The sequence below is a fragment of the Patagioenas fasciata genome, chromosome 18, assembly GCF_037038585.1.
Source record: "Patagioenas fasciata isolate bPatFas1 chromosome 18, bPatFas1.hap1, whole genome shotgun sequence".
In the NCBI taxonomy this organism is placed as follows: domain Eukaryota; kingdom Metazoa; phylum Chordata; class Aves; order Columbiformes; family Columbidae; genus Patagioenas; species Patagioenas fasciata.
In genome coordinates this window covers 6,034,297-6,178,475 of record NC_092537.1, presented here as the reverse complement: position 1 = coordinate 6,178,475, position 144,179 = coordinate 6,034,297, and the positions used below count along the sequence as shown (strand labels likewise).

General features: G+C 39.4%; 1 long non-coding RNA gene across 1 annotated transcript; it reads right to left on the bottom strand.

Annotated features, from left to right (window-relative positions):
• Positions 1–72,496: 72,496 nt before the first annotated feature.
• On the bottom strand, positions 72,497–137,406 carry LOC139829343 (uncharacterized). The gene is made up of 3 exons (XR_011741787.1): positions 137,253–137,406; positions 133,040–133,193; positions 72,497–72,575 (listed from the first exon to the last, which is right to left on the bottom strand). It is a non-coding gene; the product is annotated as an uncharacterized lncRNA (long non-coding RNA).
• Positions 137,407–144,179: the final 6,773 nt, after the last annotated feature.

The following is a 144,179-nucleotide window of genomic DNA, read 5'->3' as shown; positions in this document are numbered from 1 at the left end:
TGCTAAATTGTTTTGCTGGAGAAATGTCAGAAATTCATGACTTTTTGGGATATATTAAAAAAAAAAAAAAAAAAAAAGAAATAGAGGACAAAGCAGCTAAAGTGGAACTGATAAGAAAAATAATCCTTACAAAGTATTGTGGTTGTGTTATTCAAATTGATGACTAGGTCATTATGACTCCCATCAATAGATTACATGACTTGAGTTTTAAGGGCATAGCAGTCTTATGCTTACTGCCAGACAAATTCTACCTACCCAGCACCAAAGGCATTCCCAAAAAACACAGTATTTCCTCCATTTGAAGAGTGTTCTCGTTTTCATGTATTGGTAGAAGATAATGTTGCTAATTCTAGAAAGACTGACTCTTGCGCTAATGCTATCTACAGCTCACATCCATTCATTTTAAAATAAATGGTAACATTATGTGTATTTCCATAGGACTAGTACTTGACCCAGGGAAAATTCAGCTCAAGGATGCAAGATTTTTTATGTTTGATTCAATATTTTCGAGTTTTGAAGACTTGTACAACAGTTAAGTTATTAATATATTTATTCAGCAAAGTCCTGCATTCATTATCAGTTTATTAACAGTCAGAAAGAAAATCAGACCAAATTTGCAGAGAAGTGAGCACCTATATTTCAGTGTGGAACTGCTGGAGACTGTAAACACTCTCAACCTTTACAAAATGAAGCCCTTGATGTTTAAACACTGACATTCTCTTTGTGATGTCAAATGGGTATCTTCACCTTTTGTGAAAACTAAGATTCACAAACAGAATGCAAAAATGGTATTTATCACAATGAGTGGGAGACAAGAAAAAGGGGACAGCAAGGAAAAAACGCAGCACAATGAAACGAAATGAAAGAATATACATATGTGCTGCCTTAATAAAAGATTTTAGGAAGAGGGAGAGCCACCATAAAAAGACCAGGCAGTGGGCACAGTAAAGCCAGTGAATAGGATTAGATAAAAAGCTTAAGATGATAATAAAAATAGTTTATTCAAGAAATAAAAAAGAATGAGAAAGGGGACACAGGGAAAAGCAATTCACATTTTTAGCAGAAAGGACAATGGGAGAAGTATTCTGAGTTCAGCTATACATAATTACATCTTGTTACTTTCTATACACCAGAAAAATACTCCAGATCATTGTGTATGAATTTAGAGAAATACTAACATCTCAGAAGTCTCAAGATTTAAATATTTGAAAAGATTACTCTGTGTAAACCATACCAACTTTGTTTTTAATATACAAAACCGGGAAAATTCCCATCCAACTCCAGCTGAAACCAAACTCATTCATTTAAAGGGTGTCACATAAGACTAGAAAAGAAGTGATCCCTCAGCTTAAATCCACAGTTGGATACACAAAGGTTACAAAATCAGATCAGAGAATATTTCTTGTGTAGAAAAACATTCTGTTTGGATTTGGGGTTTTTAATAACATGATTCCTAAAGTCATGATGCACTTCCTTAGCATGAAAACAATGATAAATATCACAAAAGCTACATGAGAGTTACTTAATTTTGAAGTAGCAACACACATCCTCTAGGCAAAATGATGACTCAAGCTACTGCAAGGTAATAAACCATCCTTATACCTTATATTCTTATGGCGACCAACCACAATACAAGAAGGTATTATGGGAGACACCAAATAACAGCATGTCCTTTGCAACAGAAAGGGTCAGGTCTAAATGAGCCACCCAAGATGTTATATATTATAAACATTACACTACCTGAGGTGGCAGATGCCATGTTAGTGTTAGATTCAGTGCATCAGCTCAGCCCAAGGCAAGATCTGAACTCACGGAAAAGCCATCATTGAGGCCTTCCCATTGGATATGCATGTGTCTTGTGATGCAATAAACAGAATAACCGAGTCAAAATGTAAGGGAATAAGAAAAATCAAAGCTTTTTCTCTACATGTTCAAAACTTCAAGTTCTTTTAACATAATACTGGTTTTGGTGTACCGTACACTGTATTCCAAAAGAGAGGAACAAGGAACACTACGGTAGGCGAGCTGAGCAAAACAAATAACAAAAAACACCCCTCGCCCAGAGGGCTTGTGATCTGAGGATGCAAGCTGTTTCAATATAGGGAAGCAGATTACAAAAAGAGAAAGCACACAGCGTGGGATGGTCTTTACAGCCAGCATGCTCAGTGCAATAAGTGAATTTTCAGAATTACTCTGCAAGGTGAGCGGAAGGAAGTTTGCCATAACGGGCCCATTCCACCAAGTTCTCTGCATGCAACACCGCCTCATACAGAGAGTCCACAGGCCAGAGTTCATCGATTGGAAACCTCTTGCAGGGAAGGATTTTGAAAATGAATTATGCAATCTCATTAAAAGAAAAACACTTCATGGAGAATCAGCCTTCAAAGAGCAACTTAAGACTTCATAATTATTTTGGACTAGCTATCCAGGAACAATTTCCAGTATTGACAAGCCCTGGGAGTCATGTTTCAGAGGAAGAAACCATTCTTGATGTGACATGTGTAACTTCATGCTCTAACATGAACCAGTCAGCCTTTCATGCTACTATTTTGTAGGCAATTAGCACAGAGAATCCAATGCTTCCTTTAACATATAGAGAATTATACTGACCTGGCACCCCGACTTCCATTTCAGAAAAGAAAAAGTGTGCTTAAAGAGACAATAAATATAATTAAGATATTATTTCAAACATGACTGGCAATCCTTCTCCCACAGATATCACATTGGGTAAAGGGTAGGAATGATCAAACACCACTGTCTCTTCTCATTTTGGGTAAGAACTACGAGTTCAATTAGACAGTTGAAATGCTAAGCATTTGAGAAATTATTGTGCTCAGGTTTCTGCGAGTGAGGAGACATACACTTCGGATATTTTATAATAATTTCCATTTTCTGCAGTGATCTGCAAGCTTCCTTTCACTGGAAATGGCTGTGGGAAGGTATCAGTGTAACTACATAGGAAAAAAAAAACAAACCAAAAAAACAACAACAAAAACACACACACACCTGAACTAATATACTAATATCACATTCAGAGTATTCTGAGTCAGTCTTTGGTGAATAAGTATGATGCAGTGATTAAGACTTCAACCTGAATCTAGAAAACCTGCTTTCAGGGTACTGCTACTACCAATACGTGCAATGGGTTAGCAAATAAATCATCATCGCTGTACCTTTGTTATGCATAAAAAAAGTGAAAAGAAGGATACCACAGGTGTTTCATACAGAAGCGTTTTGAGAGGTATCAGTCACTGCAAGATACTCTGACATGCTACATAAATGTCACATAACCTGGCACAGGGAAGGAGAATGAAATACTGGCTGATATGGGAAGAGACAGAGGAATTTTGCCAAATGCTCAGCCTCAGCCACCCCGCTTTCTCCAAAATCAATAGTGATGCTTCCATTTCCTACAAGAAAAGGACTAAAGAAAATATTCATCACTCCCCAAAATGCTCCCCAAGAGCACCACTGAAAAAGAACCACAAAAATGTGAGCAGACCAAACTCTCTTCACCAAGCTGCACAAAATTACTCTAAAACAGCAACTAGGATAACTTTTTCAGACAAGTACAATTCAGACTGAAATACTGAGACCCCAGGGAATACTTCATATGGATTATGAATTCACAGTGTTATTAAAGATTGTTATATATAAACAGCAAAAGAGAATAGTATGTATGAGAGAGACTCCACAGTTCTTTGTAAGAGCAGAGCTGTTTTTCTCGACTAACTTGAAGAAAACTCAGTAAAGTTCACATGAATTTTATTCCCATGTGAAAATAGAAAGGGATCTCTTTCATGGACACTCTTGGGATGCTGTTGCCAACACATTTTTATTAAGTTGGGTACAAAAAGGTAAAAATCAGAAGCTTGCACTTGCCAGATCTTAATGAAGCAATTTCAGATTCAATTAGAGGAAGAGTTTGGCTTTTGAATATGAGAAATAAATTCTTTTCTGGATGGAATGAGGACACTTAACGTCCTGACTAAAGAATTCCTGAAATAACTTCTCCATGAAATGAATGTGTGTGAGGCCCCTGTTAAGATGGCATGAAAGAAATTTATAGTGAAGATCGGCTGAGTATTTCTCAATTGGATACAGTTGTGAAAGATTCCTCTAAAATAGACAGCTTTGTAGATGCTGTCTTTACTGCAGAAATGTTAAAGCTTCCTGTCCAACACGACCATATACAACTCTTCCCAAAAGTGCAAAGATTACTTAGTTTTGTGCCTTGAGCCTCCATCCCCATCATACTGTCCTGATATTAATTAAGTACAAGTCATACTACTGGAATATACACCATTTAGATTAACATTATAACACTATACAATTAAAAATGCCAAGAAAAGTTGTTAAGCAGTGGAGAATCAGCTCCAGTGTACAAAGGAGCGATTTTCTGCTTTCACCTTTGCGTTAATTTATAAAGCACACAACAGTAATTTGGGTTTTGCTGCTATTAATCCCTCTTATTATCAAGGGGATTCTAGTAGTGTTTATTCAGAATTTATGATGAAAATTTACAGGACAGTAGTGTCAGGGGAAAGAGAAAATTTAGGACTAATTGTAGGCAATTGGTAAATTGCATCACCAGCAAAAGCTGGAGAATAACTGATTCCCAATACATATATCTCAGCATTCTTCCTTTAAAGGCAAAAGAGAACAAACACTGCCAGATTGTCATGCTTACAGGAAAACAGTGGATTAAAGAAGGGCCCAGTTTAACTCTGTTGAACACTCCAGAGCCTTTAAAAAATGGCAGTGACTTGCCAGATTTTCCAAGATAGTACTGAGTGAAATTGAGGAAGCTCACAGTAGTGATGGCTAAACATTGAAAAGGTGAACACTTACAGAGGACAAACAATTTATGTAAATTGGGTACTTAGTTAAGATTTCACTGGAACTCCATAGATTTACCCATTTGATTATCTTGCCCAAGCTACAGCCACATGGATAATCTAATTAGCAACCTGAACTTAGTGCATTAGTCCACCAGAATTGAAGCAGCTTAATTTCTCACTCTTTCGGAAGTTTACCAGACAATGCAACAAGGATACCAAAGTAGATGGATTGGTTATTTCCTTCAATACATTTAACAAATAAAAAGGCATTAGGGAGATGAAGTTGAAAATGTAAGGATCACAAGAACAAACTCTGGCATATGCAAGTAGGTACTAACAGAAGCAGAGAGCCAGAAACTACCCCGAGCGCCTCTCACTACACAGAGCTCCAGGAAAAGAATAGTTGGTGTGACAGATACTGCAGGAGGTCAGCATTGAATCTGGATGTTGTCAAGAGTGGGTGAATTATTAGCATCTCCCCTTCCTTTCACCGCTATATTCAGCTGCAAGCTGGCCTCAGGCAATCTTGTTTTCCCTATAAAAATTTGCAGGAAATGCAGGAGATGGGTGAGATCAGAGGTAATACACTATACATTCTGTTCACCCAGCTGATATTGCTGAAGTCAGTGGAACTATTTGCATACATCTGGCAAATGATATTAAATTCTTTCCTGATGTCATTAGCCTGACATGAATATACGATCTCAGTTTATTAACATTAAATAATTATAACCCATGAGTCTTGAAAAAACAATCAAGACATCGTTTGCCTTGATGTCAGCATACTTAAAAGCCGTTCTGCAGTTCTCTCTTGCTCCAGTCTGGCTCCTGGCAATGGCCTGACCAAAGCCCACTCAACTGTCCTGCCATGAACTGCTCCACTGCCACGGCACCATTCCTGCCACCTGCAATATTCCTGAAGTCAGTTCTTAAAATCTCAGAGCTGTCCTATTGACACTGATTCACATGCAGGGTAATCTTGTTGCAGAATGTTTTAGCAGAAAAAACCCAACAAACTAACACAACTAATTTAGCCTTTTTTTTTTTTTCTTCTTCTTCCAGCTGGGCTAAGCAGAGATTTAGAGAAGGAATTGGCATCTATTAAAAGGATTGATGTACAGGTCGTCTTAGTACCTGTTGAATCACTGCAGATAATCGTTAAGTAATACAGTCCATGAATCTGCTGCAATCTCTAATCTTTGGGTGTCTGATCCACAATTACAATGTCCAACCACAGCCTTGGGAGCAATAGATCCAGCATAGCCAGCTACTTTGACAGTAAGACATTAAGAACTCCTGTTCTTCATTCCTGGAGCTGGACTGGGAAATGCCAACAATGTCATTCAGTATCTCAGAATCAGAATAGTTTTTCTTTAAATATCTAACAAAAAAGATACAGAAATGCACCTACAGTAATGAAAACAACTACAGATACCCAAGATATAGGACTCATTTATGGATTTTTGGAGTTATATCTTTTCCTTTACATTGTGAGGCAGTTAGCTTACTAGGGGCTGATACCTTTGCCACAAGCATACTAGGAAAAATCTCTCCCTTCTTGGCACTGACAAGAACACCCATGGCAAGACTTAGGTTGTAGGCAGTATTTGTGTTACCTATTGCTTTGGGTAGTATCACTGGTTGTAATCCAATTGGCTGCATAGGTTTTTCTTAAATAAATAAAACACCAACCAGTCTTTTACTAGCAGGTGGCAGAGTCTTGGGTTTTGACAGAGTTGGTCTTTAGGTTAAAAAAATGTGCCTTTTAGACATAAGTTGTCAAAATTCAGAGGGGTTTAAAATTTATTTCACGGATTGTATTCTGTAATGCGATCTTAGCCTGCCAGCATTCTCTTGGATCTCAACATGAGCATGCAGCTTAGACAAGTCCATGGGGAGTGCCAGGCTTTTCTGTTTGCTGTGTGCAAAAGACCTGAATCAACCCAGAGAAATTCTCAGAGCATGGAGATGGCTGAGAAGCAAAAAATTATACTGAATTATCTTTTTTTTTTTTTTTTTTCCTGTTTTCTCCACTAAAACAACACAGAGGAAACCACACAGATGTAAGAATCAGAAGACTGGAAATTCTCCTTCCGATTTATTCACTGAACAGCCATAATAAGGCCATTTTATCAGTTGGAGATAGCAAGATTTCCCACTCATATCACAGGGAAAAAGAAACAAAAACCCACCACACCTCAAAAAAAAACCCAACAAACAAACTGAAACAAAAACATACATACTTATTTTGGAGTTGAAGCAACAGAGACAGACATTTCTAGAGATTACAGAGAAATCCAGAATCAAAATCCCTCTTCTATCCACAATATTCATCAGGAAGGGCACACCAGGTCCTCACCTGCCAATACAATATGAGTAAGTTCATGCTGCTCCTACATGCTCGCTTTGCCAGACAGCACTAAATCCACAGAGAAAAGCGCAGCATGAAAGAGCAGAGCAATTCTGTGCTCCTAAGATGAATGGTAGGTGCAAATCTGAGTAGTTCAGCCTAGAGTTGCAAGTATCAATACACAGCCACAAACTCCTCTGGTAAATGGCAAACCAACTTCTCAGAAAATATACTCTCACCTACTAATATATCAAAGGCTGAGTTTATATTAATAAGAAGGTCAAAATATTTGACTAGAAGACTCGGAAAACATACTTGCCAATATATTAAGACTTCAACTTACAAGAAGGTTAAGAAGGTTTTTCAGTTGTTAATTTATGCAACTTCAGGTGCTGCAAAGCTCCATCCATTATCTCTTCTTAAGTAGAAACTCAGCTGTGTAGTACAGCACACAAATTCATAAAAATGATCACTGTGAAACACCAGTTATCCTTTCCTCTGTTCTCTGGTTAGCAGATGCACACTACAGATAAGCCAAATTAGTGCTCAACATTTTATTATCTGTGAGATCAAAGTTCCAGAAATATAAAATGGAAAAAGTGGAAAGAGATGCTGGCATGGTCTATAAAGCACCATGAGACCTGAGAATGCAAGGGAGGTGCAAACACATCTCACCAGTCCAGCCAGTCCACCCCAGCTGCCATTGCAAACAGGACCACCAGTTACACAGTCCTTTTGAGTCGTGTCCCAGATTTCAGATCTTCTGAACAGTGATGTTCAGACCATATATGGCCAACCCATGGTCTTGCAATAGAAATCTCAAAAGCAAAATGCACGCTATGAAAACTGGTTTTCCCCTAAGGTCCTGTGCCCAAATACCCTTGATGACAACTGCAGACTCTTAAGGGACCACAGCTTTAAGAAGTAACGCATCTGTCATGATGGCAGTTAGATATCACAGAGCTGGGTGCAGAATAGAAATCCCAGCTGAACACCAAAATGTCAGATGGTTGAACAGACTTGCAGACCGAGAATTCTTAAACAAGAATTGAAAGACACAGTGTTATCTACGCTCAAAAGAGAAAGACAAAATGTTTTCTTTTTCCATCAAGTATTCAGACATCCATGTTCTGTAACAAGTCACCTTAATAGATTTAATTGTGTTTTTCTCTACCATGTATACTAATATCTGCTGCTGAAAGCAAAGGAAGATATTTTTCCAGAGAGTGAATTGTGCAGATAGTAATGTTCAGTGGGATTTGCTGCAACATCCCAGACATCTTTAATATTAATACTGTGTAGTCAAGGTCCTTTATTCTTCTAAAAGTATAAAAATTGTACAAGGATAAACAGCAGGTTCAGCCACAATGACTCTGCCACTTACAGTCTCCTTATCTCTTATATGAAAATCAGATAATGTTCTTAGTTTTAAAACACAGGTTGAATTTTTTTTTTTTTTTTTTACTTATCTTTATGCAGGTCAAATTTACATAATAATACCAATTTGTCCTGTACCGTTTGTCACTTTTAATTAAACTGTGGCCTGCCAAGAGATGGCAGCATGCTCATAGCCAGCTCCACAGGAAAGGTGAACGTGGCACAGAGCAAAGAGCATCTGGCAGCCTGCACTCAGATAAAGAAGAGACTCTGCATGTCTAATATGCAAGCGAAAGACAAATCCACTTTCTATCAGAATAGTTTAAAATGTAAGATGCTAATAACACGATGATACAGTATTTACAGAACAGGACAGCTTTGCCTCTCTGACCAGTAAGACACTTCAATCAATATTGTTATTGCAGAGCTTAATCCAAATGTCATATGAGCCTCCTGAGGCCGAGAGGCAGCTGGTAGGAAATAACCAAGTTCATAAAGGGAAGGGAAGGCGTGTGAATACAAATCTTCAGACTTTGTTTATGCCTGTCATCAGGGGCCTGATGGAATTTTTCTCATATTTCTCACAATTTCATAGACAAAAATGATCATAAAGTAACAAGACTGAAACATATTAAGGTGCAAGAACTTTTCACTGTGCATATTGCTGCAAATAAAAACGTTAAAATTGGCTAAACTCTTTATCGAACTATAGAGAAGATTGCAGCAGAAAGGATAGCAGTAAGGAGATGATGACATTGTGAGCTGGCACTAGTCATCATCAAGTTGTTGGAGGTACCAGAAGAAAAGAGAAGGTTCAGCCAGAGACCTGAGGGATATGAATGAAGTAACCGAACACTTCCCAATAGCAGGAACTGGAGAGAATAAGGTTCCTGTCTGTGGGACCGGGGGACAACGCTTATACCTCATTTTACCACAGAAGCACACACTGTCTTGGAGTCACATGCTCTGAAGTGGCAGTTTAAGGAGGATACAGCGCTAATAGCCACTGAAAACACAGGGATGCTAAGGAATTTTTGCTGTGATAACACATTGCTCTTTTTCTCCAGTACTACAGTGAGAGAACATCATCCAGAGAGTCTTTGAAATAGACTCAAGTGATACTTCACTACTCTCAGTCTGTAAAAATCAACCAGAAAGGACCCACCCCACCACATCAGCTCATCCCTCTCCATTCGGCAAGTTCGGTCCTTCCTCACGCACGTATAGAAACCTGTCCACCTCGGAGTGACACTGCTCTGGACCACTGAAAGATAGAGAAAGAACTAGAAAGATGAGATATATTGACATGTGTCTTTCAAGGCAGTCTGAGTATGTATAGAAATGTGTGTATTAATACAGTAAACACTTCATCTTGGAAGTTGCCACTTGCATAGTTTTGAAAAACTATCTTTATAAAATGGATATTAAAACATTAACTTTCTGGGTGGCCAAAGAAGACATAGGTTCACTGTTTTGTGCTATGGCAAAGTGCAAAGCTGAACAATCGATAAGAAGCATTAAAGTGTAATTATGGGGCTTTATATTACAATCCTATAATTGTCTTAGTAATTTTCCCAAAGTAATTTAAATGTGCCTTTTAGATATTCAAGCAGTGAAACTCCAGATATCATCATCCAAGATAATAGCCTTCAATCAATAACCAAACAAGGCAAAGAAAAAAATCCCCCACAAACCCCAGAGGCCAAAAGAGCCTCTTTCTTTCTCAGTGGTTTTGTGAGTGTGACACATCCAGCCAAAAACTTGCAGTCCCACTCCATAGCTACAAGCTATATCACACAATTTAATTTTTCCTGTCAGGGACTTTTCATTTAAATAAGTGATACATTCTTAAGCCAAAGGTCTCCCAGTCTAAACTCATCCAACATACAGACTCAGTCATTTTTCACACCAATAATCTGGGTTTCATTTATGGAAAACGGGCATATATGATTGATTTTTCTTCCCCATGACAGCATAAGATTTTTATTCACTGCAAAGTATCACTTACGCAATTTTACTGTTGCGCTAGAGAGTATCTGATTTTGTTTAGCAGGATCACTATTTCCTGCAAAATAAACAAAACAACAACAAAAACAGATATACAAAAGTCCACATGCATAAACATGTACTATAGAAAGACACAGCTCAGGAGCAGGTGGACAGACCGACATGCTTGCTGCTGTCCATATACTGTGATCTGTGCACAGAGCCCCAGGAACTTGAGCTCAAATATTGCAGTCTCCAAGAGCTGCTCCAACAACTTTAGCAGACTCCTGATCACATTATCTTTTCCTTCTATTTATTTGGCAATTAACGTATGTATTCTTGCATGCATTCTCTTTCCTTTTACTTGGGGATTAGTGTGCACATTCTGGTATGGGGGAAGAGCACAAGGAGTCTTTACTCCGAGGAGGGAGCAGCACCAAATGATTAACTCGTCCCATTTCCCAGTCCTTGTGCCACTCTTTGGGATGAGAAAAAGAAAATCAGGAGTAACTTTTGATCGCTCCTTTGTATGGCACTTGTCCGGCAGAACACACTAAGCAGGCAAGTCTGTTTGGTTTAACCTTCTGCCACCTTTCTCATCAGGTAAAGTGATACATCAAAAGGCCTTTCTCAAGAAAACTTCAATCACTAGTTGCTAGTATTAGCAACAGGAAAAGGGGGGAGGAAAGGGGAATAAGTGATGAGAATCAGAGTGTGATCTTTCTCCTGCAGGAGGAAGTCAGGAAAGCTAAGTACACTAGAAAGTGTTTACTTAAAAGGTTGATTGTTTCAGAAACTAATTTAAAAACTCCACACTAAAGCATTTCCTTAAGTCGGTATTTAATGCCCTCTAAGCAGGTAGGATGGAAGGTAAAACAGAATAGGTCAGAGGTGGGATGTTAATAAGCAAACACTGTGTGTCAGCTTTGATAGCTGAATCAAGGTCATTTAGCCCAAACATTGACACATGCTGTAACCAAGATGCAAGCTCTGAAGAGGCTTCACCTGCCTCCCTATGCTGGCCTTTTGTGTTCGGTGTTTGTTTTGTTTTGTTTGTTTGTTTGTTTTAAAAAAGAGACTCACGCTGTTAATTCTGCACTGGTTATGCAGTTTAGAGCTGCATATCACTGCACTCCAGGGTGCCCTATTATTGCACATTTCATAGATGAACCTCAGATAGGAGCAAAAATCTCCCAGGTAGCAAGGAACAGCCCAAGCCGAGTAGGTAAATCAGAGTCTGGTCCCAGTCAAATGAGTAAAAATCAGAGTCTAGCACAAATAAAAATAATCTTGTACAAGATGATTAAATGCATCTGGAGCATGACTGGTAGGGATGGAGGTCTGCAAGGGTTCTATCCTGAACATTAGAGACTGTTATTTCAGCATACTCAGAGATGAACATAAAAATGTGTTTTCACAAGGAGGTGGCTGATCAATATTCTTGGTGAAATCTTTGTTTATTTTTTGATACTTTCACAGGCATGGCAGACAAAGTTGCAAATAGACAAGGCACTGCCACAAGCTTGTGAGTAGGTGACAAATGTTCTTGTTGCCTCCCATGACAGATGACATATGGTACAATCACTGACAATTAGCCTGAAGTTAAAGCAGCCTTGCATTATTGACATGCTACAAAAACTTTAGAGAAACACTGTGCTAGTAAAACCAAAATGAACTTTTTGCCCATAGAGCAAGGGTCGCTTATACTTGCATGGATGGACAACAGTGGCAATGTTGTGAAAACTCAACCACCTTCATCATTAGTCTACACTAGACTGAAAGCACTAAAACATCGTGCATCCGTGAGCACAACACCAAATAGGATGCCCCCCACCCCCCTCAAAAGGAAAGCAAATGCAAGACTTCAGCACTATATTCATGGCACACATGAGAATTACAAAAAAACATTAAAAAAATGAAGGCTACACTAGAAGCAGAGATTCTTAACAGCAAACACCATTTTCTCCTTCAAAATTCCTTTCAGAAAATTAAACTTATTGATGTAGTTTGACAAAGAGCATAAAGGTAACCTTGCTAAGACACAACAATTTCTCAGTGTATTTCTCCTATTGAGACACAGATCTCTGCTCATTCAGACCGCATTACACGTAGCTGCTGGAGCCATCATTAATTACAGCTTTGGGACATGGTCTGCACCCCACATTCACTGCAATGCAGGAACAGTTTCCAAAAGAGAAGACAACCTTCAAACCTTAAATCCACAGTCCTTTAAAATAATCATAGATTTGTTGTAAGAGGCAGCAGTAATGTTGAAAGCTAATCTCTTCATACCTCATTAACAAACTGCCCCATACTCATAAGCCACATGGGAGCAGCAAAGCCTTGTGCGTGTTGGATCAAACGGACGGTCCAAAGGTAACGGACCCTTCCCATGTTATTAGAGCCACAGTTTCTTTTCAAGCCTTGCCTTTTTCTTTAGTTCTTATCTCCTAAGTTTTTCCAGCTTTTATGCTGACACAGACAGTGACCCGCCTTAGGGATCAGTTTATACCGGCTAATTCACTTACTGAAAGCGGTTTCCATCTGTGGAACCAATGGCACAAGAAGAAAAGCCTTTTCCGCAGTTTCCCCTCACACTAGATGTTATCAATCCAGACGTACTGCCAACTTTTTCTTTCAGAAAGGGATATATTCTCTCCTGTTGCTGTTGTTACATAACAAGGGCATTACAAGCTTCATAATAAAGTATCTTAGACTTCAGCTTCTTCTCTGCACGAAGAGGCTAGATCACCTTCTGTAATAAAGGCACAGGACTGTGGTCAGTAGAATGAAATTATACTTGTCTATGTTGCCAAAGACTTGGTTAATTACATAATTACTTATGAAGTGCTTTTCAAATCTATTTTTATTTCAAGCAGAAATTAGCACTTAAATCTTTTTTAAGCCTTTTTCATTTACCTCAGAGTGTTTCAAGACCAAGAGGCAAAACTTCCCATCAGCTTTGCAGTTAATTATAACTGGCTACCACTATATTCTTATATTGAAGTTTTTGATCTTGCAATGGGAATAAAATATTTTCATACTAATAACAAACTCAGTAGACCAGGAAAAAAGTGAAGACATAATCTGTTAAAAACAAAACCAAAAAAACCCCACCACACCACAAACATAACATAACCAAACCCAGAAACCAATTCAACTGCATCTATTGCTTTGACAGCTATATAATTACAAGGGCCATAAATTACATTCAGTAATCACCTTGTTTATAATTTTACTCCCTGTAAATTAGTAGTGTAATGGAATGAGATTTTGTAATTGCTAAACACATAGTGAGTACTCACTAGAGAGTACAGCGGAGAAAATCTCCTATCACATTTGCTGTTGACCGCCCTTTGAGCTTATGATCAATAGATCCTATAGCGATATAGGGTGAGTCTGTGGAGGTCCAGGATGCCAGCATATGTCAACTGCCCTAAAAAACAAGGACCACAAGAACTGTTGGAACTATAAAGCCACGCACAAAGTGGAATGGCTGTTAGTGCTGTCATTAGTGCAGTTCCTGGTGCATTCTGCTTATTATTAGGAAATAACTTTAAAGCTTGGACAAACTGTGTGGATGAAGACTTGGTAAGAAGGTATCTATTGTCTCCATCTATAAGTGTGCAGAGAGGACACCTTGCAGACCGAGCTTTATGAATTTTCACAGCTGCACTTTTCCAATCCCCAGTTTATGTCCAAGATACAGACATTTCGGTGTTTTTTCCTAAGCTCCCACAATGTTGGCAGGCTACACTTGTGTAGTATCAGACTGCTCCTGAGGAGTTTCACAGAGCTCTCCCATCTCTAATCAACCATCTTCAATCATAACGGTTGATCATTACAGTTTCTTACATCAATAATACTTAGCTACACTTCCCACATTCCACAACGTGGCAAGGGGAGAAAAAAGGCAAGAGAAGCATAAAGAGTTTATATTTTCTAGCCCACTATAGCAGAGTAATCTCAAAAAATATATTCCAGGTCTATCTGTTCTGTAACAGGGTTGTGCTGCTATGAAATCCAAATGAACTGCAGCTGTTCCTAACTGGGAGCTAGTAGCTAGAGGTCCTAATTACCTATCCAAATTTGAGCTGGTTATGCAGCACCCTTTCTATATTAATCACTGTCCAACTAAAACTAATCCTGGCAGCAGAGATGATAAAGCAGAAAAAAAAAAAACAACCAAAAAAAAGGGTTCTGAAGGTTAATGTGCACAGCTGTCATAGGTTGACAAGGAGGAAAAAAGGCTATATGGGGGATCGTGCAAGTTTCTATATTCCACAGCCAGCAAGATGATGTGTTTTCAGAGCTCTTCTCTTATGGAGATAATGGCCTTGTTCTAAAAAAATAGACTATTCCAAATAGAAGGGACTAAGTTGTCATAAAAATTTCTGTTAGTGCAGGAGCTGGTTGTGTTAAATATCCTGACACACTGTTTTCTTTTAGATGTCTCGGCTTCCATTCCTCCACATCGGGTTTACAGGTCTAAATTCAGATCAATAGCAGCAATGAATGGGAAATGTTTGCAGCTCTGAGCTGCAGGATGCTGTTCCTGGGAAGGAAAACAAGGGCTCTTCACTAATGGGCACTATCTAAATACAGGGACCAACCAATTAAAGAGTCTATACACATACCCACCTCAGATAGTCTCTGCTTCATGAGCCATGGTATTGTTTTCCAGGCTACAGCTACTTAAAAACATAAACAAAAAACACCCCTTAAAGCTCTATTTAATATGTACGTAGAAAACAGATAATCATTTGGGAGACATGTTCTCCAAAACTGTATTCAAATGAGTTTCATACCTCTCACGCTTGTTACCTTCATTTGCATCTCAGAGCTTTACGCTGGTTCTCCTGCACGCCCAGAAGTAAACCAAGAGGGCACATTATGAACATCAGTGGAGAGGTCCAAAATCAGGCATTCACTGGTACACCAAGGAGGTTTCAGTGTTCAGTAATGAAGCGATAATCATCAAGGTAGATTAATGATTGTCTGAGAGAGTTCATCGCCTTGGGCCATTAACCCTCATGTGGTTATTAATTTTGCAAAAGACATCCTGTGCTGCTGAGGTCATTACTGCTGTTATTAGCTAATGAAAGATAAAACATCTGGAGCTATCCCTCTCATATATTTAGATATTCATCCGCCCATTTCTATATTGTACATGTGCCTGATTAAACTGGTCATTTAAAAAGTAAACGGGGTAAGTGTGTGGGGAGGTCAGAGTACCCATCAGCTGGGTAAATTACCATAGACTGATCTCTCTTCCACCAGCAAGGCTTTTCCTGCTGTCCCAGGCTATGTGATTTAGTGGAGCAGGAGAAGAGAGAAATAGCAATAATATAAGCTTTTCTTTTTCTACAACGGGCAAATCTTTAGCCTGTAGTAGCACAGAGTTAAGCTTCAAAGCCTCCTAGAAGTATCTCACATGAAGCTGCTTTGTGACAGCAACAGCTTGCTATTTCTATCGCTACACTATTGTTGGCAACAAGTCACGCAGAAGCAAAGTTGTAAGATTGGCTAGTGTAAGTGGTGATCCTTCAAGACATCATTAATCAGTTACTGCACAGCTCAAGTCCTTCCACCTCCATGCTTACCATATGAGGATGCTGTTCCAAGTCAGCTTGAGTCAATGCAAGTTTGGTCCCACCTTCCCTCTATGTCCCAACCACATATTCCCACTGGCAAGATGTGTATGATGGGATAGTCAAGGGTTGACTTAGCTAAACACTAATCTCTCCCCTTTGCGGGGTTATTTTTTGTCTCAACTCCCTGAACCAGCTCCCCACATGCTCACCAGAGCCAGAACACAGCAGGGCAGAGCTCAGCACACCAAGAGCTTGACCTGGAGCTGGAACAGAGCAGCTGGACCTTAGATTAGCTTAAGCTGCTGGAGAACCTCACCCACAGCTCACTGCCAGTTAGACACCAGCTGAATTCAAAGGAAAACTTGTAGACAGTTGGTAAAAATTTGGTCAAACTTCTCTGCTGGGGGAGGACACAAACTAAAGCTGCTGATGACACAGTTTGATTCATTATTTTGACTGAGGATTTGTTTTTTCAAAGTTACTTTCAGTGCAATTAAGTGCAAAGATCCATACTGCGGGATGGTACTGTAGAAACTGCAACAAGGGAACAAAACCAACAGTGTTTATGGTTCATTCTGATATGAATGACAGAGATGAACCAAGGCATGGGGGGAATTATTGTGGGGTACCCAGGATGCCCATTTCACTGAGGCATCAGGGGTGTTTACATCTGTATTCATCCCCAACTCCACTGAAACGTGAACGTGGATAGTTTAGGAGAACAGGTATTCAGTCCTCTGGAAAGTAAAATGACTCTGTGAACCTGGGAGCTCAATGTTCATGAAGAGGCTGTGGCAGAGAATTCTAGATGAGAGATACAAAAACAGGCTGGAAGAAATGTTGTCAAGTATAAACCAGGATTGTGTTTTATGTTGGGTTTATTTGTGATCTTTTGTTTCCAACCTTGCTCACAAAACCTCGACCTCTGGTCTTGTTAAATCTTTGCTTTGTTTACTATTAAACCTGCCCAGTGTTCAGGGACAAGGTGAATCAAGATAAAAACTGAAAAGTTTAGGAAACTCTCTTCTCAGAGGTGGTGAATCAGGATAACACTGAAGTTGTAGCCAAGCCTGAGAGACTCAAACTTTAAGTGTGTTTGGGGAGCCCAAGGTGGGGGTTACCCTTCCGTCTTTGCAACATCAGCACGAGTGTTTATACTGTCAGGTTTTCCCAACTGGCAGTAAAACCCAGCATTCTTCTTATAAAAACAAACAGCAAAGTTTCACCTCAAAACTCCAGATGAAGCAAAATCATCATGGAGAGAAAATAAAATCTTCCTATAGGGCCCAAAATTGAAACCAGAGGAATGCTGTAAGAAAAGAGTTCAGTCCAAATCCCAATTTCTGATTTCAGAGACAGTTTATCTGAAGATGGCTCTTAGTTAGTAAGCAAGCAGCTAAAAGATTGTGCAATCTTTTCTGTTTGTTAAAAGAGCCAGAACTGCCACACTCAGAAACATGGTAAGCAAGCATCTCTGTTACAGCACAGCTTCAAAGGCAAACATGTTACCCACACTATGCTTTTAGAATAAATGGTTGACACTACTGGGTAACAAATCAAGTTATAACATCACAGTATACATTTTCACTGACAGACTGTAGAAAGGTAAGGTACATACATATAATATAAACGTCTTTTTAATGACAGCAGAAATGAGACAGAAGAGGATCACCCACTGACAGACATTTAAATAAGAGACCTGTCTATTTGCAAGCAAGTATTGATCCAAATTTCTTTAACTCAATGAGAGAGTCCATCATATTCAAGGAGCATTAGTAGAGACGTTTCAGCTGTTGGATTTGATGAGGAATAACCAGCGCTCTAAACTGCAATATTCCTGAAGTTCTCACCACTTTGAGTATGATTTACACAGTTTATTTTTATCCCTAACAGAAGAGAAAGTCAATTTCCATATTGGATTTTCCACCTGATCAGCATATTTTTATTTTTTTAAATTTCACTTAATTGATTCAACCAGACCAATTAAATAAGTCAACAAATTTGTTTATGAACAAAAAGTCATACTCATGGATAAAGCTGATCAGCAATCACTTGTCTTCCAGAGCAAAAATATTTCAAATAAGCCCCTACATTTTACTGGGAAAAGTCCATATATGAAAACCATAAAGACAGAGTTGAAAACTGAAATTATTTTTAATCTTCCCTATGCCCCATAAATTTTCTTCCTCCCTCTCTGGCCACACTTACCAGAGAAAGGTCATTTGAAATAGAAAACTGTTTCACAAGGTCAACATTTAAAAACACCTCTGCTCAAGGAGACTTTTGTAAATACATCTGAGCAGAGAGAGGAACACAAAACTTATTTTGTAACTATTCTAAGAACACTCCCACTAAACGTGTGAATGTCCTGCCACATGCATTTACTAAATCCTCAGCAGCTGCCTAAAGATAGGAATAGGTTTTTATAACCAAACAACTGCTTCCATTTGAGGCAGCAACAATAAATCTTGATAAAAATTTAGTCTTGGAAAGGAGTTACAAACAGATGATAATGGAGTAACTAGCTTTTTATCTAAAGCCTGTCATAAAGGAAACCTTGCTCTGACCATCATTGCCAATTTCTCAGTATATAGCATCAGGAAGTTAAGCAAGAAAGGCCACTGGACAGCTATTCAACATCAATATATTTAATCACAACCTCAAAACTCTATTTTGGAATCAGGTGCCAGTAGTGTGCCTCTACCTGCGTGCTCTGTCCAGCAATTTTCAGAGTGTTTAATTAAAGTTTCTATCAATTTAGAAAAACAGGACTATTTCAGGCATCTGTCATTAATCTGTATCTATTCATTGGTTTTGCAGAACAGACTGTAGCTTTTAGAAGAAACTGGGGAAGAGCCAGTTCTGCTCTATCGTTACAGCACTATTGACTTTGACAATGAATACGTACAAAAGTTACAACAACAATTTGTTTAACAGCATAAACTAGCACAGAAATAAACATAAGGAAATATTTAGGAAAAAAAAACATGACATTTTTGAAGGGTTCAATTCTAAAAATCCTTTTGTTATGATCTCCTAGAGTACCATCTTACCCTTCTCAGAAAATCCAGTGGCTTTAAGAGAAAGCTATTTACAGCAATTGAAGGAAGCAGAAAGGCTGTTTTCTAAGGTAACAGTGCTTTAAGTCAATCACTATGAACCATCAACAACTAGATCTTGCCTCCTTTACTCATACACTTGTACTGCAAGTACAAGGGTGAGGACAAAATTAGCATAATCTAGTTAATAGAACCTGAAATGTGAGAAAAATAAGGTGTTCAAGAGACTATATCCAAGCTCCAAAACACACCTGCTCACATGGCTGCATATAATCACACACACTCCTGCTGTCCCATCTCTTCCTTCAACCCTCCATTCTGCTCAACCCCTCTTACCCAGCTATATTTGTGTAAGACTCTTTCTTCTGATCACTGGAGCTCTAGAGAACAGTAAGTGATCAGAAATGACAGCAAACAGCAGAAAGTCCGTATGACGCTCCACACCATCAGCAGATCGAGAACTGTCCCTCCCCTGCAGACGAGCTCATCCCCAGATCACAAACCAGGCGCCGGTCTAATTAACTGCAGTTTCCAGACAGGCTTTTTGCCAAGAGCATGTTCACAGCCCAAGCTCTTTTGGCCAAGGTGAGTGGCACAAGCAGCCAGGACAGCAAATTAACAGCCCTGTCTGGACCTGGAATTGCTGCAGTCTGCAAGTCTGGAGTCAACGTTAAGGTTACAGTAGACGGGGCCACTTTTCCAGCCCAGGTGGCATGGAGATGGTGGCAGTCTGGGGTTTGTATTCTCCTCATTACCTTCCTGTGTCATTAATTCCATCTGGCTGAAGAGAGCAGCCTAGCTGAATCAGGGGAGTTTATGTTGCTACCCTGATTGATCCTAAATGGAAGAGTAGAGGAAGAAACCAAGACTGGATTTTACCATCTGTCCTCCTTTCTGTCCGTATTTTGTGGGTTTGCTGCCAGTGCTGTCCCTGTGACAGTGAAGAGAAGGAATCGCATTCTCCTCCCTCCTTGCTCTGAGCCTGATGCAGGTTGTTATCCACATCGCCAGCTCAGCTGTTCAGGCTGGCACAGAGGAAAACAGGCCAAACTTTGGCACTTCGCTTGCAAGAGGAGATCCAAGTGCACAGCACCTGTTTACACCAGTGTATGCAGACCCACATCTGATCAGCCAACTACATAATGAGTAACTGAGGCTGTATTGTAAACATAATGCTCTTCACATGAGAAAGACCCATAGTGCTAAGCCTTGTGTTCCATCCCAACGCAAATCCACGGCTGAGACTCCACAGGAACACAGCACAAACTGTTCTGTGGGACACCAGGATGCACACAACGTGCCACAGGATTAGGGATAAAATGAATTAGCCTGGTGATTTTCTACCAATTCCACAGCATAGGCACCAATATTGGCTGTTTAACACACACATCCAGCCATAGGACATTTGCTCATTTTATGTAGGCATGCGCTCACAACATTATAGCAATCTTTTTTCAAAACACAATTCACTTTCATAGTGTCATCACCCAAAATGTAATTAACATTAAAAGTTGGGAATGTAGCCTTAAATGAGGATAATTTCTGTAACAGTCTTTGAAACAAAGATGCATTTCTATTTAATCCTGGATAGGAGATCTGATTTTAATTTCCATAGAAATGAGATTCCTTTCCTTGCGGCAGAGCTGTCTGTAAGTACATAGTAATCCAGACCTGAGAGAAAGGACTCAAGTTTAACTAAAATTTAAACAGACTATATAGAAAATAAATTATTCCCATTATCTGTAAATAAATAGTTTGGATTGTTCTTCCTTCTTCCCTCACTCCCCTTCTCTGCCACTTTGCAAACGTTTCAATGTGTTGACTTGCCACAACAGCAACTACGCTTGAAGAACAACCTTCCCTGCAGAGCTGACTCCAAGTATCTTCCCATGACTGTCAGTACTGGTACTGTTCACAAACAAGGATAGTTTTGCCCTCTGAATTTCCATGGCTTGTTGCTCTCAATGAGACAGCTAAACCTTTCTAATGGGAACAGTCTGATCCATCATTTGAATACTATACAGCTATTTCTCTCAAATATGGATTAAAATACACAACATCCCTGCTGCAGAGCTAGAATTTAATTTCTATGGAGTTTGGGTTAGAACATACATCCAGAAATAAAACACACAAAGTTGTATGTGCCCTTTAAAGGACTACAAGATGTTAACTTCTTGCTGTTAACTGACACTTTAGAAATTCAGGTTTAAGTAGTTTAAAATCAGAGTTTGGAAACAATTTTAATCTGTAGTTGCTTCTAATGCGGGCTGAGAGTGGCAATGACTTCAATGGAGCAAACTCTATCCTTAATGCACTGCAGGAAGAAATGTTACAGCTCTCATTGCATTTGAACCTTTTGATGAACAAGGAAGCTACCAGACAATAAAATCATAGTACTTAAAAATGAGGTGAATTAATATTTCATCACGCTGGAACACCCTACTGCTTACTTAGATGACCATATCCACTAAACAGGAGGTAACTTTATTGCTATCGAACAATAGAGTACAATCTTTAAAAGAATTGATTGAAAACTCGTAACGTTCAATAGCCTCCTTGTACTATCACATGCCCCAGCACTTAACAGAGTTAGCAGTAGAAAAACAACTGACAAGCCCTGCAAAAGTCTAACTAGACAATCACTTCATCTTAAAAAATATTCTTCCAAACAGAGATTTAGGATACTATGCTGGAGTAAGTAGCCCCATGGTACCAAACATTTTCCTATCTCAGCCCATCAAAGTATTGCAAAAGGATCACCCATCATGGATTAGATTATTCAACTGTTGTTTCCTATTACCCATGCCATCCTGGCACTCCTATTGGCCAATATAACGGCAAAATAAAATTGTAATTCTTCCTCCTCAGAGCAGAGGTTAATATCTGTTTGTGTTTATTTTACAGGAGCTGAAAGTCAGGAGCAAATGTGTTAGCAGGGTAACCTTCTTCTTCCAATTGTCAGTCACACCCTATATCAAGCAGCTTATTGAATAACAATCCAAACATAATGAGGTAGTGATTAACAAAACCTAGTGCTCCCATAGCAAAGCACAGAGTAAAACTATTGCATCTCAATTACCGAGCACAGGCAAACAGCAACCTAGCCATTAAGCAGGGGCCCCACTCTGCATGACTGATATTAATGTAATATTAGACTAGCAGGTGCTGCTCTGCTCTGTTAAATCTTCAGCAAATTCAATTTAGCAGAGAAAAGAAACAGCACATTTGTTCCCCTCAAACATTTGCATATTCCCCTTACTAAATCTGGAGTTTTCAGACCTATCTGAGAAGACATACGTAGATGGACAAGAGTGTTGTTTTTCAGGTCATTTGGATGTAAATTTAGTGGAACAATCCCCCTGCGTACAGTGAAATGCACAGTGATCTACCATGGGTTCTTTTGTCATGACTTTTGCATCAAGTTTTACATGAGGGTCAAAGTTGTGTCTGGTACATTAACCACAGACTTTTCCCCTTAACAAGAAGCACTTTTTTTCAGTTCAATTATTTCTTCCTTGAACTTAAATCTGGGGCAGATCTCCATCTGGCACTATTTGGCATAATTCCCTAACTTCTCCCTTCAAATGTGAGACACTGGGTGCCTCCATTTGCTTTGAGGGATAAAAGGGAATTTTCATGCAGGCTACATAAGCTTCCCACTGCTTTTACACATTCTCTCATGTGAATTCTCCCACTAATCTTATTTGGATAATATACATTTCATTTCCTGTTTCAAGGTCTACATCTGTGAAGATTAATACATCCCAGTAGCTTACTCACTCAATTAATCACGTGCTAAAATTGCACTGGTTAATTTATGCCAATATTTATACAGTAATTATCTACAGTTCTTGCATCATAAAATTTTACTAATCCTAAGAAACATTATTCTGAAAACAGATGGAAGAACACAGCAAAGGAAGTGTCCGTCAGACAGGGTCCGCATTTCAGAAGCAGCGTCAGTGCAACTGGTGTTTGTGTGTGGGGAAGCACAGATTCACATTTTAATTCCACAATTAAGACACAGGCTAATTTTAATTAGTTTCTGCTGATTCCCAGCCCACCTGCCTTGCAAATATGACAGAGAAGCAACAATTGCAGAAAGAGAAGAAACTGAACAAAAAAAATTGTTAAATATCCACTCACTCATTTAGGTGCCGTTTTGTTTACACACACTTGCAATAAATACCATGGGAAATAGGTATTTTAATGAAGAACATAGTAAAGTTTGGTCACATTTATGTGTAAAAATAATTATTTAAATAGAAACATTTTTACAGTACTTTGATAGACATCAAAGAAGGTGCAACAAGTTAGAGATACAGCTTTTCTCTCCCTGTACCAATAGTAGCACCATGTGAACCATGTGTCATTTAGAATGAATCCTGACAGCAAGGCTCTTAGTGGGTTCAAATCACTCTTTATTCAAGTTGCCTAAAAATATTAATATTAAAAAAATAATCAACATAGCAACCTGAATTAGTGTAAGTCAAAATTTCAGTTCACTTCTTTATCTTGATATGTCTAAATTTGGAGAATTGTTCTCCAGACATTTTCACTGTAATTAATACCTCTCCTTCCCTGACGCACTTTTTCTGTTGGAAATCAGCCTTCCTGGAGCTTACCTCTGAGATTCAAGCCTAAAAGCTCTCCAAGTCTCTCCTAAAACCATATATACTTCTCAGCAGTGAGATTTCTCACTCAAAAAAGCCAGAGCTTTAGTTTCTCACATGTAATGATTTAACCACTTCCATCATACTAGAAAAAAAAAATATGTAAGCTGCCTCAAGGTTTTCCAGACAAGATACAGATCTATACATTATGTATTTTCCTCACTTACTACTTTCATGCCAGATTGTGAGCCTAATTGGTCATAAACTGACTGTGATAATTCCACTAAAATCAGTGTGGGCTCACAAAAAGCCTTCACTGTCACAGGTAATGTATCCAGAGTCGGGATCTGCATCAGGAACCAATGATTCCACCCACAGCCCCGGGACCATTCTGCTCACCAGCTCCTGATGCTCATCAGTCCCAAGTGGTAAACTGGGAGGTGTCTGAGGTCACAAATTGTTCTACTTATGGTTTTTGGCTTTTTGTATTTTTTTCTTCCGTGTCAAAGTGTTTCCACCACCACATTTATGCAGGGGATAGACTTCCAAACCATGTAAGATGGAGAAGGCTGGAGAAGCTGTACAACATCAATTAACATATTTAGGGTGCAAAGTCTCACTAAATATCAATGTAGTTCAGTTTTCCCAGTAAATAAATTAATTTGTGGAATGGAAATTAAGGTCCTGGGGGTGTTTATCTGCATCTGGAGGTGGAAAGTCATTAAAAGTAATGCAAAAAATCTTATTTTTAACACTATTTCTTGAAATGGGAATACAGTGTTTCTTTTCCTGTGACCTGAAGGTAGATTAATTCAGTTTTCTGAAACTAATACAATCATCTTGAATATGTCATAGCTTTTCTTTTATTATATTACATTTCCAAAATACACAATACCCTGAAGTTTGCTTACATCTAGATTGTACCAGCATTTTACTAAAAGCTCTAAGTTGAGCAAACCCTTAATTTACTCCTAAGGAATTCCTTAATAACTGGATTTTTAAGCAGTACCTTTAAAAGCAAAATTAAAATTGGCCTGGAGGTGTGCAGAAAGCCTTTTAACAATTAAACTAGTTATTTTCAGAAGAAGAATTTTTTAAAAGGACAACACTATTTCAAATTATCTTTTTATCTTATAAAAGGTCAAGAGAGTAACCAAGTTTAAATATATATATATATATATATTCACAGGATCAGAATTGATTTCAGAATTTAGGCAGAAATCCTTATTTTTGTAGGTACCTTCCAGAACAAGCTCTGAAACCGTAACACACTTTTTGATAGTTTGATCAATACTAGTTTAAGCAGCGATAAAACTTGCTTTGCACCAAAAGTCAATTTTGTACACAAAAGGGTGAGCTCAGGAGTTTTCTAAATCATTTTTGCTATAATAAAAGTGTTTTACTCTGCCACTTCAGGACAGATCGATTGTCAGACATATACCATCTGTTTCTCTGAAAATTGGGGCAGAAAATATATATAAACCTATATACTAAGGTTTAAACAATAATCAAATGAAGCTTGCAATAAAACAGATTGAGCACTTTATAACAGGATTATTTTTAACACAACATATTTTACCTATATCAGAATAGTCTGTGTCCTTTGGATAGTTTCTATTCCTTGCAAGACTGCTGGTCTAAAGTAAGTCTAAAGTTTTCAATATATGATGGAATCTAATATAAAAGGGTTATGTTCTGCACAAAAGGAAGATATTTGCTTCGCCCCAAGAAGATATGCAACATCTAGATGCAAGTCACAAGTTGCAGAAGTTTTAAACAACATGCAGAATTTCAGCCACATTGCAGAGCCATGTTTCCCATTGCAAAGAACCTTTCCCAACTGCACAGACATTTCCAGAAAGAAAACTCAGGATACAGACATTTGTACCAACTGCAGTCAGAAGGAACTATTTTCCCTATTCCCAAGCCAGAAGGAAGTTTCGCTGTGAAAAGTTAATCTATTTAAGTCTACCATGTGGTGCTGTTAACATGCAACGTTTCATATCATGTGTAAGATAAGTCTGTTAGCAATTATCAAGGTACATTACAACATTATTCTAAAGGACATGAATTACTCTTGTAGTATCAAATGCTTGAGAAATTCTTTTCCCCTTGCCTAACCAGCCAGATTTCACCAGGGGACATCATTTGTCTTTTGTTTCAAGGGTCAAGTGAATCAGAGCCTTCATCACAAAGAAACCTCTGTTCCATACAACTGGAGTCTTTCTCCAGTAACTAATTCTTCCCACAGCTCTTCTAAATATTTCCTTATTGCAGAAATGAGTTTCAATACAAAGCCTTTCAGCATTTTCCATTTCCTGTTTAGGTGCTCAGTCCCTCTTTTTTTGCATTTTATTTTGCATTTTGACCCCAAACACGGACCTTGTTAGGTTGGAGGCAGAGTTACCTCAAAAGGTAGCAAAATTCTTAAACATGGCATAGAAGATATAATTCCATGTTTCACAGTAAATTAACAATAACATTGTTTGAGAGAGGTGAGCAGAATTAGGCTTGTTGTTAATAATAAAAGGTTGTTCTGGATGAGAGAAGTTAGTACAAATATTACTAACATTGTAAAATCCACATGGTGTTAACATCATCTGTGGAGCAGGAGGTGAATATGAATTACTTGATTACCTCGGTCCCATGTTATCATCCCTCAGGATTCTACCCAGCCCATGTTTTCTCTCTCAGTGAATTCTGCATTTTAAACCCAGTAGGACGTGCTCTATGGACAGTTCTCTGTCCTAATTCTTTACCAAAATACATTGCACAAATACCTGCTGATCTTCTGTTCCTTCAATATTACATTACAAAGTGACTTCTCAAGGAGTTGCAAAATATGCTTTTAACTCCTAACCACGGACATCAGAAAATTAAGCTACCTGATCTCTCTTTGTACATACCTACCGTGTTAGTCAATATAATTACTAACTTTAGAGTGGAGCAGAATAAACAGGCACAAGTTGTAAAAGGGAGAAGAAAACCTTCCAAAGCCTTGTTGTCTGCAATGCATCATATATGAATAACATACCTGTCATACTTCATGCTGTTATCCTGCCTCTCTCATCTGCCAATATATTAGGCCAAAAATCAAGAACCAATTTCTCTCTTAGTGAGAACAAGCTGTTCCTTTCAATAAGCTTTTATTCTGATTTCTAGAGAAACAAGTTCCACACTGGGACTCCAGCACCTTCAGAACTAGAAGTTTTCTGTGCAATCAAGACTTAAGTCAGCAGAACAACATTCTCCTTCATTTTATGGGTAATATAAATGCAAGTATTTGATCTAGAGAGAAACCCACTCTTTCACCCATAAAGGTTACCTTGATCACAGAGTAGAAAATGGGATAGTCAGAAGAAGAGTATAAGTAGCAAGCAAAAACAATTTTAAATCTCTGAATACTTTTTCTACACATCCACATGGTAGGTGAGACATCTATACTGCTTGCAGATACATCCCTATTCACGGATTACAAATAAAATTGACTGCATAAAGTTTTGAAGCAGTTTTATATGTACTTGTTTTAGCTCTCAGTAGAAAGAACATAACATATTCCAACAGGAAGCTTGCCAGAAATTAGTGCGTCAGTTTTGACCATGAGGAGACTACATGGACATGTGCTTTCTCAACTTAAGTCTAAAGAAAAAGTGTTTCTCAGGCTGGACACAGAAAACATGCCTGCGGCATGTAAATCCTTAGGAGAAAAACAACTGTTGGAAGAGCTATTAGTTACAAGTGGGAGTCAGTGTGATGATATTTGATCCAAATTTGAATTTCCATCATTACTGGTTTTTGTTTCTAAAACTACTGCTTGCACCAATTTAAGCTATAACCTTCCCGTAATTTTCTCAAATACAACATGCGCTATACAAGGTTTAAACCATTTTTTCACCATCTTTGCATGTGTCCCAGGAACTATTAGCTGGGCATGATACGTCCATGAGATGAATTAGCATAAGCATTTCCAACTACTGCTGTATCACAATTAACACCAGGTCACATCTACCTGTATGCTCAGTGTTATCTGCCAACATGCTGCAGTCATAAACCCAACTTCACCTGGTTTACAGCTGCTTTGTGCCTGTGGAGTGGTGCAAAGCAGATGGTACATATCAGTGATTTCGGCTGAATAAAATAATGTTAAAGAGATGGAATAATATTTTTGACATGAACAGTCAAATTGCAATTCCTTTGCTGTGGGATTTAGGGCCTGAACCAAAGGCCACTGAAAACAATGGCTCCTACTGGGCACGAAAGGGAGCGGATGCTTCTCGGGAGCAGATTCCTAAGCAGAGTCTTTCCCCCCATGCACAGCTTGAGGCTTAGATCAGGACTTAAGCAAACAAAACAAACAAACAAAAAATTAAATGGTTCATTCTCCCGGTTTGTAGCAATCCATAAGCTCTGAATCATTTCCAGTGCCATTCCTCTTGCTGAAGGATGTGGGGACCACAGTCCCCATCCCAGCACTCCGAGTGCAATCACAGCCAGTCAGTGAGGTGGTTACTGTGACAGAGAAAAGATAACTTGTTAAATTACTAAGATAAAAATGTCACTATCACTTTATGCCTAACCCCTTTGAAAAAAATTATATAGTTTGATTTGTAAGAAATAGAATTTCTATCTCTGGCTTCAGATTTAGTCTCCTATTGTTATGCATTTACAAGAGATGTAAGTCTAGCATATTTAAAATGACTGGTGCTACACAGATCATGAAAGCAATGCATAAAATAAGTTTGAGCTTCACTTCCTAGAGTCAAAGAATTGCTGTTATGGAAAGAAAAAAACACTCTTCCTTTTATCCCATAGTATTCATAAGGAAATTGAAAGACAGAATTGTATTCATTGATCACACTTAGAGTACACCTTTCAAATATATTTCACGTTTCTTCAGGGTCAGTATGAATCAGTTAATCAGAAATTTTTAGAGAGGAAGGGAGGGAGAAATCTGCCCATTCACTTCTGACAGCTTCATCAGGAATCCTTAAGGTGTTAATGAAACCAGAGCTAAACCATCTGCCCGCTGGAATCCAGACCTGGTGGGAAACAGGCGTAACACTCGAGACATTTGAGATCTCAGATACTGTCCAACCATTCCGGGAAAACTGAAATGGGGATTGTGCTGCTGCCAGGAATACCAACATAACAAAGGGATCTTGCAACGTGCAGCAGTTTATAGGGATACATAGATATCCCAGGACCCCCCCCCAATACACATCCAAACTAGTCCTTATCAGAGCTAGTGACAATCTGGGCTTCTTTAAGGGTGGTATCTAAAGCACAAATCATGTTCAAGGCTCATGGCAGGTATCTAGGACTTCAGTTGCACTTCATAAATCTATGAATAGCTGGATGATAAACATGGATAACCCTCGACAGAATTATTTGGTAAAGTGCTGCTTATGTTTCAAGGATAAAAGAAGTGATTTTGCAAATCTTGGAGTGTCATCTTTGTAACACTGCATACTTCTTACAGGATTTCTTTTCCCTGCTTATAGAAGATCTAACACTATAAAAGCAACATGGTCCTTTTCTCATTTGAGACAATGCCCAAAGCTGCAGGAGCTTCTTGGGTGGCAAAAGCTTCCTTTTAAGCTATTTAAAACAAGGTTCATTGGCAACATGAAAAACTGCATATTTGTTTTTGAAAAGCAACCAAAACATGAGTGATTACATCATAATATTTTTGTATCTTTTAGAATCACTTCCTTCAAAAATTTCAAAAGCAGATAAAGACAAACAATTAAAAAATCTCTAGATCAGAGCAAAGTTTGGAACACTGATTTTCATTTGCTTTGCAGCTGGTTCAGCCATTTTCTTCGTGCAAGTTCTAGAAAATGAAAATTCTCCACTTGCTTGCACAAGCAGCAGGGATTTATATTGCCCAGCACCCTTATGCACAACTACAAAAGTAAACGGCAGCTTAGAAAAACTTCCATTAGAACAAACACTCTTCTTTCAGACCACATTTCCATGCAGGACTGTGTTGTTTGTAAAAGAACAAGCAAAAACTGTAAACATTGCCTGTAAACGAATATTGCAAGGCATATATATGAACAATTAAAAAACAACACCAGCTGTCTGCCGACTGATCTTCATGGATTATTTAGTTGACTCTTGGCAAAAACAGGCCCTGAAAAGTCATCAGGAGCATGAATTGTCAGAGGGCTGGTGAATAACAAAAAGCAACAATATAGCAATCGGAAAACTTAGAGATCAAGTGATGGATGAGTTTTTCTATTTTTTGTTTCGACTACTTTTTCTTCTCAAGCTCTCTAATAGATTGAAGATCATATAAGCGTAAGCATCTTGAAAACAAAATAAAATAAAATCGGAGAACACTAATTCCTGCAAATTATCATGAATGAATATTGATTGCGGATTGCTAACTCTCCACACAAATCCCATACACTCTAGGAACAGATACTCAGCTGCCACATTTTACAAAGAAAGAACCATGCCACAGAAAGGTGAAACAGGATTTAGGATGTGCTGCCTATAAACAGAGACATACACGTGTATGTACTTCAATAAAAAGCAGAGCTCTTTAGGCTTCAGAAGTTCTCAATCAGATACCATTCACGGGCTAAAGATACATTTTGAATTTAAAGAAAACTAAGATTCTTATGAAACTTTCAAGGCACTAAGAATCCACCTCTAAGCTGGACTGACTGTGTAAAGACAAGGGAGCATCACTATCATCAGCACCACTACGATTTGGTACTGTGAAACCTCTGTGGTTTGGAAAAATATCTAAAGCCTCTAAAAATGATAAATGATAAATTATGTGACCACAAGCAATTTATTGACATAGCAGTGAGCAGGAAGAAAAACCAAAACAAACCACAAAACCCCACCACCAAAAAAAACCAAATAAAACCCACCACCACTAAACACACAAAATACCCCCCACGCAAACCACAACACCAAAAAACCCAAACACCAACAGAAAAACCAAACACCTTAATGAACTGTATAGATCCCAAAGGTGCAGAAAACTAAAAGGACCACCCTACAGCTAACATGCTTTCTTTTCCATTGTATTCTACTTGTAATATCTCTCCTACATTTCAGGTGGTCTTTCTTTTACTACTACAGATGATGCATCTTGCTTAACTTCTTTTAATACCACTTATACGCAGACAAACGGGTCTAAAGCTCAGTACTATTTCTATTAACAGAAAGAAGAAATACTATTTCCAAAACTTCTTTTTAAGTGTGGGCTTTCAAATCAGCTGAAAGTTTCTCAGCAGAAACAGCAAGTGCTCAACTACTGCAAGCAAGAGGGTCTTTTCTTGCCACAGTCAGTTGGCCCCTTTGTGTGCCAGCTTTATCTTCCCAGGTTATCATCTGCCTCCACAGATGTGCACCATTAAGATCAGAACCACCAAAAGCAATCTTTCTATACAATTAAACATTTCAATGTAGTAAAGTAGGTATGGTACAAAAGCCATTAAATGTCTCCCATCAGGAACTCGGCAGCCATTAACCTCAATATGGTGTTCTTAGGAAGTCTGGATTCGGGACTTGCATGTAACAGTGATGGGTGCTATAGAAAAATTTAAGACCCATTAGCAGGGGGTTTAGATATAATAGCTGCATCTGTGAATGCTTTTGTAATCAGCTCAGGGAACACATCCCACAGAGAAGTCCATAAAAACTGAACATTTTACTAATTATGTTTATATATATATATATTTTTGTGTACAACTTAACAAAGAACAGGTTTATGCCCTTTAATTAGGGATTATGTATTAGAGTCAAAAAAAAGAATCAACAAATTTATACATTCAGGTGAACACACTTCTCTTCTAGTAATGTGTTTGAATGGGCAGTTTTGGAAATTAATCAGAAATACTATCAACTTTTTTCATCATTAGCATCCTTTCATAATGTATGGCAACAATACGCCCCCAGAATGAAACAAAGAGCATTTTTCTTTACTACTCTCGATGAATCCTACTCAGTTTTGCTTCTTAAGATAACAAGGGATGATAGTGTGGCAGATACACATATTTCTGTTTCAAGTGAATAGATTCAGGCATTAATGCCTATGATAAAGCCGGATTTTGAAGCACAGAAATTCATACCTTCTACCTAGCAATCATCTTCACTGAGGTTTAGTGCTTTCTCCCAAAAGCAAAAGGAACAGACAAACTGTGAAAATATGAATTCCCTGTACAGAATAATGATACTTCAGTGAAATTAACTTCTGGTATTTACAAAATTTCAAAGACAGTTATTTCTAGCTATCTACATGTTAAGCACACAAAAGGGAAATCCAGGAGCTCTGTTTTATGACACAAAAGGTGTAGAAGAGCTATAAGAAAGTAAGATTCTGCTATCAAGAAACAATTCGCGTGATGGAAAAAATACTACATTTTAGAAGTCTAAGGGAGGGGAAAACACAGCAGGGTATGAAGCATGAAGAAAAACACATTAAGCAACCTCTCAAAGTAAGAGAGACAACATAATGAAATACCGTATCTTTTTGTAATACACCTCACTGATTTCAAAGGCGTTTAGATCAAGTTTTAAGTAAACAATATTTTATTTTTCTCTAGATTACGGACTTAGAAATAGAGAAAAACTTTATCAGAAAGACCTGTTGGTAATTCCTTTCTATTGCAGGATTGCTACCCACCCTACAAAAGCATTATTTTCAAATGCACCACAGTTATTGAAGGAGCTCACCTCTCAAAGAAATGTGTATTTCTAACTCAACTGGTCACTCCTGAAAAGTTTATGTGACTATATAGTCTCAAGAGGCACAAAAAAGACGTTAGAATTTGAATCCTCTAATTGTGTACCTCTGTGTATTGCTCTGCTTCCGTAAAAGCTGATATCCCAAACTAGCTGACAAACACCGTATCTGCAGTTCCCTCATATGCATTGTTGTCATTTGTCTATTTTGTCATAAAGAGCTCCTTTAAACAAAACGCTTTCAATTCTTATAACAAGACACAAGAGTTGACAGCTTTTAGTTTTGTTTAAAGGAAATACTTGAGCTGAGTGAATAATTCCTTTGTAAATAATTTATTTGATGAATTTTGCTATTTTCCTGTTTACAAGTTGTTTGTACAAATGGTAGTAGGTGCTCCTGCTCCATGGGGGGATTGCACTGGATGAGTTTTCGAGGTCCCTTCCAACCCCTGACATTCTGGGATTCTGTGAATTTAACATTACACAGCTCCTAAAAATACAACCTTAGTGAAAACTAAGACTTCTCTGAAAAACCTTCCCTGAACCTAATATATTAAAAGCAGATTCTTCTGAAAAGGTACAGTAATTTACTGTTCTCTCTTTAATTTAGTCCTGCTGGGCTGATATACTGGATATCTATGATTAGCTGGTGTTATAATTAAGGAAGCAATGTGACCTGAATGAAAACCCAACCAATAGAATTGAAATCCTAGTCGTACACAAATTTCTAGCAGTATACTAGGAAGTCTTAGCTTCCTCTCAGATTTTCTATATGTGAAAGTAATATTTTATTTACTTTACAAGAATATTATGCAACTAAACTAATGTCCACAGTATCTCTGCCTGAGGCAGAAAACTATTGCACAAACACACATCTTATTTAAGTAGAAGCTGAACCTTTGAAAAGGAAAAAATTCACACAACTTCCATTCCAGATTATCTAAGTTCGATATGAAAAAGGTAGCTGGCAGAGAAGCAATTTGAGACTCTCAGAACTGACAGATCGATGCCACAGGGGTGAACAAGACCCTCCCAACATATGCACACTGTATATGTTAATAACTGGAAGACAGATCATGAAGCAGAGGAATTAAGTTTGCTGATGATGGAAAAGTGGAAGCAAATGTGGGTGAGGGAATGGCTGAAGTCAGAACAGAGCCAAAAAATCAGTAATATTTAGAGCAACTTAGGAGCAGTGGTTCTGCAAATTTAATATAGTGATCCTGGAGATAACAAGGACACAGAGAAAACTACAGCAATTTTTAGTTAGATGCTGCAAAACTGGAACAGAAGATAAAGTTTACGCTAGGAGTTATGTGAAGAAAATCCCCAAACTTGCTGTTCTGACATCGGAATGATGCTGACTCCTATTCACACCTGGTCCTTCACATTCTCCCTCCTTCATATAATAAAAGGATTTGAGTATAGATGTGAATGTTACAGATCCTTGTTCTGTCTCCCTTAAATCACTCAGGCCATGGACAAGCACTTCATGCCAATCAGAACTGGGAGCTCAGGTTTTTGTTTGGATTTGAGAATCTACAGTGGCAGTCAGTGGAGTTGTTAAAGAACTGAAGTAAGCCCTGTGACTTCACTGGGAATTTTGAATGAGAAGAAATTGCAGGTTTCAGCCTGGAAGATTAGAAGATTGGAGGCTGTAGTTCCAGCTGATGCACAAATTTATTTTTATCACCTTTCATGTGCCACTTTGCCTTCTGCTTTCCAATTGCCACACTGTGAAAAGCAGCAATACTAATTATCCTGACAGCCTTACTCATGTTGGACAGCACTTACTCGCATGATAAGAGCTGTTGAGCTGAGTGGATAAGAAGCCATGCAGATCTCTAAATCCACATATGCAACCATGACCTCACTATATGGATGGGTCACACACAGAACCTGAACAGGGAAGAACCTACTGAAATCAAGTGCTGGTTTCCATTGACTTCAGGAGCAACAGAGCTGGGTCACTGCTGGCATCTTTAACAAATTCCAACCTTACTGCATCAAAACTTTAAAAATTAAAATATTCACCATGTAAGTCTACTGAGACCATTAGAAAATGATATTACAATATTTTTCTTCAAGATTAGATTTATTTTAGAGGCTGTGCAAAGAGGTATAATTTTCTGTTCTCACATCCCCTGCAAAATCAAATACTTTACCAACATAGAAAATATTCTAAAGTGTATATCAAGGTAATATTTTCAGCAAATATAGGTCAATCTTTCACACCAGTGATATCAGTTATACAAGACAAGGAAAATTTGGAAAACACAGGCAAAGAATAAAGAAATACGGATATTATGCAAATAACTGTTTTCCTAAAAACTGTAATAACTGTGACTACTAAAACCTAACCTGAAACCATATTAACCCACTCTTCATAAAGAACCGAGGTAGTGAATAGAATAACGATGATAGTCTCATTAGCAGAACTAGATAGCAAATTATGCAACCTTTCATGCTGAATTAGTGTCACCCCGCCCTCATTCATTTATACATCCTGCTGAGAAAAAAAGCATTTTGAGGCAGATTGATTGTATTGACCTTCTTCCAGTTAAATTAAACTTGCTGTAAAACTAAATTGGTGAACTCAAGTCATCCAGACATTATGATCACAGACAGACATAGATTCAGGGGCAGGGAGGTTAGTTCTTATGTGTTTCAAGTTATGAAAGACTAAAGTTGATTTTTTAAAATGTAAATAATGCTAAGAAAAAGAATCCAGATGTTCAAAGGGTAACCACACAATGATAAAAGACTTCAGTTAAGGGCAGCAAATTTCCAGAACCTGGGACTCTAAACTGAAAGAAAGATTCTAGATTACAAACACCTACTCATTCTGCTCAGGAGCTTCTCAGCATGTGGGGAGCTGCATACACAAACCCCAAATATCAAAGAAACATCACTCCCACAAGGTCAAATTACTCCCTGTTTCTATGCATGGTGTTTTGTTTTGAGGGGAAGAAAGTTGTTAGTTTGTTTTGTTGGCGTTTTTCAACATGGTTTAATTTAAGTGAAGTCTAGGCTTTTTTGTTTGAGGGGAAGTTGAGAGACACGGACACGCTCATCTAAATGAAGGTTGTTAGGAGCACAGTTATGCAGTTTTCTGTAGGAATGAATTGAAAAATAAATCTCTCTAATTTCCTCCTGCCTCTCACTGTCACTTGCTATAATTCATAGTTCTGACTGCTCCCTCACAAGTGCAGCAGCACTTGCTTAACTTTAATTTCTCAAGAGTGACAACACAGAAGTGCTTTGCCAGTGACCCAGACTTGCAGAGCAGGAAGGAATTGAGTTCCCAGACTGCGAGCAGATGGTTGCATGTCAGAACAAGGTAACAGGAGGGGGAAGGAATCCGCAGTCCTGCCTGCCTCAGAGCGAACAGGCTCATGAATGAAGTTCAGCATGCTTTTTGTGCCCAAAATGCCACTACATTTGGGATATTTTATAAATTTGAATACGTCGTAAGACACGGGAATGTTTTCCCTTGATTTTATTCATTCTGTCCCATATTATATACAGTTCTTTAAGAGGTATCTTGGCCTTGCTAACACCTAGTGTGACATCTCACTGTGCAGCTGTTGAGATGCAGCCTTCACATCACACACAACTCAAGATCCTTCATTCACAGATCTGGCAGCTTTCACACCTCGCCCAAGCTCAAGCTCAACCTACCTCAGCCAAACATCAGCAGAAATTCGTTGTTTCAGAACAGCTCACTTCACAGCGTGCTCTTGTCGCCTCTCAAACTCCATTTCATTGGTGTAACACTTACATTCTTAGCACATTGTGTGCTTAAAACAAGCCTATTCGAAAGTGAGCTATTAGGAAATTATTTTGATATAAACACACACGTATTTTACAAAAACACCATGCACAAACACATACCTCTTTAGCAGATTGAAAATTTTGTACAACTAGCACTGTTCCTGAATCTTAAGTACATGCGGCTTTTAAAGTGTTGTAAAGACAAAAGATGAAGCAAAACCAAGTCAGCAGGGCTTTTCCCTTCTGGATTACACAAGGACTTAGACCTCTTCTGTAATAAATTTACTTTGACAGCTGCTAAAAAATTTACCAAGCTTGACAACATGCACAGAAAGCAAAATAGGACAGAGAATTGTGTGGGCTTTCCTGCTAGCCCCAAGAAAATCTGTTTATTTTAAAGAAATAATATTTAATTATTTGTGTGGTAAATTTCAAATAACAGGTTTGCCAGCTACATTCTACCCTCCCACAGCTGCTATTTCATGTAGCAATTTTGTAGACAATATATTCTTCTCCCATATGTAGCACTGAAGAATAAATAAGAGTACAGTTTGAGAAAGCACTGGATTGTATTTTGAATATGAAATGCGTTGCCTTGTCAAGAAAAGTAACTTCTCCTTTTCAGACAAAGATAAAGCAGAAAAACAGTGCTTTGATGACTTCTATGATGAATTTGGAGAAATGACTTTGAAGAATTCTGAGCTTCTCCAAATTTCACTTTCAGCTACAAAAGAAGATTAGTTTGATTTTGTACCTATATGGATTTGAATCCATCTCACTTTCCTCCTTAATGCTTCCAAAGTGCTAATGGCAGCGCAAAAGACTTCAGTGGTTCAACAGAAATGAAAACAAATTGCAGGAACTGCGGCCAAGCTAAGTACTGGGACCGCAGCGCGTCAAACGAGAGTCAACTGTTTACTTTGCCGGCGTTCAGGGCAGATTGCTGCATTGATTTGTTTAAACTGCACACCGCATTAATATTTCTTATCCCAAAGCCTTGGCTCCATCAAGTTTGGAAGGCGATCACCCAGTATATTATAGGAAGAACATGTGCTATCAAGTAAAGCTCTAAACGCGATTGACTGAAATATATTGATTTTGCATGGTTGGACTTGAAATGTAATTTTAGACAGAATAAAAAGTGCAGTAGCTCGCTACACCTGCAAAAATCCCACACGTGAAGCAACAGAAGAAAATTTCTTGCCTATATAAAAGAATGCACCTTCCCTAATTGTGAATCACCTTTAAAACATCACTTCTAGTGCTTGTTTGTTTTTCTGTGTGCTCAAAGTGAAACGTTTGAAAAGAATTATGGCTGGAAAGAGAAGTTCCTGAGCAATATTTATGTCGTACCTTAGGAGGGCACTACAGAAAGCAAATGGACACAGGAGAAATGTAGGATGTAACAGTTTCTTCACAGCGTTTACATGGAAATTTAACATTTGATCTTAAAGAGATTTTTTTCCTGGCTGATAGGAGATAAATCACAGCCCAGTACTGCAGGTCAGAGCATCCCAGACAGATAATCTAAGCATCTGAAACATTCCTCAACTGCTTTCAGTAACTGATAACTAATGGCATATAAAAAGTCACTTTACTTGCATGCGTAGTACCATATATTCACTTCATTTCACCATGAAAAATTATTGATTTCAGCATCCCTTAGACATTAAGAGTGTGTGTCTATGAACTTCTTAACTGAAAATGCACTAGAAAGTGAAGATTTCCTCATACCCCAGATATATGAATTTAAGTCATTCTTGGGCATTATTCCGCAAAAATGACATCTTGCAGGATATATTTTTTAATTAATCAGTTTCTTTAAAAGCTTTAAGTGGAGAAAGAGGAATAAATTTATCGAATAATCTTATTTCTCCCTCTCTTAAACATCTTATCAACAAATGAAGGAAGACTTAATGTATTTCCTTGAGCAGTTTCTGCTGATAAAAAAAAAAATTATCTGGAGCAACTCTCGCAAAACATCTAAAATCCATGTATTTTCACTGGGTGAATTATCGGTAAATGATACCGAATAGAACAATTTTTAAAAAACGGAAGTTCTTTTAATACACTAATTGGAATATATTAACTTTTTTCCTTCCTGTAAGGCTTCCCGCATTTATTGAATGTATTTCCAGCTAAGTAGAATTCAGCTATGGCAATAAATATACCTCCAGAATTCAGCTATGACAATAAAGCCTACTCTAAATAATCCATTCTAAAGGAGCCTTGGTTCCTCTACAGACCTTATGTTCAGCACATTTGAAAAACACTGTTCTGAGTCACTAAGTTGAAGGGTGTGTATATACACTCTTTAGACCCCACCAAGTTTTGTTTTTGCACATTTTGTTTTGCATTGATAGTTGCAGACATTGAAGACGCTACTGGGAGTATCTGTCTAGCTCTAACCCAGCACTGTCCCAGCTGTAATTGGATTGTGGTCTACATAGCAGGAGGCAGATTTCTTTTTTCCAAGCAAAAGCATATATTTCAATATTCTTGCTGCTTTTGGTGGTGGTGACATTTTCTGGAATTATGAACTGCAAAACATACCCCTTGTAATGTGGGTAGAGTGATAATTATATGGGACTGAGCCAAAAAATACACATATAAAAAACCACATACTGCAAACAGAAAAGACCAAATCAGTGGGTAATCTAAATTACTAGGGCTTGAGGACCAGCAATTAGAAATGCCAAGTGAATCTAAAAAATTAGCATTAATAAGGTACAATAAAAGCAGTATAAACAAAGAAACCACAATAAACGACTATGACACAGAAGCAGAAAAACACAGGGAAATTCCAACATTAAAGAAAAGAAAATAACTTTATGTTATAAACGAAAGAAGTACATGGGCTGTGTGAAAGGAGTTGATCAGGTCAGACCAGCCCTCTGTGGACAACTGACCATCCCACGAAGGGGATCTTCACCTGGGGTACCTCTTGTGTGCGCAGATCCACCCCAGACCAGCACTAATCCCGGTGCCCAGACAGCATCAGCACAAAGGGTGGTAATTTCGTACGTGATTCAACCCCTTATGAGTCAACACAAAGCCCTAAACCAGTCCCCAGTGAGGAAATGCTTTCCTGCATCAAGCCAGTCCCCTCAAATTGAGTGACACTAAGGGCAGTAGTGGAAGGTTTACATTGCACCGAAAATGGTGTGTGACAAGTTCTTCTCAAGGGATTTCCACAGCAATTTTCCACCTTAACACAACAGGCTGTACAGAGCGAGTTCCTGAGAACCATCCCTGCACCTCAGGATTACTTGGTTCAGAACACAAGCCTGTCTGGGTGTTAGAACAGAAGTGACAGAGAAGCAGGTGCACAGTGAGGTTTGTTAATCAAAGTCTTGCTTTTAGCTGTTGGGTGGTAACCATAGCTTGATTTCAACTCCTGAGACCTTAACTTATAAACCCTGACAAGTGTATATCTTGCCAAAGCTGATCTTTGTGGGTTTTTACATGTTACCCATTACAGCTGTTACCTGGTACAATCATTCCCCATCAGAAGATACTGGACCATACAGACTGGTGCACGCATGGACTCAAGGACGCAGTGTCTAGTACTGGACTCCACTACAGCCCCAGTCTACAGCAACAAGATTCCAGTTCAGCAGCACTTAGGAAGCTATTTTTATATGTCCTGGGCCAAAGTCTATACATACAGTCACACAAGTCCAAACCAAACTATGCTACTGAATGCAAAGATCCTGCTGTGTTAAGACAAACATATCTAGATTATCACAGTATCACAGTATGTTTGGGATTGGAAGGGACCTCAAAAGATCATCTAGTCCAATCCCCCTGCTGGAGCAGGAACGCCTAGGTGAGGTCGCACAGGAATGTGTCCAGGCGGGCTTTGAATGTCTCCAGGGAAGGAGACTCCACAACCTCCCTGGGTAGCCTGTTCCAGTGCTCTGTTACCCTCACTGAGAAGAAGTTCTTTCTCAAATTTAAGTGGAACCTCTTGTGTTCCAGCTTGATCCCATTGCCCCTTGTCCTATCATTGTTTGCCACTGAGAAGAGCCTGACTCCATCCTCGTGGCACTCACCCTTTATATATTTATAAACATTAATAAGGTCACCCCTCAGTCTCCTCTTCTCCAAACTAAAGAGCCCCAGCTCCCTCAGCCTTTCTTCATAAGGGAGATGCTCCACTCCCTTAATCATCTTTGTTGCCCTACGCTGGACCCTCTCCAGCAGTTCCCTGTCCTTCTTGAACTGAGGGGCCCAGAACTGGACACAATATTCCAGATGGGGTCTCACCAGGGCGGAGTAGAGGGGAAGGAGGACCTCTCTCGATCTACTGACCACCCCCCTTGTAATACACCCAAGGATGCCATTAGCCTTCCTGGCCACAAGGGCACAGTGCTGGCTCATGGTCATCCTGTTGTCCACCAGGACCCCCAGGTCCCTTTCCCCTACACTGCTCTCTAATAGGTCATGCCCCAACCTATACTGGAACTTGGGATTGTTCCTGCCCAGATGCAGGACTCTACACTTTCCCTTGTTAAATTCCATCAGATTATCCCCCACCCAACTCTCCAGCCTGTCCAGGTCCCGCTGGATGGCGGCACAGCCTTCTGGCGTGTCAGCCACTCCTCCCAGCTTAGTGTCATCAGCAAACTTGCTGATAGTACACTCAATTCCCTCGTCTAAATCATTAATGAATATATTGAATAATATTGGCCCCAGTACTGACCCCTGAGGCACTCCACTAGATACTGGCCTCCAACTGGACTCCGCACCATTGACCACCACTCTCTGGCTTCTCTCTTTAAGCCAGTTTGCAACCCACCTCACTACTCTATTGTCGAGACCACACCTCCTCAATTTAGCTGTGAGGATGCTGTGAGGGACTGTGTCAAAGGCTTTACTGAAGTCAAGGTAGACCACATCCACCGCTCTGCCATCATCCATCCACCTTGTTACATTCTCATAAAAGGCTATGAGGTTGGTCAAGCATGACTCACCCTTGGTAAAGCCATGCTGACTGCCCCTAATGACCCTCTTATCCCTGATGTGCCTTGAGATGGCACCAAGGATAAGCTGTTCCATTACTTTCCCAGGGACAGAGGTGAGGCTGACCGGTCTATAATTACCCGGGTCCTCCTTCTTGCCCTTTTTAAAGACTGGAGTGACATTTGCTTTCCTCCAATCCTCGGGCACCTCTCCCGTTTCCCAAGACTTGGCAAAAATGATGGATAGCGGTCTAGCAATGACTTCAGCCAGCTCCCTCAGCACCCGCGGATGCATCCCATCTGGACCCATGGATTTATGGACGTCCAGACTACTTAATTGTTCCCTAACCCAGTCCTCATCGACTAAAGCAAACTCCTCCATTAACCTGGCTTCATCCAGGGTCTCAGGGGTACAGGGTTCCCCAGGACATCCTCCAGCGGAGTAGACAGAGACAAAGGCGGCATTCAGCAATTCTGCCTTCTCTGTGTCTTCTGCCACCAGGGCACCCACCTCATTCATCAGTGGGCCTACATTGCCTCTGGTATTAGTTTTATCTGCTATGTATTTGAAAAAGTTCTTCTTGCTGTCCTTGACCCCTCTCGCCAGCTGTAATTCTAAGGAGGCCTTGGCTACCCTAGCTGCCTTCCTGCATCCTCTAACAGCAGCCTTATATTCCTCCCAAGTGGCCAGTCCCTGCTTCCATGACCTGTAAACTCGCCTCTTCTGCTTGAGCATACCCAACAGATCCCTATTCAACCACGCAGGCCTTCTGGCTCCCTTCCTCGACTTCCTACGTGTGGGGATGCTCTGATCCTGAGCATGGAAGAAGCAATCTCTGAATGCAATCCAGCTCTCTTGGGCCCCTTTTCCTTCAAGCAGTCTTGCCCATGGGGTTTCCCTCAGCAGTTGCTTGAAAAGGCCAAAATTAGCCCTGCCAAAGTCCAGGGTTGCAATTCTACTTGCTATTCTGTTCCTGCCACACGAGATGCTGAACTCCACCATCTCGTGGTCACTGCAACCCAGGCAGCCCTCAACCTTTACTGCTTCGACCAGACCCTCTTTGTTAGTGAGGATGAGATCCAGCAGTGCACCTCTCCTGGTCGGCTCCTCCACCATCTGCATGAGGAAGTTATCATCAATGCACTGGAGGAACCTCCTGGACTGTGGCTGGCTGGCTGAATGGTCCTTCCAGCAAACATCAGGGAAGTTAAAATCACCCACAACAACCAGGGCCTGTGACTGTGAGGCCACATAGATATGTGACTCATGAGAAAAAAAGTGATCTACACATTAGTTAATTTAAGCTTTCTCAGAGTTGAGTACATAATTTAAAAAGAGTGATTTCCCTATGAAAACAGCTGGTTTTTTGTCAGCTAGGATTTTTCCGTACTTATTCATTACTCCAGTGCTCATTCTTTCTCCCATATTTTATATGTACCTGTAAGATGCATATACACACATTCACACACAGAAATGAGCACCGGAAGTAAAGAAAATCCAGACTAGATATCTGATATAATACCTTGTCTTACCACTCAAAACTTTCTCAAAGAGAAGGAAATGTTTTGAGTGCATTTAACTCCCTTTGACATCAGCTTTTATTTAGTTCAGCTGGAGGTCAATGGGAACCAAGTGCCTTCAGCAGCCTGAGAAGGACATTTAGCATTTCACAGGGCTATAACTTGTAGCTATTTTTATAATTCAATTGGGCAAGAACCTATAAAGTCCGATGACACTAAAAGGGTCTGCTCTTGAAAGATGATGAGCAGGTTTACTGCTAAGGAGACCCCAGCCTCATGTTGGTGAATGACAGCACAGGATTCTCCACCAGCTTCGTGCTGATACAGTCTGTTCCCTTCCTCTGTCACAGACTAAAACGTTAAGATTACAAGCCCAAGAACCTGCCAAATGTACCAGCCAAGTGACTTCTCTAAACCCTATGGAGAAAAGAGATTTCTAACCCTTGAAGTGATGTCACACTTTCTGTAAATGCTGGTAGTTGATATGGCTCTGGTACACGCTGTATGCTTGCTGTGTAAGTCCACAGCTTCTCATTTTTGTCCGATTCCACTCTCATACCCAACACGTGCTTGTGTTCCTTAAATGCAGGGAAAACTCTTCCACATTCAACAAGCAGAGTATGACTTAGGCACCTTTCTCCTGTTTGTCTCCCTTGCCTCATAAAATGCACATGGGCTCCTATAGGCACAAAAGAAATTCTTCCACTTTATGGTCACATAGGACCTTCATTTTGGAAGAACAGCTCTTAAGCAACAGCATGTACAGGAATCATACTCCACCATTGTGCCTCCTAAATGAAAAGGGAGGCTTATGGGTAGTTGTCAGTCATAACCATCGCTTCTACCCAGCACTACAGGCTTCTTTATGGCCACTGAGCTGTGGAAAGGCTGTGAAAGATCCCTCAGCAAATGTCTGAAAATTGAATTTTTGTCCTAATAAAAGTCCACAGATCTGAGAAAGCAATTCTGTTCATTTCAGTCGGGAGCAGTTTCTCTGTCAGGCACCTGTTCTTCCAGAGAAAGAGCTTTCATGGAAGGTTTAGCTACGTTGTCAATGATGAAAAATGGCAAAATCACTGGTCGGCTTTTACTGTGTTGTGACTACAGTGCTTCTGAACAAGCTGCTGAAAGAGACGTGTCAGGCAGGAGCACAGCAATATTCAAATAACTGCGTTCTTAATAGAACGGGAAAAAATGTTTCGAGGACACAGCTTATCTAAATGATTATTTTGGTTTAGACAGCCTTGCATTTCACTGTCAGTTACATGCACATTTTAACAGGCTACAAAATACCAAACCAACAAAGGAAAAAAACCAAAACAGTTTGTTCCATTTAAAAGTAAGGATGAATGAATAATAAGACTGATGCCTACAACTTCCATAGAAAAAGCTTTAAATAGAAGGCTCAGATATATATGGTAGGAATAACAGACCACACTCTCAAGACTGTCCAGAAGCAGAGAGCAGCCTTAACCAACTGCTTGCAGATTCCCCACGAGTTACAGATTCTCTAGATGTAGAAAATTCTTCTGACCCTCCCAACCCTTTCTTTTACTGCATGCAGCACTCCTGTTAATTTAGAAGTACAAAACATTTCTGATGATGCATATTGTCCTGCAGAAGAGGCAATATGCACTTTTCTCTGAATTTAACATGGAAATATCTAAGGCATCACCTCCTAACATTTGAACTTCTATTTAGGGACCTCTAGATCTTAAAATTGGTTCTCCAAAGCATTTAAGCTAGATGCAATTTTAATACAATAGGCAATATACCTGCTGTGCTATAGGAAACACATTTAATTGGTGTCACACATCACTGGCATGAAAGTACATCTACCAAATTGAGACAGTTCCTCCTCAGTCTTTAGCCTAATGAGACTGGTGATTTTTGCCTTCCATTCTTAAAAAGCCATGTTATTTTTAGATGTACACTGTCATGTTCACCTGTAGCATCCCTTGATAATGTTAATGGCCATTATACTAAACCTCTTATGAGGTGTTACAAGCACACAGGAAGAAAGGGAGGAGGATTCAAAATAAGTGGAAAAAGGGTCAAAATTATACCATATGAAGTAAAAGTAGTGTTTAATTATCAGGTTTGGGTGAGATTGGAGTGTGTTTTATAACAGTATCCCTAAGAGAGCTTGTCAGGGACATCATGCTATGTGAACTTGTGGCCATCCTCTTAATGCTTTGCAAAACCAAAAGCCTGCTTGACCTCAGAAAACAAACCTCTGGAGCAAGATACAGCTAAAAATAAGTAAATATATGTTTTTAGTATTGAAGTTACCTGCCTTATGCAATACTGCACTCAAAGAGGTCAAAACAAGTTCAGTCAAAAATGGAGCAATTCCTGCTGAACTACAGATGTCCTCAATGACACTAGCACCACACAGTTTGAAGGGGAATTTAAGGAACATAAACATTAATGACAGTGCTGATGTTAAACCAGTATTAAAAGCACGTTCTGAAGACTTACTGTTTTACATTGCTGTGAAAAGACGATGAGGTAGAGGGCCGAGGGTTACCTCAGCCTCAGCTGTGGATGACTATTATTGTTCACTTAAACCACACTTTTATTATCAACTGTATTCCTTCTGCTCTCCTCGTTATTACCCAGGACTACCAGTGCTTTTTATTACTTTAGAGTCTTGAGATTTTGTTCAAAAGTTAGCTCTAAAGAAACAGATTTCTGCCAAAAGAGAGTGTAATTGCCCAACCGTGTTAATTTCAGGCTCACAGAAGTAACAGGGATTTTCAGTGCAGAGTTCCATGAGCCTGAGATTTCTCCCCAGAGTCTGCCAGTAACATGGTTCAGTGACAGATTGCTGTCTTCTGACTCAATATTGGAATATCAATAGATACAATGACAAAAAGTAATTACTGACACCATATTTTTCAAACGGACCTTTTGCCCTATATCAAACTGATGAACCTGCAGACTTAACTATTTTACTGTGAGATTACAACAGTACTTTGATGCTACACCTTAATGCCTTTATTATCTTTCTGCCAGGGAAGTTCCTCCAGGCTCCAAGGAGAGCAACCTCAGTGTTTTGAACATTGTACATCCACATGCAATAAAAGCAGCTTTCCCTGGGACACAGGACCAAAAGCATCTCTGAAAAGTTTGTTGAGAAAAACCTGTTAAGACTCACAACTGCACGCAGCAGAATGGTTTATTGGCTGGCCAATAGTTTAGGCCACCGTATATGCTTTTGACTATACAACAGATCTTCAAGAATTCTTCTCTTTCAGCTACAAGCTTCCAGGATCTTGATTTTCATGGTTGGTGCCAGGTCAACTGGCACCAATTAATTCAGCTGACGTCGCAAAATTAGTAAGAGCTGAGGACCTGAACAGCCTTTGTGAATACAACTCTTACTCACGTATTGAGAATTCACATTTTCAAAGGCATTTAGACACCCTGGAGTTTTGACAGCATGGGCTACTCCTTGTATATTTTCTCTTTCACACAGAAAAGGCAGCAGTAGACATGCAGCAGTAAACCCTAACACTGAGGTGTTCTCGGGAATAACAGATCGCTCGCCTAGCTATGAAAAGAAGCCCAGTTTAGAATCCCTTGTTTTTTTCCAGTAAAGCAAATGATGCTAAGTGATTCAATTCTCACATCCATTTACAGAAACAATTATAAAAGAGGCAATAGCATATAAATCTCTTAAGCCCCAGAGTATTTTCCAATCCTGATTTTAAAAACAAATGCCTGCCTTGTGAAAATCATGTTTAATAATTCTTCGCAAGGGCACTGCACAGGAAAATGAAAGAACTGCAGCTTTAGGCACATTTTGCACACTGCTGTGTTTGCCTGTCTCCCTGAACAGGACTTAAAAACTACTGGAAATAAACACAGCATCTGCATTTTCTCCCACTTCAAATTTTACAGCTAGCAGAGGCTTATATTTTATTCAAGCATGTTGTCAGGGGAGAAAGAGGAACAACTGACCTTTGAACCAGTAACATGAGTTGTGTCAAAACCAGCTAAATATACCATCAGAGGCAGTATTTCAATTAAAAAAATAAATCTCTAACAGGTCTTCAGAAGAGAGTGAGAAAGGTAAATTTTCTATCTCCAATAGCTGCAAAATGAGATGATAATGTATTTCTAGTTCTTTCCTCTGGATTCTATGGTTTTTGTTCCAATAAGAAGCAAAGTCAATCCTGACATCATCTACTGCTTGGATATTGTGATGATAAGCACATGGTAACTGCCTTCATAGGTCACTTGGAGCTAATAGAGAGAATTTCTGTATTAAAACATAGTATCTGAAAATAGACATGTAGCCTTTATTCAGAAATGGACCCTGCTCCTGCTCTACATCCAGGAACATGTGAAAACACCGTGGGTTTAGTGCAATAAAAACACATTTTGATTAAAACAAAAATTTGAGTGGGTGCCTTTAGCGAGTGAGAGTCTGGGACGCTGAGGACACCGACTCTTTATGGGCAGATCGCCCAGCACCAGCACTCAGCAAGTCTTTCCTGTTCTGAAATTCATTCAATCAGATTCTAGGAACTTGAGCCAGAAGGGCCGATCCATGCATATGTGACCATGAAATGGCTTTGAAAAGAGAGGTCTTTTCCATTTCACAGCCATATTGAAATAGCATGGTTTGCTTCTCACGTGTTTGCAGAGGAATGAGTAGCACTGACAGTAGCGTGAGTCTGACAGTGTTAGATGTTTCTGTTGGGAATTTCATTACCATTTCCTAGGAACTACCTGCAAGTATTTCCTCAGTCTCATCATTAAATGAGGAGCTTATAGAAGTTGGTGTGTTTCATCTGCACACTATAAATGCCATTTAAAAATCACATACATGGCGCAGGATGAGATTTTCAAGGTGAGACTGAGAACTCTAATGGAAGTGGGAAAAGAATTTAATCAGTCACAGCAAGCCTGTCAAACTTTCTATTTCACTGCCTTCCACGTGCAAATGCTCATAACCACTGCTTAATAGATGAACTCTAACATACATAAAAATCAACTGTTGGAATAGATGCACAAACACTTCATGTAAAATTTGTAGCAGGATATGTCTCTGAAGATTTCCTTATGAGGCTTTTGAAATGCTTGTGTGAAGGACTCTTGATGCTTTCAATCCTCCATTTATTCTTAATATACTGAGACAAGAAAAAAATAGACTCATTTCAGCTGCCAGATCCATTACTGTAGGTGAGTAGAGTCATATGAACCCATGGTTTTTTCCTCCCAATATTTCATTAAAACTCTGGGGTACAGGGAAATATTTTCTCCGCTGTATTAATTTTGTTTTATTCTTCCTCTTTTTAAATAGGAATAAACATCATAAAGCATGTGATGAACTAAATGCTAAAGTTAAACCTTCTGCCTGCACAGGATCTCACTGACATCCCACTTCAGCAGCTTCCAATGTCCAGAACCTGAGCCAAGCTGCTCCCTCACTAGTTTTGTTTCTTACAGGACCAAATTCTCTGTTATGCACTAAACAAAGAAAGCAAAAGCTTTTAGTTCAAGTCAAGAAATCACAAAAAGAAAAACATCAACAGATCTAAATCCCATAGCAGAGCTGCTACATCAAGAAATATCAGCATACAGCAGAAAGCCAGGGCATGCTAGTTGAGACACAGCAGCCAGATGGTGACCGGACCCAAATATATTTCTCTGCGTGACGCTACACGTCGTGGGAACACGCACAGCTACTCGCATCAACGGGGACTTGGAAATCTCTGCCCCACACTCCCCCATGCAGGGCAGACAAATCCTTAGTCAGCATGATGGGTACGGTTATCGATACCGTCTAGCGGCTTCCTAAGCATGAGGTTTTACAAAATATCATAGCAACAGACTTCAAAAAAAGAATTCGAAGAGTTCCAAGAAAACTCTGAAAATTTGTGATAAGCTTCTAAAGTATGAAGGGGCAACACGCAAGGAAACAAAAATGTACATGAATGAAAACCTGACAAGGTAGAAGACAGGTAAACATAGCCTGGATTTAAGGGGCAAGGTGGGGGTCAAAAACTGTAATCAAGCATGGGAGAAACAGGACATTCAGGGTAATACATGGTGCCTTGCAACTGCAACCATTAAAACACTCTCAGAAAGATCCTTTAGGAGCTGTAAACTTTAAGCACCAGCACATAGAGGCAACGAGCTTAAAACCATAGAGATAATAACAAAGATGACTTAGTTGCAGTATATGGTCCAGTTCCATCCAGCAAGACCTGTTTGTACTGAAAAGTATCATGATTCTAAGCTCCAGCTGGTGAAGAGAAAAATAGAAATATTCCTGACACACTTCCATTTAAATGCTGTATTTGATGATGGTCCCGTGTAGCTCCCTTAGGACCAATTTAAAGTTTACCACACTCTTTCTTTGAAGGGTACTTCTAAGGTGTTTGCAGAGTTTACCCACTGATTTGGCTATTAATATTCTATTTCTCTCCCTCAACTTTCCAAAAGGCTTTGAAAACAAAGATTGATTTAAGAGTATCTCAGTATATTTCAGGATGCACATCTGCTGCTTACTTTAACATCTTTTCTAGTCAACTGCAAAAACACCTGCCAAAGAGATGTGGAGATAAGCAAAAAAAAAAATCCATCTCGGAACATAATTTTGCATTTCCTTACTACATAGTTTTCTTTGCTTACATGGTACACTGGATTTACACCTGAAGAGCATTTAAGACTTTTCTTTTGTGCCTTACTTTGCTGTTGTTGCTGTCAATTACAGCAAAACTGAGCTTCCCCCATTATACTCCACAAAGGTTGACCAGACGTTTGCAATGATATATTGCCAAAATGCATAAAAGAATTGCATCTAGCCTGAAGTTGAAGTCTGTGGGCAGGACAATTTCAGTACCTGCTTTTCTTATTTAGTTGGTTGGTTTTTCTGAGAAGCACTATGTACCCTGGTTAAGAAGAGTTACCCTTAGAGGCAATAAAGTCAAATAAGTCTGATCACCATTCCCCATCAGTGCAAATTTACTTTTTCTTATCTTTATTTGTCATTCTGTTCAACTTATCAGATGTGGAGAAGAAACAGGACAGCAGACCAACATTTTTTTGTGATTAGAGCCCATCCTGCCTCCAGCACACCACTTGGGCACCCTCTATGGCTGTGCTGTTCGTCCTGTGATGCTCAAGAGCCTGTGGACCAGTTTTGCAACCTGCTCGATGTCACCTTCAGCAGATCTCACATCAAGAAGCTCTGCCAGCTGATGATCCAGTCAGTTGCTTCCTAACCTAGAACATACATGTTTGAGATTCTCAGTTCCTGGGAATTCTTATTGATTTCAACTAGATCTGTGAGTTCTTGGTAGCTATGCAATACTCATGCGTCTTCATGCAGGATGTTTTCTCCCGTATAACATTATCTGTGAACCAATATACTTTAGAAGATACAGGAGGAGCTGTGCATTGCACATGCACATCTCCAGAATACAAATGGAAACTATTAAGGAATTTCCAGAGTTTTCCCTAAGCAGCACTTGCTGCATTTGATGCTAGAAACATACATGGTTACTTTTAAGGAATGTAGATTTCAAAAATTTTCTTCTGCACAAAGGCAAAAATAAGAGACAATGAGAAACTCCCTTTGAAGCATTAATCAGCTCTGTCTCAGAACAGAAAAAATCCAGTTGGACTGTGGTTACAGAAGCATGGTAGCCCCTTGCTTACTGCACTGCCAGCAGGAAGAACCACTTTGGACTGTGATGTTTTCAGAGTTAATGAGTATGTAAACACAATTAAAGCAATAGCTGCACTTCGTGTTCATTTTATTTTGACAGCTGTGCTTCAGCTGTGATTATACTCTGTTCTGTGCTAGGAAATGCGCTATCAGTCATATAATGAACTCTTCAAAACCCAAAAACCTCAATGTAATACCCAGCAACTAAACATTTGCAAAGAGATGGACTGAGACCACCAGATCATAGGCAGGTTCTAAAACACAGAGATTAGTGAAGTGTTAATCAGGCCCTGCTTTGTTTTGCTCACTGACTAGACAGACAGACACCACAATATTTAGGTTGAAAACAAAGGACCCCAGAGGGTACACATGGGCACAGCTCTCATGCAGCTAGTTGAAAATACAGACCACAGAGGATAAGTAGTAAAAATACACAAGCCTTCCCCCAACAAATCATCATCATCATTCACCCAAAATGTTATTTCCACACTGAAATCCTGACCTCCAGCTCCAGCTTGACTGATGGTGCTGGCAAAAAGAGAGAGCTGATAAATTGAGCCATCACAATAGTCCCAGCCTAGAGGTAATTCTGAGAGTACGTCGAGCTGCTACAGCAACTGTCATGCTTCGCCAGCACTTCCCAGCATTTCTGGCCAGGAATCATGTTGAACGAGGGGATATGTGTGCAAGACTCCACAAAGATCCAAAATAGAAATGTCCTGCACCGGTGCCAGTGGAATAAGGGGTTTAGAGAATCAAAGATCTCAGAATAAACAAAGCCAGAATTCAATGTGTGGCACTTAAGGACAATTCAGATGTTCAAGATCAATTTTATTTGAGTGTTAGTGGCGGTAATTGGGACAGATAATTGTGCACTGCCATTCCTACATTCTTGAGCCAGATTCATCTGTTAGAAGCACACAACTATGTCACATGGAAAGCTCCACATGCGGGTCAATTGTTCCACTAAAAAATCACGAGTTCCCACCTCATCTGCTGTGAAGCAGTCACTACATGAACAGGTTGGACCAAAACCAATTTAGGGTGTTAGCATGAGAAGGATCAGTGTAAACCATTCACCTCCTTTGTTAATTTATTCTGTCAGTGTGGGTATGCTTAGGTATTAAAATCTAACTCACCACCATGAGCATTGCAGCCTTCCTCAGCTGTTAAAGCCTATTGTCCCTAGCCCAAGAGGCAAATAAACCCTTTTCAAATAAATTTCAATTAGCCAGGCTTTCCTATTGTTAAAGATCAAGGAAAAACCCTGGAGAACCCCATTAACATGCAAATGAGTAGGTACACAAACATAGTTCCTGTGTGAGCTTGTATCAGCAGAAACAATTAATTCTAAATACAGATACATCCAATGAGATTAACATTGGACAGCTTTGTAACAGACTCTCATAACCTACTAATTTATCCCCACTGCTACCACTGAGCCTCCCCAAGAGACAGCAAAGCCTCCCTGTATACTTGCTGCCAAAAAGAGTCAAATCCCCGTGGGTAACTCTCACCAGATCTCGTGCTGCAAATCCTGATGGAGCAGCAGTTCTGCAACCCGCACCACAAAGCGGCTACAGGAGATGGATTGCAGAAACAGGGTTGAGCCCGTGCAGCTTTGGCATGGGGAAACCCACCCCAGCACTTTGCCTCCATTAGGATTTTTTGCTCAGATTGTCTTGCCATGAAGCAAAACTGCAGCAAACACTGCTTTACAGCAGCAGTTCCATTCCCCTGACAACTGAGCTGACATTGTCTTTGTGACCTTTCCTAAAGGCGTGTGTCCTGTGGACAAAGCTGCCATCAAGCTCAGAGCCTTCTAGACAGAACAAGAATTTAAGGCTATGAACTCCACTGCAACTCCAAACATTATTTGCTTTTTCATTTCGCAATAATAAGCTGGGTCTGACCCTTGGTTTGTTTCATTGGCTTGGGATAAGTTATTTAACCTAGCAATTTCTTGAGGCTGTAATACTTGCCTTCCTGAAAAGGGTATTTTGATAATTTCTAATTTAGTATTTGCAAAATGCTTTCCAGAGTTTTATTATGATTATTCTCACACTGAATGCAAAAATAATCCAAGTCCTTTATCTCATTATGCCAGAACGACATGATTAGGTTCCCCTATACACTTTGTACAGCCAAACTACCATGAAGCACTTTTCATTAGAAATCATTCAGGTCTTTAAACAAATTTATGTTGCTCATGATTGCTTGCCTCCAACCTTTCCACCGCAATGTGTGAGCACTTGTTACTTTAATTTTCTGTACTACCCATATTCCAAAAAGTGCATAAAGTTTAGATACACTACAACTTTCTACAAGTATATTTTAAAATACATTTTCCACTAGCTTTGCCTTCTGTGACTGGGTTACAGGTATAATGGTTATTCAGCCAGGATGATCATTTTGTTCACAAACACATTTGAATTCAGATGACAGGCTCTCCCATGAGACAGTATAGGAGAATACTATGACAGACTTTTTGTCTTTTGCCCCAAATGATCCTCCACGGACTATCCCAGTCAGTGTGAAATCCAACGTCAGGCCACACAAACTATTTGAGCTCTATGATCCACCTCCACCCCAACACATATGGGATCTGCAGGCACAGGATCATAGGTTTGATTACCAAGCAGCATCTGAGTTGAGACCTTAATTAGGGTCTCGGATAAACTCCATTAGTCTAAACAGAGAAACACAACAGCAGAGCCGCAAGTAGGATGGAGTTCTGACTTCCAGGAACATCCCTTGTATTAAAATAGGAGGAGTTTGTGCTTTGGGAACTGAAACTCCCTGCTGGACAGAAGGATAGCACGCTTGAGACCTATTTTCAGAATTTAAGAGGAACATCAGTCTTGAGCTAGCCCACTGCTCAAGGATGGATTCCTCTCCCCGTGCTGAAGGTCTCAGAATAATGGTCCATTACTGAGATACATTGCGAGAATTACTCACTAAGTGCTCCAGGAAGGGGTGGTACTGGGAGCTGGAGCCTGGCACAGAATCCGTAGTTTGAGGGCTGTGTTTATTCTGCAAACTGAAATATAGAGAAAGAGGTCTTTCTTCAGATTTTTGGTATAGAAAATGAAGATTAGACAGGGGAAAAAAGAAAAAAATCCTAACTGGGGATTTGAATATCTAAACACTGGAAAGGAATGTGCCACTGCAGCTCAAAATTACATGTTTCTGTAGAACATTTTTACAGCCTCACCCAAAAGTCTCAGTTTTACTTCCATTACCTCCTAATCTTCCTTTTACTATCTATATGTATAATTTAAGTGGTAATTTCCATCTCTGTTCTAAAAACCATTCATGAAAGAGTTTTGTTTCATATATGATTAAACTATAAAAAAAACCCAAAAACAACAAAAAACCCACAACACACCCACACTCCACCCCACCCAACAATGATAAAACCAGGTTTGGTTCTGTTGCTGTTGTTGGGGTTTTGTGTGGATTTGTTTGTTGTGGAATGTACTTTTTTTAATGTTGGCAGGAAACGCAGTACAAGCCTAAATTTTTATCAGATTCATGATTATGTCTCCAGGTAGCATTTCAGATAGCTTTGAATCACCAGATATAGCAACAGTTTGTAGTTAGATATGCTTTATGCACATTGCTATATAATGATTGCTTATAATGCAGAAGGAAATTTCAATGTTTTGGGGGCATTTTATAAGAAATATATATCTTTGTCCTTTGTGCAAGTAATTTTTATGCAATGAGCTATTCTTATTGATTATGACAGGGTCAACATGAAAGAAACAGCTAACAGCTGTACTCTTTCCCCAGAGATGTAGCGCATGTCAAAATTATCATGCTGAGACATGCACTGGCCTTTCAAGCTGCTTGAATCAAACTTCATGACATGAAGTCCATAAAACATAAGCAGAGTTCAATCCCATTATTTCCCTTATCTGACTGCACTGATAACATCCTCATATCTATAACAGTCTGAGCCTAGGCTGATGTAACAGAGCCCTGATTCTATCTTCAGAGGTACAGAAGCCCCAGGAGATCCCTGGCATGCTCTGAACAAACTGATAACTACAGCAGGTGGTTACTGGAACTCAGCTTGTCACATAAGCACATATAGTCAGACATAGGCATTGGTGTTGCCTTGTACCTAAGGCTGTAGAAAGCAAATCAGCCACCTGAGAAAGAATCCACCCTCAGCATGTTTACTGCCAATGACCAAGTGCCAAGATGCTTCGGGCACGGTGTGACGCAGCCACACTCCGCCTGCCCCAATGCCACAGGCAGCGCTTTGCAAGGCAGCACTCACATTTTCTATATCTCTCTTCTTTCTTTATGCCACTGAAGCCCAGGTATAAAGTTCAATTGGTATCTAGAAGGCTGACATTTTCCCCCATCTGAAATGATCCTCCTCTGCCCTGCAAGGGAGGTGACAACTGCGCAGCCACCAGCGGCCCTTGGCTGACACCTGGTGACACGATGACGCAGTCAGCTGTGACGCAGGCACTGAACCGGCAGTTTGCAGGGGACTCATCAGAACACTTGTGATATTTTTCTCCATTCACTTGCTACTTTCAATTACTGGCTGTAAAGCATTTTGGAGATAAAACCATGTTGGAGAAATTCAACGCGTTATTACTGTCTTGGCTCAATGGCACTTGTTTTAGGATCTCTCTCCTAGGTTACCCAATAAGGTAAGCGACAAAAAAAGTAGTTATCCAATGTTAACAGCTGTGAGAACAAAGACAAAAGAAGGATACAACACCTGGCACACAACTGAGGAAATACAATTTCCTGCTGACACCTTGCTCTTAACTGAAGGAGCCCAAAATTAGCAGGAAGGCTTAGGAGAGGTACTTGTCCTTCCCCCTGGAAGATGATGTGAAGAATTGAGTTTTGACACCTATAAGTCTTGAAACTGCATGGAGAGACTATTTCCTGCTTCTTATGAGCTTCTGATTTCTTTAACCCCTGCAGTTTAATCATAGTGATCATAACCTGATGCCCCAGACTGAAGACAGAGCAGTTTGTAGGAGTGTACAGACGGGAAACTTTCTCTTCATGGTGACATCTATTTACCGCTATTTCTCAGTTCCTTCTGTAACAAAGCCTACATCCAGCAAGCTGAGGATCCACCTCAAGCACAGAGATACATATTGCACTGATGTATCAAAAAGTATAACTGGAAAAGAAGAGGAATTTTGAAAGATGGAAAGCTTTGTCTCTTCACGTATTTGGATTCATATTACAGAAAATATTGCTGCAAGCAATTTCAGCATCCCTGCAGAGCCTGCTTTGCTCTCACTCTACAAAACAGAAAAACAAACACACCACTCCTGTTTGTCAGCCAGAACACTCCAAGAGGCTGGATCACTTTTTGGGGCCAGAACGTCAATTGTTCACTTTGTCACTGCTCTTTTGGCTTCAACAAATCCCTGCTAAGACACATTGGATTGATCTGGTCTAACCATCAACAGCCCTGAAATCAGTAATGGGTCACACATACCGAACCAGCACATCAATCAAATGCAAAGATTTCCAAAAATCAGAGTCACAACATGACAGAACTAAACAGAAAAAAGCTCTGCTGTAGAGAAAAAGCATACAGGATGTATGCACTTTCCAGCACATACGATTTTGGTATCACAATATACACGCTTTCCTGGGGTTACAGCAAAATACTGGCTTTTCAGTTACAAATTGATAGTCTTAAGAATCTCTAAAATGCAGCAGCCACTGGAGTATCCAGCTGCAAGCGTTTACTGTATACAAACTATACAGGAAAGCAGGGATGGGAGCAGTAAGTCTTCATTCATTCTACCTCATTTGTAATGCAATGGGAGTTCAAGCACTCATGAAAATAAGATGAGAGGACAAATTTTGAGGTCATAACAGTTAAATTGCTACTAAAAAAAGTGCAGAACATGAACTTGCAGCCCAAGAATTACTTTAAAGAAAACAGGCAACAAATAATGAAAGAAGTTTTTGTCAGAGAAAAAGGAGAAGACCACAGGCTGTCCCCAGTGTAGAAGCCTGTAAAGCAGGTCTCTACAGAGAACTTGCAGAAGCATCTCAGAAACACAAAACTCCAGGTAAATGCAAAGAAAAGGAAGGATCTCATTAGCTACAAGGATCATGCTCTAGTGAGCATATCTGCACTTTTAAAAATTACCTTTGGTAGAAGTAATATCATAGTTTGAGTAACTCAGGTTTTCATTATGCAGGAGCTTTACTGTGCTATTCCAGCAATATAAAGGCCTTAAAAGTAGTAAAGAATGGTGTAATACTTCAGAGAATCTCCTCTAGCTTTACTCTCCCCCAATTAGGGGGAAAAAAAGCCAAGTTATAAATATAAGAGGTATTCTAGAATACCTAAAATAGCTTCATTACATGAACCAGCCAACTCTGCAGCTAGACAGGAAACATATTTAGAACATTTATTATATCAGTGTTATAGTACCATTTTAGCAGGGATCCCAGACATGCCTTTGGATTAGTTTACAGGAGCATCAGGCTTTTTCGCTGTCACATAAAATATTATTGTAATTACCACAACAGCAAGACAACCCATTAGTTTCTAGAAAACCTCTAGAAGTTACAAGACCATGGTTTGAATCCCAGTCGTGTTCAAGTTTCCTGTTCAAGTCTCAGAAAGTCATTTACTGTCTGTGCTGCAGCTTCCCATCTGTGAAGTTGTTCTACTCTGCATTAGAAATGCGTTTATAAGAAGCATATATTATTTGTGTGAGATGAAGAAGCACTTATATTCTTCAGGTCTGGAAAAGGACAATATCATGTCAGGCATGTAGGTTGCTGATTATTTTGTTTTCTCCCTACAGTTCCTTGAAGATTTCTCATTATAGTCATGTTTAGTGGCAGTAAACTCACATGAGGCTTCCTCCACTTTCAGTCCAACAAATCATAAAACACATCCACCAACCTATCGTGTATTTTGCCTTTCCCCCGCTCCCCCCACCATATTATTTTAGGTGTTCCTGATCTAAATAAAGAGCACCACAGAGCATCTGATCAATTATTTAATATTTAATTGCATCATTACAGTTTCAGTTACAGCTATAACAGTGTTGAAAGTTCCTGGGTTAGGTAAAACTTCCTCCTAGGGAATATTTGAAAAATGTACCCCTCAAAGAAAGCAAAAGGACTCTTTGCTTCATTGTAATTATTCTGTATATGTGGTATATTGAGCTCTGGTTGGGGAACCATAAAAATTCCTGAGATAATAAACAGGCTGTCAAGTGAATGGAAATGTGGCTCTGGTGATTATTTATTTAAATGGAACAGCCAGACACTTGACAACAACATTTCAAAAGAGAATGTGCCTACACTCAGCAAGAAACATGCTTAATTCTTGGCTTCCCATCTACAGGAACCTTGGGGTTCTCAAACCTACATGCACAACTGGGAACCCCAACTGTTGTGCTCCAGGCAATCACTTGTCTTCTGGAGATGCTGAGAGAACAGTGAAGCCAGCAGTAATAATCAGTGTTTGAAGTAGAAAAACATTATGTAGAGAGAACAAACTTCAAGTTGGATAAACTCCTTGTTCAGAGGATGTGGTGGAATGAATAGTTTTGAACTTGCCTCCAGTGAAAATGATTTCTAATAAAGCACTACAACAGGTAACATTTAACTTATTAAAAATAAGAGGCAGAATATTCTTTTCTAAATTAGATATGACCTGAGTCTTAAGCTCTTAGCACCTGCCCATCACATTCAGATTTCAGCCCTTGTACATAATTTAAAGTAATTACAGTAAAGATATCTAAATGCAAATTAATTTTATTAAACAATGAATCTGCAAGAAGGTTAAGCCTCACATTTTTGCAAATGAGTTCCAATTTTAAATATTCCTGGAGACCTTAAGATCTAATCCTCATAATTACCAAGCATCCGTAATCAGTCAAAAGAACAGAACACGTTCAGGTAACCAGAAAAAAAGTCTGGACATTCAAAATGTTACCACTCACTGGTGAACACTTGAAAGCCTTGCCCTAATTAAACCTCGGCTCTTAAACAGAGGAAACTGAAAGTGGCTGTGCAGAAGGGACAGCGGCCCATGCTCAGCCAGCAGAACCAGACACTGAACATCAGGCTCTCTTTGCCTCTGGTCACCCTCCCCAGCAGTTCTCCCAGCATCTCTGACTTGTGGCCACCAACAGATCATCAGGATCACGAGCCCAGGTTAGAACCATCGCCAAGGCTGTAGGCTGTGGTCTTGTACTGTGGCTTCAGTGCAAGCCCAGGATGTTTGGCCAGGATTTAGGATGTATTTCTCTGGATCACACTGCCTCCCCTTTCTCAAGCATCACACTGTAAGCACCTACTTCCAACCTTGTGCCATAACCTCCCTTTACAATCCTTCCAACAGTGGCATTTTAGATAGATTGTAAGTGCTGCATCACCACTGCAATCAACAGGGTATTAATGATTTCTATTAATATAATGGACTTCTAAGAACATGGACTTATTTTGTGTTATGACAATGTGACATGTTATGCTACTGTTCCCTAGGGACGCACCGAGTGAGCAGAAACCGCATCAGTCAAATTGTGTCCTTCATAGGGAGCTCTGTTTTGAAACAGTAGCCCAGGTGTTGTGTCCTTGAGGGACTCTGGGTGTAATCTCTGCACAAGCGAAGAAGAAATATTGAAGGTCTGAAGCACTTAGTAACTGCAGGAGAGTTAGTGATTGCTCAGTGGCTAGAAAAAAATAATTAGCCTTGCCAGAGATTTCTGAGAAAATCCTGATGCGTTATGGGAACTATTTTACATCCTGCCTGCTAAAAGGATTATATCATCTATCAGAGGTGGCTGTACTACAAACTTCCTTTTATCATACACACACCAAAGATCAGGTGAGAGGTTTAATAAAACACTAAATGGAACAAAATGCTGAAGAAAGGGAGCTATAATTACCTCTGAAGCTTTTTCCTTGCCTAGCAGGAAGTCTTTTCATTACACATAGTCTTTGCATTTTGAAGACACCTGAGTCCTTCCTTGAACAATGCTAGATCACAAAAAACTTCAAGTTTAACGTGCAAAGACAGAGCTTTCTCACCAAATGCTTCTTGCTTATTACCCTAAAACAGCAGGGTTGAGAGGGAGTCAAAAAACAGTCCTAGAAAGGAGTTGCTTTCCCTCCTTCATGGCGAGGGTGGACCAGATCTTTACTTGGAGAAAATTGGCATAATTTCTTTCTAGTCAACCAATTAAAAAAGGATAGCTCCAGAGTCCCATAGGCTCTGATTATTTTACACTGTGCTACTTGCAGACATTTTAGTCACCATGGGGTAAAGTTTCTATGATGCATGTCCTTGTAGATATATTAATAGTGAAACACTAGTACTACAACTTAATAGGATTAGGTGAAATTGCTGTAATACATTTTACAGATGGGGAAACTGGGACACAGGCAGACTTAATTTTAAGCAACTAAATCCATATTTTGGCACCAAAGCAACCTGATTCTCAGTAGTGCTGAACACTGAACTCCCACACTGCAAGGGGTTACAGTTTCCACTATTCATTTTGCCTGGAAGCACCACTCCTCTCTGAAACATACACCTTTCTGAAAGGTAATTCAACACCTAACAGCAGCATTTAAAGACCAGAGCCCAATCTGTGTACATCATAAAGGATATTCCCACAAAGGTAATGGACCTGCTTTGCAGGGAATTCCTACAGCTGCTTTATATAATCGCACATTCTGTGTCCTGTCCTTGACACTGGCTTTTTCCACCCCTCTCTCTGATCTGTACTGGATCATCTTTCTCCCTGTTCCCTTCAGTACCCAGGGACACACACTTTCCTCCTCTAAACTGGATTTACTCCATTGGAGTCAATGTTTCTCCACTGTAAAATTTGTCTCCCTGCTGTAAGACACTGTTCTTATTTGTTTTTTCCTTCTTCAAGTCATTTCTCTTCCTTAATTTCTTCATTTTTGTTCATTAATGTTCAGGGGGAAAAGCAGCACAAATTCTCAGCCTCACTAGCATAGCTCTAATCTGTTTGATGAAAAAAAAGCCACAGCCCAGTTTCCGCACAAAACAAAAGCAAGATTTTTCAGTACCACGTAGCAAACCTTACCATTCCTACTGCATTATTCATTGTTACTTTTCTACTTCATTCAGGAGGCTCTGAGGCTGAAGCCTGGCTGTTGTCTCTATGCAAACTCAAGGAAAGCTCACAACACTCTGCAGGGCACGCTGCAGCACCTTCACAGTATTCTGCCCCCTTCTGGTGTCTTTGCTGAGTTCTCCAGTATTCACTTTCTCCATTTCAAGAGGCCAAATTAGCACCTTACTTTCCATCTACCACAGGCATCGCAACAAATTTATTCTGCTGCATAACATTCATATCACCCACCAGATGTCATTTGCTTCCCATAGTCCCATAACTGGAGAAGGATAGTGTTGCATCTCTCCCAGTTTAGCAGCCTCCATGCTATGGATCCATCACCTTCCAGAGCACCTGACAGCTTGAGGCAAGGAAGAGTTTTTCCCCTTCTGATGACCTCCCTCCCCTGTCCTCCAGCAGGAGCCCTGGCTGACCATGGGTAACTTCTGTCAGCAATTGGCTGCTATGACAATGTGGGTATATCAAGAGAATACAAAAAAAAAACACCACCACACACCACAAACAAACCACCAAAAACCAGACCACCCTCCATCAGTACTGCTTTTTGTCTGAGGTTGTTACTAAACTGAATGCTTCATGAAAGAAATTAAAATAGAGCCTTTTACTTGCACAGGAAGCAAACTAGAATGAAATCTGACAGCTCCTTCACTTTAGAGGCTTTATATCCCAGATGGTTAACAAATGTAGTAAATAAGCTTACAATTGCACTTTTTCTTGTTGCTGTCAACTCTGAGCTCTCTCAAGATAAAGAGGCAGTAGGTTAATTGTATATGCATTGCTTACCCCATCCACTTCTCTGCCCAGTACTATGGGGGAAAGAGAGGAGGTGCTTGCTCCAAGTCTGCCACCACTCCAGCTTCTGCCAACATTAGTCCCTTACACCAGTGAGAAACCGGGGAGAATAGGGCAGGGAATCACATCCTCCCAAGACACACTGATCCACCCACTCACAGTGGCCACGGTCGCCAGAGCTGCCAGGTCCAGGTGGCCCCAGGGCCCCATTGTACACATCCAAGCATCCAGCAAAGCAGCCTGCCCGACCCTGACAGCAGCTCCGCGTTCTCAGCAACTCCGCTCTGATGTTTAAATGTGCGGTCATGAATACCACACATTATATAAACACAGTCTCTCCTGTCAAGCTAATCCTGCAAAGCAACAGAAGAGTTTCATGCAAATGTGTATAAAGCTAAAATGATGTTTTATACATGTGCAGTAAGTACAGAGAAAAGAGTAAGTGGGATCCTTCCTTGCAAGTGGCAATTAATACAATTATCACAGATAACCTGTCAAAAAATGACAAAAGAAAACAAACACTTAAAACTTAGAAGATATTATTTAAAGCACTATGCCTTGCACAGAAGCCTGTGTTTGTGGAAGAGCAGTAGGAGCAAGGAATTACTCCAGGACATAAAACCCCCATTGCCAGAGCCGGCAGCTCCCTGTGAGTGCTGGCTTAGCAAAGTTGCAGAGAACAGATGTTCAAAGCCACAGTCACAAAGTCAAAATCACTAGGAACACCCACAGATGAAGGGATTTAATATTGCATCAGCACAGCCAGTTCCCCCCTACAACCCTTTGTAGAGGAGTAAGTGACCAATGTGCCAGCTAAATGTGATTAACAAAGAACGCGTTTAAAAGTGAACAGAGAAATTCAGCATTTGGAAACTTTCCAACAGCCAGCTCTAATCAAAAGACATTACAACACCTGGTACACCCAGCAGGACAGTGACACACTACTTGTACTGAAAGGTCACAGCCATGTCTGAATGCCCCAGCAATGGTCATGAACTTCTTGAGGTCAGCTCTGCCCAGTTCTGTGCTGTATTATGGTCTTTGCACCCAGGTGGGCTGCATTCTTACAGCATCTTCATTATTTTCTGCCCCCTTCTGGTGTTATATAAAGCCATACGTATGTTACATTTTTTTGGAAGAACAAGCCTCTTGGTCAGAGCTTATTAGAAATACAGGTGAAACAGCATGGGGACAGTCTCATATTGCCTATCCTTGAGCTCTGTCACTGATTCCATAAATCACTGAGAAGACACTTTGTGTTAACTATGGCGATGGTTGCATTGTCCTCAGCACCAAAAGCACATTCTTACAACTTAACTCATGCCAATGTGCTTTGCCAAATGAAGGAATACCCAAGTAAATTAGTTTGCAGTCTTAACTTGTGAAAAGCTGTTAAGTTTCCTAAAAGCTGTGAAGCCTTGTTAGAGATGCACTCAACAGAAGGGGGGGTGGGGAAAGACAGACTCTGAAGAGCAAGAGTATCTCATTTAACAACTTACACAAAGAACACACACTCATCATCCCCTCCTGGAATTGTGCTTTTGTTTTGTTTATACATCAGAAATCATTATTATTATTTTAGAAAAACATTCACACAGCAAGAGACCATTGTAACAACAGGGCTTGAGAAAACGGGCTAAATACAGAGAGTGATGCAGTTTGTGCAATGCTAAGTCAACCTGAAGCTGTAAATTCACCATAATGGCAGAAAGACATGCAACCCAGATATCCTTTTGAAAAACTGCCAGTTTTCATGCTACAAAATGGCTGCTCAGCCTTGAGTCTCGGGTTTGCTTTAAGTGGGCTACTGCTGTTTTAATCGCAGCAGTTCTATTAGCGTAAGTGGAGCGCTGTTAGTTATGGAGAGAGCTTGGGCTCAAGAGCTCCTGCTTTATAGAGCTTCATGTCGTGCACATTACTACCCAGATCTACTAAAAAAAAAAAAGCTTTACATAAGTCAGTGGTTTCCTCCCTAACTAAAGAAATGCAGCTCAACACCATCCCCTCCCTGGAAAAGTACAAAAACCTTTTGAAACAGAAACGCCAACCTAAAAAGAAGTTGGTTGAAAGCCAACAGACAGGCCTGCCAGACAGTGTTTCTGGGTTTCAGTTCTCTAATTTGCTGGAGATGCTCTTTGATATTGAACTTTTGTTTGGACTTTAGTTTCCAATCTGCTAAAATGATGACAAGAAAGCAACACCCAAACTTGATTGTTCCGTGCACTCACTAATTTCCCAGCATGTTATCAACAAAGCAAATGCAATCACACACAGGTGACCTCTTCACCAGAGTATCCCATATGTTTTCAGGGTCAGTAGTAGCTTCAGGAATGCCTGCTCCCACAATTACCATTTATGAGGCATGCAAAATATTTTCCTCCTATAGGATTTGACGTAGATGTTACCCACATTCTATTTATTTACCTCCATGGAAAAGTTACCTACTTTGACCTGCTTTTCCTTAAACAGATGAAGAGGAAAGGGTCTTGATTCTACAATGGACCTTGATTTTTCAGTGCACCTAATTAAACAGACACTCTTAAATAAGGCTAGGGGGAAAAAAAGCATTGGTTTGATAGCTGAATCAGGGACTCAATTCATAAAATATCACAGAATCAAAGCATTTTTGATGTTGGAAGGAATCTCTAGAGGTCACCTTGTCCAACACCCTGCTCAAGCAGGCTCACCTAAAGCAAGTAGCTGGACAATGTCCAAAGAGCTTTTGAATATCTCTAAGGTTCCCAGGTTCCTATTAGGACCTTTTTTAAATTGTCTGCTCTTTAGAGTGAGCGATTCATATCAGATCTGTACAGACCTTGCTAGGTCATCTTTTGATTTATCTTCCCCTCATATGAGAAAAGAAGTTGGAGAGTTAACATGAAAACTTCACTGGCAATGATTTCCTCCTAGAAAGAGTACAGTGTAAGCACCAAAAACTCCATCAAACAGGTGAAAGATGGCACAAACCACATATCTGAATGCACTGGGAACACTCCAAATACTTTAAACGAGAGTGCTTCAGAATGAACACTGCCCCAGGATGTTTGTATCCTACCAGTCTCTGGTTCTGAAGTTTTGTTTTTATGGATTTTTCATCGCTTGCCTCAGCCTTGAGATTCTGTAAAGGAACATGTTAGAAACTGAATTTTAAAAGCCTTTACAATTCTTCTCTTTAAAACTTCTAAAAATCTAATCTCCTTAATCCTGGGACAGATTTATGTATAATTTATGTGTGCAAACTCAAGTCACATACACCGACTTCTGTGCTTAAGGCTAGAGTAGCAACGGCATTACTTTCATTTGTAATCTTGTTACACAGAGTAACGACGAAGAAATGGAGTCTGGTAGCATCAGCCAGTACAGCTGTATGAGTTTCTTTGCATCCCAATCCATCAATCAAGCACCAGAGAGAAAGAAATTAATGCTTACAGAATAAAACAAACACCACCGCCATGGTCCTCAGAGCTATCTCCAGGATAACGCTGGAGAATCCATATAGGTTGACTTGCAGCATGGTGCAAGTTCTAGAATCAGGGGCTTTGTAGATTCTGGATTCTACATGACAACATAAAACACAGGAACTCTTACTTGCAAAATTGGTTTAATATCTTGCCTAGATTTACCATGGCTTTAAAAGAATTTCAAACTCTCCTCCTCTATTAAAAAAAAAGAAATCCTTCAGAATGGCAAATTACAGATTGCAAGCTGGATACAAACAATGGAACAATTAATTTGCACTTAGCTAGGGAGAATCCACAGCACCAAAATTATTCCCTTTAATCTCAAACACCACATGGGGTCCTTACTAATTCTAGTTATCATTGTAGTACCAAAAATAGACTAATTCATACATTTGCACAGTGACATCTCTGAACACATAATTTTCATTAAATTCCAGCTCTAGTAATATACCTATAATGGCTGCAAAGCCTTTCTCAAACAGTAAAGTTTAGTTGGATTAGGAACACATAGAATGGAAGCGATAAGCATACACAATCATAAGTAATATTCAAAAAGTAAGTCAATGCATTCAACCAAAATACTATTAAAATAGTAACGTGCCATGTATATCTCAAGGAACTCCGGCATAATACTTTGAAATATTATCACGAAATGGGTAGTACTGATTCAGGTGCAAAGTTTAAATATTCAAAAGGGAGAAGTACACATCCCATGGTCCAGAGACCCCATTTGCAAAACACACTCAGCACTGTAAAGGTATCACAGCAGGTGATCCAGCAGTAATGAAACAACTGGATGCCAAGGCAACGCACAAAGTTCTACTGCAAGTTAACTAAGGCATGTTCTACAGCATTTACCAATTACCTACACAGGCCTCAGAAGCTCTCTCTTCTCTGCAGGTGTAAAATCAAAAGTGCAGCAAAACAACTTAAACTTGCAAAGGCACATTAAAGCAGAGCTCATAAAAACTGTCCGTCAGAATCGAGATGTATGGACGTGGGCAAAGGCCACAAATCAAGTTAGACTGCACTACCTAAAGGAGAGATTTGAAGGAGCTTGAGAAGTGAGGAAGATCATTAATCTCGCATGTGCCAGGCTTGAGAAGCATTTGTGATTGCAATTCACATTAACAAGATGGAGGCAAGGGTCGCTGTCCATGCAGCTCAGAATTCTGGGGCCCTAAACGCTACCCCCTGCTTCAAGAACTGCTCAAGCATTTAAATTAAAGAGGTTTCTTGTGTAAGTAGCGGTAGGAGGGGAACAGCAGTCTATTGCTCTTCCCTTCTCCCAGAAGGTCTCTGCTCACCCAGGTACAAGGCCACGTCTCCTCTACATTGCTCTCCCACCACATTTCTTCTTGTTCAAACAGCCCACTTTACACCAGAATAGCTTCAGCTTCCTTCCTTCACCTCAGTTTACTCCCCAACCTGCCAGCGAGGAGACTAAACTGATAATAACACAACTAAAGCAGGAAATGAAAAAATAGGAGCATCCAGAAAAATGGCTGGAGAAAAGCTGCAGTTGCAAAGAGATAAAGTTTTAAACAACGCAGAAAGGCAAAGGCAAGAAAAGTATGAGGTTTGTTTGCTGAACAAACTGGCATTTTAAGAGATGAGCCCAGGTCATTGCAGCTCAGTCACTGACTTGGTTACCATTAAGCTTTGTTTGAAAAGCCCAGTATTTCCTTTAAGTACAGTGGATTCTCTCCGAAACTTGCAGATTGCTGTATTTTACATAGAGATTGAACAATGGTTTGCAATGCATGGCCAAAATTACAAGTGAGCAGATAAAGATGACTTCATAAATAATTTCTGATATATTATGGCCATTTCAACACTACTATAGATTGCAAAAATATTAACAATATATGTTAATAGAAAGGTGGTGGGAATGCTTGAGTAGTTTTATTGTATTCATAACAGAAAGTAGTAGTAACATGAAACCAGATATCAATGTTTAACAAATGTTTTAGCAACACATGTTATAAATTATAAATGGGTGACTATATATGCTGTATAAAATATGCATAATGTTTTCAGATGTTTGTTAATTGTATGCTAGAACTATTTAAAAACTATTAATAACCAAGTGACTAGAAATATAAAAGTTTCCAGACATGTTCAGGAAACAATTTCTAATTAAACAAGTAAATTTTAAAATAAATGCAATTAGATTGGTCTCTGACACAGTGTAATTGTTTAATAAGTCTTTCATTCCAAGCTGCATGCTCTAAATGCTGTATTTTGAAAAAACACCACACAGAATAAACTTTGCAATTGTTTTTCTCTGCTGCTGACTGATTTCTTAATTCCAAACATGTATTTTTGAAGGCAAAAATATCTTCTTCCTAATAAATATTTAATGAAAGACTATATTATGCTTTTTGTACAATCTTTGTAGGGTAATACCATATCTGCTTCCAAATATGCACGAAATAGTAAGCCTGTTCTAATTATTAATACAAGGAAGTTCCTATAAAAAGATGAAAATCTCTGCATTACTCTCATTGATTCTGAGGGTATTTGGTCTAAGCAGATTTATACATATAAAGAGAATACATCAATATCTGAAAGGTGATTAAGTCAGAACTACTGTAATTTTTTCCCTCTTATGTGCCAGTAAAGGAGAAAAGTCAAGATCTTCTCCATAGTTGCTAAAACTGTAGTTCAAGTTCACCACAACTAATGAAGGTGACTTTCATGCAAATGTTAGACCACTGGTTAAGAGGAAACACCACGCATTCCCTTTTATTTAGATTAATCACTTGATTTTCTAGCATTTTCGGGCCACGGTAACATGCGATGTTCATACTGCTGGCCCAGCTGAGAAACAAAAAGGAGTTACTACTGCTGACATGCAGACAAAGTCACATTTCTATTCCCTAAATTTAGTTCTCTTTAGGGAATAGTATTGTTCTGAACAATATATATATATTAAAAAAAAAAAAACCTAAAAATAAAGAAGCACATTTGATTTCTCTAATGAGGAACATGAATACACGCACCTGTGCACAGCTCTCTCCAAGCCCTCACAAAAAATGTACTTGCTATTCAAAATGGAGCCTGAGTCTCTTTACAGCTCATGTATCATATTTTACCTCATAATAATTGAAAAGCCTGTTACAGCCGTGCATCGCCTTGACTCTTTCAAAATAATCTTAATTGCCCTCTGTACAGTTTCAGTCCGTATTGCATGGTCAGTAAACGCTACACAGCACAGGGGTGTAGTTGTCAGGCCCATCCATTTGGCTCAGTTTGGACTTTGTCAGCAATAGAAGAAAGAAATTACTCCAGAGGCTCAATGCCTTGCTAAAGTTTTGATTGATTTTCAGGGCTAAGTTTATTCTCAAGGATGCTTTTTTCTACCTGCTCTCTAATGACACTATTTCCTGGAGGGGGACAAATGTCTGCAATAATTGGAGAAACTTCATAAAATGGATCCTAAATTAGCTGAATTCAAATATATACAGTAATAGGGAAATTGTTTTGCAGGCGTAAAATTTCATTCCAATCTATCGGTTGTACACTTACTCCAAATTTCAATTAACCTGCTGCCTGCAACAGGACTACACAAGTATGTAAAACTAAGCACATGGGTAATTGTCTGCAAGATCAGGTCAGTGATTCATCTACAATATTAAGCCATTCAAAATTGAAAAGCTTGCGTGTGTGTTTAATTCCAAGGGCTCACACCTTCCATATACAATTACCATCTATGCCTCCCAGTTTGTCTTCACTTATTCAGTGAAGAGCATGCATATTTACATAACTTAAATGAAAGCTAATGTATCTTTCACATTAAAATTATACCAGCTCTGTGTCCTCCCATCTGGATTAGAGCAGGCAACTCCATTCATGTTCTATTTACATGAAACCTGCTCAGAAAAATGAAAGGAAGGAAATCAAAAGGGGAAGGAATAGCACAAAAGGAACATTTTGCACCTGTTCCCTCCACAAAAAAGCCCCACATCTCCGAAATAATTTCTCAGTTTTAGGCTACAAAATTAAGGACTAAAAGGTAAGCAAAATTGTAGTAAATTTGTAAAAATTCCCTCTCCAGCTTTCTTGTAGGTGCCCTTTAGGTGACATCTCCTCCTCAACACCCCTGTTGTCCACCCTAAAGGGCCCATATCCTTTTATTCCAACCTTCCTCCTCCTCTATAAACTGTGAGACTTATCAATCCCCATACCAATGAACAACTTCCATGCAGAAGAACATGAATGAATTCCAGATCACTAGAGCTAAGGAAAAGAAAGATTTCTGCCACTGACGTACTAGCAGACATCACATTTCAAGATTTACTCTGTAGGGCCACTGCAATATAGATCAGCAGTTACTAACAAAACATCTTTGTTCACACAATTATGAGAATATCAAAGTCACCTCCTCCTGAAACAAAATAATTTAATCGATGATGGTGTTCAGACTACTGATGTATCTACCCTGGTCACGTAATTCAATTGTCTTTTATAGATTTTAATTATTTTTTCGGCATCCAAAACATGGTAGCAGATTGAGGAACCAAGTAAGTGCCCCGTGTACCTATGATTTTATGGATAATCCGTTCAAGAGGAGTCTGTGTTTCCCTTATCAGAGAAGCGAGCATCACAAGCCTTCTCCTAACTTACAAAGCATTGCAAAGTTTAACTGTAATTTTTAATGTGGTCTGAGAGCATCAGGCCAAACATGTGCCATTGCTTATGGTGTATTATTGAACACAGGGATCTGCATGTACCAAACATTTTATTTGAAAATTAGAGAGCAGTAAACAACATCACTGCTTATCACACTGGTAATTCCCAAATGGGTAAGAAGACTTCTGTCTAATTTCTGTATACATTTATTGCGTGTTTTACTGTTCATCTCATCAAAACTAGGAACAATTTGCTTCTAAAGTAACCACAAGAAAAATATAGATTTCCAAGTAGGATGACTATAAAAAACAAATTAAAAAATATATACCTAGCATTTTCTTGATAATTGACTCCCCCACTCATACCAACATACAGTTAGCAATACAAGCACCTTTTGTTTTCCATGCATCACATGTTCCTTCAGAAGGCAGCAGGGCACTGCTGAAATCTACTGTAAGATTCTGTATGTGACCTTCTGCAGCGTGAACAGAACTCAAAGCAGATGGTGATAAAGTTACATAGAACATTTAAGTTATACACAGATCTGGAGGTCACTCTTGTTTTCAATAGATGTTTCGGCTTCTCACGAAAAACTCATCCACTTCTCACAGAAGCTAATAGGAAACTTTCAGTTTACTTGCACAAGGTCTGGATTTATCCTCAGTTTACTTGTTTGTTACAACATACAGCAAAAAAAGGACTACAGCATGCTGGGATTTTAATGATCTTCATGAAACACCAAAATGCACAGAGTAAGCAAGTATTTATCTTTTGCTGGTGCATATTCAGCTATACCAGTACTACATCATCTTCCAGATATATTCATCACTGATGTATGAGGATCCCTAAAGCAGCTGAATACCAAGACATCTGGCTACAACAAAAAAACCCCACACCAACCATGCAGCTATGGAATAATTGGCTAAAGAACAGATGAAGATGAACTCCTTCAAGAAGTTATCTAAAATTCCGACACTGTCTTCCACCCAAATCCTTGCCAACTCGCAAAAAAGGGATGAAACATTCTTTACAACTAAAACATATATGCTGACCCCAGTGGGCTTTGCCAGTCAAAGAGAACTGCTAAAGTTTCCAGAAGGTCTACCAAGGTCTGTGCTACGCTTGCACTATTGGATTTACAGTGAGAGGCTCAGCAGGAAAAAAAATTAAAATAAAATAAATGAACTAGATTAGATTAGATAGTCAGACATCTTCTTTTGAAAAAGAGAAAATAATCTAATTGAAAAAAATTACAAAATAAATGATATACCCTGGGCACAGTCCCAGTAGAAACTGCTGAGGCTGCCTTTTTGAATAGTTTCATCTCCACAGACGTGGAATAATTTCACATTTAGAAGTATCTGCTGGCTTCTGGGATACCAGATTAATTGCACAGTCCCAGTTCCAGGATCAAAAACATTCTGATATTACAGTTGTTTTGTGGGTGGGTTTTTCTATTTGTTTTTTTGGTGGTGGTGATGGGTTGTTTTCTTGGATTATCTATCCCTAGCTGTTCAGTTCAGATAAAGTTCATCAACTAGAAACTTTACACCACTTTTTATCGAAGTTGATGCTCTGGATAACTCCAAAACTGACAAGAAGGTTCCTTCCATATTACCATTACTCTTATATAAGTATGTACATGCACAGCAGTGCAAGTCCCTGAACCCAGGAGGTTATAAACTACAATGCAAAGCCAAAAATGCGGCTCTGAAGTAGCAAAACACACAGAGCAAATATGCTGACAAGTGTCATATAATATCTGCTACATTTTTTGCTCATAAGGAAAGTGAACGGTTACTGGGTACATAGAAGTTAAAGAGGGAAGGGGAAGATAAAGAAGTGGATAAGATTTCTCATAGTGTGAAGTGCAGGACACAAGGCACGAACAGAGAGGGAGATTGTGTGCAAGACAGCGGAGATCAGGGAGAGAAAATTCAGACAAAACTGCAAGAGGTTTTCAAGCATCAAGAGGGTCCCTGCTTATTATTTTCCAGTTTTCTCATCAAATTCATCCAAGGACAACAACGGCATTAATGCACAGATCGCAATGCTCCTGCAGTGAAGGAGGATTTACTCTGCACAGTCGTGGATGGAGGGAAGGACACTGGCTGCCAGTCACCACTGCTAATACAATAATTCTTTGTGCAGCTACACTGAACTTGTGCTAGTTTATACATTACTATTACGGTTTTCTTTCTCTGGTTCAGCTCTTGCTCCAAGTGTATTTTCTTTCAGAATTCTCAGGAACTAGATGAAAATTAATATAATTTTTGTCAAAAAGTATGAACTTGTCTCTACTTTAAATTTTTAACCAGCACTGCACAGTCTTTGAGGAGTTACCTCAAATTACATTTAAAATGAACATTTCAAAACTCCAATCTTTGACAAATTCCATCCCATTCTGAGTTTTATCCATAGCTCCTTATTTTATCTGGGGGAGGGGGAAAATCCAATCAACCTACCAAGATGTCATAACAGAAATTGCACCTTGTGGTTCCCCAACCTGTCTGACAAATTCCATAGGTGCTCTGGGCAATCATCCCAACAAGACTTCTGACCACCTAAGATTATTTGCTGCACAAACTTTCAGATTCCCTTAAAGAACAAACAGCTGCAATTAAGTATAATAAACCTGAACCAAACAAATGTTGCATGTTGGAGCTTATTCTTCTGTTCTCACACTATCACAGCACAGTGCAGCCAGACAGCATGAATCTCCACTAGCAAAACAAAGGCTGGGCAACACTGGAAAGTGTTTAATGTTCATATTTGGGCTACTAATGGAAGAACCCCTGAAGCTTTTAGCTTCCAGATGCTAAGACCGCTTGCTTGTCTTAGCTTGTAAGTTATACACCCACAGAGAAGAAAGAAAGAAGAAAACCAACCAAACAAAAAAACCCCACAAAGAAAATCCATACACACTATGGATAAGATAGATATCTAAGCTAACAACATCATTTAAAGCCACATTTTCAGTGAGATCTAACTTTGGGACTCACCACATTGAGAGTTGAACAGCCGGCTGCCACCCCATAGGCTCATTTGAATATCATACATGGGTCAGCGGAAAATATTCCTAGAAAACAAGGCAAAGAACTGCAATAGTTCAGGCTCCAATAGCCTGTTTTCCATACATTTAAATGGTTTTATAGCCACTCTTTCAAACCCCTTCAAATCCTCCCCTTTACCTTATAACAAAAATAAATGCACTTTCTTCTGGGTGCAATGCCAAGGTCCACATTTCCCCAAGTACTGGCCATTCCTCAAACCTATCTGTGTGTTTTCCTTCCATATCTCACAGGGCTAATGCCAAAGAGGCTTTTATGCCCTTCATAATGTAGTGCCTGACCCCACACAAATCTCTCCCTTTCACCAGTACTGATCAATACAACACAGAAGGTGTCACTGCTCACGTATTTGCAAACCTGTCGCTGACCTCTCTGCTGTTCCATTCCCCTTTGTTCCAAGAAAAGTCCCCTTACATCAATTATTTATCAGATCCACCGGGACTTCAGTAATAAGTGCAATGAGATTTGTGGCTTCTGGGCCAAGATGAAATCCCATAACACAAAAATTTCTCTGTTCATACCTCATTTTCCAATTTCTTTTGAAGCCCCTACAAAACAGCCAAACCCTTGAGTGAGTCAAGATTTAATAGCTCTTTGTTCGCACTTACTGAAATCATCCCATACACAATGAGAAATCCAGAGCTAAAGGCAAGAAGTGACATTGCCTTCTCCCCAAGTGCCAAGCCAGATAAGCACCCTCAGGTCTTTATTTCCAGCCATCCCAAACTCCTCTCTACCTCGTTATATTCAGCTCCATGAGAATCCTCACACACACTATTTCTAATATGTTGTCTTAGATGCTGCGAGTTCACCTCCAGAAACAATCCAAGTTATCCATGCTGGACAAAACACTTTATTTTTTGTTGTTCAGAAACGTTAGCAGAGCTTAATATTTTTTGCAAGGAAAAAAGACTCAGATTTTAGTACTAGGCACTAATAGGGTTTCAAAATATTCAAGATAGCATGCCAGATTCCCCATTGTATTTTTCCATTTTGGTCTAGTTGCAATAGCAAGGAAAAAGGGTCTCAGTGGTGAATTAGGACTCTTATCTATACAACCCCTATGTGAGAAATGTATCTGTATCAAAGTCTCCCAGGCACTGCTGTGCTAGCTTTGAGTAGCCTTCAGGAATAAACACCAATAGTCAACAGGTTGTCTAGAACAAATACTCATAAACACTTCAACAACAACAATTCCCATACCGTGTATAGAAGAAACAAACTTCCCTCAGCTAGTCTGAGCACTTTTATACAGTAAGAATTACAATGGAGAGGCTGGTTGGGGTGGAAGGGAGACCACCAAAAAAAACCACCCTAAGTCATCATTTTCACCAGTCAACTGAAGAAATGCATTCTAAATGTTCTACACATAAGAGGATTTTGAATGATATTAAAGTACAATGAATTAAACAACAGAGAGAGGAACTCATAGCCACAGATACCTCTGAAGCTAAAGATGTCTTAGAATCCCTCAACTAAACCTGGGTGTTTATTATTTAGTGAAAAAAGTGATGAAGCAGATCTTTCTACACATTAAAAAGATGAGTTTACAAGCTAAGAAACAAAGAAAGCATTTACATTAACCAGATAAAAACCTTAAGGGGTGCAACAGAGACCAATCACAAATCCACTGAAACCATGGCTCGGGGTTTGTTCATGATAAAATTTGAGGGGTTTGCAGCAGAGAACAGGTTTAAGGTTTGAGTGGGTACTCAACTCTCAGCTCCAAGGAACATATCTGTTTCTGTTTTCAATACTAGTGTTGTGAAAACATGTTTGGTGTATACATTTCCAGCACAATAATGTTTCTAGGAGAAAGCAGGGCAATTATGCCCTTGAGCAGTTCTGCAATTTCATATTTAATCTTATGAAATACACTCTTTCAGTTTAACAAATCATCTCTAAATTGCCAATCAAATCACTCCAGGAAACGAGACTCTCCATCTCACAGACATGCAAGAAGTAATTTACCAATTAAAGCCAAAGAGAGTTACAAGAATAATTTACAGAAGCTTTCTTGGAATATATTCCTTTAAGTGTGTGCAAAATCAAGGAGAAAAACAAAACAACCCTAGTCATCATTATCCATTGAACCTCCTGAAAAACAAATACTCCCTGTTTAATTAGAGTAATCAAAGCTGCAAAGCCAAGCACTCTAAGGTCAGGAAAAGCCAGAAGTAAGCTGACTTAAGGAACGGTGAATTCCACCCCTGGTGTGCTGCACTACACTACAGCCTTCTGAAGAGACAGAGAACACATGTTATTTTAACAAACCAGCTCACCACTCATATTACCTAATGCTCCATTCCTGGGCCACTGTTCAACTCTATTATCTAATGCTGAGCACCAACTGAGGTCCCTTGGACTTGGCCTGGCTTTGTGTTTCATGTCAAGTAACACATAGATTTTTTTGTTTGCAGTGGGGTCTTAAGCATTGTGGTAAATCAGGGTTCAGTCACCTATGAGGAAAATGAAGGAGACTCTTCGAAGCACCTTGTCCAGCATCCTACCAAAAACGTGGGAAAAGATGCCTGTGTTTCAGTTTTAAGTTATGTTCACTACTTTCCCCTCCTGTGGCATCTACATAACCCAGCTTCCTTCACTGGGCAGCCAAAGTGCTCCCAACCTGTTGTTCTCAGGCAGGCACCTCTGTCTCAATTTGCCCAGACATTTCCAGGTTCCTTTTCAGCTGCTCAGTAGTCAAAGAGCCCTAAAAAACATAATAGACAGAAGTTCTTGATACTACTTAACATCAGGAATGCCCAAGGAGGCAGAAAACCTTTGGAAGGATAAAAAGGAAAAGCAACTGTAGGTAAGAAGGAGGCATCAAATGAACTAGCAGGACTGCAGACTGAAAGCAAAGGAGATGCTTTGTCCTTTCCATGAAAGAGACAGGTAAGCTCTGGAACTCTTCACCACAGGACGCTGTAGATGCAGAGTAGTCATCAGACAAATTCTTGGAAAAAGAGTAAAGACCCAAACTTCAGTCTAGCTACAATGTCCAGAAACCGTTTACCAACCATGAGGTTTGGGTTTAGTTTAACAACAATTTAAGGTAGCAATTAGCTAGAGTTTGTTATTGATACTGCGATTCATCATATCAGCTGCTGCAGTTGGTAATTGCAATATTAATCTGCCTGGGTAGCAGATAGACTTACATAAGATAGACTATGCAATTTCATATATTGTTGGGGATTTTCTTGCTACTGTAGTTAAAAAGAGTTTGGGGTGAATATTTAAAAAAAATCTACAGCTCTGAGACAATCCTGCTTGAAGTGAAAAGATTTTGCTAATTCATACTTTAAATACCACATACGCATCATTAAGTAACTTCCATAACTAGTGAATTAGTAATGGAAACTGCATGTGTGGTGCACGTTTTTGATAAAACCCATTTGTCCTTTAATGGCACAGACCATGTACTACAGAAAAGTAACAAAACATGAAGACCATCCAGTTTGTCCTTACAACGTTCCATCTACTTCTCTGCTATTAGTTATCAAACTTCTCCCAAAAGCCTGTGAAAGACCCGGGCAGACCTTTCTACTGAAACCCCTGAAAGAAAATCACCGAGGCTGTTTACACAAGTAGAACTTGTTGGAAATTGAGGATAAGAGAAACACACAATCCATCATGCTAAAAATAATGAATACACATGTGGGAGGGTTAGCAGAAGAAACAGCATTCCTATTTTCCGTGTTTACCATTTGAGCCCTGCTCTGTTGTATTGATTTTACGTTGCAACAATTTAAAACAAATAGCCTAAAAGGCAATGGTTGCAAAATAATGGTCACTCTGGAACAGACCTGCAGTGTGGAACTGAATGCCAAAAATATATTGACCAGATCTCAACTATTAGGTGATGATGTTGCACTGATAGGAAAGGGGCTAAGCCTCTTGCACTAAACACAGATAAATATTCTCCACCAACTGCAAAACATGAAGATAATCTTAGAAACCTTCAAGACTGCTAGCAATAGAAACTCCACTTGCAGTTGCTATATTCTCCAGGACATTCAGACATAGATGCCATATAGATGTCTAAATCAGACTTGTCAAGTCTCTCACTGAGATAAACGCACTTTGAGGCTTCCAGTTATTTTTTTTTCTGGCAGCAGGGCTGGCTTAAGACATAAGTGTTGACTGACATACTATGAGGTTTTGTTTCCATTTCAATAGGGAAAATAAATTAAACCACAGGCGCATTACACAGGGATGCACAGCTTCTTGAATAGCAGAAAACAATAAAAATTCTATCTGTCCTGGCCATGATGAACACCAAGCAGATCAGTCTGGTACAGGTCAGCATCTCCAGACATGCCAGTGTTAACTACTCTTCTGAACTCTCAAGTACTCAGCACATCTCTTCCTAATGCTGCTAATGTTCATTTCATTAAGGGAAAAGTAATTCTAGATTCACATGCTTTGCTCTTTACCTTTATTCACAATTCTAACAGCTAATACGAGGTGTCAAACCACCACTAATTGAAAATTGATTTTAGATTCAATTAAATGGCTAGCCCAGGAGGTAAGTATACATGCACAAGTCTCATCCGCTGACTCATTCCCTGGGAGCATCCATACTGAATCTCACCAACAGAATCAGTACCTATAACAGGAACAGTGGTGGCTTTAGATGGTGTCTAAATAATATACATACCTAAAACTTCAATATTTAATTGCTGAAGAGCAAGACACTAAGTAACAGCAACAATTTGTGATGGTCAAGCAGTGCTGAAGCTGGAAGATGAGCCCTAACTCTCATTGGCCTATTGCATTACCAGACCTGCTGTTTGATTCTGATTTTGTTTGGGTTTTCTTTTTAATCTTTGTGCAAGAATAAAGAAAGTGATCTGTGTTTTGACATTTGTTTCAATAGTACGTTTCAGAAAACCTTAAAGTAAAATGGTATGATTTCCTTTAAAGCTTTATTTCAGATTTGCTTGGTCTGCCTTATGATCCAAACCAGGGCTCCTCATCCTTTCTCTCTGCTAATGGTGCCATAAAAATCAGTCAAATCATCAGGAATCCCATATCTGAAATAACTATAAAGGATACATCTATGAGTGAACATACTAGCTTGAAGTACTTAAAATTATCATATTTGCACAACACTTGTGAATAGCAAACACTTGGAAACTACAAACAAGTGTAATCAAGTCATCCTTTAATGCCGCAATTAAACATATTGTCATACTGCTCTGTCTCATGCCAGTATCTTGTTATTTATAAATTAAAGCACCGTAAGAATGTAAAAGGCTCATTACTAGATGAATTCAGGGGTCTTGCATTTGATTATAGGTAGTAATTACATTAGCCAGTTGTAAATAGTAGACACAGTCAGTGGAGAGCCACAGGGAGATTTTGGGCACCTATATTAGAGGACAGTTCAGATCAGAATGCCAAGTGACTTATTTTCTGGAATCTGAAGACAAAGTAGAATTAACTTCAGCACCTGAGTTAATCTGATCCTGAAGCAGATTTTTCCTTTTTTACTCATATTTCAATTACTAAGGATACCTCAAAATTAAAAAACAATAAAAAATTAAAAACAATAAAAAAGATATTGACCTACATAGAAAAAATCACAGCCTAAGCCTCTGTTTTTCCTTTTTTTTTTTTTAAACCTTATTTACCCACACTTCACCTTGTGTGTCAGCAACTACATTAGACAGAAACTAAGACTATGTACCATTATACATTTGCACAGTATGCAAAGCAACAGGTAGGATGAGGTAGAGGCCTCCTAGTATTACTACAAAATCGAAGTTGCAGGGACAGGAAAACTGATCAGGTACACACATAACTAAATCAATAACACTAAAACACATCATAAAAATTATAGAAAGCAAGTAAAAAAACATAAATGCATACCATTAAGGGTATAGACAATCCCTACATAATACAAAGTCCGCATTTGATAAATCCACTATTCTTTTCTCTTACTGAAAACTCATATCCTATTTCAGAACAACAAGCAAACTTTGCCCTCTGTCACAACACTGGCATCAGCAGGTTTGCAATTTATTCTGTTCTAATGGAGGAAATGACACACACACGTACATACAGTTTTAACCACTTTTCTTCTGTAAAGCTATCCTTCACCTGTACTCACACACAATTCACATCTAATTTCCAAATTCACATTTTCCAGGGCAGGTGTGCATTAATAACCCTGTGTGTTCTCTTCAGTTGTGTTCATTTTCCTTATGAACAGAATCAACAACAAGAAAAAGGACTGGCTACACTTTCTTAAGTAGTTTGCAGCTTTAAGCTGGATACCTCACTAAGCAGAAAGGCCCCACATTTCTGTCCAATCTTGGATGTTGCTGCTTTAAAAAACACATGCAACAGAAATCAATGACTGTTTGTTCAGTAACAGGGTAAATGAGAGGAGAACACGTTTACAAACAGCAGGTGAGGCATTCAATTTGAAAAGCAATCAGATTGTCTGCTGGCTGCCTTCAAGGGCAGTACTCATAACCACATTGCTGATACAGGGAGGAAGACAAAAACTTATTTATTTATTTTAAACTTGGTACCCAGACCAAGACCCCTAAACTGAACATTTAGAGTCATTAAGTAATGCTTTCCCTGATGAACAGTACCATTGATTTTATCCAAGAACTTATCTGTAACACTTATTTACAGATTAATGGACTACACCAATGCCCAGTCTTGAATGCTGTTCCATGCAAATGGACACAAACAAATAACCCCATTGCCTTCAGCTGGGGTCCACAGAAGAGTCCTGTGTTCAGTTTCCAAAGCCGAATCCAAGATTTTGCATTTTTGTTTGTATCTAAGAAAGCACAAACCAAAATAACAAGTGAGGGATAAAAACAAAAACCACAACCAGACATCACTGCTGAATGAACTCAATCACCAGACCACCAGCAAGCCACCTATTTAGTTCCAAATTACACTACATCAAATTCATTACTTGATATATACACAGAAGACTAGATAAGGATGCCAGTGCTCGCTCTTGCTTGCAGAAAAGTCATCCAGACGCATATTTCTGAACAGAACTGACAAGGTGCGGTGTGGTATCCGTTCAAAAGTACTAAGCAGTATGGACACAAGGAGGTGTTGAAAACAGTGAAAAGTCAAGAGTATGAACAGATATAAATGCAGGAGAAGAGGGATCATCGATTGACACAGGCTGGGATTAGGTGAGGCTGCTGCTGAAAGTGATAACACAGAGTGAAGAAGCCAGCACAGAGAATCCTCCGCACAGAAGCAAAAGGGAAGAGCAAGTCAAGTGCAGAAAGTGTTTGCATCACTTCCACCCCAGAAAACAGACCTGCTCCTCTCAGAAAACCAGCTGGGAGGCAGTGACAGATAAGTATTCTGTTATGACAGATTTAATGGTCCCCTGGCAAAAGAAAACAGAAGAGAAAAGTGAACTTAAAAGGCAAAGAAGTGAGCTTTCTGACAAAGCAGAGCTCTACAGCACAGGAGGGTCTACAGTGCTTTCCGAAAAGCAGGCAAAGTTAGGAATTCACAGCACTATCACAGCAACAAGGACAATGAGTGCACTTAGTGCTGCAGGTAATGAAAGCTGCCTGGCATTTATCATTTCCTGAAGGCACACATTAAGTAATGTGATACAGTGCCATGTAATATGGGAAGGTAATTTCAGCCTGGGTTCCTTAAGGAGACAAGGCTGCCGGGATCACAATGTCAGCCAGTCCTCCGCAACAGCTTTTGAACCTGCCCAACCATAATGACATAGAACAAAGCAGCCGAGGTCTTGGGTGTTACATTCCTAACAGCTGCATGAAAAGCAGCAGCTGGAGAGAGATAAGGCATGCTCTGAAAGAAAGGGAGGGATGTTTCACCTACCTACAGCTTAGCAGTGTGTGCCTGACCAGCCGTCTGGGATAAGACTGGTCTGGGTACAGAGGGAACCAAGCTTTATTAGCTCTGTTGTTCAAGGAACAGCTTGGTATGTATTGAAGACATTCGTTAAAACACATGCAACACATAACAGCACTTATTGGAAAAGAACACCGAGCACTTTTAAAAAACCAGAAGCAAGCAGAGGGTAGCATTAAAAGGCTTGTGATGTACATTCTCCACATTATTATTGAAGGCAGAGAAAAAATAGGTAGATTAAGGGACATCCCCCAGTCATCCTATGATGATCTGCATGGGCAATAGGTGGGACTGTGGGTCTTTTCTCCAGTGCACCAGCAGGTTCGTACAGGGAGGAATCCACTATTAGTAGAAGACAAACCTTTGTGAAAGCATTCGTATCAGACAATGTTTGACAACTATGGTATTCTCCTTAAAAATAAAACATTCTGTTTCCTCATACAGAGGACCTGGTGTTTTAAACCATTAATGAAGTCTCTAACTAATCTCCTCCTTTATATTAACATCCTTGTATAGCCACATCTTGGGATGAGGTCCCATATGCTCAGATTCATAGAAGACATTAAAGGCAATCAGTCACATAACTCTGCTCAAGCACATAAAAACAGAAAACTCAGATGGGATTTTTTTAGAGGGGTAGGAGAAACAAGACAATTTAAATAAACTACGCACAAAGTTAGAGTACTTAGCTGCCCTTCAGTACTAAAGCTATTTATCTGAAAACAAAATAACATTTGGCAAATTACTCAAGTCCTTCAATAGATGTTGCTAATAATTGCCCTGTGGTCCCTGCGTGGCACAGAAAGCTGTGTACTCTGCCGAGTATGCCAATTTGTAATAAGCTCATTTCTATAAAAATAGAACAAATTCCCAATTTTCAAGAAGGAAATGTACTATCAGAAATATGGCTTAAAAGGATATAATAGCCGATGCTAAGAAAGCTGCATGCCCTGATGTACTTATTTCCCAGAGTAGTGCTCTCATACCCATGATGCAAAATTTGCTTCTAGCCTGTACATGCCTTTTTGTGGAAATAATGCACTCTGATCATTCCCATAGACCATTCATTCGCACCATTCATTTCCCCCAGTAATTTATAGATGAAGATTATGTCAACATTGGCTTGCCTGGAGCACCACTCAGAGAACTCCATTTTAAAATATTCCTAATCTTCCAAGACAATTTTTACTAATGCCTAGTGAGGGCTTCACAATTATATTTTTCCTCTTATACAGTTTACTCAGCTGGGTTAAGACAGATTGTTTGAGTTAATTCATGAAAAAGGGTAGTTTTCTGCTGCTCATGCTTTTCAAACCTGAAATACTAAGTTAACACCAAAAGCTGGTTTTAATGTGTACTTCATGAAGAATTTGCCATTTAAAAGTGCTTCAAATTCAGACTTCTACTTGAAGGGCAAAATTATAATTTAGCTATTGTCACATTTAAGTATCAGATTGACAGTACTGTTTATAACTTCTGAGAATGCACTCCCACAGATGTGGGGATGAAGACATTGGCTCCAGTTCCAGTCAGAACTCTGCACACCAGCCTTAATTTCCCTTTCAACTATATGTATATACAGAGCATGCACAACTTCTGTGAGGAATGCATAAGAAGAGAGCACATGATTTACGAAACATTTTACAGGGAACCTGAGATATAATTGGGGTCTTTAAAGTTCCTGGCTATTAACATAATGACTGCATTGCTCTTTCACATCAAGCTACAGACGTAGCTTCAGTGTCTCCATAGATTTATTCCGGAATATTAGAAATAATAGGCAAATGAAGCTTCTTTTAGAAATTGTTTTAGCTGAGAGTGCAGCTCTCGCAATCTGTGACTGACCCTCCTGGGCCACCCTTTGCTGCACAAGCTGCCTCTCATCATGGGCGATGCAGAAACTCCTGAAACCTGGATCAAGCCAGGACTGTCAAAATAAAAGAGCTGGCACCAACACAAATCACTATTTCACCTGCTCATTACACTCTGCATTGCCTGCTCTGCAGGTTAATTGCACTGAATAATGTTATACAATAATATTAATAAAAAAACCCCAACCCTGCAATTTCCCAAACCATTTAAGGTATTAAGCTGTTGGTAATTCCAATCTAAATTAATGGGAACTCCGCATCTTAATCCTCTTGAGACCACTTTGGGAGTCTCAGAACAAACCAATATGCTCTTTCTGCAATACGCAAATAATTTCAAAGGACCAAAACAGTGCCCAGCTGTTGGTAGTACTTTCTGCATTCCTCATATAGCATAAATTTTTCTCCTGTAGGTACAACCAGGCCCTTTCCCAGCAGCATGTTCCTCACTTCAAAGAGGGGAGGTTTGTCACATTCTAAAGTAAGAGCCAGAAATCCTCCTTTGCCTAATTACTGTGTGTAACAGCAGTTTCACACTAAAATACCCCACCACGGTAGGAGCTCAGCTGGATGTCTAGAATCCCTACAGGAAAGCACTTGTCTGATTTTTTTTAAAAAATTTAAAAAAAAAAAAAAAAAGTAAAACTGATCCCTTTCCCATCTCCTCAGTTTGAAGTCACCAAGGAGTAAGAAAAGGACACAGCTCACCAAGTAAAAATCTTAAGAGACAAATAAAATTCCTAACTAGACTTCAAACAAGAGTTGAGCTCCAGAAGAAGCAATTTTGATGATACAAGGAGAAAAAACCTATGACACTTGTGTCACAGAGCCTGGTTTCTCATGAATGCATGAAAAGAAACCTCCCCAGGGAAGAGCAGTTCTGGGCAAAAGGGGAGAGGGAAGCTGAGTAGCACCCAGAGATGGTCCCAGACTTCAGACAGACAGGTTGTGCGTTGCTTTAGGATTTCCAGCCCCATGTGTATGAGGTGACTCTTTAGAAACCAATTGAAACGAACAAATAATTCGGTTTCTGTGCACTGGTGCAAAGCTCAGGCTTATACTTGGAGCAGGACAAGTTTACTGTAGTGTGTAACCTGGCACCACAGTTGGACATCACAATGGCATTACTGGAACTTCTTGCAGCAAGAGGCACCCACAGAGTTGCTAAACTAAGTGGAGTTTTTAATACCACATCCTTTTCCAATTTCTTTGGCCTAAAACTAACTCAAAATTTGACCAAGTAAAACGGACTTCAAGTAGCTTTAAAGGGACAGTGCATTATTTAACGTGCATGAATGTAAGTGCACCATTATCTATTGTCCATTATTATATTTGAGTTGCTAAAGAAAATCCTTAGGCTGTAATACACAGACTTTACATCCCCTATGCATGTGCAGTGAAGTGCACAGAAGTCTTCACACATTATAAGATATTGGCCATAAGATGTCAAGGGAACTCCAGCAGCTATAACTGTTACGCTCTTCTAGCAAGGCAAACTGCTACTTCATCTAAAGAAAGATGAGAAGCAGCAGAGATTAATGACACAGAGCTAATTAAAGACGTAAATAATTGTGGTGATGTACCCTGAACCAAAGAGACAACAAATAATGCAAGAGGAAATAAGGAGAAATATGAGGGTTTGATTAATTAAACTGCATTTCTAAAGGTAAGTAGGACTATAAAATGCCAAATATGAAATTAATGCAGAGTATGTTTATTAGAATAATAAATTATAGTTTAATATAAATTAGACTGAGTTTGTTTTCTGTAGCCAGTACTGTTGTACTTAATTGATACAGCTTTTTTTTGGGGGGAAAGAAGTTGCCCATGACTAATAAGACACACTGATAATGTTGCAAAGATGGGATTTCTGAGGTGAAGGCAACGCAGTAGACTCTATATTCAGGAACAGGCTCAACCCATCTCCTAGAACAACCCATATGTTGCTGTATAATATTTGAAATATTCTTGTGGCTCTGAAACAAGAACTTCCCACACAAAGCAGAGGAAGGATCAAAGAACCTCAAACCTTCTGCCCCCTTACCCCACCCCATACCTAAAAAAGCAGAGGAAAACAAAAGAAAAACAGGAATTTGCCCATCATACACCAGAGTACCCAGTGGTATATCCCAAGAACACCAATCTGTTGGTTAGAAATTTAATCATCTAATACTACATCATTCTTAGTTCTTAACATTATATTAATCCTAATTCAACAGCATTGCCACGGTTACACTATTATATTTTAGCCTTGGTACCAAAACAATTGCAGTATTCATTCTATATATGTTCCAGACAAATAATCTAGCTATCATAACTACTCTATTAACATAAGGCCACAATCTCTATTCCTTAATTAACACAAAGCCACAAGATCATCTTCTGTGTCAATAGCAAGCTATTGTATATCACCCTTCCCATAGTCCAATCCTCAATGCAACACAGCAAAGCTCCTAATTAGCTGCCCATCTTAGGGAGCTACTTCCCTTCAACTCACATTCCTCTATTACTAACAACCAGTTTTTCCTGTCAGCAGGACCATTAAAGTCATAAAAAAACCCGCAACACTATGATGAAAGAAAATTTAAGGGAGCTTTGTCAAAGAGGTGAAGATACTCTTTAAAAGTTATCTTAAAATAGTGTACCAACCCTTAAACCAACACTAACAAGGGTTTATAATCCCAACTGAGGCACCACCTGACTGCATAAGGAAACCTTAAATTATATCATCTACCTGAGATGGGACAAACTCTCAAAGTCCAAGCAGACTTTGGTGATTTGATGCCATTTAACTGAACTTCTTGTGATTTTGCACAAATCAAGGCAAAAGAGAGTATTAGCAATTATCTTGTGCTAAGGCCCCATTTTCACGCTGGATGCCACAACACCACAGATCAGGCTGCGCTTGGCTCTGTTTTCCGATTCACAAAGCAGCAGCAGCAATTTAGTGAAGCACATAGTTTAGAGTTGTCAACACGACTGGAACAAAGATCCTTGGCTTTATGGTCATTAGGTGTTCCACTAGTTTCTATGCCTTTAGACAACCATCTCCCTTCAATATTCTTGCTTTTGTATTCCTGTTGCTCTTCACTTGACATATTTCTCTGTAATGTTTCATCTCCTTGTGACTGTGAATCAGAATATTCATCATCTGATGATTAAGCTGATAAATAACGATTCATTCTCTTTTACTTCATTAAGCCGGTCTGTTTTGCTGATTTAATCCATGTCTGCCTAAGAATTCACCTGTATCTTCTGGTCTGAGGCTTTGAGAAGTGCTTTACAAGAGTGCCTGACCTTGTATTGGAGTTTTGCAGCTAAAACATGTCCTGCGTATGTACTATGTGACATGACAGTCTTTAAACAGCACTAAAATTATACATCCAAGTTTGAGCAGAGTCCCAAAATTTCAGCGAACTAAATAATGTTGAAACTACATAGATGAGAAAAAAGGTTTAAAAATACTTTGTAGAGTCAAGTTTCAGCAATTTCTCTGACCTATTTTACAATCTATTTACAGTATATCTGGGAAGCTATTAACTAACGTAATTATACTGTCCATATATTCCAATAGTGCTTGCCATAACCCACAGAAAAATTAATGTAAAACAGAAACAAAGATAATAATTATTTGATTTTGGAAGTGCAAACTATGCTAAACCAGATCTTTGAAAGCAATACAAGAGCCATACGTTGAAATACCAGTTTAAAATATTGCATAAGATTATGAATCAAAACCCCACATCTTGGGAAAATACTGTTCTTGCTATAGAGTCTGTGAACTACAAGTTCTCTTTTGCATTGTCAGCCCTGAGAAAATTACCATTTAAATTTCAATTCTTCCCCCCTCACTAGAAACACCACTTTTGTCACGACCATCATATGCAACATTTGGCTTGGTAAAAGTTCTGGTTATTTGCCTGTGTACCCAGACCAAGTATCTCAGCTGGGCACACCTGCTGTCCCACAGAGGGACAACTCTGACCTTGCAAGCAGCATATCTGCACTTGCCTAATTTACCAAAACACCTAAGTTTAAATATTTAGTTAAATGAACCTGTTCTCATGCTAATAGTTAGTGAAGCCTCACAAGAATGAGTCCTAACTTAGCAGTTAAGTTGTACGTCTTCTATGAAAAGCGGGAAAGAAAAAATACTATAAACAAGACTGGAACAAGATTTGCCCCAATCTGGCAACTCAAGACCAAAGTACTACAATGACTACACTGAGGCAACTGTACAGGAACATGTCCAAACACTTCCCACATTACAGTGATTGTATCTCTATTCAAGGGGTTTCACTACAGGACTGTATTTATTCTTAAACAGCTGAGCTTATTTCCAGGATACACCATCCTGTGTTGGCAACTCAGAAGCACAACGATTACAACCACCACAGTATGATTAGAAACTCATTATCAGAAATATTTTTGCAGTGCACTAAAAAAATATTTCTAAGCTAATTTTACTCCCAGCATATAGCAGATGATATTGCCATTTCTGCACTAATGAGAGCCAAACAAATTCTTTGTAATGAGTATTCTCCCTCAGAAGTGACAGTGGTCTGCCTTTTAATTGCACCTGAATGGAGCATGATTTTCTGCAATGTACTTCTTATTCAAAACAAAATTTGCATGTTGCATCATTTGGGATGTTGAAGTAACACCTATTTATTGACATTTCCTACACGTCTGCAAAATGTAGAGTTATACTAATTTTACATCTATGTAAGCAAATGCATGCATTCAAATTGACCTACAAATTGCATTGCCAAACCAAATGGAGACACAAGCTTGCAGTGCTGAGATAGTAACTGGCAGGGGAAAAGTCAGATTTTCATCATTCAAAAGAAGAGCAAAAATTTAAGGTTTATACCCAAATTATCTTGCAATTTCATGGCTAACACAGGTTTTCAAAATGATGTAACTATTTATGTTGCAAAATAATCTTTTAATAAAAAAAAAAATCAGACTACTGTAATTATTTCCACATTTTGTGACAGTTGTGCAGGTTGCTATTCCCTGCAACAGCATTTATTAAGCATACAGTAGGGACAGCTGTGAGCCATGGTCAAGCATGTTTTTTTGACAATCTGATACCTAAATATAATTCACAAAATCAGTAAGAGAAAAGCAATACTTAAGAATTACTTTTATTGACTGACTTTGGTTGGCACTGCTGATAAAAAGGAAGAACGTAACCCTGATGTGACAACTGCAGTGCTCGGATTGGAATGTCCTTCCCCAGGGTAGCTGCTCTGGATTTGATCTGGCATAGCTGATAGCAGAATCAGGGCTTAAAATGGCCAATTTTCCAGCAATAAGGAAAGGATTACAAGACAAACTACTCTATAAAGCAGCAGGGGGAGAAGGGGGATCAAAATTGAAACAAGAGCAAGAGAAGTCTCACTGCATTACAAGTATCAGTGAAGCAAATGTTTCCAATAAAAGCTGAAACCAAGGAATGTTATTTATCAGAGAACATCTGTTTGGCTGACCAATATCTGTGCCAGCGTTGCCTGACGGGCATACTTATAGACAGAATACAGGCTGGCCCGACATCGGAAAGATGTCTATTAGTGTGTCAATATATCCCTCACATGCGTACTGGGTTAAACTCCTGAACTTCTACAGATTTTTGTACCACTAGGCTTTGCTCATCATTTCACCCTCGCACTTTATCCCAGAAAACATCCCAAATCCCATATTTTAAGTACCCTGTAAGATTTCTTTCTAATCTGCCTCCTAATTCTATCTTTTATCTTCTTTCATCCAGCTTCCCAGCCACCTATATGATCCCATTTATAGCATACACTCATTCTGGAGACCAGACCTCCTGACAAAAAATACCTAGATTCCACATCCAACTTGGAAATCATACCTTTCCTTTCACTCACTGAAGGCTACTTGGGATGCAAATGTCTGCAATCAGTATTTGATGTGTTGGCTACAGAGCCATTCCTTGCAGTCAAAACTCCAAGTGAAAAGTTACATTTGACTCCCAGCTGCCATCCTCCAAAAGCTCAACTATTACAATAGGAGTTCCAGCTCCCCCAAAGTGCTGCTGAAACTCAGTTATTTTTGCCTTGAATACATATCATTACATTGCTTCAGCATGGTACAAGACATACTAAATCACATCATTAGTTAACTCATCATATTGATGAACTTGCCATGTTTTAATTAGATGCCTTCAGTATAATTATTTTTTTTTTACTAATAAAGGTTAATAACTTAAAGGTCCATCTTTGGTGATGTTTTTGTCACCTATTTGATATCATAAATAAAAAAATGATTTAAAAATTATGTAAACGAGCAACTGACTCTTCTCCTAAGTGCAATTATTGTTGCTAGTTAGAAGTTACACAATATACTGCTGTCTTACAAAGCAGATTAAGCACAGACATGGATCCTTCTGGACTGAATATCTTTTCCACTGGCTTCGTACACTCTTGGGAACTAAAGTGTTCCCTTCCCATCTTCTGTCCCTGAGATAAAAATAACTATCTAGACACTTGGTTGTTTCATAGACTGAGCACACTGAAGATATTAGGACACGTGGTGGTTTGTATACTACTACTAAATTTTCCAAATTCATTGGATTGCATCCTGATGGTGGATCTCACAATGATGTGGTAGTGATCACAACACCCAATCTTTATGTAGCCAGAAAATTAGACATTTACATGTGCTCTTTCAAAGCAAAACTGTCTCTTTATGGCATTATTAACTGCAAAGCTTTTCATATGTATTTAAGTCTTCATAGCAGTACTTCCTAACAGCAACTTGTCTAGGACTTTAATTAATGTGTTTGACAAGTAAGCATTTATTTACAGGAACACTACCAGATAGCTAAAATAGCTGTGATTTGAGATCTGGATAGGTGATGCCCCAATGCAAACATTTTAACTGAAACACAAATGTGAAAAAAAATCCACCACTATGATCAGCCTCATGATTCCAACATGATGAGAAGGGTTCAGGGGAACTTTCTGATTGTAAAACACAGCAAAGTATCCTGCAATATGAAAAAGGGAACAAACTCCAAGTCTCCATGCTACAAAATACTTGGTTACCAGTCACATGTTACAGCTTGGCAACATCATTCTTGAGACCAGAATAAAATACTGCTATAGCCATGCTAATAACTTTCATTAATTGCAGCTGAAATCAGTGGAAAGGCCAGAATTTCCTTTAAAGATTAAGTCAGACTCCTTCCCTTGGTCCTGCAGTCCCCTGGTATCTTCAGTCTCATGGACTTATTTATGCCATCTTAAAAATAATACCAAGTGCAGCAGAATGATAACACTGTTATATAAATGAGGGTACAAAGTGCAGGGCAGCACAGATCTATTCCAAGCCATCAGAACTGTTCTGTCTCCTATGGATGATAATTTCTTTTATGTGTCCTGATGGCAGGATCAGACTATTAACTTCTGCCATCTGTGTGCAGCTTGCTCCTTATCACAGAATTTTGACTACAGATTGTAAACCTCTGACTCAGCGGGTAATACCTGCTTGACTGCGTTAGCAAAGAGACTAAATGCTTTTCTTTCTGTATATACACAAGGGGGTCAAATTGCATTAAAAAAAGCCAGACAAATAGCTTTCATTTCTTAATACAAGGCAAGCCAATATTTTCTGCATTTTCGTGGATGGTACATGAAGGTAATTAAAGCTACCACAGGGAGCAGGTGAAAGTATTATATTCTCATTGCCACTTGGCACACTTCAGCTGAGAGGGGTCCCTCACGCAGCTTTCTGTCATAAATCGTTAAGAACTTTATATCCAAGCCTTGGGTTAAGTCAAAGATTTTTTTTTTTTTTAAATGCAAAAATACTTGTTAATCCTTGAATCTATTATGGTGCAGTTCCTAAATCTCTGAGGCCTTCTAAGCTTGTAATCTTAGATTTACCAGGCTACTGAAGGAGTATCACAGCACTCACTGCAAGAGCTCATACACTAACAGCATTTCAAAAGCAGCGGAAAAAGTTCAAGCGTCTTTTCCAGCAAGTTTCAAGGAGAGCAGTTATTCGCTTCAGATGCATTTTCTCACACATCCCCTCACTTCCTGAAGGTTTCTATACTTCCTATTTAATTATAATCAATGAATTCATTTTCATAGATTACTACTTCAAGGGCCAATAATACTCCAGTAACTTCAATGAGGTGAAACCAATGGGATCATTTACAGAAGCAAAGCAAGCAGAGTTTGGCCCATGGTTAAAACTAGGCAAGGTTAATAAAATTCAGCTACCACTTGGCCATCTATTCAGGGAGCCATGACAATGCACCAGCTGATTTAGAGCTCAATACTGCAAGGTTCTCCATGTCAAAGTATATCAAGGCAGTGGGAGGTGAAAACATTTAGTAGTTTAAACATATGCAGTCTGTCAGCACTGAGTGTTGCAGGCTTCTTGGTTAGGGACTAGAAGTTGCAATCTAAGTTGCAGATCTAGCAGATTTCTCTGTGATGAGGTTGAAATTATACCAATCCTCTCTCCCAGGTTACATCCCTACCTCATATGTAAGTGCACCAGTAATCAAATCTACAGCCTGGTTTATGCATGGTCTACTATAGGAACTCTTCTCACTTTGGCTATTTTGCTGGTTGTAGCAGTGTCTGGAATAATCCCAGCAGATGAGTATTCAATCCCAGCAGCCGCACGAGCAGCCATCATTCCAACAAGAGGCAAAAATGCTGCTCCCAACTCTCCCTTACCCTCTCTCAAGTGGAGCGAACTTCTCAATCATTTAAATGTTTATAATTAAACCCAGGTAGAGCAAGCAGGTAATTTCCCAGGCAATTCAACCTAAGTGTCAAATTTAGTAGCCTCGTCATGGTTGTGCATATTTATCAGGATGTTACTGATTCATTCAAAGGCAACAGTTGGAAATGGCTTCACTCCACTGGCTGATTCCTATGGCTCTTTCACCACAGAAATCAGCATGTGCCCTTTCAATATCTTTCACACAATTCAAAGGTCATGTCTATGTGCTCAGAAAGAAGACAAAAGAAGATATTTCTAAAAATCCCTGTCTTGTCTTTGTTTCACTACTTCCTGGTGGTTCTTTCAAAGTGGTGAAACTAGACACATATGGAAGTGTCAAAGTGTTCATGGTTCAGCATATCCTCAGCCTGGTCCATGTGAATGATAACTCAATATTAGAAAATATTTGTTTCTCCTGATTTTTTTTTTTACCCTTCACATTGAAAACTTCTCAGGCAAAAGTAGCGGAGGTGAAATCAAGAGAAAAATCCTTCCTTTTGGCTTGAATCCCTCTGCACTTTTTGAAGCACACAGTAGGAGCAGTGGCCCATCTGAGAAAACAATAGATCAAGTTCATCTATTTTCTTGATGAATGGCCAATAACTGGAAAGTCAAACCCAGAGACTGTGCCAGCATTAAATCAGACCTGAAGGACATTACAGGACTTGGGTCACACCATAAATCAAGAAAAAAAACCATTCTTTGTTCCACTTAGATTTGTATTTACATAGAGGCCAAGTTTTATAAAAGAGCTGACCTTGTCTTCTATCAAGATAAAATGTCTGCCCTTCTATCAATAGATCCAGAAGCTCAAAGCAGGGACCAATCTTCCGTAGTTTTGGGTATTATGCCAATCTGGCTGGAACAAGGGTCAAAAGTTATTTCTCCAGTTTCTTCTTAAAACAAACATTCTTAAACCATATGAAGAAGTTTCCAACTGTTAAGAGCAGTCAGTTTTCTATCTTAACTCAGTTGGTGAAGACTTAGCACATTTTGCTTTGGAATCAATCAACAGGGTGGATACAGCCTAGGAAAGGAGTTGAGCTCATCTTCGTTTTGGATTAGAGGGCCTGTTATTTCAAGTCCTCTTTCAGATAAAGCTTTATTACCTATCAGGCTCAAATCAAAAGCCTGTTTTATTTCTGGTCCCTCCAATAGCAGATGATGTAGTCTAAAGTTTCCAAAACTTTTCATTGTTTACAGATTGTTGATTTGAGGCATATTAACCAAGTCTTCAAACCTTCACAGAATTCCAGACAACTCCTCATGTGAAGCAGATGGAATAAGTGGTAGAAAGACTTCAGAGTAGTGAATATCTTTCCATTTGTCAGATTAAGGGCATTCCTAATAAAAGGATTTGCTAGATGAATCAATTCTGAGCAATCACCCCTGGGCTGCTGTGATGCTTGGGCTTAATGAAAGACTTTTTTCAGTGTTTTGTTCTTTTAGTAGGAATTATTTGATCAGTAGCCATTCCCAGCTATGTTGAGATCCAGTCAATCCATCTAAAAACTAATGCAGCTTCATTTTATATAATATTAGTCTAAAAACTCAAAAAGCATCAGGACATACAGCTCATCTGCAGGTGCCCTGCAGTACATAATTTTGCACTACCCTGCTACCCCGCTCTTTCAGAAAAGAAGAAATCAAATTTTCTTTCTGTTGTGAAAGCACTACTCTGCCTCATTTTTCTTGACTGTCATTTAGAAACACCAAAAGGGCTGAATGACAAACGCTACAAGTCCCTGGCCCACCAGACTCTGACAGTAGTTCCATAATATTTTTCTCTTGAGTCGCGCCTTCTGGCAAAAGGTGAATGCATTCCGACATTTGTTCCACTATTCTGATCCCGCTGCACCAGCTGCTGAGCCTGCCTTGTGTTCTTTGTGTCTACCGTGCATCTACATACATCAACATAAAGAACCAGCCCAACGGCATTTTTAGAAACATGTCCCCTCCGCTCAAGATTTCTTAAAAATAGCATTACTCATACTCAACCAAAGCAGCACTTCCCAAGACAGGCTGGAATCTCCACGTAGGTGTATCAGTGTGCAGCTTTTTAGAGGCATTTTGGAAATTGTTGTGCCCAGTCTCCTGACCTCCATCCTCCCCCAGAAGTTGAGGGTCCTACTCTAATACCCCAGCCAACAGAACTCTTCAATTTCCTTTGCAATAGTAAAAGCTTTGCTAAACCATAAAGTAGTTACAACAGCCCCTTTTACCCTTTACACAACCTTTAAGAGGAACCATTTTATGTAAAATTACCATTTTTAATCCCAGTTATTTCCATTCTACCCTCAATATCTGAGGAACTTTGTAGGTTGGATTCAGAAGCACCACAGACATGCTTCAAGGTGAGCGAGATTTATTCCACAAGACATGGAAAGGTCCTTTTACCTCCTTCCTATGAATGGAATCATCAAGTGAACATGAATCAAGTAGCAGTTCATTGATCTAATACCTTCTGTGATGCAGTATAGGGCAGACATACTGGAAAGCGAGAAAAGGGGCAGAAAGCTGAGTGAACTTGGATTAAACTACAAAAACAAGGGCAATACTCAAAAAAGGAAATTTTAATCTAAATAATCTGTGTTTATGGCACATCTCCACATCCTACAGAATGCTGTGTTAGTGCTTAATAAAAAAAGTACACGGTATATAAACACACTGTTGTATGATAAGTAGATAGAGAAAACAGGCATAATATTCTAGTTTGTATTACTGTTATTCTAGCAGGAATACTTTTGCATGCAATTAACTATGTTTGCAATCTACCAGAGACAAACAAAGGTAAATTGAAAAAATCCAATTAAATTAGAGAACCACAAAGGACACATTCAGTGACCAATAAATAACACACAAAGCACTACTGGAGTAGGTCCATGAGCATTGCGGGTTATCAAATGTTGAAGGGAATTCCTGGAATAACAACAGAGAGGAGATATAATACTCTGATTCATTAAGGGGCTGCAGACGTGACAAGCGAGGGAGCTGAAGTGGGTACCAGGAAAGGGCATCACTGTTCTTCCAATACTTAAATACAAGTAGAAAACTGGAAAGAAAACCTTTTTAATCTACTAGTTCGGAACTGTGCAGACCCTGTTCTGGCAGGACTTGGATAAGCCAAAGAAAGAATGAAATTATATAATCCCGCTCTTGCCTGAGATTTTCTGCTGTTTTGAGCCAAGAAAAATCAGTGACTCTAAGATTAATGCACTGAGACTACAGTATTTCCACTTATTTTTTCTTGTTTGTGCTAACAGCCCTTCAGAAAACAGTGAAAGCTCTTTGACTTCAAAGGGAGCCATTTTTCCTTATGCATTTGGATTTTTAAGGTTCTTTGGTTTGGTTTTGGTTTTGTTTGTTTTTAAGTTTTCACCTTGTTTTCAGGGGGACTAGTAGCAAAAATCCCAATGAAAACTGCAGTAACGCTGAGATGTGCTTTGGGCACCACCTGTGAGAAAGGAAACACAGCTCTTTAGTAATAGCAGTGATACTAAACTTGCTCTGGGTTGTAGAATATAATTTTCTTACAACCACCTTCCTCCTATCAAAATAGCCCTGAGTTATGACATAGCATGAAAACATTTGCATTGCATAAAGGGATTTTGTTCTGTTGTTTTACCATCCAAAGGGTAAGAAGATGCTGAGCTCCAGGCAAGGGAAAGGTGACACATCAGGGCTGGGAGGTTCACATCACTCAGGAATAGATGTGAAAAAATTAACAGTGCAGAAAAAGAGTCAGTTTAGCAATCTTGACATGCAGGGCTGTAAAAAAACTTTACACACACACACTTGAATAATCAAATTGCGAAGCTTCTCAGGTTCATGGTCTTCTTTGAGGAAAGCCTGCCTGTGGTAGATTTTTGGATATTCACAACCCAGCTGTGCTCCTCAAAAAGAGAGGCCAATACCTTCCCACGCTCTTATAATACCTTTAACATTGCTGCACATGGAGGAGCACAAAGCCCTGACCAAAGCTCATCATAGCACAGGAGAAACAATAATGAAGCACAAATTAATTACAGCTGGACAAGAAACAATAACAAGTTATTCTGACCAAGAACTCCCAACTTATAGTCTGGGAAACCATTGTGTTGCACGGATATGATCTTCTCTGTTCTCTCAGCCAACATTTACTAGTTTGCACCACTGCTTATTTAGGAACAAAGGATATTAAATAGCAAACTAGTTTCCAAGAAACCTTGTCCAGGTTTGAAGCAAGAATTACCTTCAAATTTAAGCTTTGACTGCAAAGCTGACCTGCTGTTTCCAATCATCTTAGCAATTGATTTGTTGCAGCTGCAGGTTTATGCACCTTAGCTTTCCTTACACTGAGAGAACAGGATCCCAGTCATTCACTTACAACACAGGATTTTGTAATGTGGCTCAGCTACAAAAATGCTATACTAAGATAGACTTTCTCAGTGGGTAATGGGACTCTTGTAGTTTAAAAAAAATAAAAATAAATTAACACTATCATGTAGGCTTCTCCTTCCCAAGTAACATGTACAGTAGAAGTACAAAGAAGTGCCAACTGCAGACATTCAGGAAAGTGGCAGAAATGCAAGAAAGAATTATCAGAATTCTGTTAAAGCACTTTTAAGAGATCACGTTGAATTTTCCCCATCAAAGGGACTCTATCTAAAGCACATAGCTTTTACATCATTCTGCCACTATAAAAATATGTCCTTCTAAAGAAGCATCCCAGAATTCTACTATCTCCACACTAGCAGGTATACTGTTAAATAGGCATAAATTAACAAAAAAACCCCACATCAGAAAACAGGAGGAGAAGCATCAGGAGTCCAGTGAACTTAAATACGCACAAACCACCTGTTTGTTGAAGAATGAGGGAGGCTGGGTGTGGCAATATGTTTTTGTTCTTAAAATTGCTAATCCAGGTTGGCAGCAAACTGTCACTTTTATGAGACACATTTGCTTTATAATCAAAGCCAACTGATTTTTTTTTTTTTAATATATTTTATTAGAGAACCACAGGCAGCCTGGGATTTTTCCTCAATGAAATCTTTTCAGCTACTGTGGCTGGTCTCAGGTGTGTAGCCTCAGTAGAAATGGATAATACTAAAAGGTGCCTCCAGGCATAGCCTTGAGCTATGGGGAGTAAAATGCGTTGCCTTCTGAGCAGTTGCTGGCACAAGGGAAAAGGGTAAAGAGAGCAACCTGAAACTGTGGCTGCTTCTTGCTCCCTCAGTTCCAGTTTATCCTTTAATTCCCTTTTTCCCCCGGTAAAATTCATTTGCATCTGGCTTTTGAGTCCCAAATCCTCCTCTAGTGAGTGGCTGCATTAGTTGAAAGGAGACTGCACAGCCCCTATTTCCTCTTACAAAAAATTTTGCTAGCCCAGAGAGGAGAGCCCTCCCTTACTCAGATACTGTTATTCCCATCTAGTATAGTCTTAATTAAGGCACAAAGACAACCTACTACATCTGCTAGGAATAAGCAAGAGACTGGGGCATAATAGTATCTGTTGTCTAGGAACAGGTAGCTCAGACTTATAAGAAGCTCTCTGAAACCACTTAAGAAAAATAAGAGGACATCAACAATGCCTCCCCACCTTCCCCCACAAGATACTCCCTAGTCCACATTTATTTGTTTGATTCAAGAAAAGGGATAATAAACATTTTTTGTCACATAGAAACCAACTCTATATATAATGTCATAGCCTCTACTTTCCCAAACTATACTCTCCACATCAACTGAACAGAACAAAACCCAAAATGTTGGTTAGACTAGCAAGGCTTACTAAGATTAACCATTGACAAAATGAAAAGAAACTGGTGCCTACAGAGTGCTAACCTCCACACCAAGAAGCAGTTCTCATGATCCTGCTGCACTGCTGACCAGGCAAGTGAACCCAGCTATACACATGAACTTCTTAAAGTGCTTCACCCAGCTCCTTCTGATGTGGTGCATGTGTTTCCCAGGTTCTGCTCAGCCTCTCACTAAACTTTTGCTCTTTCTCAGCCTCAATCTTGAAGCTCAACACTAAGCACTCCTCCTCTGTTGCATTCCAAAGCCTCACCAGTTAGCCCCACCTCATGCTCTACTTATCTACTCTGTAATGAAGGGCATTGGAATCAGCTGCTCTGTTTTAGTCAAGTTTCCAACCCCATCACAGCTGGAGCTTCAGGTTGTGATGAACTTTCCAGCTCTTGAGCCTTTATCCTGTTACATGGTAATTCAGAGGCCATGGAGCATTGATCTCAGTAACACGGGATCAATGCTGTGCCTCTGCACTGTGCAAAATCACACCTGATGGGTTTGGTTATATACGGGCCAAGGGGAGTATAAGACAGATAAATTCTACTGTGGTACAATGAAATTTGTGTTCAGGACATCACTCATCACAACCATATTGTGTCATCCACTGACATGACAGCTGATTCATCACGGTATTCTATCACTGCAATTCAGCATATAAAGAAGCAGTGGCATCTAGAGGAAGACTTCACCTGATTTCCTTTAAAACTTGCTGAGCACTCTTGTTTCTCAAACGCTTGGTCATCAACAACCATCTCTTTTCACACAGGGTGCTCTGATGGCACATTAGATGCAAACCCACTCAGCATTGAACCACAAACAGGACAAGGCTTGTTTTTCATGGCAGGCTACAGTAGTCACGGTCTCTTCCTCCCTGTGCTGATACTTTATTATCTTTTAGGTAGATTTGTACCATAAATTTAAAAGTTATAGTATTGCTCCTTTCCCTTTGCGTTTTCATGACAAAGGTATATTTATCAACTCTCAGCTGCAAGTTGAAGGAGGAACTGGAAGCAAAGAGAGAATATGGAGGTAAATTATTTTTATTTCCCACTGGAAAAATACCCCCCTTATCCCTTCTTCATAGCATCACAGAATCATTGTGGCTGGAAAAGACCTTTGAGATCATCAAGTCCAGCCATTAACTTAACGCTTCCAAGTCCACCTTTCAACTATGTCCCTAAGAGCTTCATCTTATTAATCACTAACTTGCAAACTCACAATCTTAAAAATGACACCAGCAGTCTGCTGGTCCATACAGACACTATCTGGGTGAGTTCGAGGAAAAAACGCTCTCCTTCCTACCCCATATAACCTTGTTTATTTGGCTTCATTTTCTAGGAGGGGTATTTCCATACTTGATGTTTTCATTCAGATATGAGCCTTGGAATCTGATAGCAAAACCCAGGCATCTAGGCCATCATCTCATTAATCTTCCTTTTCTTTTTCTAACAGTATGTTTCATTCTGGACTACAACTGTCACCAACTCATGCCTCACCTTCTCAGGTATAGGATGAGACTAGTAATATTTACTCCTCTAGAGAAGATGCTAAGCTTTGCAAGGAAAAGCAGATACAGAAGCTTGAAAGTACAAGCATCGCTGAAAGCTGATATCTGAATACGATGACACATGGCTGTCTTTGAAATTAGATAATACATGTGGTGCCACCTAAGGTAATTTTTATTCACCTGCCTATAAGTGCTTTATACAGTTTTCTAAGATTTCTTTTTTGTTTTTCTCCAAGATATCAGAAATAAGTCTACTGCTTACGCCAAGCAAGATCTTCAGATTCTTCAGAAAGGTTAAAAACACAATGTCATTTGTGATTGTGTTTTAAAATCTTTTATATGAACTAGCAGACTGTACAACAGATGCAAGAACACAAGAGGATTCAACCAAGGCAAGCCCACACAGAAGACATTGTCAGTGTCAACATTTTTCTTTACGTTAAACCCAAGATTAAAAACTAGGAGAGAAAGAATTCCTGCCAACTACAGGTGTGTTTTAAAAAGAAACACTCTTCCCAGTCTTTTCTGTTCAAATAACTGTAATGACAAAAGTTTATAACTTCAGGAAAGAAAAAGTCTTCCTTCCTAGAGCAGAGTCGGGGCATTCTGGATAACAGTTCTCTGCCTACATTGCAGAACTGCTAAATTTACTTGGGTTCTCATAAAAACGAAGTTTGCTGCAGCAAGGACTACTTACTAACGTTGGTTATCTTCTCTGCTAGGAGAACAGTAATTTTACCAGAGCATAGCTATTAGATACACATCAAACCAGTGCTTACTCTAAATGCCCAGTGCTCTTTTGAAAACGTGGCTGAAATCCACAATTGTTATATAAGATTGAAAAAAAAACAATTCTGGGGTTCCCGGGTCAAGGCAAATTATTAATCACCTTGAGATACACATAAACTTTTACAAGTGATTACTGTCCTGCATTGTTCCTCAGACAACTGCTCCATTCTCTCCAGAAATCAACTGAAGATATGGAGACAGGTATTTGGTACCTAAGCCCATGAAAGAAGAGCTCTGCATAAAACGAACTGAGGAACTTCAGGAAAATTCAGGTAAGAATGAGCGTGTCATTATCTACAGAACTGGACTTTCTGGGCTCACTCATCACCTTTCTGACAGTAACATCACTTGCAAGTAGGTGTTTTACACGTATCTTGTCTCAAGGCATGACGCTTTTCTGCTGATGGAACTGAAAGGGGTTTCTGTACATGGATGAATAGGGTTAACTTCAATGTAACCAGCTTTGGTAGCTGTAAGCTTTGTAGGCACTGCATTGGAATAGACCAAAATATTCCAAGATGAAAACAACTTTCACATCTTACATGAAATATATGTGTACTTGCTCTGATACAATAAGCTTAAATGATACTCGCCAAACACAGAACTGCTACAACTGAGTTGTTGTAATATGTTAAATTACTTGACATTGTCTATTTGCCCTTTCTGTCTCCCACCCCTGAAAGACAATCCACATCTATTCTATATATTCATGAGGTTTTCACCCCAAACTGAATGGCATAAACCACGTGTATAAGCTAAGCAGGTTTGATGTTGATGGGCTGTTCATGTTCACGGTCAGAACAGGTACTTCACTTATCTGGAACTTCCATCTTCTCTTCTGAGTGCAAGCAAGCATTTGTGAGGATTCATTTCAATCATCAGATGCTATTTCTCCCTAAATATGAGGGTCTGCTTTCAAAAAGTATATGGTATTTCTGAGGACATGCCCTACACTTATTTTTTTTCCCTAGAAATGCTTAATATGGAAAAACTGAATATGGGATCTACATTCATTTCACATGTGTCTTGAAATTAAATGTCAAGAATACCCAAGAGAAGAATGTTAATGAAGAGTCTTAGCCCACAGCACCCACTATCTGTCATTCTTATTAAACACAAAAGAACAAAAAGGTTAGTATAAATGTTGATATTTAACCAAAAGGGAACATTTTCTGTGCATATTCATGAGGTATTAACATTAGCACCTTTTTTGTTCTGCCCAATGAGTTCAGTGATAAATAGATATAAAACACGGTTGAACGTGGTTATTGAAAATAAAGCTGTTCTGGTAGCTGGCCAGCATATCAATTGATTTTATATGCTTGATTTTTCTCTTTCCTTGTCCAGTTCTCTCTCAGGCTATGAATTTTCAGAAGCAAACACAAGCAATTCAGGGTAAATATATAATTACTGCTTGGGCTGGTGTATCACTTTTCTTAGTTTTCCTTTTACAGGTTGCTTAAATCAATAGAACTGTACACTTGAAAAACACCACAATATACGTTCTTGTACGTATTCCTGTATTTTTCTTTTCCATTGAAAACCTTTCCAGAATTTCTCCTTCTTCTTTAATGTAAAATAAACATTAGAAATCCTTAATGATCTTAAGGACTGTGGCTCGCTGTATGACACAAAGATTGATTCATTTATGTTTTTTATGAGTACAAGTGGTGAACTCACTGCTTGTATTATTTAATACTACCAGAACATGTATGCAAGTATTAGTAAATTACAAGCTTTCCTACATTTGAATTTAATATATAATTTAGCTCAAAACCCGAATAAAGCATATTATTCATTATACACACTTTATTTTTGTTAAAGTCATCCAGACACACAGCAGAATCATATTATACCAAACAGCCTAATACATAATCCCACGTGAAGAAAACCATTTTAAAATGTATACCTAAACTGCACTTCTTTAGCTGAAACCTATTTAGCAAAAATAGGTTGTAAGAGACAAATGTGTTTGTAGCAAAGTTGTTTTACTCACTAGGGAGCAAATGATTCATGAAAGTAGAATGTGCAAGTGCCAGAACCAGGGTATGTAACTATTTGTGTTAGAACACCTGTTGGCCACAGCACAACCACTTCAACCTGTGGTTCTTTTCCTCCTCACACCTACAAAATGTTGTATCTTACTACAGAGGGTGTTTAGAGTAGGGACCAATTAGCTACTCCTGTATGTGGCACATCCTGAGTGGTTGCCTGATGACACTTGGGGCCAGTGGATGCTGCTGCAATGTAGGTAAAAATCACCATAAAGTGATAAAACTATAAAAAGTAATTGTCTCATGGTTCGCTGGATGACTTAATATTCATCTATAACAATATAATTAAAGTATCTTTTACAGTTTCTCTTAAAATAAATTCTGAATCATAGCACCAGTGATGAGCTTTCCTTCCTATCTGAGCAGCATACGTGGATGTGTCTGCTCCGGATGCCTTACACAGCTCAGGAAAGCCCAGGGGTCCCAGCACAGGCTGCAGTTTGCACTGGAAATACCCCATTGCTGCCCAGACAGTAACGAGCATGTAATTTAATCTCTGCATTGCAGTTCGGCACCTATACAACGTGTGGCGCCTGACCCTTTGTTTGTATTGTAATTTGAATTGGTAAGTTTGGCAGGGAAGGGACGATCTCATGATCTGTGCCCAAACCAACACCTGCCACAAGAACATGGCTCTCAGTGCTGGTCCCTGGCTCTACCACAGTGGAAAAAAATGATTTAAACAGATCCACTGAGGCTGTTTCCCCTTCACCTTTTCCATCCCTTCAACCTTGGACTGCCTTTGGTTTACAGCTGACTTGGGTCACTCAACACACTCTGTAAAATACACCTACTAAAGAGAAATTCTCTTGTTGTGGTATTTACAGTATTCACCACAAGCACCACTAGGAGCGAGTCATCGAAATGAACACCAATCGAAAAATCCTCAACATTAACCTAATGACGCAGTGGGGATGGAAATAAAAAGACTTGAAAAATCTTGCTCTGTATTAAAATCTTCATAGTAATTACTGCTGATTTTCAGGCTGTTTTCTCCCTTTGACTTCTAATGTTGTGTGATGCTATTACATGAGGTAACTGTCAAAATGTGGATTATTTTATCATGTATACAGCCTGTCACTATAATGGCAGCTTGTGTATTAGCTGAGCCAGAGCATTATACCAGTAGGGCACGACTGTACTAATTGCTCACTGCTGGACTGTATGCTCCTTGCTTTAATATGTCTTAAAGTAGGCATTGCAAATGCGAGCCAATAGTACTTAAGGTAGTACTGCCAAAATAAACCCAAAAGCAAGGAGAAAAAGCCTTAAATAGTCCAATATTTACAGTGTGACAATTCTTTCCATTGAGAAATTGCTTTGCCAAAATTAACCATAATCAATTCTACTTTATTTCTTAGCCAGCCTCTCAGAATCTCTCATAATCCCCACTGTCCATTTAGACAACTGAGAGTCCGTGTTGTCACTGCCCTGTTGCAATTTCCTCCTTAAATCCCGCCCCTGAGCAGAGCAGGGGCAGCGGGAGCTGCTGAGGGGGATCCGGTCAGAACCGGTTCCCGCCGGGTCTGAAACCACCACACGCAGCAGGGCGAAAACGCAGCGTCTTTGCCGGGAACAGCTCGGCCTGAATTAGAAGCAAAGGGACTCCCTTTGCAAGAATATTTCAGAAATAACCTGCCAGCTGTGCGAGGCTGTGGAAACACTTGGGGGAGACTCCAGGCTGAAAGAGGAAGATGGCCAGTGCTGAGGGGCTGTGTCCTGCAGGGACCCGGGCTGAGCGTGGACACCCCTCAGGGACAATGGCCTGAGAGACCCACGATGGGCACAGACACCTCTCAGGGACAATGGCCTGAGGGACCCACGATGAGCACAGACACCTCTCAGGGGCAATGGCCTGAGGGACCCACGATGGGCACAGACACCCCTCAGGGACAATGGCCTGAGGGACCCACGATGAGCACAGACACCTCTCAGGGGCAATGGCCTGAGGGACCCACGATGGGCACAGACACCCCTCAGGGACAATGGCCTGAGGGACCCACGATGGGCACAGGCACCCCTCAGGGACAATGGCCTGAGGGACCCACGATGGGCACAGACACCTCTCAGGGGCAATGGCCTGAGGGACCCACGATGAGCACAGACAGCCCTCAGGGATAACGGCCTGAGGGACCCACGATGGGCACAGACACCCCTCAGGGACAATGGCCTGAGGGACCCATGGCCTGAGGGACCCACAATGGGCACAGACACCTCTCAGGGGCAATGGCCTGAGGGACCCACGATGAGCACAGACAGCCCTCAGGGATAACGGCCTGAGGGACCCACGATGGGCACAGACACCCCTCAGGGACAGTGGCCTGAGGGACCCACGATGAGCACAGACACCTCTCAGGGGCAATGGCCTGAGGGACCCACGATGGGCAGCGACAGCCCTGGTGGTCACTTCAGACCTGAGTAGACCAACTTCCATACTTTGTGCTGATTAGCAACAAACTAAAATTTCTGAGTTCAAGACTCTTCTGTTTGTGCCTTAAATCCACCAAAATCAAACAATTATTGGGTGAAGATCACCTGACCAATATTATTTTTTTAATCTCCCTGTTCTCCCTTATCTCTCTCGGCTTTTTTTTTTAGCCTTCCTTCTAGTCTGTAAGCCTTTCTGGAGAGGTTTTTCTCTGTGATCTGTGTTTAGACAGCCTTGGCAAATGACATTCAGGCTGCAGCCTGGCACTTCTGGCTGCTATCATAAAGTATTAACGTGCATACTTTACATTGAGCATAATTTTTTAATGACATTTAACAGGAACTGGATGGGTATGTTTGCCAATTGAAAGTCTGGCAGCAATGCTATTTCACATGTAGTTTACTTGAAACGGTATGCAGATTTTTGGCTTCTAAATCCTGTTCTAACATACAAACCACCAAGCAGTGGTTTGAGAGGATTAATTGCCAGACAACGCATAGAACTTCTTCGATGCAATGGATATGGCACAGGCTGTGTTCTTAGTGCTAAAGAGCAGCCCACCAGCAAGCTTTTCTCAGCCGTGACTGGATCGTCAACATTTTCAGTCATGCGTTCATGAAGACTTCGTTTTGTGGTTTTCTCTCTCCATTTTGCACTGCTTATTGGTGTGAAATTGGAAGAGGGAGTACGAGACACTAAGAGAATCCCATTCTGGGGAATCGCAAGAGTGTCAAACTGTCTCTCAATCTAAAGTATTATACCAGTGAACTAGACAATGAAGAAATGGATGGGTGTCACTGAATTGTGACATTAAGGAATCAACTGAATGTGTAAATCTGAAGTACTGGGCGTCCATCACCCATGCTATGCATTACTCTTTTAGCCACTGATTCAAATGAACCTTGTAAATTGAAATGTGCATGTAGAATAGAGTGTTCATAAAAAGCCTTTGAGAGTTTCACAGTTTGGGCTATAATTACTTTTTTAGCACAGTTCTTTGAGACAGTGACTACCTCTCGACCAAGGACTGATTATCCACAGTTCCTACTGGTTTCATTACCAGCTCATTGGGGAAGGCCTTATGCTGTACGGTGTCAATGGAAAATGGGCTAATAAATAAAAATGGGAAGATTGATTAAAAGCCAACAAGGACCCAAGTACTCCAGATGATTCATTGTGCTGACAAGTCTCATGCTCTGTAGACAAAAAGAGACAAAGGAATGCAGGATTGAAGAGGCAGGCAGTGGCAGAGAAGAAAAAGGACCCAGAAGTCAGTGACTTAGTCACTAAGTGATGGGCAGGAATTGCGAAGTTGTTATTAATTAAAAAAAAAAAAAAAAAGCCAAAAAACACAAAGAAAAAAAAAAAAACACCTGGAAAATTGGCTGTCACATGGACAAAACAGACCTGGTTGTCCAATTAGAGACACAGACCAAGTAGGTCTCTGCATAACCAAGTAATTGCATCTACATGTACTTGAACTAAAGCAATAAGTAAGGATTAAACAGATCAATATAAGGAACAAATCTTCATGCAAATCACATGTTAAATCACTTCTCTCTTACTCTGTTTTATGAAATATCTAATGCCAGAAACTTATCTGCATATTTCTTAATTTCTCTTGGTTCTAAACCACAATAAAATGCCAATACATGAAGGTGAAGATGGGCCAGAAACAGTTCTAGAGACCTAGTGTGATATTGATGTTTAGTAATTTAACCAAAGCACAGAGATCTGCTCATTTAGGCATTATTTCCTTCACCTAACTAGGGCATCGTATTGCACGTTATTCATCTAGTTTCTCTGTGGAATTAATGGAGAGCAGTAATGTGGGTGTTTTTCCTGGTGAGATGATCCATGCTTTGGAGGTGTAATTTTTTCTTTCTCAATTAAAGTAGATTAAAAAATTCTTTTAGATAATTTATTTTTACATCATTAAAATTAAAGGAAATTAATATTACTGGTAATGATTGACTTCAGTGCAGAACTTTGTTGGCAAAAAATGGGTTAACTGTGAAAACAGGAGAGAAGAGAGAGGCCTGCAGCCAGCTCAGCCTCAGTGGCAGGACTATTGCAGTAGATTTCATGATGGCAAAAAACTCTTGCCCTTAGTTAACATTTTGGTCCTGCCCTTTAAGAACTTCCAGAAGTCCACTTTTTTGTCTGAGATCATGAGACAGGTTGATTGCCTACAAGCTGTCCTGCATCGTAGAAAGATGTGCTCAGACTATAAAAATGGAAATGTGAACCTATTTTATGGCTTTTTAACACTCAAAGCTATTGGGATACGTTATAAGCTCTGACCTGCACTTACGGTCATAGTTACCATTGCTCTTTGGGAATGATACCTGAGTTATAAATATGTCTGCTTCTATGAGAGATTAGAAATTACTTCAAAGAATTCTCTTTCAAAAAGAAATTATGCACTAATTAAATAAAACTCTAAAAATTAAAAGCCAGTCCCAGAGATAAGTCTGCTTTGAGAATATGTTTATGCAGATCAGCACTTCTGCCTTATACCAAAGCAGAAAAAGAGACGAGAGGTAGAAAGTCTTGACTGCTCCTGTGGGGTCTCCTCCTAGCGAACCCAAGAAAAGACCAAAAGTGGGGAAAGAGAAGAATAACTCATCAAAATGTTAAAAGGAATTTATAAAACAACTGTCTACATACCCCTATTTATTTAATTTCATTGCATTAGAGGGACTCCACCAGTGCGCTGAGGTTCTTGATTAGACTTTCATATGGAAAGAGTCTTTCAGGTGCCTCAAACTTTACACGCATTCAGATACAACTTTCGTATTTCCCAGTAGAGTGCAAAACGCCACCTGTTCTTCAATTCCTAGACTAATTTCACCAGGCTAACTTTTGAAGGGCATAAAATGTTTAAGCTATGATACCCCTACAGCGTTACGTAGAATCCTTTAAAATTGTAAAGAAATCATTTCTCCAAAATAAAAGGTTTTATGAGAAAATTTCCTTTTTACAATGAGGTGGTTTTTTATACATATTAGAATGCTACAGGCTAGACATTCTATTAAATTCTTTGATGTGATTTAAAATACCTGTAATGCTGTTTTCATTGAAATTCCACAGAATTTTTCTGTAAAAGCATTTGTGCAAGACAGGAGAGGGAGAAAGAATGAGTTTCTTTCTCCTTACTCTTGGCTTACCGGCCTCTAACTGGAACAGGAGGCATTTGCAAATGTATCTAACTCATTTATTTTCTCACCAAATTTCCTCCATGTATTGTAATATTTCATTTTCACTTGTGCAACAAAGAAAAAGAACCCATAAAAAGATGATAGGAGAGAATTCTATGCAAGTCTTTGAAGTAATGCTGATAATATATTCCCAAGAAACTGAATTTCCATTTGCATAATTAAATTGGCCAGAACTATCTGACTGTCCAGCTTGCAGGAGTTCAACTCCTCTGAAACGCAGTATCTGTTCCCATGAGATGGTGGTCAGTTACACAGGTGAACTGATAATGGAATTCGACGCATAGTGTGCTTGATTCAGTATTACACATTAATGGGAAGCCTAATACAAGTTACACACTACGCAGCGGCAATATTTTAATATTTTTGGTAAATAACACACAGCTGCTGAGAACCTATAGAATTGTGTCTCTGCAAAATTGGGGTTGACTGGGGGTTTGTTTCTTATGTTTGGATCAAGTAGGGAGGAGACTCAAGGATGTGGTGATACAAGTTAAAGAGCTGACTTGGTATCCCCCTGTGCAAATACAGACTGTCCATACAAATTGTTTCTCCTATGAGAGGGCAGGAAGGGAAGGATGTTGTGGGACAAGCTGCCTTCTCTTCCTGAGACGCTGTTTGATTTGTCTATAGAGCAAAGGAAAGCCTTTACCATATCAGTGTGAGCAGCTGGTGTCTCGCCAGCTCATTTTCATTCTCCTTCGGTTAGTTGATTGTGCATATATTTTTCATAATCATTACGCAAAGAAAAAGTTCCTGCTCCTAGAACAGCTGCCTGGGGCTGCCTGAGAGGTCTGGGACACAAAAGCATTTCCTGAAGGATCCAGAACATACTGGACTTCCCAGTAGGGACTGGGAGATACCAGCAACTATGTTAGTAAGGTCAGGAAAGAAACATGGGGTTTCATACTGATTACCTCTCATTAAGAACAACAACAACAAAACAGTAAAACAAAACCAAATCACAACATCAAAACAACAGCAACCAACAAAAAACCCCACAACCAAAAAAAAAAGACAACCAAAAAAACCCCAACAAAAATCCACCACGCACCAAAAATCCCCAACACAAACAAAACCACAAAAAACCTCAAAACCAAACCAAACAAAAAAAAAAAAATATCAACCTGTATTTGCAACCAATCAGAAAGTAGCAGAAACATCTCAAATGTACTCTGTTTGACCATAATCAAAAGGTGACCCGTATGTTGCCTGAATATCTTTTTAACGTTGCATCCATTTATCAAAGACAATTTTTTTGAGAATAATAAAGCGTGATGAACCACCTAAAGAAATTCAGACCATCTGTCTGCCTCTGTAGTCATTAACATTCACCTTCAGTACATGCTTGGCTTGTTTTATAACTACTTGAGTGACAGGAGAATTAGTTCATTCCCATGGTTGATTGGGTTTTGGGGGGGTGGGGTGTTTGGTTCAAGGCTGGGGGGGGGGGGGGGGGGTGTCAACTTTTATTTTTTCTATCATCTATGCATCCATTTGTCAAACGGAAGGTGGGGGTGGAGTATGTGAAGTCTAAACTAATTTGAGCAACCAGCTTGGCTTCTGCTTGCACATGTCACAGCATTTGCATTTTACATATTCATTGAAAAGGTTCTTCTTTCTCAGAGGCAATGAAAATGCATTTTTAGACTGCCCTTAGGTTCCAGGTACACCCTGAAGTTGTAAATGTCTTCAGGTTTTCTGTAGATCTTGCATCTGTCTCACATCTGTATTTCGTAAACCAAGAATGGCCTCCACAGAGGTACGAGACATTGGCATGTCCTGTCTAAGGTAACAGAGCAAAATAAAGAGCCAAGAGTTCTGACTGGAGTTTGCAAGGTCTAATCTAGAGATTGGCATGTTACCATGGACAAGAGATAAACCACTTTCTAAATTTACAATTTAGGGTAATTGTGCCCCCCCCATTCTCTTCTAAATTCAATCTTGCAACATAAAACTCTGTCTGACAATGATAAGGCAATTCACTGTGATTCCTGTATTTTCAGTAATTTTTTGCTACCTTCTATACCAAATCCTCCTGTGCAGGTAGGGGCTGTCTCAGACCAGACCTGTACAGATATGTCTGGCTTGGCTTTAAACTCAGAATCACCCTGGGTAGCAGCTGCTTTATCATGGAGCCTTAGACCTCGGCTGAATTTTTGACAAAAGCAAAATTATTGAAATTATTGAGAAGTTATGTGTTTATTTAAAAAAAAAAAAAAAAAACCAACAACTTTGTTCTGTCCTTTGTTTTTTTTTTTGTAATAATTCCATAAAACCTAAGACGTGGACATGGGTGGGCAATGGGGAAATGACTGTTCCTTGCACAAAGGCACGTTTTTATTGTTTTATCTTCATCCTTCCTATCATTCACATCTTTTCTCCATTGAATGAAAAAGAATGAGAAAAAGGATGAATTTTCTCAGCATCTGTGTTGGCTTCTTCTCAGCACACTGCTCACCCCAACCGTTAGTACCTTTCTTCTTGCTGTATAACTAACGTGCCATTCCCTTTATCACCTTCTCACTGCCTGTGCTCTCCAAGGAGCAAACAATGCACAGGCTGAGAATCTGCTCTGTTACACCAGTGCTAATGCAGAGCAAGTCTTCCAGATTTAGTGCAGGAATTAAAATGTGATATTTTGTAATTGCGAACAGGATTCTTGTAAGATCTGCAGGAAAATCAGATATCGTGCGTAGTAGTTATATGCTGGATTTTTGAGCAGTATAGATACAATAGTTACAGTGCGTTTTAATAATCTGCGATGCATGTTTTTCCCTCAACATGGATGCATTCATTTCGCTAAACCTATCTATCACATAGCATCCACTAATAGACTGTTTTACATATAAACTCTCTAACACACACAAGTACATTTAAAAGAGAAATAAAAGCCCTTGACAATAGTGTACTTGATCCTCAGCAAATCCCTGTGGATGTAGAGTACACTGTAAGTCAAAAATAATTAATAGGGTCAGCTCCAAAAGATGTCAGGTTCACTGAAGCATTGCGTGTTTCTTTGAAAGAGAGACAACGCTGACACATTTTTAAAACTTGAGGTAAACTAAATGTTGTCTCTGGAGATTGGCACTTCCATAGTGCTTTTGGAACTTCTCATCGCTACCTCTGTTTACTTCTAGTCATGCTGGTGGAACGCTTCTCGTCTTTGAAGGATATGGAAATTTGAGGGTAGAACTGAGTGCAAAAGAAATGCTATGCGTATTGTCACGTTGTTTTGCAATTAATCAAGTAATATAAATGTAATGGCCAACATCACTCTAATCTGTCACTCTGGTTTTCACTGGAAAAAGGGCTTATTTCCGTAAGGAAGAAGCATTCACAATTCAAATCCAGAGAACACACCAGATTTTAAACACATGTCAAAAATTGGATTCGGCAAATTACTTGGTATTTGTCTACCTAAACCCATCAAAATCAAATGCCAACAAGCTTCAAAGAAGTGAAGTCAATGCTTTTAACAAATCCCATTATGTGGGAAGCCATAATAGGCACTTAAATTTTGTCACCCAATTCCACCTACATTTAGCAACTCTGTTTTTAAGCTAAAGCCACATTAACATTTGCTTTTCTAGACACAAACAGCAACAATAGTGGCATGCTGAAATTTCAGTCAATAAGAAAGGAAGGCGATTGATCCTGTGTGAATAAAAACAACCTGACAACCTGATAACTTGCCCTGCTTCAGAACCTCTCTCCTTCCCAACACTGAAAACGCATCCCCTAGAATATAAATTTATCCCGGCATCACACGCAATAATTTCTTTTGTTAACCTGAAATTTAAAATAAACCCTCAGGATCTGTTGATTTGTATTCAGAAGTTACAGTGAGTGCTGCCAACTGAAGTTCTTCAAATTTTTTTGCAGTTTGAAGACTCGGTTTATTGGTAAACGCTGATTTTAACAAGCAGATAGTAGCTTCGGTTCATTGTTTTGAGAGCCACAGACACAGCTCTGAGCTCGGGAGGACGACAGGATCGTTAGGAAAGGGACCGATGGTCCCAGAGCGGCTTTCTGGTGGCCATGGCAAGTGACCTCTGCCAAGGCAGGTCATGGCTTTCAGAGGCCAGGTAGGAAAAAGAAAGAATGAGGCAAAAGAAATAATCAGTGGACAAGTGCAGCATAATTTAAAAGCTGACCCTGTACATTAAGGCTAATGGAACTAAACAACTCAAATCCTGAAAAGAAAATGGAACATTATTGAGCATGTAGCTACAGTACTTGAAATCCAATTAGCTGCTGTATCTCCCTAAAGATTTGAATCACATTTTTTTCCCTTTCATTAACTGAAATTTGTTTTTTCTTTGATTAAGCTTAATATTAAAAAACCCAAACAGACAGCACAGTAATCAAAAATATGTATCATCTTAGACCCACTCTGCATTATTAAAATATCTCATTTCAGTCATTTGCATGATACTTCATCATTAGTAGACTGACTTAGAAATAGCTGGTCTGCCAGTTAGTGAAATCCTCCTCAAAACCGGAGCTTCCATAGTTCATGCAGGTGTATTTCTGCCTTCTACTCCAGTTTGAAACTTGTAACCCTGAGAACTCAATGACCTTGAAGCATATTCACATCCAAACTCATCACAAAGCAGGTGAATCCAAAATCTAAAGGTTGATGTTATTGATATAATTAATTAATCTTCTTTTAATCTGTCTGTGATATATTTTGGTTAAATTCTCTGTAGTGAGATACAATAAAAAACAGCATAAAGAGCTTTCCACCTTATGTATTAAAAGAAGAAGAAGAAGAGAAAAAAAAAAAAAAAGATATTTGGATATTTGGTATTGTTTTGCCCTTTTTTTTGTCAAAGCCAGAATTAGAGCACTGGGTACCTTCAAAATAGAGAAGTGCAAATACATCCAGTGGTCATAAAAGAAATACGATCTATGGAGAAGTATCTCAGCACATAATTAAGGACAGACATTCTCTCCAGACTCCCTTGGTGCTCTTAGTGAAGATACCAAATCCCGTGTAAACCCTGTGGATTCTGGCAGTGCGTGTCTTCTGTATTTCACAACTAATTCCCAGACCAAACAGTAAATGCATTAAAGAAAGTGGGATCAATATTTCTCAGCCTGCTTTTGTTCTCCTCCCTAAATCTCAGAGCCAAGAGTCCTGTTACTCTTTCTCTGTGGCCCTCACTGCCGCTATCCAGAAAAAGTCAAAGTCTGCAGTTGAAAATAGTTGAAAATACTATAAAAGAACTAAGATCAGCAGTGGAACAGATAACCAGAATTAAAATCGACAGTCTTAAGCTTCAGATAAAATTCCATTGTTGATGTGAAAATGATTTCTTATGAACATGGGCACCCAGCGAGGCAGAGATCAGCCAAAAACATCAGCTTAAGGCATTCTGACTTTTATAAGGGAGACTTTGCGGAACCTGGTTGATTTGTAACAATTTCCCATTAAAATTAATCATTGTAGTAATTTCTTACCCAATTTTCTATCAACAAGATTACAGAAAGGACATGATTTCTCTTCTTTTAAACAAGAAAAAGGAAACTTAGAATTAATTAGACTCTAGTTCTGTACTGTTCTGTTTCATGAAACAAACAGAATTATTCAGAAAGCCAATATCCTTTAAAAAAAAAAATAATAATTCTAAAGCTTACTTCAGGAACTCATTAAGTAGGTTGAGAAGGTCAAAAGCTGTGTCTGTGTCCACCCTGAACATGCCTCTCTAATCACTCAAATTTCCAAAATATACCAGTCTTGGTCCTTCAAGCAAAACGAGCTTAACTACTAGTGCTAAGCAACCATGTGGGCAGAAATGTGCTTGAGCTGCTCCAAAGCTGGGATTTATTAGCTCCTTTCCTCCCAACGAATTCCACATAGGACACCCTAAGGATCTGTTGTGAAATTTTGGTGATTCAACTTCATATCAAAATGATTGAGTACAAGTATATTTGCAGCCCAAGAGTGCAAGTGAAATCTGGAAGCTAATTTTGTATAAGATCACAACCTCCAAATTAAATAATAGATGTAGCCTGCCTGCTGCATCATCAAATTTTAATTAGATTCTTTGCAGCTGTATGTCTTTGATCTCAGCTAAATAAATCATAGATGCGCTGTGGGTTTTTGGTTGGATTTTGTGTCATGCTAAACTCACATATGAAACAGAATAATGTGTTTGAATCTGCATTGTTACAAAGAGGGAAGGAGAGGGTAATTCCCCCTGAAAGTTCACCTGGAGCACCGAATTACTTCAACATCTACCTTTATCCTCAGGCCTGTTTTCAAAATCAAGTAAAATCAATTTTTTTCCTTTTTTTAAGTTGTTTTTTCCGAGTGGCAGTACCGTGGTCCAACAACTGCACTGCTGTAACTCATGAAGAGAGGACGTATCCAAGACCTGAATCCAGGAGCCATAAGGGCCCCTCTTGAACCAAGATTCAAACCCCCTTTGGTGCCTGATGTTCTCAGATACTGAAATGCATTTGTGGGTTTTTTTGACTATTGAATCTGAATTTTTGGGCTCATTTATACAGACAAACTGAATTAACAACAGTGAAGAACAAAAAAAAAAAACACTGAAGTTTGCAGTTCCTGTAGCAAACTGCTGCTTGCAATTAGGGCGGCTTCATTGTGGTTGAAAAGATTCAATGATAGGCCAAATCCTGACTTACAGGATCACAGAATCCCAGAATGTCAGGGGTTGGAAGGGACCTGGAAAGCTCATCCAGTGCAATCCCCCCATGGAGCAGGAACACCCAGCTGAGGTTCCACAGGAAGGTGTCCAGGCGGGTTTGAATGTCTGCAGAGAAGGAGACTCCACAACCTCCCTGGGCAGCCTGGGCCAGGCTCTGTCACCCTCACTGAGAAGAAGATTCTTCTCAAATTTAAGTGGAACCTCTTGTGTTCCAGTTTGAATCCATTACCCCTTGTCCTATCACTGGTTGTCACCGAGAACAGCCTGGCTCCATCCTCCTGACACTCACCCTTTATAGATCTGTAAACATTAAGGAGGTCACCCCTCAGTCTCCTCCAAGCTCAAGAGCCCCAGCTCTCTCAGCCTTTCTTCACACGGGAGATGCTCCACTCCCTTCAGCATCTTTGTTGCCCTGCACTGGACTCCCTCCAGCAGTTCCCTGTCCTTCTGGAACTGAGGGGCCCAGAACTGGACACAATATTCCATGTGTGGTCTCACCAGGGCAGAGCAGAGGGGCAGGAGAACCTCTCTGACCTACTGACCACCCCCCTTCTAATCCACCCCAGGTACCATTGGCCTTCCTGGCCACAAGGAAGGATATGGACACCACATATTTTACCTGAATAGGGAATGGATTTATTGCTAACTACTTGCAGTAGGATTTGGATTTCAAGCACCAGGAGATTTCCAAGAGCTCTGAATGCACGCGAACGCCCTTAACCCAGTTCTGAACGACATCAAAGGGAATCTGATGGAGCTGGAAACTTCATTGCTTGGTGTTTCCAAGATCTACACATTTTGGGCTACGTTTGCTCCTGATCTGACAACAAGAACCGATTAAAATCAAATTAAAATGCAGCTTGCTATAGAGTACATATAAATGATCGCATTAGGTAGTTTTCATTTGCTAGTGTACTGCAAGTCATAGTTTGCAATAATCCATAACCAAGTAAAGCAAATTACTGTAAGGTCAGATGCTGTGTGTGGTTATTAGTATTATGAAAAAGTTGCTTGTTTTAAAAAGAGCATACAAATTACTTTGTAAAACAACTGAAATCAGTTATGTTTGACCCACAATTTCTTAACAGCATTGAAATTGTTAGTCTTATAATTGAAAATTGTTAACCACAGTCCCACTGTAATGAGGGTAATTTAATTATTTTAATGCTTGTATGTGCAGTTGTTTTGAAAAAAATAGTAATATTCAAGCAGACAAAAGGCCATCCTGCAGCAGCTTATATCTTCCATAAGGTAATTATATATATATAATTACTAGGAAGATATTTACCAAAAGGATTTTTCATATGAAAATATATCAATAAAACATAACTAATCAAATTATTAAATACTTACGCACTGAAGATAAATTGTCATTGAAACCCAATGCAAACTCTTTTAGAAAAAATACCAAAAACTATTAAAGAATATATTCCCCATGCTATTGCCCACAGAGAGAAAGTTTCAAGGAATGTTTTTGCAACTCAAGTAACAGTAAATCTTTGGATTTCTTTCTTGACCAGAATGGACATCGGCTGCATTTTATTTTGCTATTACTCTACACTCTTGACAGTGGCTGCAATTGAAGTTTCTTCTCCGACTATGTGATGAAAGATGTTTTCTAAAAACAAGTTTGCAAGTTGTGAAGGAAGTACATTGATGAGAAAGTCCCATTTCCGTGGATCTTGATTCCTCGTCATTTGGCAAAACTAGTTCCTTTCTACAGAAAGTAGCAATTCCTTCCTTGTTGAAGTAAAGATAGCATAGGCTCAGTATATTTCTCACATGTCACATCGACAATACTCTTGCACACCGAGAGATCTGTTTGGTTCTTTAAAGCGTCTTCCTCAGTGAGCTGCGTAGATTTGATATCAAGTGTTTAGACATAGACCATTAGTACAATTTGACCTTCAGTGTTTATACAACTATTAAGGGAATATGGTGTGGTTTTATGTCCCAGAGCACCACATAAAAGGAATATTAAATGCCGAGTGGATAGACAAGCTTTCAAAAAAATATAGACCCTGCTCTTGTGTTGCTGCATAATGGTGTGTAAAACGTACTCCAATTTTGTGGTCACAGGACAGAGAGTGTAGCATGAAAGCAAGAATATTAATCACATAAATTTTGCCTATCACTTGCCTTGAAACCTTTATATGTCAAGCAGAAATTTAATGTTCACCCTAAACTATTTTTTTTTATTATTCTTTTTATTTTATTTTTAAATAAAGCCCTTTGCATAGCAGAATATCTTGATTATCTACTCGTGTGGCAAAAAGCATGACTCGAGGCATGTGAAGTTATCATAATGCACCGGATCAATTTTTGGCATAAGAGCTTTCTCATAATCTCTTTCTTCCTCAACAGTTTATCTTAAAACTACTAAAGCACAGGGCACAGTCTAAAAATATGTAACTCTATACAGCAGTTTCTTTGCCACATCAAGGACACCTTTTATTAAGTAAATAACCATGACTGGCTAAGAAACGATGCTGTGTATTATAAAACACTTTGTGTTTTATTTCACCTTTTGCTATGCTTTTTGAAGGTAACTAATAGCTGTAACATGGTCCTTTACTTAGTTTCTTTTTCAGCTTCATAGCTGTCTCTCCACTGTGTTTTCCAAGTAGGCTCAAAAGGGCACATCTGTAGAAGCACTCCCAAAATTCTGAGGATCATCATCTAGATTTTTGAAATTATATAGTGTCCAACTTAAGCCACTGTAGAAGACTGATTCACAGAGTGAGAACGTAGCTGTTTCTGAAAGGTCTTTCAAGATGTCAAGTTAACCATGTAAAAGGACAAGTCTGTTCTAAAATGACAGGTCATTATGAATTGAATGCATGAGAGATTTTCAGGAGGATCCATGGGTTATGCCTCAGAAAACTAACACAAATATTCTAAAAGTCACCTATTGAAAAGATATTGCCATTAAGATTCCTACTTAATTCTGTAAGCGGATGAGATGAAAACTAATTCATGAAGTCAACAATGTAACTGCTACTGCATGAGGACTTTTTTTTCATAGACACAGAGGAACTGAGACCTGTTTTTTCTGCAGGGAGAAAGAAACAGGCTCCAGAGCAGCGTTCCCGGGCTGCAGGACCGCAAGGGACAGGAGCATCAGGAGGATGCTCTGGGATCCACACACTGCCCGGGGAGCTGGGGACGCAGCTGAGTTTCTTACACTGGTGCAGACTTTCAATGTGATTTTGGGGCAAATCAAGCAGCTTAGGACCGTGCCATGGGAGACACCTCAGAAGCAGCACAAGTCCTTCTGCACAGGTCTGTCAGATCAGCGTGCCCCGCTCCTCGCAAAGAGGCTGAATCACTGTGCTGATGGGCCCTCCAGCACTCCAGGGAGCTCAAGTACCACTTGAGAGCCTTGCACAGCACAGACCACCCCGCAGCCTGGGTGGGAAGTGGCAACAAAACCACGAGTCTAATTCCAGGGGACGTTCTGAAGATAAACATGTCGAGAAGCACTCAGGAGCAGCTTTCAAGTTCTTGGTGCCATCCTCTTACCAACAGGCAGGAGACAGACACGTACACACGCGTGTAGGCACGCAGAGGAAGCAACAACTTGTTGTTGCTACTCCCTCCTTTTCAGATGGAAAGCAGAGATGTGAGATTTCTCTCAGTACAGCCTTTTTCAGGGCTGATTTACAAACAAAGCAATACCTCTGTGCTCTTCACTAAAAATGATTATGAACTAGCCATTAGTTCCCGAATAGAACTGCACAGTTGCTGTATGTCCAGCTATTATTAACCATAGACATTAAAAATGAAAGCAGTTCATACAGAAAATTCAAAGTATGAACTTTATTCATTTCAAAGCTTGTTTGAATTGCAACTTCTTTAAATAAGAAAGTAGGCTTCTAATCAGGTCACGGCAAAATTTTCATTTCCTGGAATCCTAGCATTGAAGGGACAAAAATCTCTTTTTATTATGTATGTCACATAGACTGTTGTATTTTCTGAGCACCTCAGAAGCATTCTTGAGGGCAGTCTGGGTCAACTAATTTAGTCAACACTTACATAAAAGTCACTCAGGGTTCAGGTCTCAGTCCTACCCTGAAAAGCAGACAATGCCCAAGGTATCATGAGTGCCTGATCAGGGGACTCTGTGAAATCATGACTGTATTAATTGGCGAAGAGAGGAAAGATATGGAAGAGGAAATAAAATAATATTCCAAACGTTGATTTAAGATGAAAAGAATTAATTATCTGTTGTGTTAAGTTTGTATGCTCTTTAAAATACAGATCTTTTATAAAAGAGATATTGGAGCTTCTCAAAGAAATAGCTAAACATATAGAAGCTTTTTTTCTTTTAGAATATAAGGCTAGCTGATGGTTTTGTGTGTGTTCTGTACAAGCATGCTCTTATAGCTGATAGCAGCCAATTTTCTCCTTAAGTCTAAGAGACTCTTCCATGTTCTAACTTTTCAAGACCCTGAGTCATTCTTGAGTCATGTTCGCAAAGTAGGGCATGCAAACTAACACAGCTCAAACCACTTGGAGAACAGATTCTGAGAAGCCTAAAATAGGCACTTCAGTCATAAAAGTGAAACAAGGACAAGTATTAAATCAACAATGCGCAGAAGGCACGAGCATGCAGGCCATGTTGAAGATGACACAAGGAGGACAGAAGGGAAATAATGTCACAAAAGTTTTGAAGAGATGTGGCACATTAAAGAATTACCACAATATTTTCATCTCTATTTTTACCACCAAGTGCTTCACCAACATGAGTACAGTGACTTAGGGGGCATAAATGGAATTAGTGATTATAGGAAAAGTTCAGTTCTGCTTTAGCAATTGGATTGTGAATTTGTCGTGCTTTACAACTGAGAGGAACATGTGTCTATCGTTGCAAAGAGTCTATGAATTACACTTTCTGCATTCCTCCCCACATGAAGCACGAAAAAGTCAATTTTAGGTTTGGAGAAGGCTGGATTCGAGAATTTGAGGAGACTTCCTATGAAAGACCTTGGCAACCTCAGGTGTCCAGAACGCAGCAAAATTCCTGTGTCGCAGGACATCAGTGTAGCACCAAGAGGGCTCTGGCAGCAGGAGGAGACATTCAGTTCCTCACAGAAGCGGATTCAAAGCACGGTGTGAAAGGCTTTTACACAAACAAGCAGAGCTTTATGTTGGTTTTGTATTTAGCGATGTGACAGATAATACCCATGAGGGGTATATTTCAGTTTCCTTGTAATCAAGCTGAACAACAGCACTTAACTTAATTCATGCAACTGCCATAGCCATACAGGAGATGTCACAACAATATGAAAATGGAAAACGTGACTGCTGAAAAGAACAGTTAACAATAACTTTCTAAAAATAATGTCACATTTTTAATTGTGCTCTAAGAAAAATCTAATAGAGATGCAATAAATTAGTCTTCAACATCCTCCCTGTCCTAAGGCTCCTATGAATTAGCTGCCGAATTCTGGAAAGGCATATTCTCTTGTTGGGACCTGGCATTATAGGTCTGCCTAGAAGTGTGGGGGATCCAGGCAGATGACCTGGAGCATCCAGACTTAACCAGAATTGTTTCTGTACATCTCTAGCACCTTTACTGCCAGACTATGATTGTGTTTATTGTCACGAATCCTCTATAAAATAAGCATTATACCAGAAGATAAGGACAGTTGTTCCACCCCAAAGGAGTCAGTTTTCCTTATAGAAATGTGCCTTCTGCAGCACAGAATTCAAGGGACTTCCCCGAGGCCATCCAGAAAAGCGAGAAGAGTAGGGAATTAACTACAGCCCCAACCCAGCACCAACTATTCCCATTCTTGGTGATTAGGGTGTTAAATCCCATGTTGATCCAGGGTCCATTAGTTACACATTTTCGTAATTAACCTCTTGCTTTGCAGATCATAATTAGTGCGCAAATTGCCTATGAGTAAAGCAAGATCACACAGAAATGAAAGGCAGTATTTCATCCCATGCAGGTATTCATATGGAAGGCATCAGATAACAAATATTATCAGTAAAATGTAATTGGGATAATCTCACTCAGCTCAGCAGCGTGTCACAACAACCCTTTGACAAAAGAAGAGCCCAAAGAAACAAAACTCTTTACAACCAGGGATAAAAGAGATTAATCACTCAAAGACGGAAGAACTAGGTAGGCAAACATTGTACAGTCATCATAAAACATGTATCATAATGCCACAAAAGAACATTACTAAATTTATTATCTTTTCCCAGGAACTCTTCTGTTCATTGAAAAAAAAAAAAAGAAAAGAATTCTGATTACACTGCATGCAAGAGAAAACAGAGAAAATTTGTTTTAAATGCTTCCCCACTACCACCAATTTCAACAGCAGCAAATGTAGCATCCGCAAGTCCTACCTGACTGACTTCTAATGATTAGCATAAGCTGATTTTCTCTCTCCCTGGGCACTAAGCTTTCAGTTATTTGTATAAATGCAAACGCTTTCAATCCTGCACCCAGTCGCCAGTAGTTTAGTCAGGTAGCTATTCATGTTGAAAGAGAAAAGAAATGGTGTGGTGCACATCACAGCCTGTAACAAAATCTAAACAGAGAAACTCAGAACGTTTCTCAGGGGCTGCAGAGTGCCAGTTGTTATCACAACACATTTCCCATGTGGTTTTTTCTCTCTGTCCAATAGGTATATATGGCTTGAAACCATAGGTTGTCCTTTCACTTCTCCTCACCTCACCGTGTCTCTGCTGCTGAACTCTCAGAGAGCAGAGACAAAGCTTGTTCCACAGTCTGAAAGAAGTGTTTATTCCCTTTTCATTCTTGGGCATCCCGAATTTAGCCAAACCTCACTGGCCCCTCTGTGCCCAGGGTCTGGGGTCTAATGTGGAGCCCAACAGAGTGAAGCGGGTAGGGAGGAGACATTAACGTTGCTTATTGGCTCCTTGGCAGACCCAGATGAAAACCAGGAATATTTTAGCAGCTTTACTCACAGCTCTGTTATATTTTCCCATCCACCTTTTGAGAAAATAATCAGTTTTTTGGCAACAAATGACATTGTCACCAGTAATTGGAATCTAGGAGGACGTTGCCAGCAAACTTTGAAAGCATGGTTTTGCAGTACAAAATAAGCTATATGAGATTAAATCAGGTATGTAATAGCATTTATACCAACCCTACTTTGTGTAGGAATCAACTTGTGTAGATCTTCAAGTCAGTGTCACCCATAAAGGCTGCAAAGCCAAGGGACTTTTGTTAAGTATAATTTAATTGCATAAGGCATTAGCCCTGCTGTCACCCTGGTCCTGTCTTAAATACGTCTTACAGGATTACCATATTTATAATGAGTCATTTATTGGCTTAATTAACTTGGAACAAAATATGGCTCACTAGAAAAGTCTGAAAATGGCAACATATATGTATATGCATATATGTATTTGTGTGTTTATATAAAAAATAAAATGGAACACAGTTTTCCTTGCTAAACTGAACAAAATCACTACAAGCAAGTTTTCAAAAAGAAGTTCATACTGTCAGAAAATGTTTTAGTTGGATTTTATAGAAATTAACACAGGAATCAATGAAATCCCAGGCTTTCTCTCGGACTATGTAAGAGTTTAGAAGCAGGAGAACTAGTTCCTGTTTCTATCAAAGGATTTGGATTAATCACCTCATTTCCCTGTGCCTAAAATTATTATATGGCACATGCATCTTTATTATCAGAAGTCCACAGATGAAACACACAGTGCAAGGATTAAATATTATGAACAGAAATGAAGAAATTGCACACAGCTTTCCCTCTCTCCCTCTTCTCCCTTGCCCCAGAAGTGTCGAGGTTGTTTTTCACCTGGTGTTTATCAGAAATTCCTATTAGCAGACATGCTTCTGTCAAGCCATAATTCTTAGGCTCAGTACTGTGCACTTGGAACTCCCATTCGAGTCACTGGGAGTTTGGAAACAGCAAGTGTTATGACCTTTATTATGGGCTGTCAGTGTGCCAGAAATACCAATCCGTATCACTGACACTGAAAAAATAACTCCATTACTCGAGAGTGCTAGTAAGATCTTATTCCTTTTAGGCTCAAGTTCTAGAAAGAGATATCACCATTTAGTCAGTGCATTTTGTGGACTGTAGGAAAAGGTGGCTTATTTAGATATATTGTTCATGTAATACCTTAAAATTTTCATAAAAATAAGGAACTTACACTGCAAAATACTGAAGAGCATCTCCCATTTTACATACATTGCTATCTTAATATTGTGGAAAAAATGCATTTCTTTTGTCCAGCCTCTCTTTTGCAAGTAAGTACTGGAATGTGATCCAATTAGACCTGGCAATATCTGATATTAACCCACGAAAGTGCTCCTCTCTTTCTATGCAGTTGCATCATGTAGAAGGAAATCCCTTCTAGCTCCTTCAAGCGCCACCTATTAACATACTATTGGTAGTGAAACTTCAAGAAGACAGTTATATTGATCTTTTTGTATAAATGGCTGCTTCCCAAATTCTGTCTCTTCCGTGCTCTTACATTTCCTTGTTTCCAAGTGAAAGTTAGAGCTTCAATTGAATTTTTTGCAGCTCATAAAGCCCCAGATGAATTCATTCCTAGACCCGACTTTAATCTCATTAAAAAAAAATTCATACATTGACTTCTATGTCATCAGGCAAATTAGCAGAGGGTGAATGATTGTTTTGGACTGCATCTAGCTTAAAATGTTAAAATGTTGTTTGAACCAATATCGTCATTGGAAACCATACAAGTTAAATACAGAATAATAAATTCCTATTGATTTCCCCAAGGATGTAATCTCAATTTAAAATGTTTAAGATTTTGTAGATGGCCTCTTTTACAGCTTTATAGGAAAAGTATTATTATTAAGAAACAGTAATAAAAATTCTTAATATTTCCTATTGGTTTTTTTTTTAAATACTCACCTCTAAGACTATGGCTTAGTGTTTTCTACTCTAGTATACACAGGTTAATATCTAAGCAACATGCAAATAAATCCATCAACATGACTGGAGGCCTCAGAGGTTTGGTAAGAGGATATAGAACCTTTCACCCAGAGGTGGTTGTTTCAATGTGCCCTTGGCTGGTCACAACAAACTCATCAGCATTTGAGGGCTCTTCAGTGCTCTGCAAACCTGAATCGTTAAAATTCAACTTCTTGAGCAGTCAGACTTGGCCTTGCAGGGGAAATTCCTCTGAAGAGGACCAAATATGCACAAAAGTAATGCACTTCTCTTGCTGACAAGCAGTACATGTTTAGTTCTAAATGAAATTCAGAGAGTCATTTCTATCTGCCCTTGTAACAATGCTCAGTAGAAGATGTTTGCCTTAGTACTTCTGGGGGATGTGATAAGTGAAAGGAAGTCACTGGTGAGGTACCTTCCTGCCTGTAGAGAGGGTCCAGCCACAACAGCCTTGAGATGAAGTTCCAGAAATGCTCTCAGTTAAGCTCAGCCTACTCAATGAATAAACAGAACTTCAATCTCTAGGGCTGTCAGCCCAGGACATTTCATAAGCCCTCAATTCTTATATGAAGTACAAACAGATATTTTATATATGAGAAGTGTAAGAAATAATTGATGGTTACAGTGCCATTGGCTGCAGTAGGAGGACAATCAGGTCCATCATAAACTACTGATGTGCAGGTTCTAGCGACACAGATCAGCCGTGACAATGTGTGTTCTGCTCATTAATGCTCTATTCATGAAACTCCAAGAATTTGCCCAGTGGAACTGCACAGGTGCCATTATTGTCTTCTCATCTCCTCCCATGTGCCTGTCATAAACCCAAGTCTTCCCTGGTCCTTTATTAAACCTCCTGAGCTGACTACTTGATGGAACTTGAGAATTATTTAAATTCCAACCTCCTGAATTGTTCTCCTTTTGCTGACAATGTCAGATGCCCCTGTGCCTTTTCTACCTGGAAGCAACATGAGTCAATGGGAGCTGAGAATTTCTCTTCCCTTGGGATTATGTCCTTTAGCTATATTCTCAGGCAGAGAAATAAAGCTCCCTAATTGTGTGTATGGTTTATCTGAATATATTTGCTTGTAAAGTTAAACAAGCATTGCAGCAAATCTTGAACACAGCTCTACAGACACTTGAAAATCTGAATCAAGTTGTTGAGGCATTAAAACCACAGTGAATAGCACATAGCAGATCACCAAAAGAGGGGTTTCCATTAATTCTTGAAAATAATAATTTTTTGGCAGAAAACTTTTCAATACCCTCAAGGCTTTGTCTGTTCAAATTTAATGAAAAACTTCACTATAGTAACAGAATTCCTTAGGGAACCCATAAGATTCTGCTCTTAAGAGCTAGGTAAGAAAGGAAAAAGAAATCAGAATAAATAAGGGAAAGTATTCCTGAATTAATTAAAATGTTGCTATTGAATTTAAGTCAGATGGGTTTGCTTTTTAAAATATACCCCTTATAGTTATAGGCTTAGAAATAAGTAAAGGCAGTTTGTGAATTGTTTTTAGAAGAAGACGCAACTGAATATGCGAATTATGAGAAAATAATCACTGGCATGAATGGTCCTCAGCCTATAAGCAGTTCACAGTATATTAAAAATCAGCTACTACATTTTACACCTCCCTATTTCCTGCCTAACATTCACAGAACTAGGTCAGACATAATGTCCTTATACTAACAATGTAACTTCTCTCTCCCCATTAATTAAATTCATGTTTTTAATCATGTCGTAGGTATATTAAAATATAGATGGAGCTCAAACCATTGATCATGAAGATTTGTAGAATCGGTTCAGCAAATAGCTTCTACATCAATCGTGGCACAAGAAACAGCTTATGGGTCAGATCTTTAACTGGAGTAACTCTTGAATGAGCCTTATTCTGTATCACTGGAGGACACGTCCTTCCCCTCTGTTCCTGGGAGATGTTTTGGTACCACCCACCTCCCGCCATTCCCCCCGTTCCAGCCTCATCTTCCAGTATGAGAGATTCATTTGTCATTCTCTCAGGTAGCACAGAAGCCGCTGTAACAACTGGCCCCACGTTTATAGCGCACGTGTCATTCAAAAAGATCTCAGGTTCTTTACAGAGTGGGCTTTATGGAATCATTTTGTTCACTGGTAAAATACAGCCAGCTCTGGAAGGATATAAAGCAGACAGATATATATATAACAGAAAACAGCTGCACAACACACTGAAATTTAGGAGATGAAGAGAATACTCTCTACACCGGAGTTTATGGAGGTAAATCATGCCAGACTAAAATATTTCATTGATAGCAATCCTACAAAAAAGTGCAGCTGTTGAAAACAAGCTAAAAAATACAAGCAGAAAGAAGGTGCTTTTAATCTGGGATCAGAGGATGCCCATGAAGCTATACAGGTTTACATGTGTTGGTTCACACCTTATCTGATACCAGAATAACTTTCTGCTTTAGACAAGCCCTTAAAACAATGAATACTGTGGGGAAGAGAGAGTTTTATTCTCTCTTTGTGTTGTTTCCAATATAGTGGGGGCTCATTCTTGGTTTGAAGCTTTGGTACCACCATAATAAACATGGCACTTCTGGGCTGGTCATTGTGATTCCAACACCAAGAGGAAAAATTAATAATAAACTAGTATTTCAAGATACCACAAGTCTTCCAACTGAGCAAGTGCCAATTTTAATTTGGCCCTGATAGTTGAGGAACAGAGTATGTAAGGAACATGCAAAGCTGCCCACTCACATGGGAAGCCTGTGGTAAAGCCGGGAATCAAATTTATTTCACCTAAGTCACATTGCTGTATTCAAACACAAAACGATCTTCCCAGCCTGCAGTTCTGCCTCAGACAAACAGCCAAAGAACAACCCTGCACCTGCGAGCTGGTGCTTGACATGACATCAGGCTGGTGGGGCACAACTGGTGTAAAGCTGAACCATTTGCCTCACATCCTTCCCCACCAGTTTTCTCTCCCAGCCTCTCAGGAAGACCTCAAGTTGCTTAAGTTATGAGATTTGACAAGACTGTTGCCCAGCATTGAATGTGTGTCTGTACTGATTCAGTTCTCGAGTATCATGCACTTTTTGTGCCAGCAAATTTTATTGCATTGCCTAGACCGAAGTTCTGCTTAGGACTTGATGCAGCAGAACTGACACTATCACAGAAGACAGAGACATTAATTCAAGACTTGCCAGCTGGCAGCCAACTAAATGGGTATTTCCTCACACTGGAGGACAAAGTTCATCTGATTTGATCTAAGGAAGAGTCTGCTTGTCAAGGTGGCTCTTTGATAGTTACAGCACCTCCTGGATCAGAAAAAATAGAAACCACATCTAGAGAAGTTGTTCCCAGGAAACCATTGGGCTTCCAATCTACCTACATCTCCTTCTTAGAAACCATGTATTATCTAATTTCAGACCAACATATTAATTCTGATTGGCCTGATTAAATTAATGTCTGAAATTGCAGTGCCTGAACAGCTTAATTGTGAATCCCATGTACATCATATTTCTCCACTATTTTTTTCATTGCAGAAAATGAAAAATATATATAGTCGAGAAAACCCAAACCCCTTTATACAGAACTGACTGTGATACATTTGCGCATACAAGCTCTCCAGTGCCAGCTAAAATCTTACCATTTCAGTTCAAGGGGAAGCTCAAGTACTTTCCCTCTCCCTGAAGTTATTCACAGCTCTCTGGATCCTAGTTTTATCACTCCTGAGGAGAATGTTCTCTAGGGCTCATAAATTTCTTTATGGGGCACTTTTTCCTTTGTCTGCCCCACAAGGCAAGTTTACAAAACTTTCTGACAAGACTCTCAGGTGTAAAATGACCAAGGAGTTATATGGGTTTCCCCCCACACTAAGTCGCTCCCAAGCCACTCATCCCAGCTGATGGGCAGCCGGGGCTGTTGATGTGCTCATTAGATGGTGTAACACGAAACGTGGTCTTTTCTACCATGCACAGTTTGCAAACCAACAGTCAGTCCTCTTTTAATGTGAGCCACTCAATTTGTTTAATGTCCAAAACAAAACCAAACTAAAACACCCTCGTCAACCTGATTTGTCACTTTGTGACTTGCTGATTCTTCATCCCATCTGTCAGAGCCCCCTTTGCAACCCATACAAAGGATCTAGTCTGTACTTAGGGGGAAAAACAAGAAGAAACAAAGAAACCCCACACCACAAAAAACTCCTCCGTGAGCTAATGAATAGGCCATAAAAATCTGTAGGAAGCCCTATAGGGCTCATCCATATCATAACTCTCTGCTTTCATCTTCTGTCTTCTATTTCCACATAATAGGTTCAAGAAACATCGTAAGATAATTGAATTGTGAAATGATCGTATTTGGAATGCAACAGACAAACGCTACGGGCAGCCTTGCATTAAACCCAAAGGTTCCCTCATTACCTCCATGTATAACAAGCAGGAAGGATTTGGGACTGTGACAGAATATCAACCCCTGATACAAACCCTGTGAAGACAGAAATTTCCATCATGCTTAGACTTTCAAATAGCAAGCAGTAATGGGACTAGGTAAAGGAGTTCTGGCGTGGCCCTCTGTGTTTAATTTATGAGCTCGATTATTTGCCTTAGTTAGCATGCAGCTGCAGAAAGGGAGTAGGTCTTGATTATTTGCCCACAGAGGTGCAGAGCGCTACTCTGAGCTGATAATCCTAACACTAGAGTGTACCTTTAGATTGTTATTTACTTAAAAAACAAAAGGAAGGCGAAGTGGAATAGGGAGAATTTCCCCAAGTCAGAGAGAAAATTCTCATTAGACTACATTTCTGAAAGTCCTGGCTACCAGTCCTATGCACAAAATAATATGTATTTCTTGCTCTTTTGGGGTGATTTTACTAAATTCCCAGCTTGTTTTGGAGAATATCCTGCATTGCTGGGTAAACATTTGCTACTTCCAGGAACAGATTGTGCAGAAATCTGGGAAGAACACTTACCCTGGACAGATTTAAACCAAGGGGTGACAGCAGAGATGATCAATGTAATCGCCACCTTCCATCAACTCTTGTGTTAAGGGAGGAGCATCATCAAATAAACACATTTATGCTGAAACAGAAAAATTGCATCCTACTCATGCATCAGTCATTAATTAAACAATAAAGCAGTTTCTGCATAATTTCCAAAACAGTCTGCACAAGCAGCAATCACCTTGTAGTGCTGGGATCTGTGCAACAGCCAGAGTCAGGCGGTTTTCAGGGTGGATCAATGTAAAAGCGGAAATTAATTTGCCAGGTGAGAGCCCTCATCTGCAGCAAGTTGATATTCCCCAAGAGCCAACCACAAAGACGTCGCAGATGTTGAGCCTAATCCCAATTTAGTGAACAAATCTCTCCAGCGCTGTGTTGCTGATCTCTTGTTTAGGATGTGGCAGTGGTGCCAGGGCTGCCCAAACCCACCATGTGGATATTGGCTGCCTGGTACATACACAGATGAGTTTCCTCACAAACATGCCAAAGCCAAATGCATTGCTTCTCAGGCTACCACCCTTGGAAAAACAACTGCCAGGCTCAGACACATTTAAAACAAATAAACCCACAAACCAACCCACAAAACTAGGCAGCCTCTTACAGGTTGCCTCCACAGGCAGCTGCCTGGTTTGTCTCTGCATACAGGCAGCTGTTATTTTGGAGCACCTTCTCAGGCTCTTTTTCTTGGGCACTTTGGTTAAATCCAGAAATCCCACAAACCTGAGGAGGTTTTCCTATAGAAATTTCAGAAAAGCCTGAGGAAGTTAAATGTCCAAATACCAACGGAAAACACTGCTTAGCATCCCGTGCTCCTTTAGAAACTCCAAGCCGTTCTTTCTCTTGCTTTGGAGATGCAGTCGTATTTCTCAAAGTGGCTTCCACAAATTTACAGGCATTTAAAATAAACTCTACCTCAGGGTTTCTTAGCAGCTTCATGTTTCCTGATTCATCCTCTTCCATTCCCTGGTGCTAAACTAACAAGGGCTTGAGTAGTAGATTAGTTCACTAATCTTCAGATGCTGAGTGTAGCACCATCTATCCTCATTCCAGGTCTATTTGACCTCAGAAGTTTTGGACCACTATACCTTAACTCTGTTATTCTTAAACAGTGCCCTGGATGCATTTTCTTCTTGCTGCCTGGTTAATTTTTCTTGCATTTTCCTGATTCTTCCCAGACGTTGTGTCAAGTCACAGTCTATTCGTAGGCAGAAATGGCGTCATCTGGGCTTCTTTATCTGACAAGAGCAAGTTCTCTGAGCCAAACTTCCTTATAATTTACCTATAGATGCTGATTTCTACAACATCATCAATACTAATGGAACTGCCGAAGGGGTACACGGCAAAGTCTCGTCCCCAAGCTGGTGGCATTTGCACTTTATTATATAGCACATAATATATTGTGATACTTTTGTATGAAAGAGTCAATACAAAAATAAATAGTTTGGTATATATGCAGTTTAATTTTATTTCACTAGCATTTGGAGAGTTTCCTTGGACACTTTATTGTACTGCTCTATTTACTGATGTTTCCAGTGCTAGGAGCCTGGATTTCTTGTTTATTAGAGCTGGCATAATGAAAGTTTGCCACCTGATTAATTTTAATAGTTTAGCGGGAAACCTGAGGATAATGCATATTGGCTGCCAGGCTACAGATAAATTTTGTCCATTTGGTTGCAAAGATTTTGGCAGAAATAAAACCTACCTTTTGCTATTATAGAGAAACATTTTTTTGGGTGAAATAGTGTTTTCTAAGGAAGCCACAGTCTCATCTGCCTTTATTATGCACCAAGACTTAACGGTTCCAGACAAATAGGCTTGAGATGACACAACATCCCAATTCTGATCTCCCTCACAGTGAGCGCTGATGTAAGAGACCCAATAAGACTTTATGGATCTAGTACTAGTTTAGAGTTTATTTACCTGGAAATGCTCCAAAAGAGCCCAGGGCGGGGAGTAAAGAAATCTGGATCTTATTCCCAGCTCTTTTAATAGCCACTTTTCTGTGCCTCAATTTCCCCAGCTACAGTGCCCATCATGAACCTCATTTCCCCCGCAGAGCACTTAAAGGTCTACTGATAAAAAGCACTATGTAAGTGCTCATTACTATCAGTTGTAGTAACAGCGGGTTGCAGGAGAACTTGAAAAGCCTTCAGAAATCACTTGGAGAGGCCATCTGCAGGTGAAAGCGTTACCTAATTGGCTCTGGACTGTAATCCTGGGCACCCAAACATGCGTCCAGTCTGCAGGGGAACATTTTTATTGAGCATTCAGACCTTTTGGAAGTTAACACCCTGAGCTGACAGACTTTATAGGTGTGCTGCTTTTAAAACAGAACAAAAATACTTTTAATGCTCTTGTGTTATCCTAAGGCCTTCTCCTTCAGAGACATTATAATGGGACTATATTTTCATAACATGTAAAATTTGTATCTGGATGCTATCACTGCTATTGTTAGAGATGGTTGACTTCTCTTGGTTAGGAACTGGGCTGGAGGAAGGAGGTGCCTGGTGGAATTGTAGGATGGAAAAGTGCTGGCAGCTCAGGCTCTGGCAAGAGGAATAACAATAATAAAAAAAATGTTCTCAGCTCTTTTTCAAGCCACTTAATTTGGAATATAAATGATTTACACTGAAATGATTAATCAGTGCATTTATTATACTTGCATGGTTACTGTTTAGCACCACAGCAAGTAAACAACAGCCTGCAATATAGCAGAAAAGAAGAACAATCCGAGACCTCAAATCTACAAATTAATATATTAAGTGAACATCAAAATCTCTGAACAGAGACAACTTTACCTCAGCCCACACAAAGCAGCAGACAGGATCAAGGCAATAGTGCATCTATTCTAATATTCCACGGTACGGATCTCAACTTGCTGAACATCATCTGTTACAATTAAAGGGTGTCACGGAATTTGTTACTGACATAATGAAAATAATATTTAATTCTATTAATATTTAAGAAGCACATCTATTTAATGCAATTCGTCTAAGTTTGCGTGGTGATGGGTTGCTTGCTTGCATTAAAGGTTTTTTTTCAAATGTCACCTAAAACTTTCAAGAAACTTGACAAAATTGTCCTACCAAAGGGATCAAAAGTACTCTAGGGTGTTAAGTTTTTCTCATTTCCTATATATAGACATTTATTCCAAAATCCTGAAAACATTCATTTATAAAGTAATAGGTTAAGAATTTCAGTATGTTTATACTTTCTCCCTTCTCCTCAATTCTCTCTCTTTTGCAATGTGAATTTCTAAATTCTAGTACCTAGTAAAATAAGTAACCTGTATAAAACAGGTAATGAGAAAATAGGTGTTTGGATCTTTAAATGGTCACTAATTTAAAAGGTAATTGTATCAGACTCCACCTATCTAGAACAGAACAGAAAAGGAAATAAAATGGAAGGATGCACTTCACAGTTGTGTTGGCCTGCATATACATATTGATGAAAGACAGAAACACAGAAAGCACAGTCACATAATGCACCATACCTGCAGATATAAATATACATATCTTAACAGCTGAGCAGGAAAAACAAACCCTCATTTCTCACCATATCAACTTAGTGTGCTAATTCCCTGGATAAGCATTCGAAGAAAACAGGTTCATTATAGAAGTGTCAAGGGAACTGGTCAGACACCGGGGATGGTAAAGCAGAACAACACAGCAAAGCTCAGCTTAAATAGAAAACAAGCAATAATTCATCGAAAGGCCATTCACTTGAAGAAAAAGCACTGAAATAAGTGGATGCCTTAAAAACAAAGAAAAATACAAATTTTCTCAAATTACTGTTTTCAGCCACATTCATTAAAGCATAGTGAAATTCCCAAAATCACAAAATAGTCACAGTATCATCTCCAGAAACCTATGGTGGTATTGTTCGATTACTTAGTTGGTTTTGTTTGGTTTTTAATGATTGTGGGCTTTGTTCTTCAGGTCTCCAGCTCTGAACGTATAGTTGGGCTTGGGCCACATTTTCAAGACTGATTTTTTGGTGGAGATCATGGACAACCAGAAGGCAGGCGTGGGCAGGGGCTGACCATCAGCACAATTTGAAGCAGAAAACGTGAAAGCAGACATCCTCTCGAACAGCATGGCCCTCAGCAGAGCCCTCAAAAACATAGAAAAACTTGTACAGGAAAGCTGTGACCAAATACTTTTTGAAGAATTACTAAAAGCCCATACCCACTCCACGCTGAATAGATTGAGCTCTTAGCTTTTAACTAGCTTCACATTCACAAGCCCTTCTGGACAGCAAACCTCATCACGCTGGCTGAACTGGTTCGGCTCATCGAATCTCACCGAGGCAAATTTCAGAACACTAGCCTTGCTTCAACATTTAATGCCTAATCCTACCTGCATTAGCACACCTGCTTTCTTGCAGGTCCAAATGTCAGTTAAATAAACCAGCTGTGTAACAAGGTATGGAAATAACCCCTCTGAAGTTTACAACAGAAAAATAAAAGCAAGAAACACTGCCCTTAACACCATTACAGTCCCCAGAAGTCCCATATCCAGGCAAAAAATGTAAGGGAAGTCTTCTGTGCACATAAAGAACTGCAATGTAGCTTCTGGGAGGGTATTTATTTTTAAAGGACCAAGGATTTTGAGTATCTGAAACTGGTTGGGACACCTGGGAGAGTTTCCACAAAAGCCAACTTTAGCCTGGCCACGCTAAAGCCCCCGGGCTCTCTGTGGGCAGGGAAAGCAGCTTCTGAAGGTAACTGAGGACAGGAATCCTTCATCCCTGAATGCTGAAAGCCCATGGTCTGTGACACTCAACCTAAAACATATGCTGTTTTATGTCTCTAATTCCAGCACACCTACCTATACTGTCTTTGCTGAAACGTTCAGCTGTTTTTTGGAAAGGATCCCTCATTCTTTACAATTACAGGCACATCCATTGCTGTTTTTGCCCATTGAGCAGAACCTGGGTCCCTGCACCTTGGGGCACAACAGACAGCACAAAGGACATGTCATTAGTTTGTCTTCCACAGCAGCTGACTGCGTTCCGACTTACACGAAAAATAAATATTTGCCTCTTTCATTTGTCCCTGTAGGACTGGAAAAGCGAAATATTTGCTATAAGACTTGAGATGGTGACACAATTTTCCCTCTATCAAAAGAGAAAGGCTGATTAATGAATAATCTATAGCCACTATAGACTGAACTCCTAATCAGAACTACTCAAAATAAAATGAAGTCTCTTACATAATTAAAGAGGAGGGTGGCTCTGAGAGGTACATAGTGTAGGAACATGCCAAATCACTACTCAAAAAATCGGTGCTTACCCACAAATTATCCAATTAAACATCTGACAGACACTGACAAAAGTGATATGCAACTTCCACACATCAAGTGAATCTTAGTATGAAGAAACTCTGTGCTGTAGATTTGTATTTTTGAAGGGACTAGCAGAGATTTCACATTTATCCTGACCAGATTTCTTTCTATTCACGAATCTGTAAACTAAGGCTACAAACATAGCAATTAAACAAAACATCCTCTGTGATTCTATGATTCTTTTTTATCACATGATCAGACAAATAAGAAGGTCCATCCCCACTCCATATTTTGACCTACCACATGTGTATGGCTGCTCCAGATGTTCTCTTGTCCCATGGTATCTGACACATCTGGTGTGCATGTCCTGGCTCTCTCAGGGAAGAGGAGCAGAAGGGCGACCGTCCGTCTGTCCTGTTGTCCTGCAGCCACATGGGTTTGTCGTGATAAACTCCTAATAGGAAATGTTGATAGATATCTTTGTTATTAAGTGAAATCTCAGCACAAACAAAAAAATATACCCTTTAAGGCTTTTCATTTCAATCATCGAGCTGTGTTATTAATGTACTCATAAAATTCAGAAAGCGCATTGCACATCACTGCAAACATGGCCAGGGCAAACACGACAAAAATCAGAATTCTAAAGCTGTAAAAAGCATCCAGTTTTCCATCCAGCTCTTCCATTATAGACCACTGATCACCCCACCGAAGTTCTAATATGAAAACCAGAAAACCTCCTGTTTAGGTGTATGGGATGTGGTTCCTGAGATCATCTTTAATTTTGGAAACTAGAAATAAGAAGAGAGAACTACTTAAGCAGCAGCTGTCACTTATTTTACTTGAATAAAATGGCAATAAATTAATCAAATCTCTGCCTATTTTAGCAAAGTTGTGGCCATCTCCAGTAAGACTTCATGTGGTCTGAAAGATCTCAATGCGTAAAGACAACCTGACTTTGAAACTGCCTATTTGCTTTGCAACACATAGTCGGATTTAAAATAAATAAATAAATAAAATAGCTTCCTGCCATTTTCCAGTTTCATTAAAATCTTTGTCTTTGGAATGAGACATTAGAAAAGAAATGCTTAATGTATTCAGTGAAATATAATACAGCTGTTTGCCATGGTGACCTTTTCAGTATTCCCTATTTTATATTTTGATTAGCCATGTACTGGTAGAAAATCCCTTCCATAGCTTTTGATGGCAGATCTAACGCGTAGCTGTGCATGCTTTTGTGTAAAGTAAAATAATGCAAGAATGTCAACAGCTGGGTTATTTCAGAGCAATGGTACCTCATGCCCAGAGCCACATTTCCATAAGCTTTGCAGAAGGCTCAGATGCAGGTTTATAGCAACGGGCAGTGTAGACAGCGAGTCTCAGCTCCTGCAACCTTTATGAAAAATTACTCTTATCAAAAGCAGTATTAAGGAATGATCGAAAATACATTTGTTGAAAAGAACAAATAAAGCTACAATGCACCCGTGTTTTTACATTCTTAAAAGGAATTTTCAACTTGGGTGTATTTGAACCCACTTCAGCCGTCTTTACATGCACAGGCAGAAAAACAGGTGGATTAAGTAAATTATGAGCACAGATCAAAAAACTGGAACAGTATCCTTAAAAAAATCAACAGATTCTGGCTAGAAATTGTACCCAAATCATTTAGGCTTTGGTGTAGACCACTACTATTATTGATAATCTACAACGGCTTTAAGCTCAAAAACGGTATGGAATCAGAGAACTGTGTTTGTGTCTACGGCAGATGAGCATATGAAATGGAGATGTAACCTGTACCAGAACTACCACACCTCCACATATGATAGATGCAGCCTAAATAATTAGGAGAAGAGGCTGGGAGGGAGTGGGGCAGGTTGTGCTGTGTTGTGACTTGTGTGCATTTAAATTCATAACCTTTTTAGTGGCATCAGCAAAGGTTTTTCACATTTAATTATATGGCATATGCTGTCAAACATATAGACCCTTATGTAGCATCCCATACTTAAACATATGGCTGTAAACAAAACTACAATACCACCAAAAGAAATTCCTATACTGAATAAAAGACTTCCTTATTCAACACGAGAGTACATTACGAAGCCACAATTTTATTATTTAGTTTTATTGTTTTAAATTAAATAGAACAAAGTGGCTATTTCATCTTGCTGATTTAATAAGTTAATAAAGTCTGCTGGCAAACATATATTTGATGTATTGTAGACTACAATAGCTCTTTCTCATGTTGAGGAAAGTATTAAAAAAGAATCTGCCGAGGAGAGGTTGCATACTGCACTGTACTTGATGAAGCCAATATTTACCATCATTAAAGATTTAATTCATTCTCTAAAATAGGCTTTTTTTCTCAGTATACTTGTGCTTTGACTATATTATAGCAAGTTCCCTCCATCCTTACAAGTATCTTCCTCCTTATAACATTTTCAGGTGTGGCAGTGATTTTTTTAAACGGTGTATTTTATCAATAGAGTTTTTCTCCAGTAAACAAAACACCGTAACAAGGGATGCAATATCCCTTCCTCATCCCTTAAGGAACGTGAGGGATGCTACCACATGGCAAAGGGATCAGAGCCCCAACTTGAGTCTCTGCTGGCTTGATACTCAAACTGTGCCTTGCTCAGCTCTCATGCTATTAGCTAATGAACTTGGGAGGGCTGTTGTGCAGGTCAGCATTGGCAGGGATCTCTGCCGTGAGCTGACAGCCGCGGGTGAGAGACACTGTGTGAGCTACAAGCATCTTTTTGAAGAAAGATGATTTATCTGAGAGACAGCACTGCAAAAAGTCTGCAGGTGTTTCTGCTTTCCTTCCCTTACAGTAACACAAAGCATACCAATAATGAAGGTAATTAAAATAGCTAAATTTATCAGATAGAGCTATGCACGTGCTCCACTTCAGTGGGGAGCTGAACTTTATATTTGAAACTAGTAAAAACATCTAGAATGACATTCATCAATTAAAACCAACATAAAATGACTGTCTGCCCAAAAATGGGGAGACTGTCTCTCTCCAGACTGCAGCAATGTACACCAGTTGCTGACTGGGAAATATGAAACCTTGAATATAACTCTTGACCTGCTTCGGTACCAGGGGGCACTTGTAGAAGTGCTGAGCACCTCTCGAAAAGCAAAGCACACCTGAATGAGACTTTTTCCATAGGCGCATCTTGGGGTCTTCATGCTGCGCAATACTTAGTAGGTGATGAAAATTAATCAGAGTGAGACAACAGTCGGCCAGAAATGCAAAGCCAGACAGGAGAAAGAAAAATAGAAACGGACAGCCTCATATAGCCACATGAGGAAATTAAAACTTGACTGGAAAGGAGTGAAAGTCAATTAGAGAGAAGATAATCGGAAAGAGAATTTGAAACAAAGGCTTTCATTTTCTTTGACATTGATTTTAAAATCTTGAAGGAACAAGGAGAGTTTTAATGAACGTTATTTAAAAAATAATTAATATATCACAACCAGGCATGTCAGAAAAAGATGAACATTACAGGCTTAGAAGTATTTTCTTCAAGCCCTGCAGAGAAGTGCTTGATGTAAAGAAAGCCAGAGGTGGAGGAAACCAGAACTATGTGTGTGAGATGCTTAATAAAACAAGACTATAGACTCACAAGTTTAGGCGAGATAACACAATATAAGCACTTGCCCTGAAAGTACAGTGAGAGTAATCAAATGATATCTGCTCAGTAATCTTCCCAGGAAGAAATGCAGCTTGGTTATGGCAATTTTATGCACATCTGATGATTAATTTCTGTAACATTAATGACTTCAAAGAGAGGCCAAAATTAAGACACTTGCTATGTACTACTCAGCCCATCAACCAGAAAAAAAAAGATTTCTCAAAGCAGTAGGACTGGACTGTGGTTAAGTGCTACCTCTCGAATGAAAACAAAACCCCAAAGCATCCTGAAATGCAAAAAAACCAGACAGTGCTGAAGCACATAGTGTCCAGTCAGTTCCCTTTGAAAGTCATGAATCTGCTGTGCAGTTGCCACCAGATGCCCAAGCAATAAACGCACTGTTAAGGCTGGGATTCGTCACACGGTTTTATGGGAAATTTGCCACAAATCACCAGAGATCTCGGGAGTTCAGCCCGCATTAAAAGGATAAGCAAACTGGGAGGGTGAAACAATTTCAGAGAGCCAAGAATGACTGTTTAAATATTAAAAACCAGGAAGTGATCTCCTAAATAAAAAAAAAAAAAACACATAAATCCAATTACCTGAATGAGTGAGAGTCAGAAGATTTTCACAGCTACATATAAATAAGTTAAAAATGTTGTACAGACCACACCTAATTAAAATATGCTGCAAAACACATAATCTTATCTCACGTAAGTTGAAATCATGACTTCTGAAATGAGGCTAAGAAGGCATAGAAGTAAGATCTTTGCATAGGTTCCCATAGGCAAGGGATCAGGCCCACAGTTTGGGAAGGCAGGGACTATGTGGGGGAGTTATATATATATATATATATATAATTTTTCTTTAACTCCTACCTTTTCCCATTTCCATCATGGTTGCACAATTTGGTTCCACATAAGTAATTATGGAAATGAGCTGAGGAGATGACATCTGAGATTTCAGAATTAACTGAATATATGCACGAAACCTTCCACTTCTCAGAGCAGGCAGCACAGGAGGCTCCCCGTGGAGGACCTGTGAGGCATGAAGAGACCAGAAGCAGAATAAGAAATATGTTTATAGCAACTATTGTAGCTCCTTTCCATGCCAGAGATAAAATTCACCCCTGCGCAAAGGACAGGACCCACAGCACCATTATTTTTTCTGTGGAAAATTAAAGAATAATCAAGCATTTTGGATTGACTTATCCAAGGCAGAGCCACCAGATGTAATCAAGAGCAATGGTCTCTATACTCAGGGATGCACAAATTATCCACACCCATAGTGCAGAACCTGCATCCCAGAGAATGAAAAAGCTGCAGTGTGGAGCCTCCAGCAGATTGCAGGTACCTATTGACATTGTTTGTGACCATATAGGGTGCATTACACTCCGTGTCTCAACATTCACCAGAGTTTAACAACTTTCATAGCAAGTCCCTAATTCAAAATATTACCAAATAATTTCTTTGGTACGTTAATCTCAAACTGACACATATAAAAGTAAAGTAACTTGGGTAGGTGTCAGGAGAACATTAATCTCAACTGTAATGAAAGAGGAAAAATGACTCTCAAATGAAACACCCAAGAAATGAGAAATTGGAGAGATTAAAATATTTCAGGTAGAATACAAATCTCTATCCTTTCCTTTCACATTTGTCCAGTATTTATAAAAACAGATATTCACCAAAGTGAAGCTAGATTATTTTATAACTATTTAATTCTAACGAATTCCAAAGAAGCAGGTCAAAGCACCTCCTATTCACAGAACCACCTCCCAACCTGCAGAGCAGGTCCAACACGCTGGGGATGCACCAGGTGAGTTGTAATGAGGACTGTCTGCCTTCCAAGGCAAAGCTGTTGGGGTGTTACATTTCCCAAGTATGTGACAGAAGTGGGAATCTATCTGCAAGACCAAATTGGCCTTCAATATAAGTACAGTATCTCCAAAAGATGAAAGCAAGCAGATCTGAGCTTATTAGATACTTGTCAATATGGGGAAATGCACTGGATACAGTTGACAGCAGGGAAAAAAGATGACTTTAATATTGCTCACCTCCCAGGAGCGATCCAGTTAGGCAGGGAACAGAAATATTGGTACAAGTGGCAGTGCTACATATTAAGCTGGCCTTTACCTAACTTTCAGTTTTCCTATGAAGTGCTTGGTTTTTAATAATTTAGGCACGTAATTACCCTGTGATTCATGCAAGCCTTCTCTATGACACACATAAATACACTTTTTGTGCATACAGTTCCCTAAAACGATCCCATCAGTGCCTCTATAAAGAAGCTGTATCTGATTTTGCATAGGCATTTGTCAGAATAAGCAATGCTAAAACTCATATGTGAAAGGAGATTTTAAGGCCATTATCATTGTGGAGTCTGTCCGTGTTTGCTTTTCACAACCTTTTTATCTTACATGTCTCGAGCTACTCAATGTCATCCACTCTTGTCTTTATAAAGGCTCAAAATACACTTTTTCCATCAATTTGGTGCAGAACCACCTCCTCCATGACGGTGCATCCAGATGTTTACTGGTCTCTCCAGCACCTTTCTCACTCCAACAGTTTCTGTGCTGTTCCATTGAATATTTTCTATTTCATTCCACCTGTTTAATTTTTATTTTTAAAGGCATTTCAAGCTTAAACAACCTGAATGATTCAGCTTTCATCTGTCAGCAATGACACTACTTTGTTTTTATTGTTTTTTTCCATTGGTAGGAAGATTTTACTACGAAGAGATGTGAGCCTTTCTGAATTAGTTACATACCAATGGAATCTGATGCTTAAAAAAAGGAAACATTATGAAAAATATTCCATTAAACTTCATTACATTCTTTGCCTTTCATTTAAGCCAATTGTGTTGCTTTTTCCTTGTCTGAAAGCTACATTTGGAATTGTACAGTGAACACTCTCTTAATTATGATCTTGCTCAAACTCAATTGAATTTCTCTCTGTCTCTATTTCTTTCTTTTTCTCCTGCTGCTGTTAATTAAGATAAATACGTCAGAAGTGTTATTGCTGAAGGGAAATCTGTAGCAAGTGTCATTGGTCTCTGTGATATTTCCCATTTTGCCATGAGCTGTCACCAATGATTTAGGACCGAGTGCCAAGGATTATATTAATCTTGATGAAATTAGCAACTGCTCTGTGATGTTGACATCCCTTGGTGCTAAATGACATTCCCCTGGCTGGGCCATTACCACTGAGAAAAAATACTCTTTCTTCCTCAGAGGACAGCAAATGAGGGCATTAGGTGAAGATTGTATTCTTTTTCACAGAAAGGATGAAGGACAAATTCAAGTGTTAGCTGCTGTAAATATTCAGCCTTTACTTCAGCGTCATTGGTGAGAATCTGTGACAGACTCTTGATATAAAAAAGCCCATCTGAGGCCAAGGAATGAAGGAGGAAAATAATCCTACTCTATTTCTGCTTGATAAAGGGCCACTGTTATATAAGTAAATAGTACGCAAGAAAGATTATCTCTATAGCCCATGTACAATAGAAAGAAATAAAAATAGACTTTTTTCTTTAAAAGTACATTGCATAACTTTACCTGCAAACAGACACATGTCCTCCTACTGTACATCTTCCTGGATACAGGAGTTTCTTAATATTTTCCTAGACTGGCTGTGTACAGCAGCCACAGACAAAAATCACCTCCAAAATCCCAGTGAGTTTGGTGGTTGTGTCAGGCTGAGCAGCGTTGTCTCCTTCCTTTGTTCATTGTCCATTTGTCCACAGCCTGATTCCAGGTATCCGTGGTCTTCTGTTCAGCCCAGGGGATGCAGCAAATAAACCAGAGCTCTGTTGTGCTTAGGTTAAAATCTTCATTAGCTAGCTATTAAAATCTGTTGTCTTTGCACCCGTGGGCAGCCAAGAGGTCAATTTGTTTATCTGTGATCATCTATGCTTATTCTGCATGCCTCTAATGGATGGTTCCATTCCTAACATGGGTTTATTTGTGACCTTACACATGACTGGAGCCACTGTGCACAAGACCAAAGACACTGATACTTGCACAAGGCACTAAATAACACATTGCACACTTCCAAAATGGACCCTAAGCCTTTGAACGTGGTTCACATATGACCAGACAGCTGAATGAAGTTTCAGTGAGCTCAGCTCCCAACAGATCTTTATTCCTACTGCACAAATACGCTCATATTGTAGGAGGACTAGTGCTCAAGCTCCGTCCTTAGGAGAACCTCATAACTTCTGCAGATCTCCAGCTGTTTGGCCGTGAGCGTGGCCACTTGCAGAGCCAGGGTTTGCGATGGCTGCACTGATGTATCTTAATACTGCGGTGACCCTCAGTAAATCCCACAGTTTATGGATTTGCTGCCACTGCAATTCTAAAGTAGACAATTCTCAGCAAGGTTGAATTAACACGTGTCGGTGCAGATTTATGGAAAGGTAGCTGGTAGCTTCCTGGCAGGAAAGGAGGATAAAGTTATTTTAAAGGAAAGCCTGGATGTAGTAAGGAAAATGCAGAATCAAGGGAGAGGTGCAAACACCTTTTCAAAAGGAACACAGCACCAAGTCTCATTTTTACATTTCTGATTTTCATCAGTCTGATATCAGGAGGGATTCCATTTCATTCCCTCCATTAAGAGCAAAAAAAGCAGTTCCTACAGTTACAGGTATCTCTGCTTAACTGCCATCGGCATCAATTGTTTTCTGCTTCACATCTTGAATTATGCCACATTTTAATATCAAGTAGTGAGGTTTTTTTTAAAATGTCTATATGTAGTTGTAGCAATACATTATCACAAAAAATTCAGATCACTGTAGTACTTGTAATGATGCTGTATTTATAAGGTGCCTGGATAAGCAGTTTTTGCTAGGACTTTAAACATTAAACATACATTTTAAAAGTCTATGTAAAGGCTACAGAATGTGACCACAAAACCTAAGTTAAAGCAGATTCATTGTGTTTAGTAAAACATATCAGACATGATGCCGTACTCTCACTTAAATTGTTAAATGAGACTACATATAGTATATAAAATTGGTTGACAAGTAAAGAGACCCATGACCTATCCTATAAAGTGTATGTACTCTATTGACTAACTGTTCTTTAGTTTGATTTTCACTTAAAAAAACAGTTAATGTGAAATAAAATATCTCTCAACCCATTTAAGGCTTTCTGCTATGACTGATTAAATATACTACATTTGGTTCCTGAGTACATTAAAGCCAGCAATAATAATTCTTTCTAGCAATACTGCTTTAATTCAAAAGAATTGATTTTTCAAAGCTTTGCATTAGCATAGGAGAGAAGTCTGTTAGGAAAAAAAAAACATTCAGGGACATTCGCATAGAGACGCAAATGTGCACATCAGTATTTAAACCTGAAGTAAACTTATGTATGATTTAATACATATGCAGAAGTGTTTGAAAATATAATTATCCTATTGTCACACTTCTTATTTTCAAGGAAAAATATGTGCATGCAGCTTTTATAATTCCTGGTCAAATATGAATGAATGTATCATGTAAGATTTAGATTTTGGGAGCTAGCTGCTATTGGAATAAAATTTCTGCCTAGGACAAGAAAAATACTCTCCATAGAAAATAAATAATTGTCCGAAAGACCTCATGGGTTGGAGAGAGGATGTCGGAGCTGCTGTCCATATAGAATCTCTGCACCAAACTCGAGGGAAAGCTGCTCCACAGGATCTCCATCCGGTGAATAAGACCACACTCCACAACAACAGGATTCAGCAGATGATTGATATCTAGTATTATGGTGACACGTTTCAAGGGTGTGAGCCATGATGAGGACTTTCACCATTGACTACTGAGATGTTCTTCTGTAGAGCCACGTAAACTCTCTAGGAAGAGTCTCCTAAGATTTCTCAGCAGGGGACTTTAGGAACTGCAGCTTTAATCCTTAGCCACTTTGGATAAAATCTCCTATACATTTGTCTTCTGTTCAAACTATTGATGTTACTCATAGACTTCAATCCCAGACTATTCTTGCTCCATTGGACAGAATAAGAGGCAGTTATGGAACAAGTCACTTTTTGCCAAGGTTAATGCCAGCACATCAATAGGCTTTTGGAGAAGATGCTCACAGTTTGGAAAATGTTTGCAGCCCTGGTCAGAATCCTGTATAATCTGAGATCTGAAAGCAGCTAGAGACTGTCAGATATAACCTCTGTGCACAGTTGAATAAGAGTAGTTACTCTGAAGAATTATTAAAAATGATTTAAGTATAATGATCTCTTCCTTGTTCTTGCATAAGAATGAGTGCTGGTTAGAAGTTTCTTACCAGGAAATTGTTTCAATTATCAGCAAAACTTTGCAATAAAGCAAACACTTCTGTGGAAAGGAAAATGGATTCTGAAGCAGGATGAGGAAAGAGAAAACGCAAAATTTGCAAATAGGTGAAGTTTTCCTATTGTCTGCAAGTAATGTTTTGTGTCAACTGTTACTGGAGGTAATTTTAAAGACATTTAATATGTGCTCAACTCTTGCTACCAACATAGCAAGAGCTAAATGCTTTTAAAATTATGCTGTTTCTTCTTAACTACAACTTTTATTGTCAGTCCAGTTCTGAACAAGACATCCCATCAATCATTCTATCAGAAGGAAACTCTAAGTGAATTTGAAGACAATATTGAGAGAAAAGCATCTCATGTTTCATTCATAACCTTAATATTTGTACTAAAGCCCTCCTTGTACCCATGGAAAGTAATTAAAGCAACTATAAGCTATTAGAAAATGCAGTTTACAAGAGAAGATTTGTCAGCTTCTGTCATCCGTTTTATTTGTGCAAGGCTGCAGCTGTCATAGAGCAGATCAGCTCGCACTGAGGTGCAAAATTTCAAAGATACGAGTATCTTGGAGGCTCCACGTCCACGTGCTCGCAGGTGGGAGCAGGACAGCCCCTGCAGAGGCAAGTACGTGCATCATGTTTAGTCACTGACCAGACTGCACTGACCTGGGCAGTAGCTAATTCTTTAGCTTTCTCAACATCAGTCCCTTCTAATTCTCGTAATTCAAGCCAGCGGCAGCTCGGTGAGGCGGCTCGTTCTCCCATTAGCCTGCAGCATGTGCCGCCGCCTCGCGAGCAGCACACAATTCACCCAGGAGATTGATATTATCGATTGCTTGCTTAGGGGGGGCATCAACAGTCACTCCCAATGAGGCCAAACCTGCCTCACTGCGGCAGCTCCAAGTCCAGCTCATTCACAACGCAGCGAGTACAATTCTGATGCCTCGAGGCACCGAGTGCGTACATTTAAGTTCTTCTGGCCAGCAGCAAAACCAAAACATGCTGTAACACAGGCACTCCCATTAAAACAACAAATAAGATAACTGTAATAATGCTGAAACACTGATGATTTGCTTTTCCTATAGCTTAGAAACAGACAAATTACCTTCTGTGTCCGCCTAGTCCGAATCCATTAAGAATTTACAAGGAAAATTAAGGGTGTCTTCCAATCAAAATGTCTCTCTGATTCTAAGAACAGTGGTACGCAAAACCTTTCACTTATGTTTTGGAACATGCAGCTGTCAACGTGAACCTAGAAATACTTAAAAAGATCTAGATCAAAGTCCAGAACTACGTTTTGCAAAGCTTAGTGTGAACATAGAAATCTGGACTGATCTACTATAGGAAGGAACATAAGGAGTTGGGGTAAAAAGAATCACTTTGAGACTAGAAGCACAATTCAACTACAGCTTTCAAATCTCAGAGCTATGCTTTAATGGCTTTTTTTAGATTCCAATTATCACAATTAGAAGAGGGGAAAATTTACTAAGATTCATCATTTCATTTTCATTCATAAAAAAGG